The following is a 144,179-nucleotide window of genomic DNA, read 5'->3' as shown; positions in this document are numbered from 1 at the left end:
CAATGCAGCTTCAAACACATATGACAAGATGTGTGGATTCGGTGCTAGAGTGTGATTGTGTGTAGTACAGTAAAGCTAGACTCAATGTTTTGCTTTGGTCCTTTCGGGAGTCTTTAAGTAGAATTTCTCATTAAAGGAGAGTCTCGACCTATTTTCCTTGAAATGCATCACTGTTCATTAATAAGCAAAGATGGACCTTGGCACTGCCACAGAAGAGAAAATGAACTAAAGATAGCTTTCTTGTGTATTGAAATTTCCACACCAAACATAGCATAAAAAGAGTATTCTTTGGCTATGATGATTCATAACTGAATGCTAGGTGTGCTCAAACAAGTTTAACACTCACACGTTCTGCCATCTTGTTGACGTCACCCGTCAAACCAGATTTTTCTGTTCCCCCCAAGGCTGCACCGCCACATTCATAGTAGTGTTATCCACGATGACCAAGACATGGAAACCACCTAAGGGTCCATCAATAGGTGAATGGATAAAGTTGTGGCATATATGGGCCATGGAATATTCTTCCACCATAAAAGAGGAGGAGATCCTGCCAAACGCAACAATGTGGATGAACCTAGAGGGCGGGATGCCAAGTGAAATTAGCCAGACCAGGGAAGACAGATACTCGGACCTCACTTGTACGTGGAATCGAAAAAAGATTAAAAATCGAACTCCTAGACACAATGGTGGTTACTAGGGAGCTATTAGTCAAAGTGAACAAACTTCCAGTTATAAGGACGTTCTGGGGATCGAAGGTACAGCATGGTGATGAGAGCAAATGTCAAGTATACGGCACAGAATTAGCTAATGTGAGGTGTAATCAGCAGAGTAGCTGTCGGCCAAGTCACCCTATATGCTAAGCCTATACAACTCGTCAGCTAGACTTCAGTAAAGCGGACAAAAAGTAAGATGTTTAACAAGGCCCTGAGTTGGGAGGACTCCGGACCCCCTGAGACGCATCAGTGAGCCAGGAAGCGGACTCTGCCCTGCCCCACAGGCCTCAGCAACTGAATTCTGGATACATGGACAGACACACAGGGGATGCGGGTAAGGTCTTTTCTCTTGGGGGAAAAAAGGACTTGGTGTTATGGGGGTTGTGCCACACCTTTGTCGTCCCTGAGTCGTGCCCCAGAACGAGAAAAGGGGGTTTGGTAGAAGGCAGGCAAGAAACATGTGTTTCAGCATATGGGGATCGTCCACCAGGCCAGGCATCCCCCTGCTCAGCACACACACTGGGACGGGGGTGGGGGGGGTGTTCCAGCAAACCCTGAAATGAAGGACCCTCCGAGTTCTCTACCTTTAAAAAAAAAAAAAAAAAAAAGCAAATCATAGATGTTAGAAATACATATCCGCTGTGTCTGGGACTGGCATCCTGAGCTCTTACCTTCTGAGACAGCCACACTTTCAAGTCTTGGCCCACTTCCCGCTGGTTCACTTACATAAAGGGCACTATGAATAGAATCTGGTCTTCTCCTTTCCCACTGAAATTGCATCATAAGCATTCTGTAGGCCATGAAAATCTTGAAATTGAGGATTTTTAGTTTTCAAAGTAAATATTATAAAAATTTTGGATAAAGGCTGCCAAGCAATGAATGAGCAACAATATCCATGATTTCATTACCCATATCCAGCATCTTCCATCCATTCGAGGGTCTTCCTAGACATCCATTCCGCAAGGTAATGTTTCTGGAATAAGTTATGGGACACAGGCATAGAGCAGAGCTCTACCCTGATGCAGAGCTTGATCCAGGCAGCCTCTGGTGAAGATCCATCATTTGTGACCCAAAAATATTCCCAGACTTTGAACGAACCCTACCACCTTGTTGAATGGCCAGATTCCAATCTCCCCCACCCTGTGCAAATCCAGAACCCTGGCTCAACCCGAGGATGTGGGCTAGAGTTTCACTCTCAAAACAAAGATAGGTTTTTGTAGGTTTCAGTAACAGAGCTGATTTTGAGAACCGGGAAGTTCTTTACTATTAAACAAGACCAGTCTTTTGTAACTGTATCAAATCTAGTTTTAAAGAAACAGTTCCTGCTCTGCAAGCATTGCTCTAAGTCTCTCCCCAAGGTCAAGGGTCTTGCTGTTTACACCAATAAAAACATGATTGTCAAACCCGTTTTTACAAATGGAGAAACGGTGGCTCAAAAGTCACGTGACCTCACACAGTTTGAGTGCAGGAGCCAGGGTGGAGGCCAAGGCACATGCTCTGGGGGTTCTTGATCTCCTCTGGTTTGGAGCACCAGCCTCCTGGGAGCAGGGGGGGCTCCCTCACCCCATTAGTACTGGGACCCGTAAGAGCAAAGCACTGCTCACATATTCCCATATGGTTTGTTAGGAGCGTAAAACTGTTTTGTGCAAACCACCACTAGCGATGTTACCTTGTATATTGGGCTGTTTCCCTAAGTATTTCCAGGTCCCAGCCCATGATCTGGTTGGGACCCAGCCCCAGATGCCAGACAACATGCTGCAAAACCACCTGTAAGACGCCCACCTTGTGTAGCAAACGCACCTGCTGTTGGACAGTGGTCCTCAGCCCTGAGAGTCTCCAGGCAAAGCTTGAAATTCTTTGGAAGCCCCAGGTTCCACCTGCGGAGAGTCTCAACCAGCTCTCAGTGGAGGTAGACAAGGGGAGCTTGTATAAGCTCCCCTTTGCTTGTAACGGCCCCCGGGATTGAGAACCATGTTGAAAAGAGCCATCAGTGCTGAGCTGACCGACCTGAGAAAACCACCACTGTATTTACTGAGAACAATCCATGAGAGATTGGAATTTTTACATCACTCTCTCAAGAAAGCTGCCCAGAAGGTCACTGTCAACTCCCCTCCCTGCAGGAAATAGATAAGGAGCCTATAGACTTTCCCAGAGAGGAAGGGCCCTGGCGTCCATGTGGAGAGGAGCACAACATGGAGGAGGGTGGGCAGCATGGCTTCTCCCAACTTCTCCCTGGCACCTGAGGAGAGGACACGGGTACAGCTGGCTGCCTGCCCAGGCAGCGGGGCACTGGGCTTGTCCACATGGTAGGAAAGGATAGGCTAGGCGGGCTGGGCGGCCCCCACGGCCCAGGGATGGGGCCCAGGGGTCACCTCGCCTGCGGTTCATACGCAATGCTGTGTGTGTCCAAGAGCCCCACAAGAGGAAGAACACCCTCCCAACTGCCCAGGATGTCCTGCCAACCACTATGGCGGAAACAGGAAGATGAATATGTTTAGAAAGAGGTGAGGCGTGCTGCCCTTGGGTGCAGATCAGAACTGGTTTTGACATAATATTGGACTATTTGGGGAGTGTGACAAGCAGAATACCCTCACCCCCCCCCCAAAAAAAAAGTGTCTAGTCTCTAATCCCCAGAATTTATGAAGACCTATCTTACGTTGGGGGGGGGGTCCTTTACAGATAGGATTAGTGGTCCAGACCTTAAGATGGGGAGAGTATCTGATTATCCGCATGGGATCAGTCTAATCCCGTGAGCCCTTAAAAGCAGAGAACCTTCTCCAGCTGAAGCAGGAGAGAGGCAGAAGTCAGATTCAAAGCATGAGAGCAAATGCAAGTCCTCGTGCTGGATTTGAACATAAACGGACAAGAAACGTACCTGGCAGGCAGCCAACAGGGAAAGGGGGACCCCAGCCCCAGGAACTGAAGTCTGCCCCTGACCTGAACTAGAGCCAGGAAGGAGATTCCCTCCCAGAGCCTCCAGGTAAGAGCTCAGGCCGGCAACAGAGCAGGCAAGAGTCCCCCACTGGACTTGGGGTCCACAGAACTGACAGCATAAATCCAAATGCAGTTGTTGTCACTGCATTTATGGCCAAAACCAGAAACTGGAATAGGGCAGCGAAGATGACCAAGCTTTACCAGGACCACCCATGAGGAGAGGGAACAGGCTGAACCCTCCTACCAAAGCATGTGATAAGCCAGGAAGCAGTCTTCGGAAGACGTTGTTCCAGCCCTAACAGATGCAGATGCTGGAACCACAGAGCTTTCCAGAAAGTATTGAGTTATCTGGAAGAAGCAGAGGGGCAAAGGCGCAGTGGGTCCCCCCCACCCTGATGCTCCTGTTAGCTGATGAGATGCTCAGGCAGAGAGGTGATCCATGAGTAATGCAGGAAAAATCATTGCATGGGGTTCTCTAGAATTTAGAATTGCCTAGAATTTAGTAATGGAGGTTCTCGTGAGTTCAACTGCCTCGTGCAGCTATTTCTTTGAGCAAAAAGTTTCATTTTCATTGTTTAAATAGGAAGTAAAAAAAATCGATCTACATGACAAGGACATTTTTAAAGTCTAATTTAGCGAAAGTTATATGAAAAATGTAGAAAAATCACTTTTCCCTAGTAGTGTGGATCTGAATTCTTTTCTATTTATATGCAAATGTCAGATGCCTGAGCCTATTTTCTATTTTACAATTTTGAAATATTGCCTATTTCATAAACCTTACATTAATGAAGTCCTGATAAGATAGTGAGGTCTTTCTGAGGGCAGTTTCAGAAAATGCGGTCCTAAAAGTTTTCAGACATATTTCTTTGTTCTACATAAAACCACCATGAGCAATTCTTAGATGTAATCTTCCCCCCCCATTACATGGAACACGTGATCCTTTAATTAAGTGTTCAACTTAAAAATAAACCCCAGCCTCACAGAAGCAAACTGAACTGTATGGATCCTCCAACATCTCCTGGAATGACCTGCGAAATTCCACCTACGTAAAGAGCTTCTGTTCAGAAAGTCTTGTCTTCCTCTGCATCTCCCTGGGTATTACATGATTGCCTGAGTTTTAACTGTACCTAAGGTTCCCCCCGCCCCGGAAAACAAGCATGCAATACACATTAGCCAAATTCTTTAAGTCCACTGAGAAATTATAAAACTCTTCGGTCCATGCAGAAGGATGGTCTACCAAAGGGTGGCTATATGAAGAAAGTTGGCCTTATTTTTAACCACACTGCGGGGGGGGGGGGGGGGGTGGCGGGGAAGCGGCAACATTCAGTCGGGCTGATTTCTTTGGTTTAGGAATGTGGCTGGAATGTAAACAGAAAATAAGGCTCCAAACCTCCGCCTGGTGTTCCTCCTGGATTTCCGGATTCTGAAGGGGGAGGGTGGAGCAGGGAAGAGGGAGCACCTCACCGCAGATTAGCACAGTGGGAATCCAGCCTGGCCCCCGCCCCTCTCCAGCAGCTGTCCTGTAGGGGGTTATGGGCTTGTAGATTGCTTGTACAGTTGGTGGTTTTGTGGGTTTCCTCTTGGTTTCCTGCACCCAAATACCAACCCTTGCTAGCCTCCCTTTCAACAAGAGGATCGATCTTGACAGGGGACTCCTCCCGAGTGGGCAACTAGGCAGCTTACAGGGGCTTGGTGGCTCACTTGCACACAGTGGAGTGCAGGATGCCTTCATAGAGACGTGTTTCAATTTATTTTGACCAACACAAGAAAATCACCTCCCTTGTAAACACACTATGCATCGGTTTAACAGTTTTTGTTAACACACAGCATTGCATTCTGCTACTCAGTCCTTTGAGGTCTTGGCTTAAAAAGATAGTGTTGCTAAAAGGGTTTGGAGAGGCTGGGGGAGGGGGGCTCCTCCGGGCAACTATGGGCAGGACAGGTCCTTCTTCCGGCTCCACCTGTTCCTGCTGGGATTTCAACAGTCCATAAATAGAGCTGGGATAGAAGCAGGCATTTTGAGAATAAAATAGGGTGGGAGGGAGGAACTGGGAAAACACGAGGGTTAAAGCTCCACCTCAGGAGCTGTGTTACTCGAGGCGGGATCTGTGATCACCAGGACGGGGAGTGCAGTGGGGTCTCGGACGCCCCTGGCGCTAGATGCAAGGTGCAGGTGGTAGCTCACCGAGGAAGTGCTCCTTGGATCCCCAGCCCAGGTGTGAGGTCGGACCATCAAGTAGGGATTAGAGGTCACACTTTACTTCTGATGACTTCTTAGAACAGAGGCGTGTAGCCCTGGATTGCTAGCGCCAGTGTGTGTTGGTGAGTAATTCACCACCCGATCTCAAAAACACCACCACGGCTGTATAATACAGACCTGCAATCCTCCATCCGAAGCTTTTAGGTTGGACCTTTCGAAATCCAAGAATGTGTGGAATTTAGAAAGCGTGTATGCTCTATATTCACGTCTGCTGCAGGATCTGGGGCAGCACCCCCTAACTCAACCCGTGAACTTTTCTACAGGAAAACGTGGGCATACTCACTCCACGTAGAATAAAGCCCATCAGTACCTTCTATTAGTTCAGATCGGGGTCGGCTCTCAAGTTTTGACACCAAAGCATAAACATTCCCTCTGGTTTTTAAAAGACCTTGGGATTTTAAGGTACTGGGTGAGGCACTGCTGTTCTAATCAGGTGCACGTGCCGATTTTATGACTCACCCCCCACCGATGCGCGAGGAGGAGGGGGTTGCCATCTTCGCAGTCCTGGGGGGACCAGCCTAGGGAGGTCTTTGCTGGGTAAGAGCATCCTCTCCTCAACCTGGGCCATTGTGTGAGAAAGAATAATTGCAGAGTAAAGACCAACAGCAAAACCAATATCATCCTGAAAACAAGGTCACCTGTAAAATGTAAACCTTGACTCTCTAAGCATGAAGTTGCTGGAGCAGCCTCACCCCCTTTGTGCTCTATTTCAGGGAAATTCAGCACCCAGGCCTGGCTCCCTCCATCAACCCAGACAGGAAATAAGGATCACAGAGTGTCCGTTTGGGGAGTCCCTCACAGCTCTGTGGGAGCAAATCCACTGCTCCTGCCGGACAGGCTGTGCTTTGACCCTGAAACCCAGGGAGAAAAACCTTTAAGTGGTGGGGTTTCCTAGCCCGAGGGCCCTAGACTGTGTCCCCACTAAGTCGGTTTGAGCTTTAACCCCCACGGCTGAGGAAGCGGGAGGTGCGGCCTTGGGGAGAGAATTCGGTCCTGAGGGAGCAGTGCCCCCCCGCCCAGGGCGAGAGCCGCTCTCCCTGTAGACACACAGCGAGAAAGGGGCCGCCTGCCAACCAGTCAGAAGGCCCTCCCAGGAGCCAAGTTCTCAGATGCCTTGCTCTGGGCCCCCAGCCCCAGCACTGAGAGCCATGAAGGAGTGGAGGAGATTTTGGCACAGCCCCGGAGCAGACTAAGAGAAGGGGTGAGGGTTGCATTTATGAACTGAATCCCCTGGCAAATGGTAAGGTAGGATTTTCAGATGTGCTGGCTCGTAGAATATTACGTATTTGTAAATAACGTTCAAAAACTGTCCAGTCACACGGGGACTTCCCACAGCTTCCAGCCCCGGCATCTGTGACTCTCAGTACCCGGCAGGACGGCGGCCCCAGCTCCAGAGAATTCACTGTGACGTCAGCGTGTTCACGATGTTGTACAACCATCCTCCTGCCCATCCGGCTCCAGAATGTTCTCTTCCCTCTAAAAGGACACCTGTAGCCACCATCAAGCAGTGACTCTACCTGTCTGCTCCTCCCAGGCCCCGAAACCCATTGACCTTTCTACGGATTGGCCTCTTCTGTACATTTTGGGTAAACGATCCTACAATTTGTGCCCTGTTCTGATTTCCCTGACCACCGTGCACCAACACTTCGCTGTTTGCGGCTGAAGCTTCTTCCCCTGGATGGATGGCCCGGGTTTCGCTTATCCATTCCTCTCCTGATGGGCACTGCAGTTCTTTCTCCCCTGTGGCCCCTGTGAATAGTGCTGCTCTGGACGCTCATGTATAAGTCTGCACACTTGCCTTCAGTTCTTGGCAGCGTAGTCCCCCCAGCAGAATTGCTGCCATCTCATGTTTCCATTACTGAAGAACCCGCACAGGATTCTCTGGCTCCTATAAACTGATCTCTTTCCTAAGACCAGAGTCAGAAAATAATCGGATGGAGGACCAGCTGCGAGGTGCCCACCCAGTCTCCCGCTGCAGGGGGGAAGCCTCAAACCATGCATTTGAGTCGAGCTCATACTCCAATGGACGGTTAAAGGACTGATGACCCAGGACAGAGTAAGCTTCTGTCAGTCCATCACACTGCAGCTCAGAGAGAAGTTCAAGGGGGAAAGAGGCAAAGCCTAGAGACTGAGCTGGACAATAAGCCCCTAGGAGTAAGAATCCACGCCTGCCCTTTGAGCACTGTGTCCCCAGCACCCGGCATGGTCCTGGCACCCATGGCGTGCATGGTCTGTAATACCCACTAGGAGTTCGGGCACGATGCTGCAGAACTTAGGGAGGGTCATCAGCACCCAACAAGGAGCTTGGGAAATATTTCCTGACTGTTTATAAGCCCAGAAGGAATTGGCCAAGGAAAGGGACGGGGGCCTGATATTCCAGGCGGAAATGGCAGGGATATGCACCATTATCGAGGTGGGAAGGATGCCCCGCATTCAGGGGACAGTAGATAGTGGTGGTATATCCTAAAGAGCGCAGGGAACACAGTTTACAATTGGGGGACAAGAGGCAGATATGCTAAATAAAGCAGCAACCTGGAAAGCAGGTATGAACACCCGCCTTCCACAGATCTAGGAATTGGGGTTCAGAGAAGTTCTCTCCCCGTCCTGTGCAGAAGCTGAATTCAAGGCAGGAGATGGACTTTAGCCCCCTTGCTCCTGCCGCTTCCTCGAGCACTGTCCTCACACTGCATCTCCCTGGGACTGGGCAGAGCGTTGTGTCCAAGAGGACGTGCGATGCAAGCTAAACGGGGACTGTGCCCCGATGAGGATGAGGCCCTTGCATTTTTCACTCTGCATGTCTTCAGTGCGGCCTTTTCCCTGCCTAGGAGAGATCCAGAGCCCTGGTAGACGTCATGGGTACCAGTCAGGGTTCGGAGCTATAACTGCGCCTCAGCAGAGAGCTGACCTCCCTGAAGAACAGGAAATTCTGCCTGTGAACGGCAGCTGCACTTCAGGCCCTTCCTGGCGTCCTGCCCCTGGACGTCACATGGACCTGCCACCCCCCACCACCATCATGCTAGCTCATTCCTTGCCCAAAGTATCCTAACATTCTCATGTTTCTGTTTCTCCAATTGAACTCTAATCCACTGAGAACAAATTCATTAAAGTGTCACTGGGGGCCTCACGGAACATCCATTGTGGATGCATGGAATGCTAGAGGGTCCCTAGTGGCCCCGTGCCACCTCTGGTAGGCAGCCTCATTTGGCACCAGTGCCCTCTGCCCAGGGAGCCAGCCCCACACACTGAAGGACTTGCAACAGTCACAGCCGGACCTCCTACCCTGCTGCACTGGAGGCCTGCCCACCCACCAGCTTCCCTGCAGCTGTGGCAGCCAGGCCGAGGGCCAGACCCCCAGGCCCGTGCGTCTGCAGCAATCATGGCCCAACCACAACAGGAGGGTGCCTGAAGGCCATACAGGGGACACTCCTGGTGCCCCGGGCTTGGGAGACTGGAGGGGGCTGGTGTGTTGTACTCCTAGGGCCTCCCAGGAACCTTCTGCATAAACCCAGTTTTTCAAGACCTGGAGATGTAACTTATCTACTGAATACAGAGGCAAACTGAAGAGACAAGGAATATGTTCAAAAGTCAAAACCTGTGATAAAGACCTAATGAAATGGAGATCAATCTCCCAATAGAATTCAAACTAATGGCCACAAAGCTGCTCACTGAACTCAAAATAAACACAGTGAGAACTTCAACAAAATATAAAGAACCAACGGGAGCTGAATATCATAACTGAAAACTACACTAGAGGAAATCAACAGGTTAGATGCCACAGAAGAACAGATCAGTGATCTGGAAGACCAGCTCATGGAAATCACCCATGTAGAATGGCAAAGAAGTTTCAAACGTAATAGTTTAAGGGACCTGTGGGACAACATCAAGTATACTAACATTCACATTACAGGGGTCTCAGAAGGAGGAGAGAGAAAGGGAAAGAAAACCTATTTGAAGAAATATGGCCGAAGACCTCTTTTACCTGGTGAGGGAAAGTCATCCATGTGCCATGGCAAAGAGTTGCAATAAAATGAACCGAAAGACATCCACACTGAGACACAATAATCAATGTGTCAACAAAGAACATCTTAAAAGCAGCAAGAGACAAACTCTTTACATACAAGGGACCTCCCTTCAGACTATCAGCTGATTTTTTAGACAGAAAGTTTGCGGTCCGGAAAGAGAGGCAAGATATATTCAAAGTGCTGAAAGGAAAACTGCAATCAAGAATACCCAGCAAGGTTATCACTCAGAACTGGAGATAAGGAGACCAGCAAAAGCCAAAGGAGCTCACCACTGGGAAGTTGGGAAGCTGGTGGGGTAGGGCCTTAAGTTCACTCCTTCCCAGTGAGACGACTAAATAATATATCAGCTAAATAGCCCAGAAAATGATCTGAAGGCTGGCAGAACAAACTACATCCAAAGGTAGAGAAGAGGCCAAATCGAAGAAGGTAGGAAGGGCAAAGTGCACCACAGGCATCCGTGGTGGGGAGGGAGCTGGTGGCACAGAGAAGGGAGGAAAACAGACTTTCACACCGAGGAGCCCACAAATGGGGAGGATGAATCTCCCTAATATTTGCCTCTCAACATGAAAGAAACAATTCCATGAGTTCTTACAACCAGTTGGAATTAAAGCATGGAATTTAGAAAATTGATGGGCTTGGCTCTGAGAGCACCAGAGGGGGTTGGGAAGCAGAGTCCCTGCCCTTAAAGAGACAGAATGACAAACGGTCCATGGAGATGCAGCTGAGCCCCAGTTTGGAAAACACCAGGGGCAGACAAGAGGGAGCGTGATTTGTTCATCTTAGAGTGTGACCCAGAGAGGCAGAGATTGCAGGGAGACACCACCAGGAAAAAAGGAACTGGCAGGTGCCATTTCTCTGACCACCCTCCAGCATAACCAAAGGCCACCTGCAGGAACCAGTGAGGGCATCGACACTGGTTACCTAACTTGCCTACCCCAACTCCCACATCCCTATTTTTCAGCAGATCCATTCTTCCCAGTCACACTTGCCTTAGTCCCGGGTCTGTGGGACCCTCCCACAGAGCATGGGCACAAACCCTGCCAATACCCCCTCCCCCTGAACAGCACTGTCTTGTGCTACCTCAGTTCTGGTGACAGGGGCAGGTCTCATTTTGTAAGCAGACTACCCTTGCTGGGGACCAAATGCTGCCAACAAAAGGCAAAGAAAGCCTCTGCAGAAAACTGGGAAAAAAGGCCAAGACTCAACAGCAGAGCACAGGTGACACACGAGACCAGCCTGAAGTGCCAGGCCCTGGGGGGCAGGGGGCACTGCAGGGCAGCACGAGGCTTCTTCATAATGGCGTTACCTTCAAGGGCAGGAAATGTAGTGTACTCTAACACACAGAAACAGACAGACTTAAAACGAGGAGTCAGAGAAATAGGTTCCAAATGAAAGAGCAGGATAAAACCATAGCAAGAGACGTCAGTGACACAGAATTTATAGGCCAGATGGAGAATTTAAAGTAACGATCATAAAGATACTTACTGAACTTGAGAGAAGACTGGAGGACATCAGTGAGATCCTTAACGAAAAATAAAACACCCAGAGATGAAGAACATCATAAATGAACTTAAAAATACACTTGATGGGCACCTGGGTGGCTCAGTCAGTTAAGCGACTGCCTTCGGCTCAGGTCATGATCCTAGAGTCCAGAGATCGAGTCCCACATCGGGCTCCCTGCTCAGCGGGGAGTCTGCTTCTCCCTCTGACCCTCTTCCCTCTCGTGCTCTGTCTCTCATTCTCTCTTTCTCAAATAAAATCTTTATTAAAAAAATACACTTGATGGAATAAATAGTGGGCTAGAGCAAGCAGAAGAATGAATTAATGACCTGGAGGACAGAGTAATGGAAATTAATCAAGCTGAGCAAATGGGAGAAAAAAGAATTATGCAAAGTGAGAATAGATGTAGGGAACTCAGTGACTCCATCAACTGTAACAACATTTGCATTATAAGGATTCCACAAGGAGAGAAGGAGAAGGGAAAGGTCTCCCCCTTCAAATTTATTTGAAGAAATAATCGCTGAAGGTTTCCCTAATCTGGGGAAGGAAACAAGTATCTAGATCCAGGAAGCATGGAGATACCCCCAACAAATTCAACCCAAGGAGATACACACCAAGACACATAATTAAAATGGTAATAGTAGTGATAAAGATGAAAAAGAATAAAAGCAGCAAGAGAAAAGACGACGGTTACATACAAGGGAAACCCCATAAGGCCATCAGTTGATTTTTCAATGGAAACTTGGCAGGCCAGAAGGGAGTGGCATGATGTCTTCAAAGTGCTGAAAGGAAAAAAAAAAAAAAACCCTGCAGCCAAGAATACTCTATCCAGCAAGGCTGTCATTCAGAATAGAAGGAGAGTTAAAGAGTTTCTCAAACGCACACTAAAGGAATTCATGACCACTAAATGAGCCCAACAGAAAATATTAAAGGGGACTCTTTGGAAAGACAAATGACAGTATGAAGGTAGGAAACAAGAGGACTACAAATAAGGATTTCTGTAAAAAGTAGTCAAGGGAATCATAAAAGGATATGAAATATGACACCGGATACCTAAAATGTGTGGTGGGGGAGGAGTGAAGAATGGGTTTAAAATTAAGCAACCATCAACTTTATATAGACTGCTATGTGCAGATGTTCTATACAAATCTAATGGTAACCACAAGTCAAAAACCAGTAATTCATATGCAAAGATAAAGAGAAAGAAATCAAAGTTTATCACTAAAAGCCAGCAAACCATGGAAGAGAACAAGAGAGGGATCAGAGAAAAACTACAAAGCAACCAATGGAAAGTAACAAAATGGCAGTAAGTACATATTGATAATTACTTTGAATGTAAATGGACTAAATGCTCCAATCAAAAGACAGGGTGACAGAGTGGATTAAAAAAAAAAAAAAACAAGACCCATCTATATGTGGCATACACGAGACTTGTTTCACACATAAAGACACCTGCAGATTCAAAGTGAGGGGATGGAGAAATAATTATACAAACGGATATCAAAACAAAGTCAGGGTAGTAATACTTATACTGGACAAAATAGACTTTAAAACAAAGCCCGTAATGAGACAAATAAGGACACTATATAATAAGGTGAAATCTAACAAGAGAATATAAATGTTGTAAATATTTATGCACCCATTATGGGAACACCCAAATACATAAAACAGTTAATAGCAAACCAAGGGTATAATCAATAGTAATAAAATAATGGTAGGGGACTACAACATCTCACTTTATATCTGTGCTCACAACAAGGGCAGATATATAAATGTTGTAAATATTTATGCACCCACTATGGGAACACCCAAATACATAAAACAGTTAATAGCAAACAAAGGATATAATCAATAGTAGTAAAATAATGATAGGGGACTGTAAGAGCTCACTTATATCAATGGACAGATCATCCAAACAGAAAAATAAGGAAACAGTGGCTTTGAATGACACACTAAACTAGATGGATTTAATAGATATACTCAGAACATTCCATCCTAAAACAGCATTCTTTTCATGTGCATATGGAACATTCTCCAAAATAGATCACACGTGAGGCCACAAAACAAATCAACAAATTCAAAGATTGGAGTCATTCCATGCATCTTTTCTGACCCAAACACTATGAAACTAGAAATCAACTGCAAGGAAAAAATCTGGAAAGAGCACAAATACAGGGAAGTTAAATGACATGCCGCTAAATGAGGTCAACCAAGGAATCAAAGAAATAAATTACATGTGAACAAATGACACAATGGTCCAAAATCTTTGGGATGGAGCAAAAATAGCAATACAGACTTACCTCAAGACGACGACTCTCATACAATGTAAGCTTTCACCTAAATGAGCTAGAAAAAACAAAACCCCAAAACAGAAGGAAGGAATGAAGATTAGAGCAGAAATAAATGATATGGAAACAATAAAAAAAAAAAAAGAAAACAGATCAATAAAACCAGGAGCTCGTTCTTTGAAAACATCAACAAAATTGATAGAGGACCCAAAATCACCAATGAAAGAGGAGAAATAACATCAGAGAGATACAAAGGATTGTAAGAATAATATGAAAAACTATAGGCCAACAAATTGGACAACCTAGAAAAATGGATAAATTCCTAGAAATATATAAACTACCAAAACTGAAGCAGGAAGCAATAGAAAATTTGAACAGACCAATTAATAGCAATGAAACTGATTCAGTAATCAAAAACTTCCCAAACAGAAATCCAGGACCAGATGCCAGCACAGGTGAATTCTACTGAACATTTAAAGAAGAATTGATACCTGATTCTCAAGCTATTAAAAAAAAGGGGGGGGGGGAAGGAGAGCTTCCAATTTCATTCTAAGAAATATCATGATACCAAAACCAAATAAAGACACCACTAAGAATGAACTCCAGGCCAATATCTTGGATGATCACAGATGCAAAAATCCTCAACAAAATACTAGCAAACTGAATCTGACAATATATTAAAAAAAAAAAAATCACTCACTACAATCAAGTAGACTTATGCCCAGGATGCAAGTGTGGTTTAATGTTAATAAATGAAGGTGATACATTATGTCAATAAGTAAAAGGATGAAAACCATATGATAATTTTGATATACGCAGAAAAAGAATTTGACAAAGCACAATATCCATTCATGATTTAAAACACCCTGAATAAAGTGGGAGTAGAGGGAACATACCTCAACATAATAAAGGCCTTAAATGTAAACCCCACAGCTAACATCATCCTTAATGGGGAAAGCCTGAGAACTTTTCCTCTATGGTCAGGAACAAGACAGGGATGTGCACTTTCACTGCTGTTACTCAACATAGTACTAGAAGTCCTAGTCTCAGCAATCAGACAACAAAAAGAAAAGCCACCCAAATTGGTAAGGAAGAAGTTTCACTATTTGTAGATGACATGATACTATATATAGAAAACCCTAGGATTCCACACCAAAAAACTACTAGAACTGATAGATGAGTTATCAATGTACAAAAATCTGTTGCATTCCTATCCACTAATAATGAAGTGGCAGAAGTGAAATTAAGGAAACAATCCCATTTCCAATTGCACCAAGAACAATGAAATTATCTAGGCATAAACATAACCAAAGAGATCAAATCCCGCACTCTGAAAACTATACAACACTGATGAAAGAAATGGAAGATGACAAAGAAATGGAAAGACATTCCATGCTCACAGATTGCAAGATTGTTAAAATGCCCACACAACCCAAAGCAATCTGCAGATTTAATTCAATCCCTATCAAAATACCAACAGCATTCTTCATAGAAATAGGCTAATTCTAAAGTTTATATGGAACCACAAAAGACCCCAAATAGCCAAAACAATTTTGAGAGGGAACAAAACTGGAGGCATCACAATCCTGGACTTCAAATTATATTACAAAGCTGTAGTCATCAAAACAGTATGGTACTGGCACAAAAAGAGACAGATCAGTGGAACAGAAAACCCAGAAATAAACCCATAATTATATCATGAATTAATCTTCAGGAAAGGATAAGACTATCTGATGGATAAAAGACTGTCTCTTCAAGAAATGGTGCTGAGAAAACTGGACAGAAACATGCAAAAGAATGAAACTGGACCACTTTCTTACACCATACACAAAAAATAAACTCAAAATGGATTAAAGACCTAATGTGAGACTCGAACCATAAAACTCCTGAGGCGAGCACAGGTAGTCATTCCTTTGACTCAGCCATAGCAACTTCTTTCTAGATAGGTCTCCTGAGGCAAGGGAAATGAGAACAAAACTATTGGGACTACATCAAAATATAAACCTTCTGCATGTAAAGGAAAAAATCAAATCAACTAAAAGGCAACATACTGAACGGGAGAACATATTTGCAAATGACATACCCAATAAAGATTATCACAAAATATGTAAAGAACTTATAAAACCCAACACCCAAAAAAACAATCTTAAATGTGAGAAGACATGAACAGACATTTATCCAAAGACATCCAGATGGCCAACAGACACATGAAAAGATGCTCAACATCACTCACCACCAGGGAAATGCAAATCACAACTATAATGAGATATCACCTCACACCCATCAGAATGGTTAAAATTAACACAAGAAACAACACGTATCGATGAGGATGTGGAGAAAAAGGAACCCTCATGCACTGTTGGTGGGAATGCAAACTGGTGCAGCCACTGTGGAAAACAGTATGGAGGTTCCTCAAAAAGTTAAAAATAGATGTAATAGAAAAATCTCTATTCCATTATATATATACACACACACATCTACATACATATATAATGGAGTATTTTTCAGCTGTAAGAAAGGATGAAATCTTGTCATTTGCAACAACATGGGTAGATGTGGAAAGTATAATGCTAAAAAAAAAAAAAAAAAGACAACTGCAGAGAACAAACAGATGATTACCAGAAGGGAAAGGCGGGGGGGGGGGGGGGGGGGGGAGATGGGTGAAATAGGTGACGGGGAGTAAAGAGAACACTTTTTGTGATTAATAACAACAACAACAAAGTTTAGCACCACTAAACCAGCCTTGCAAGAAATGCTAAAGGGAGTATAGATGGAAAAATTAAAGTTTGTAACTAGATATCAAGAAAAAAGTAAACATAGTGAAGGTAGTGGATCAACCACCTGCACAGCTAGAATGAGGGTTGGAAGACCAATAAAGTCATCTAGATCTTCAATAATTAGTCAAGGGATACACAAGATGTAAAATATGTCAAAAACCAACAGGATGGGTGGGATCAAGATTTAGTGCTTTTACAACACACTTGAACTTAAGGATATCAACTTGAAGTAGACTGCTGTATACATAGACGTTATAAGTGGACTTCATGGTAACCACAAACCAAATCCCTACAATAGATACACACAAAATTAAGAAATCCAAAATAACACTATAGTCATTAAATCAGAAGAAAAAGAAGGGAACAGGGAATTACAAAACCCAGAAGGTTTGAAAAAGACAGGTAAGTTTGCATCAGTAGTTACTTTAAATATAAATGGGCTACATGCTCTAAAAGACACAGGGTGGCTAAGTGGATAAAAAGACTCATCGATCTGCTTCCTATTAGAGATTAACTTCATGTGAAAACAGACTGAAAGTGAAGGGATGGCAGAAGACAGTCCATACAAATGGAACCCTCAAAAAAGTTGAGGGAGCCATTCTTGTATCAGACAAATGGACCTTTAAAATAGACTCAAACAGAGCGGAGCAAGATAGCAGAGGAGTAGGAGACCTGGATTTCGTCTGGTCTCAGGAATTCAGCTGAATAGGGATCAAACCATTCTGAACACCTACGAACTCAACAGGAGATCGAAGAGGAGAGTAGCAGCAACTCTCTGAACAGAGAAGCGACCACTTTCTGGAAGGTAGGACGTGCGGAGAAGTGAATCCGAGGCGATATTCGGGAGGATCGACGGCGGGGGAGGGGGCCTCCGACGGCCGCTTCTGGCAAGTGCTAGAGCCGCGGAGCACAAAATCGGACATTTTAGAAGCCGGCTCCGCGGAGGGACGTCGCTGCAGTGGCTAAGCGGGGGGTGGAACCCTCGCGGGACAGTGTGGTCTCAGGACCCTCGGGGTCACAGAAAGACCGGGGGTGCCTGAGTGCGGCAGAGCTCCCAGGGATCGGAGCGGGGAAGCCGGCTGCAGAGACGGAGCCGAGGCGCAGGCTCTCAGCTCGGGGTTGCCATAAAATGTGATCCGCGGCCCAGTCGGGCCACTGCTCCTCCAGCAGGGACCCAACAAGCGGCAGAGCCGGGGAGACGCCCCTTCCTTCCCGGGGAGGAGCGGCGCGGGAGCGCACCGCACGGATCTGCTGGGTTTGGAGACTCCACACGGGGTCGGGTGCCAGAGACAGAAACGCTCGGTCACAGGCCGGGTGAGCGCGGAGTGCGGCCGGAGACCGGGGAGACGGGAGTGACTGCTTTTCTCTGGGGGCGCACTGAGAGCGGGACCCCGAGTTCTCGGCTCCTCCAGGTGGAGATTGGGAGGCCACCATTTTCACCCTGGTCCTCCAAAGCTGTACCGAGAGCTTGCAGGGAACAAAAGCTCCCGAGAGCAAACCCGAGCAGCTTGCTTAGCCCGGACCGACAAGGGCGGGGCAATTCCGCCTCCGGCAAAGACATTTGGGAACCACGGCAACAGGCCCCTCCCCCAGAAGATCAGCACGAACAGCCAGCAAGCCAAGACCAAGTTTACCGATCAAGGAGAACGGGAGAACTCCAGCGCTAGGGGAATACTGCACATAGAATTCATGGCTTTTTGTTTTTTTTTTTACCATGATTCATTAGTTCATCAAAGTTTTTTTTCTTTTCCCTTTTTCAACCAATATTTTATCAATCCCTTTTTAAAACAAAACATTTTTTTATTTTTCATTTTTAGAGTCATTTTATCCCTTCATAGTAGTTACCCTTATTTTTGGCATATATATATAAGTTGTTCTCTCTTTAAAATTTTGAGATAGTTTCTTCTAACAGATCAAAATATACCCTAAATCACTAGTGTATGGCTTTGTTCTAGTCTCCTGCCTGATCACATTCTCTCCCTTTTTTTTTAAATCTTTTTTCAAACTTATCTTATCAATTCCTTTTATAAAATCTTTTATAATTTTCATCTTTAGTGTCATCTTCCATCCCCTCATTGTATCGACCCTTATTTTGTACATATATGTCTTTCTTCCTTTAAAATTTTGGGAGGCACATTTTTCTAACAGGCCAAAATACACCCAAAATCCAGTGTGTGGCACTGATCTATGCACTAGCCTGATCATATTTGATCATATTCTGTTTTTGTATTGTTCTGTTTTTGTATTTTTATTTTTTCTTTTTCTCTTTTTTTTCCTTTCTTTCCCTTTCTTTTCCCCTGGTTTCAGGTCTTTTCTGATTTGTATACAGTATATTTGCTGGGGACGTTGTTAACCTGTTAGCATTTTGTTCCCTCATTCATATATTCTCCTCTGGACAAAATGACAAGATGAAAAAAATCACCTCAGCAAAAAGAACAAGAGGTAGTACCGTCAGCCAGGGACCTACTCAATACAGACATTAGTACGATGTCGGACCTAGAGTTCAGAATCATGACTTTAAAGATACAAGCTGGGTTTGAAAAAAGCGTGGAAGTTATTAGAGAAACCCTTTCTGGAGAAACAAAAGAACTAAAATCTAACCAAGTCGAGATCAAAAAGGCTATTGATGAGGTGCAATCAAAAATGGGGGCACTAACTGCTAGGATAAATGAGGCAGAAGAGAGAATCAGCGATATAGAAGACCAAATGATGGAAAATAAAGAGGCTGAGAAAGAGAGAGAAACAACTACAGGATCACGAGGGCAGAATTCAAGAGATAAGTGATACGATAAGACAAAACAACATTAGAATAATTGGGATCCCAGAAGGAGAGAGAGAGGGAGAGAGAGAGGGGCAGAGGTATATTGGAGCAAATAATAGCAGAGAACTTCCCTAATGTGAGGAAAGAAACAGGCATCAAAATCCAGGAGGCACAGAGAACCCCTCTCAAAATCAATAATAATAGGTCAACACCCCGACATCTAATAGTAAAACTTACGAGTCTCAGAGACAAACAGAAAATCCTGAAAGCAGCTCGGGAGAAGAGATATGTAACCTACAATAGTAGAAATATTAGATTGGCAACAGACCTATCCACAGAGACCTGGCAGGCCAGAAAGGACTGGCAAGATATCTTCAGAGCACTAAACAAGAAAACTATGCAGCCAAGAATTACTATATCCAGCTAGGCAGTCACTGAAAATAGGAGGGGAGATCAAAACCTTCCAGGACAAACAAAAACTAAAGGAATTTGCAAACATGAAACCAGCCCTCCAAGAAATATTGAAAGGAGTCCTCTAAGCAAAGAGAGAGCCTAAAAGCAGCATAGATCAGAAAGGAACAGAGACAATATACAGTAACAGTCACCTTATGGGCAATACAATGGCACTAAATTCCTACCTTTCAATAGTTACCCTGAATGTAAATGGGCTCAATGCCCCAATCAAAAGACACAGGCTATCAGATTGGATTAAAAAACAAGACCCATCAATATGCTGTCTGCAAGAGACTCATTTTAGACCCAAAGACACCCCCAGATTGAAAGTGAGGGGGTGGAAAACCATTTGCCATGCTAATGGACACCAAAAGAAAGCTGGGGTGGCAATCCTTATATCAGACAAAGTAGATTTTAAAAGAAAGACTGTAATAAGAGATGAGGAAGGACACTATATCCTAAAGGGTCTATCCAACAAGAAGATCTAACAATGTAAATATCTATGCCCTGAACATGGGAGCAGCAAATTACATAAGGCAATTAAAAACAAAAGTGAACACACACATTGACAATACTACAATAATAGTGGGGGACTTTAACACCCCCCGGACTGAAATGGACAGATCTAAGCAAGAGATCAACAAGGAAATAAAGACTTTAAATGACACACTGGACCAAATGGACTTCACAGATATATTCAGAACATTCCATCGCAAAGCAACGGAATGCACATTCTTCTCTAGTGCCCATGGAACATTCTCCAGAACTGATCACATCCTAGGTCACAAATCAGGTCTCAACCGGTACCAAAAGATTGGGATCATTCCCTGCATGTTTTCAGACCACAATGCTTTGAAACTAGAACTCAATCACAAGAGGAAAGTCAGAAAGAACTCAAATACATGGAGGCTAAAGAGCATCCTACTAAAGAATGAATGGGTCAACCAGAAATTAAAGAAGAATTAAAAAAAATTCATGGAAACCAATGAAAATGAAAACACAACTGTTCAAAATCTTTGGGATGCAGCAAAGGCAGTCCTGAGAGGAAAGTATATAGCAATACAAGCCTTTCTTAAGAAACAAGAAAGGTCTCGAATACACAACCTAACCCTACACCTAAAGGAGCTGAGGAAAGAACAGCAAATAAAGCCTAAACCCAGCAGGAGAAGAGAAATAATAAAGACCAGAGCAGAAATCAATGAACTAGAAACCAAAATAACAGTAGAACAGATCAACGAAACTAGGAGCTGGTTCTTTGAAAGAATTTACAAGATTGATAAACCCCTGGCCAGACTGATCAAAAAGAAAAATGACCCAAATCAACAAAATCATGAATGAAAGAGGAGAGGTCACAACCAACACCAAGGAAATACAAACAATTTAAGAACATATGATGAGCAACTCTGTGCCAGCAAATTAGATAACCTGGAAGAAATGGGTGCATTCCTAGAGATGTATCAACTACCAAAACTGAAGCAGGAAGAAATAGAAAACCTGAACAGACCTATAACCACTAAGGAAATTGAAACAGTCATCAAAAATCTCCCAACAAACAAAAGCCCGGGGCCAGATGGCTTCCCAGGGGAGTTCTATCAGACATTTAAAGAATTAATCCCTCTTCTCCTGAAACTGTTCCAAAAAATAGAAATGGAAGGAAAACTTCCAATCTCATTTTATGAGGCCACCATTACCTTGATCCCCAAACCAAAGACCCCATCAGAAAGGAGAATTACAGACCAATATCCTTGATAAACATGGATGCAAAAATTCTCACCAAAATACTAGCCAATAGGATCCAACAGTACATTAAAAGGATTATTCACCACGACCAAGTGGGATTGATCCCTGGCCTGCAAGGCTGGTTCAACATCCGCAAATCAATGTGATACAATACATTAACAAAAGAAAGAACAAGAATCATATGATCCTCTCAATAGATGCAGAAAAAGCATTTGACAAAGTACAGCATCCTTTCTTGATCAAAGCTCTTCAGAGTATAGGGATAGAGGGTACATACCTCAATATCATAAAAACCATCTACGAAAAACCTACAGCGAATATCATTCTCAATGGGGAAAAGCTGAGAGCTTTTCCCCTAAGGTCAGGAACGCGGCAGGGATGTCCACTCTCACCACTGCTATTCAACATAGTATTAGAAGTCCTAGCCACAGCAATCAGACAACAAAAAGAAATCCAAGGCATCCAAATCGGCAAAGAGGAAGTCAAACTCTCACTCTTTGCAGATGATATGATACTGTATGTGGAAAACCCAAAAGACTCCACCCCAAAACTGCTAGAACTCATACAGGAATTCAGTCAAGTAGCAGGCTATAAAATCAATGCACAGAAATCAGTGGCATTCCTATACACCAACACCAACAAGACAGAAGAGAGACAAATCAAGGAGTCGATCCCATTCACAATTGCACCCAAAACCATTAGATACCTAGGAATAAATTTAACCAAAGAGGCAAAGGATCTGTACTCAGAAAACTATAAAATACTCATGAAAGAAATTGAAGAAGACACAAAGAAGTGGAAAAATGTTCCATGCTCATGGATTGGGAGAACCAACATTGTGAAGATGTCAATGCTACCTAGAGCAGTCTACACATTCAATGCAATCCCCATCAAAATACCATCCACTTTTTTCAAAGAAATGGAACAAATAATCCTAAAATTTGTATGGAACCAGAAGAGACCCCGAATAGCCAGAGGCATATTGAAAAAGAAAAGCAAAGCTGGCGGCATCCCAATTCCGGACTTCCAGCTCTATTACAAAGCTGTCATCATCAAGACAGTATGGTACTGGCACAAAAACAGACACATCGATCAGTGGAACAGAATCGAGAGCCCAGAAATGGACCCTCAACTCTATGGTCAACTTAACTTTGACAAAGCAGGAAAGAATGTCCAATGGCAAAAAGACAGTCTCTTCAACAAATGGTTTTGGGAAAATTGGACAGCCACATGAAGAAGAATAAAGTGGACCATTTCCTTACACCACACACAAAAATAGACTCCAAATGGTTGAAAGACCTAAACGTGAGACAGGAATCCATTAAATCCTAAAGGAGAACACAGGCAGCAACCTCTTCGACCTCAGCCACAGCAACTTCTTCCTAGAAACATCGCCAAAGGCAAGGGAAGCCAGGGCAAAAATGAACTATTGGGATTTCCTCAAGATAAAAAGCTTTTGCACAGCAAAAGAAACAGTCCACAAAACCAAAAGACAACCGACAGAATGGGAGAAAATATTTGCAAATGACGTATCAGATAAAGGGCTAGTATCCAAAATCTATAAAGAACTTATGAAACTCCATACCCAAAGAACAAATAATCCCATCAAGAAATGGGCAGAAGACATGAACAGACATTTTTCCAAAGACGACATCCAAATGGCCAACAGACACATGAAGAAGTGCTCAACGTCACTCAGCATCAGGGAAATCCAAATCAAAACCTCCATGAGATACCACCTCACACCCGTCAGAATGGCTAAAATGAACAAGTCAGGAAACGACAGATGTTGGCGGGGATGCGGAGAAAGGGGAACCCTCCTACACTGTTGGTGGGAATGCAAGCTGGTGCAACCCCTCCGGAAAACAGTATGGAGGTTCCTCAAACAGTTGAAAATAGAGCTACCATCCGATCCAGCAATTGCACTACTGGGTATTTACCCCAAAGATACAAATGTAGGGATCCGAAGGGGCACGTGCACCCCAATGTTTATAACAGCAATGTCCACAATAGCCAAACTGTGGAAAGAGCCAAGATGTCCATCGACAGATGAGTGGATAAAGAAGATGTGGTGTATATACACAATGGAATATATGCAGCCATCAAAAGGAATGAGATCTTGCCATTTGCAATGACGTGGATGGAACCGGAGGGTGTTATGCTGAGTGAAATAAGTCAGAGAAAGACATGTATCATATGACCTCACTGATATGAGGAATTCTTAATCTCAGGAAACAAACTGAGGGTTGCTGTAGTGGTGGGGGGTGGGAGGGAGGGGGTGGCTGGGTGATAGACATTGGGGAGGGTATGTGCTATCTTGAGCACTGTGAATTGTGCAAGACTGTTGAGTCGCAGATCTGTACTTCTGCTACAAATAATGCAACATATGTTAAGAAAAAAGAAAATAGGAGGGGAAGAATGAGGGGCAGTAAGTCAGAGGGAGAGATGAACCATGAGAGACGATGGACTCTGAGAAACAAACTGAGGTTTCTAGAGGGGAGAAGGGTGGGGGGATGGGTTAGCCTGGTGATGGGTATTCAAGGGGGCACCTTCTGCATGGAGCACTGGGTGTTATGCACAAACAATGAATCATGGAACACTTCATCAAAAACTAATGATGTAATATATGGTGATTAACATAATAAAAAATAAAAATTAAAATAGACTCAACATACAGATGTAGTGAAAAGGGGCACCTGCACCCCAATGTTCATAGCAGCAATGTACACAATAGCCAATCTGTGGAAGGAGCCGAGATGCCCTTCAACAGATGAATGGATAAGGAAGATGTAGTACATATATACAATGAAAGATTACTCAGCCATCAGAAGGGATGAATACCTACTCTCTTCACAGATATAGATGGAACTGGAGGGTATTATGCTAAGTGAAATAAGTCAATCAGAAGAAGACAATTATCATATGGTTTCACGCATATGTGGAATATAAGAAAAAGCGCAGTGGATCTTAGGGGAAGGGAGGGAAAACTGGGAAGAAATCAGAGGGAGACAAACCATGAGACTCTTGACTCCGGGAAACAAACCGAGGGTTGTGGAAAGGGAGGTGGGTAGGGGGATGGGGGTGACTGGGTGATGGGCATGAAGGAGGGCACGTGATGTGATGAGCACTGGGTGTCATACCAACTAATGAATCACTGAACACTACATCAAAAAATGATGTACCATGTGTTGGCTGACTGAATTTAAATTTTAATTTAAAATAAACCGAACAAAAACACGAAGAAAGGCATTACATAATGATAAAGAGATCACTCCAAAAGGACATAAAAATTGTTAATATTTATGCACCCAACATAAGATCACCTAAGTACATATAAAGTAAATAGTAATTGAGAGAAATGGACAGTAATAGTAGGGAATTTAACATCCCATTTACATTAATGCCTAGATAATCCAGACAGCATCAAGATGACATTAGCCTTGAATGATACATTAGACCAGATGGACTTTATATACAGAACATTCTATCCCTAAACTGTATAATACCATTCTTCTCCAATGCCCTTGGAATAGTCTCCAGGAGAGATCACACGTTAGGCCACAAAACACGTCTCAAAGTTTAGAAGATTGAAATTAAACATCTTTTCCAACCACAATGGTATGAAGGTAGAAATCATTTATGAAACACTGGAAAACACACACAGGCTACACCAGTTACTGAACCACACCAATGGGTCAATGAAAAGAGGAAATCAAAAAATACCTTGAGACAAAAATAGAAACCCAACAGTCCAAAATCTATGGGATGGAACAAAAGCAGTTCTAAGATGGCAGTTTATAGCTACACAGACCTACCTCTGGACACAGAATCCCAAGTAACCTTATATTCTGTTTAAGGGAACTAGAGAAAGGACAAAAAGCCAAAGTTAGTTAGAAAAAGAAGGAAATAAAGATCAAAATTGGGAAGAAATATAAACTAAAGGGAATAGAAAAATCAATGAAATAGCTGGTTTTCTTGAAAAGAAAATGGATAAACCTTTAGCCACACTTATCAAGGAACAATATGGCCCAAATGAAATCAAACAAAAGAGGAATTACTACCCATACCACAAAAACAAAGGATAAGAGACTACTATGAACATTTAGGTGCCAACAAATGTGACAACTTAGAGGAAGTGGATACATTCCTAAAAATATACGATCTTCCAAGACTGAAAGAGAAACAAAATCTAAATAGACTGATTTCTAGCAATGCATCAGTAATCAAAAAACTCCCCCAAATCTAGGACCAGATGGATTCATAGGTGAATCCTACTGAACATTTAAAGAAGAATTAACACATTTTTCTCTAACTATTTAGGAAAAAAAAAAAGTGCAAAGAAATGAAGAGAAAGGAACTCATTGTACAGGGCATTACCTTGATACCAAAACCAGACACCACCACCACAAAAACTATAGTCCAATATCCCCGATGAAATAGATACAGTAATTCTCAGCAAAATATTAGCAAACTGAATTCAACAACATTAAAAAGACCATACACCATGATCAAGTGGGATTTATTCCAGGGATGCAAGGATGGTTCAGTATCTGTAAATCAACATGATACAACACATTAACAAAAGAATAAGAGCATGTAATAATGGCAGAGAAAGCATTTGACAAAATTCAACACCCATTCATAACAACTCTCAAAGTCAATATAGAGAAAACATAACTCAGAATAAAGGGCATATATGATAAACCCACAGCTAACATTGTACTCAATGGTGAAGAGCTGAGTTCTTCCTCTAAGATCAAGAGTGAGGATGCCCACTCTGCCACTTTTATTCCACATGGTGTTGGATGTCCTAGCCAATCAGACAAGAAATAAGAGGCATCCAAATTGGAAAGGTAGAGCCGTTACTATTCGCAGACATGTGACACTATATAGAAAACCCTAGGCCTCCACCAAATTGCTACTATAAGGAAGGAATTCAGTAAAGTTGCAGGAGAGAAAATATAGATGAGTCTGTTGCATTTCTATGCCCTAATAATGAACTATCAAAAAGAGAAATAAAGAAAACAGCCCCATTCACAATTGTATTAGAAATAGAATACATAGAAATAAGTTTAACTGAGGTGAAAGACCTATCCACTGAAAACCATAAGACATGGATGAAAAACTGAACATGACACAAATAAATGGAAAGATAACACATGCTTGTGGGTTGGAAGAATATTGTTAAAATACCCAAACTACTCAAAGCAATCTAGAGTCAATGCAATCCCCATCAAAATGTCAATGGCATTTTTTCAGAGGGAGAACAATGAATCCTAAAGGAATCCTAAAATTTTCAAACAAAAGACTCCAAACAGCCAAGGCAATTTTTTGATTTTATTATGTTAATCACCATACATTACATCATCAGTTTTTGATACAGTGTTCCATGATTCGCTGTTTGCTTATAACACCCAGTGCTCCATGCAGAACATGCCCTCTTTAATACCCATCACAAGGCAATTTTAAGAAGAACAAAGCTGAAGGTATCTTACTCCTGATGTTAAACTATGCTACAAAGCTATCAGAATCAGAACAGTGTGATATGGGCACAAAAATAGACGTAGATCAAAGGACCAAGAGAGTCTAGAAATAAACCATGATGGTATGGTTAATTAATCTTTCACAAAAGAGGCAAGAATATACAATGAGAGAAAATCTCTTCAACAACTGTTGGGAAAACTGAACCACCTTATGATGAAACGGGACCACTCTCCTACCAGACACAAAACTCAGAAGACAGGCAGTAAGCATGTGGACACTGGTCTTAGAAATATTTTTTTTTTTTTGAATCCGTCTCCTCAGACAAGAGTAACAGCAACAATGGGACTCCAAACAGAAAACCTTTTGTACATTGAATGAGACCATCACAAAACCAAAAGGCAATTTATAGAATGTTAGAAGATATTTTCAAAGGGTACATCCCACAAGGGATGTATATCCAAAATACATAAGAATTCCCACATTTTAAAGATTTTATTTATTAGAGAGCGAGCAAGCAACAGCATGAGAGGGGAGAGAGTCAGAGGGAGAAGCAGGCTCCCCACTGAGCTGGGAGCCTGATGTGGGACTTGATCCCAGGACCCTGGGATCATGACCTGAGCCGAAGGCAGTCGCTTGACCAACTGAGCAACCCAGGCGCCCTCCCACTATTAAACAACCGATTAAAAATAGCAAAGAAAACTAAATGAGCAGAACACCTGAACATTTCTCCAAAGATTACATACAGATGGCTGACCCACGAAAAGAAGCTCAATATCCCCACTCATGAGGAAAACGTAAATCAAGACCACAATGAGATTACCTCACACCTGCCAACTGTTATTAAAAACACAGATGGTCATTAATGATGTGGAATAAAGGAAATCATTGTGCAATATTGGTGGGAGTGCAAAATAGTGCAGCTACTGTGGAATATAGGACAGATTCCTGAGAAATTTGAAAGGAGAACTACCATATGATCCAGAAATGTCATCTGGGTATCTAAAAAAAAAAAAAAAAAAAAAAAACAAACAAAACACTAACTCAAAAAGATACGTGCATCCCTATATTACAGCATTACCTACAGCAGCCAAGACATGGAGCAGCCCAAGCGTCCTTCAGTAGATGAATGGGTAGAGATGTGTGTACAAACACACGTACGCATTACTACTCAGCCATGGGATACGATGAAATCTTGCCATTTGTGACAACATGGATAGATCTAAAGGTGTTATTCAGTGGAAGAATCAGAGAAAGATCAACTGTATGCTTTCATTTATGGCTGGAATCTAAAAAAAAAAAACAATCCAAACAGGGACAGATACATAGAACAATTCTTTACCAGACGGGAGGCATAGGTGAAGGTGATCAAGAGACACTGGGGTGCAGTGTTCAGCACAAGGAATGTAATTAATATTGTAACTTTGTACGGTGACAGATGGTAGCTAGCTTTATTCTGATCACTTCTGAACGTATACAAACTAAGTCACGACGTTGTACACTTGAAACTAATATTGAACAACTATACCTCAATTTTTAAAGCAACTGGAGGAAGAGAAAGGAAGAAATGAAACCCCAGCCTTGCCGAAGAACTGGCCCCGCAAAGACTCCAGTAGACTCCCATCCTGGCCAGCCTCCGTCTTGAGCCACAGAAGCCGCGGAGACCGGACACAGGACTCTGCTCCCCGAGTTGTCCCTCCACCACCCTGGGAAATGGATGGACCCAGTGCCCTTGCCCCGACCTGTGGCAGATCTACGGCCTCACAGAGCTGCTTTGCATGAGGATCCCCACCAGCAGGGGTGTCCTTGAAGGAAAGAGCGGAGGTCACGGGCTCATATGTCAGCTGCAAGGGAGTCAGAGAAAGCAGCTGGCCTTCTCAACTTCTGTGGTGAAGGACAGGGACTCACAACAAGGTTCTGCATGTAAAGAGTTGTCCAAATAGAGGAAAGGGTCTCAAACCTCCCCCATGTTTGTGAAGGGTGGGGGAGTGGCGAGTCATACTCATCATGTCCTATGAGCTACGAATGCTAATCAGCCACAAACCCAGGGCAGGTCGCTCCTGCAGGTGCTCAACGCAGGACTCCTCTAAATCGGTCATGCTAACCCCTTCTCTCTGCCCCTACTCGGTCGTGGAGTGGGGGGAACGTGGCACTTGCTGGGGGTTTCTGAGGGATTGTGGGAAGCAGCTCTCTCTCCCACCCGACCCTTCCCCACCTGCTCGGGATGCTGCAGTGGAAGGACGGGAGGCTGGGGGCCCTGCAGACGTTCACGCCCAGAGACGAAGGCCAGGGGAGCCAGGAACACGGGGAAGCACGGTCAGGACGGCACAGAGCTTCTGACCCCTAGCTCTGCTCCCCTCCACACGTACGGACTGAAGCCGTTAGCTGGGTGTTCTGCCAGAGTGAATATGCCACCGTACGAACTATACGGTCTGACCATAGAGGACAATGGGACTAACCTATGCCTCTGCAGCAACCAGCCCGGAATGCCAGGACTCGCTCAGCAATGACCAGCTGCCCTTGCTACTGTCCTGCCTTTGGACTCGGGACCAGAGAAGCCCGTTATGAGCCCCACCGACATCAGCCAGGACGGCCCCTTCTTGTTAACCCGCCTCCAGCTTCCCCTCACCAACTACCCCCCACCCGAGCTGACCCGAGGCTTCCCGGTCTGCACTCTGAGCCCCCCACCCCTCTGCCCGTGTGTCTTTGCCAAATTCGAGGGAGGATGACAGACTCCCCGGGCGTAGCAAACTCTGAAACCCTAGTCTCACCTGGGTGAGCGTTAGACATCTGTGCTTTCCCAGGGGGATACACCTTCCCTCCACTACTCTAAAGACACACGCGCGCTGTAGATCACGCTCCCTGCTTTATTTATGTTCTCCATCACCCGGTCCTTCTGTCGGGAGACACTCGCAAGGGCACTAACGATGGTGACCCGAGTGATGTACCGCCCACCCTTCTCCCTTGCTTCCAGGAGGCCCACCAGGCACTGCGCCGACCCTGTTCAGCCCCGTGGGACAGGCCCCCGACGCGGCCTCGGACACAGACAACAGTCCAAAGGTATTAGCCCCATGTGAGATGAACAAGGGAGCTACGGTTTCACTTTCTACTACAAACGGAGCATGGTCCCTGAACTCCACCGTGGGCCACACTGAAACACAACCCCATAAACACCTTCTCAGGGAACAAACCAGGCAGGTTACTTCCGAGAACTGAACCTGCAAGACAGCAGAAGTCTCTGCCCAGATTTCTCCAAACCTCTGACGCTTAAGCAACAAACGGCCAGTGCAGGCCACAGAGTCGCGCATACGTGATGGATCGTGTGGGTTTGGGGGCGAACAGGTGACAAATGCTGGGGCAGAAACAGGCTGCAGGGTGGGCAGTGGTGTCCACTGGCCGACCAGCCACAGGGTCTGCACCCACGGTCCCAGCCAGTCCTGGGCTGGGCTGGGCACCTGGGCCTTCTCCTAAGCTCAGGATCGACACCGTCAGCTCCTCGGAGCTGGACCCGGGGCGTTGCCTAAGCGGGGTGTGCTGGCCGAGGTGGAACCGCACCAGCTCCTAACTCCTGGGCTGATGACGTAGGTGAGCCCGGGCCGGCCGGGCCCTCATCAGGTGGGTGTAGAAGGTGGAGCCTCCAGGGAGCAGGAACCCAATCCCACAGGGATCCTGGTCCACACTGCCCACCAGGCTCTTGTGCCGACTTCGTGCCGAACTGGCCTGCGGTGCCCTGATCCTGACCCTTTGACTGTAGCTCCACAGGCGCAACTGTGGTTGCTTGTCCGAGGCGGGAATGGGAAGCAGGGATCGGTTTGCTGGGACAAGCTGAAGCTCTCAGGTTGGAGTGGAAAGACAGCATCATCTGGTCGGGAAGAGTCGCCAAAGAGCCGGACCCCCAGGGCCCCACCCTCAGTGTGGACGAGACAGCCTGTGGGAAGGAGAGAGGAAAACTCACAGATGGAGCACCTTCTACTTCCATGTGCTTAACTGTGTGACATTTCAGAGTAAGTTGTACATTTCCCATTGCCTGTCTGAGGAAGCGGAGGCTCGTAGGTGTCACACGCCGAGACTCTGCATGTACAAACGGAAACGTGACTTGGTCCCACCACGTCCACAGAATGGCCCGGGAGCTCCAACCACAGCCTCTCCTGGATTCAGCCCCAAACGCTCAGAACTTGGTCAACGACTACCATCTTCCGAATGAGGCGCGCACAACTCCGACTCAGAACCAAAGTATCCTCCCCCAACTGGTCACACAGGATGCCCCACCTCCAGAGCCCACCTCGAGCTTCCCTTTGCCGACAGCCTCCAGTCAAAGTACATCCAAGTCCTTCCCTCCTTCCACTGGGTGGTCTTCTGGCTACACCTGAGTCTGTGCCCAACACAACGGTAGCTCACAGCCTTGCTGTAGCGAATTCTGTACACAGAGCCTCCGTGGGTTCCCATCTGAATGCTCTGCATTTCCACAGCTGCAGGTCTAGAAGTGCTGGTCAAGGAAGGGCAACCAGCCCATCCCCGTTTGCACAGGACTCTCCAGGTTTGGGCACGAGTGTCCTGCACCCCTGGTACTGGATTCCCACCAAATCAGAGTGCCTGGTCAGCCTAGGGGGAGCGGACCTTGAACTCAGGATGGTGTGTCTGCAAAGTCTGTGCCTTTCCTACAGGGACAGCAAGATGATTTCATCCCTTGTGCCCAAACAGCAGACTGGCCAGAGTCCTGCAACTGGATAGAAAGAGAATCACACCCAACCAGCCAAGTCAGCATCCTCCAGGAGGAAGGAGCAAAGGCACTGACAGCATAGGGACCTGAGCTGCTGGATCATCCTCAAGACAGACCCCGCCCTTGTCAGGATGGGCTTTGCAGAGTGTTGCCCTCCCCGCCCCCCGGCATGTAGGCTGGACTGGTGACCCACTACGATTTAGTGCAATGCTCCCAGAATACCAGCTTCAGGGGCCCCCTCCTCGAAGCCACCTGCTCTGCATGAGGACACACAGGCTACATGGGAGCCCCGTGAGGGAGACCCTGGAGGACAGTCCATTCGGTTGGCCAGACCCAGACAAGCTCTTGCTGAACGCAGCAGAGTGGCATGGAGCAGAGCTGCCCCCTAAGACTCAACCTACAGAATCCCGAGGAAGAGGAAACCATTGAGGATTTTTGACGTGCATCTTTTCTAATTCAGGGGAAATTCACATAAGTCAGCTATCTTAGGTGAACATTTCGATGACCTTCAGTACATTCATGACAGTATGCAACCACCCTCTCTAGTTTCAAAACGTGGTCGTTGCTCCAAAAGCCGACTCTTCCCTATTGAAAAGTTGTTATGACACCTGTTAACAATGGAAGACATTTTTCAGTAATAAAGGGGTTTGCAACAGGGGGGAGAGATTGGGCTCAGCTGAGAACAAGCCCAAGTGGGGGTCACAGCCAAGGAGCAGGGGACCAGTGGATGCAAAATCAGAGAGGGCACATCTGGGCTAAGGGGGTGGGGTTGGGCCAAACGGACTTCACAGGATTCTTACGGAAGGCAGGCCAGAGGGAGAAGATACCGAGAGTGAGCAGATACCAAGGGTGAAGGATTTCTGCTAAACTGACCCAGTGGGAATCCTGCTAAAACTGGACTTAGTGGGCCAAGCACAATGCCCAAGGTCATGGCCTAGACCGTGGTCTGGTCAAGGTCTTTGTCATACTTAAGGAGTCTGCTCCTCTCTCCCCACCTCCAACCCCTGGAAACCACCAGTCTGCTTTCCATCTCTGATAAGTGAGTGGGTTTTACGTTTTAGGGTCTTGTGCTAGAACAATCAATGCCGCAAGAGCTAGGTGTTTGTTCTCCCTAAACCAAACCACGATGTAGCTCATGTAGAACCAAACTAATATGGAGTCACTTCTGTCAAGGACACATGCAGAGGGACAAAGCAGGTGCATAAAGGAAACAGCCTTACCTTACAGGAATTTACAGCTCTTCTCACAGGTCAGAGGACACCAGCCAATCCCCAAACACCACGTCTACCTATGCCATAGGTGGACTTGTCATTTTCCTGATTCCCTACCCTGATCCAGGTAAGAAAGACGACCACTAGGCAAACAGCTGAAAAACCTAAATAACCGCAATGTTTTTCCCATAAAAATCCCAGTCTGTGAGGAATGCAGAACTCATCGTTTCTATAACCTTGAGTTTCAGGACTTGCAAGATCAAAGCCTGCGATGAACTCTTATTTCTGCTTCATCTTATCGAGTTTGGTTTTGACAGACCCAAGGAGCCAAGCCCCTCCTAGGGATGTCTCAGCGTAGACCCTGGAAATGTGGTCCCTGCACCAACAGCACCAGCATCCCTTAGGAACTTGTTAGAAACACAAAATCCTTGGTCCCAACCCTAGACTGAGTCAGAAACAGGAGGGCTGGTCTGCAAAAAGGCCCAGGTGATTCTGAAACAAGCTGTAATTCAGAACTGCTTTAGAATTATGTAAGCATTATGAGAATTATGCACGTTTTCTTACTGTAGTGAATGTCGGTCCACGTGTAGATGCCCCCCCTACCCTCACACCCCCCAGAGGTTCACATGTCCCCTCTCCCCACCACCCCTTCACCTTTCCCTGGAACAAGGTCACATTCCGGCCAGAAGTAGACCCCAACCATGGTGGGCCCATCAAGCACGTGACAACTTCTGCAGGGACGACCCAGGACCTCACTGTATCCACAGAGGCCCGCTCCCCTCGCTTGTTGCTGCTCACGGGGACCAGATTCTCTTTTCACTGCACGTGGTCCTGACAAGTCTCTTGCCATGCTGCGCAGCCCACGTGAACCTACCGTGCGGCGGACGAACCGGGAAAGACCTGAGGACTCAGCTTCCTCCCCAGGTGTGCCTGCAGCCAGCGGGCACCATCGACGGCCCCCCACCAGTGGCCCCAGGGGCAGCTAGCCCCACCTGGCTCAGCCACGGACTGTTACCGATGGGGAGTCTAGCGATCACCCTGAACCCACGCGGCCTCACACGCCCTCCACTTGGACTCGGATGCGGACCACAGAGGAGGATTTTGCCGGTGCAGGAAGCATCCACTGAGGGGGATCCATGCTCATCTGCACACACACGTGGAGAGCAGCGCAGACCCCTTCCTGCACACCCCCGAGGTCAGGGGCCACCGCGAGCTCAGGCTTCCCGGGAGCCCCCGGCTCAGCATCCCTGCCTGAGCCGCCGCTGTGGGGTGGGCAGGTCCACGCAGCAACAGGAATCAGGCCGAGGGCAGCGCGGAGGTGGAGGGCGCGACCCCCAGGAGCGGCTCCACCAGCCACGGACCGGAGCCTCCGACTAAGGCCTGGCCTCCATCCTTCTGATGGGCCTCGCAGGGGCCTCCGTGGTCCCAGAGTCCTGCACCCCGCCCCCCCACTGCACAGAGCAGCTCTGCTCAACAGGTACCCTTCCACAGGCTTTCCCTGCTGGCCTCCGCCGACCTGCTCCCTCCCTCCTGCCTCTGGGAACCCCTCCTCCGATCCCTGACCCCACCTGATCATTCACCAGCACAACCCCCAGGGTCAGACTGCGGAGCACTGAGCCCGGCTTCCTGTGCGGTCCGCTCCAGGGGGAAGGCCAGCCTCTGAGCTCCACAGAGGGATGGAGGTGAAGGCAGGGGAGAGGGCAGGTGGGGACAAACCGTCCATACACGAGGAACACCACGGTGATGGGGAAACAGACTGACAAGGAGCCAGCGTCCAGACTTCCTGGGGCCCCCGTTTGAACCACAGGCCAGGGGCAACACCCATCAGGCTAAACCGAATTCTTGAAAGCTGGTGGGGAGACTTGATTTCTATTTTGACGGTGGGGAGCATAGAGCGTCTGAACAAGAATTTGAATAGAAGCATTTGAAGATGAATTGGGTCTTATCTTGAAAGGAGCCTGAGCCAGAAGCACACGGCGGGGGGGGGGGGGGGGGGGGGTAGAAAGCAAATGGAGGGAAGGAAGGGGGAGAGGACCAGTGGAGAGCAGGAAACGACATACCAAGGAGAAGGCAGAAGGCAAGGGTCTCCACTGAATCTTGGTTCAATTAAACAGCTATAAAAGTAATTTGACAGGCCTCCCCGAAGTGCCAGCTCGTTCTTCGGCCGCTGTCCCCGGACTCCAGCCACCGCTTCTTCTCGCTATGGATCCCAACTGCTCCTGCGCGGCCGGTGGCTCCTGACGTGCGCCGGCTCCTGCAAATGCAAAGAGTGCAGATGCACCTCCTGCAAGAAGAGCTGCTGCTCCCGCTGTCCTGCGGGCTGTGCCAAGTGTGCCCAGGGCTGCATCTGCAAAGGCGCATCGGAGAAGTGCAGTTGCTGTGCCTGATGTGGCGGAGCCTGCGCCCGATGTAAATACAGCCACGTGTACACACCTGCAGTGGGTTTTTTTTGGTGCTTTTTGTTTTGGGTACAACCCTGACCCATCGCTACATTCCTTTTTTCTTTTTCCTATAAAATATGTGAATTATAAAAAAAAAGTAATTTGACAGTATAAGATGAAGATTTTGTTAGGTGAAACCAATGTGTTATGTTTATCAGTTGAATGGCCTCAGGTTTTCAGACGCTCGCTACGTATTTAGTGAGGTCAGAGGTCCAGTGACTGGGGACACACACAGATCAAGAAGACATAAAATATTAACTATGGAATCTAGTTTACGGGGGTGTGCTTGCTCACGGCACTTTGTCCAGCACACCTGAGTATTTTACAAAGTACTTAACAATGGAAGGGAAAGGCTTATGATCACATCCAGAATCTTTCCCTTGGCTTCATTTCTTTCCCAGAATATTTGCTGTAGCAGAAAGTATTACCTTCCACAGCCATCCTCCCTCTGACGGGATCTGGTTTTGATCCAGGGCCTCAGGGGTTGGATCCCAGTTGCCCTAACACCCACAGCAATACCATTCCCCTTCCCAGATCATTTCTCCACCCTCCCCAGCTGCGAGGGGACCGTGTGACTCAATCCACACCAGGGACATAGAAGGAAAAGTTTGCTGACAGTTTGTTGTTGCTCATAGTTTACTCCCCTCAAAAACGCAGCAAGGGTAAAAGATAACTGTCTTCTCTTTGGACACTGTCATGTGAGAACGTGATTCATGGAGCAATCGCAGCTATCTTGTGACCATGAGGAAAGTCCTAGAGAATTTGGAAATGCTCACCCAGGGTCCTGTCCTTGAGTGGCCAAAACAACCCCACCTCGGTTTCCAAAGTTTGTCACGTAAGAATCGTCTCTCCTATGAAACACCTTAGTCAACATGTCACTTGCAGCTAAAAACCCCCTAAATCATAATCTGCTCATCTCCCTAAGGCTGCAGGAAAATAAATTAGGTTTGGGATTTTAACGTGGTGCCTACAAAATGCAACTGAAAACCCAAATCAGAATCACCACAGCTCACTCACCTTAATTATCTACAGCAAAAGACAAACCAGGAACCCAGGGGATTCTTTTGTAACTCGTATGGTCGGTCAACAAGTTTATCTGAAGCTTCCATTCCCAGAGTGTCAAAGGTGTGGTGGGAACCCTGCGTCTGTCCTTTTGATGGTGGTAGCTAGGGTCCGTCTTTGCTAGGCTGCACGTCACCTTGAGTTTTGAGAAGCCTTGACCAAATGTTAGTTGTGAGGTAGTTAGGGTCTCAGTCCAGCCCCGTTCTGAGGCATCCCCAGCACTCACGTGTTCATAGCTCATGTGGGTCATGGGAGGAGAGGGGGATCCAGGTCTCAGGTCCCTGGAAGTCAGGTACTTATTCCCAGCAAGAGCCCAGTGAATGCGCTGGGTTCTGAGGACGGCGCATGTCCTCAGTTCCACTGCAAACACTGCACCCTGAATCCACAGTGCAGGGTCTCGGGTCTGCCCACAGCGGTCACCTGCGTGCTGGCCGGTTATGGACAAGGTAGGTTCTCCGAGTCCTCTCTGGCCCTCCCAGCACCTGCTCATACCCAGGGCTGGCTTCAGAACAGAAGATAACGTGGGGAAAGTGCATCTCAGGATTGCCTAGATTCTCAAATACAGAGTATGATCAGAATGATGCTAAGAGTGATAGAAACTTATAAGAACTGATGGTATAAGTTTTTACAGCTACTCAAAGTGGTGTTAAAACTGTGTCCCCACAACCCACTAGGAGTGGCTTAGAGTGTTTGTGGCAATAGGCAGCAGGTGCCTGTGCCCCAGAGAAGGGTCAGCATTGTGTCCCCAACCTGTGCTCACTGGGTGCCAAGATTGATTTTACGTAGCATTTGCTGTCAGTCTTCACTTTCTCAATTTTCTCCATATTTAAAAAATCTACACGTGGGGGAGGCTGGCTGGCTCAGTGGGTTAAGCATCAGCTCTTGATTTCAGCTCAGGCCATGATCTCAGGGTTGAGATGGAGCCCTCAGTCGGGCGCCCCACTCAGCACAGTCTGCTTGAGATTCTCCCTCCCCCTTCTCCTGCTTGTACCACTTACTCTAAAATAAGTCTTTTAAAAAAATCTACACATGAATGAATCTACAAAGAAATTTTAAGTGTTTGGGGAGCAGAATCTGTAGGTATGTCTTAGAGCGCAAAAGCAATCAAATCCAGACACGCATGTACGATAACAGGACCTGCAAAAGCCTCGTGAGATGCACATTGGATCAACTTGCCCCTCTTGCAGAAGGTGCAAGATAGGTCTTTAGCATGAAGGGACCTCAGCATGAATCCCTGTACATCACACGTTACTAAGGGTCCCCCACCCCCTTCCTGCTCCGGACACATGGCTCCTCTGAATCAATATTTCCTCCAGCCCCCTTTGCAGCTAGACGTGCAGGCAAGATAACCAGCTCCTTCTGATTTTGTCCTTGGGCAGCAAACTTATAGGTCTCGTCCTGACAACTGTGTCACTTCCATCTGGAGTGAGGACAATCTACTCAGGACATGAAGCCACCAGATACAAGTCTGGGGACACTTATCCACACAAGACCACACACCTGCCCCTGAACCGTAAGATAGAAATGGTTACTGTCATACTGACCTTATGTCACTGTGTGTGGTTCTCGTTCACGTGGCAGTGGAGCCTGTCCCCTGAGCAACAGACTCAGCCACTGGACTAAAGCCTTGTGTGGATGCGGTCCTTCAGCCCTGAATCAAGCTCTCTAGTTTTACATTTCTCCTACTTTGCTGATGAGAATAGAGCAGAGTGTATGTAAAGTGTGCAGGATCGCACAGCTAGAAAGCTTTTAACTGGTCATGAACCCACTTCTTCCAAACACAAATATCATGGTCTTTTCTGATCTCGATGAAACCATTCTTCTGGTGCCAAGAGAAATGTTTACAGCACGTGAGAGGTGACTGGTGTGCTAGAGAAGTAGTAGAACCTGCTTGGACTATTTTGACTAGACAGACTCCACGGAGGAGCACAGGGATGTACCCAGGAGCTTCACCCAGGACTTACTGGGATAACACCCAACAGACAAGAGATACAGGGTGTGTGGACATGACTTTCAAGACTCAAGTGGCTTACTATCCACTTAGAGCACCTGGCTTGTGAGATGAAGCATTGAGCAATCATGTCCATAGAAGATAGAAACCCATATCTGTCTACACTGCTGTCCGCACCTAGAGAGGGGAAGCCCGCAGTCATTCAGAGCAAATGCAAACCTGTTGCACGTGATTCCGAGGCTGGATTTTTTTCTATCATGCTTGACTGACACCAAGCCTCAGCCACTTCTAAAATTTTAAGTAAAATATTTCTCATCTTGACTTTTTTGCAAGAATTTCTCAGTCTCTTGATTAGAAACTCCACGGAATGTTTCAAGATTGGACTCGGGCATCTCTTTTCTACAATCCTCCTTGAAACACAGACATCCTGATTCCTGGGAGGGGTTCTAAGCTTAGCCTCTGTGGTTAAAATCAGCCAATACTGCACTTGAAAAACCTGGATTTTAACATCCAGTAAACTCATTTTGTGTACACAAAGTTGTATGTAGTGTGTACCTAATGAACGGTACAGAACACATGTGCAAAGACTATCCTGCAACACTTCATGTATTTACTAGCCTAACCCATGACATTGAGTCGAGTTAGTAAAAAGGATGCAAGTCCTTATTTGAATTAAGTCCTCAGTCGCAGGGCAGCATTCATAATTCAACCACAAAAAAGGGAAAATCAGTATTCTCATTGCTTTCCCTTCAACTAGAAGTAGAGACGTGTAAGATCTTGCAGACGGAGAAGCCGGTGATCAGACGTCTTCCAATCACACTGTTTAGCTGAAAGGCATCCTTGCTGTGGAAAGACACCGCATTCATAGCAAAGTCAGACCTAGAGCAACCAGTGGATTCACCCTCATCCCACCTTCAGAATCAGGACTGCTCAGAGGTACCCCCCACCTTGAAAAGGAATGGATCCACCCTTATGACTCATTCAATGTGCCAGAGTGGTACCAGAAACTCTATCTGGCTGAGAGACCATTATGCGGGAGCCTCCAGAGACTCCTGCAATGGGCCTTTCGCCCTAGCACCACCTCACAGTGACTGTCACACTTCAGGAAAGCAAGGATCAGAGAGGACATCTCGGCACATAGACCAGTTCCATCAAGATGCCCCAGGCTTTCCAGCAAAGGGGGAGAGAAGAGGCTCAAGCCTGGAGAGCGGATCCTCTTTGCGTCTCCTCCTCCCTGCTAGCTTTGGTATTTATGTCCATGCACACAGATGAGGCAGCGATTCATCCCTCTGGGACCCCAAACAAGTCAGATTGCGTCGTGAATCCACAATCTGTTTCAGGGAAAGTGGAAACAGAAAGGTCACAACAACCCCTCCCTCTGCTGCAAGGTCATCTACTAGTTCCTGTAGGATTCAACCCCCAGTGCCTGAGGATGCAGGTGCACAGGGACCCAAGTGGACGACTGGAGCCCAGATCCAAACCCGGGACATCTGGATCCCAAAGCTCAGGTAGGGGCCATAGTGTTGATCTACCTCCTGCCCCCCAGGGTCACAGAAACTAAGAGGGAGGACATGACCACATGAGGATCAAAGAACAGTGTTGGGAACATAGCCATGACATTGGGCTGAAACCAGTTTCGACATCTGACGCTCCAGAGAAGGTACACTGCCTCGTTTCCTTAACTACTACCTATGAAATGTTCCCCCAAAAGCACTGTCAGCCTCATGATAGTCCTGAGAAGACCTGCTAGTCCCCCACTCAAGGGGTAAACAGAGGCTCGGAGATGCTCATGCATCCAAGTTACAGTGTGCTGGGGCCAGGACCCTAATTTAGGGTGTACAGATTTCTACTCCCTTAGAAACCTCCCCCAAAGGCTGGAGGAAGGGCCAGCATTTCTTCTACACACCACCAGGGAAACCAGCATGCTGGGGCAGCCACCAGCATCTCAGTTCTCAACCTGATGTCCCTTGTCTCTCAGAGGGATCCCACTTTGCTTCAGGCCTAAGGCCACCTCAAGGGGGGCCCATCTGTCACACCAGCAAGACTGACGGCCACCCAAAAGAGGATACTAAACCCCATGGTACCTTTGGTGCCTGAGCATTCCTACAGGAAAGGCAGAAGTAGAGAAACCATGGTCCTACTGCGGACAGAACCACAGGCACCCGCTCACGCGGTCACAGTATAAAACTGCTCTTAGAGAATTCCAGTTTCTGTTCTAAGCCTCCATTCTTTCTCAGTAAGCTTAGGGGAAGTAACTTGTCCAAGGCCCCCCAAGACTGTTTCCTCAGCTTTGATTTAGGGATAACAGCACCCACATCGGGGGTTAACTGGATTATAGAAACCCATATGGGCAAGTATCTGCAAAACTGTACAACGTGTTTGCTGTTGGGTCATTGTTACTTTGGGGTCTGTTCCTCTCTGCTCTTAGATGTGTCAGAGTTTGAGGCAGTAGGTATAGAATCCTGGCCACGTGGTTGTCACCTGGCCAAGCATGCTCTGAGATATGCTTGTGCTGTTGCCTCCAGGTAAGTCAGGGCACACAGGTTGCTCTAAGTCTGTGTGAATACAACCACCAGCCACCTGTGGCTCCTAAAATACATTTAAAGCTCAAGTCCTCATTTCCAGAACCACATGTGGCAAGTGGCTGCCGTATTGGATGGCGTGGACAGAGACCATCTCCTCTGTCCCAGAAGGTTCTCTTTACAGCCCTGGTCTCTGTTGCTCTTGTTCTTTTCTGAAAGGCCCTACCTGCCCAGTACTGGTCCCGTCTGTTCTTGAGAACACAGGAATTCATGCCAGTACCCACATACCACTGTGGGCTGTGGGAAGCTCTACTGTGAGTACTCTAAGATCAAAGAGAAAGTGGGATGAATTGGCTACAGTAAAATTTAAACTATTTTGAGAAAAACAATCCAGGGTCTTTTACGTGAAAAATGTACTATTTAGTGTTTAAAGGATTTATCATGTACCCTGTCCACTGATAGAGTTGCTATATTCTAGACCTATAAGATGTATAACTTAAAATGAAGAAATATTTTACTATGCCAAGAAAAAAACACCTATTAATCTGTATAAATATTTTTCTTAGAAATTTTTCTGGGCATAGCACATTACTATCATTACCATTATTTTAAAAGACTGTTAAATGCTTACTTATGTGGATTGAATAGAGGGAGAGGGAAAGAGGTGGGAAGAATAACTGGTACAATATTCTTAAAGTTTGCAGAAACATTTTGAATTATATATTTTCTATTAAAACTTCACCCCTCCAGAAAACATTTCTCTACCTGCCAGAAGGCCGATTAATAGGATTTCATGAACAGACTTCAAGACTTTGTTGGGTTTGGTCAATGTGAATCCTTGGCGGGAGGGAGGGAAGTCTGGATAGTTCTTCGTCCGGCTTTCTGGCTACAAGTATCCCTTGGGTTGACCATGTCCCCCAGCTCTTGATGCTCCTCTCAAGGAGGCCTCTCCCCGCTCAGGTTCTGATGGCCTGCCCTTGGCCCTCTGGCCTGTGGGAGTGACCACAGTGACCTGCCTGGATTCCTGCTCTATCCCCGATTCTATCTCACTCCACACCAGGCTGTAGACTTGGCTCCCTGCTAAATATGCCCTCCTCAAATATCACCCTGAATACACTCCTATTTGTACCCTGCCATGAGGCTAACGGTTCCACTGCACGCAGCCATGCTGGGGTTTGGAGAACTGCCTGACCACCCTGCCTAATACCACACAGCCATTTCTTCCCTCAGGTCCTATACCTACAATGGTTTATACCCAGGAAAAGACACACAGTCTTCTTTCTCAGATTCACAAACTCCTGAGACCTGGATTTCTGTCCTTAGTGTGGGAACAATGAAGTGTCCTTTCTCAGGGATCCAGCAGCACCAAAGGTTCTGGTTCTCTTTCCCCTCATCTAGGAAATGTTCTACTTTATTTTCTGTGCAAGAGTCCTTTCCATTGTACTAAGACCTAAACTTTTGAAATCCACAAGTTAGGCAGACTATTCTTTTCCAGTGTCATGCTCTGATTTGAGCATTTCCTCATTTCACGGTATAAATACTCCCTAAATGGCAGATTTCAAGCTACCAAAAGCCTCACTGAATTCCCTGATTCCCTGAAAACATAAACCTATGTTCAGGAAGACCATGTAAGCCAGCACCGGCACACCATTTCTGATTTCTCCGGACTCTTCACCCCTGAGGGACAATGTGATAAAACAAAAGGACCATGAGCAGAAAGATGATGATGGTAGAGTAGGCAGACCCTAGGCTCTCCCACTAGAACACAACTAGGTAGTTATTAAATCAACATAAATACCCCAGAAATCGACCTGAAGATTGACAGAACAGACTCCACAACGAGGGGGAGAGAAGAGGCCACACTGGAGGAGGTAGAAAGTGTGCAGACATCGTTTGGGGGAGTAAAGGATTGCAGGCTGCCATGGATGGGAAGGAGCTGTGGTCACAGATAAAGGAGGAGGTGCAAGGAAGAGAGAATGCACACAGGGAAATGCACAAGGAGAGCATTTCCCCAAACGGTTTGGAAAATTAGAGAGGCTGAATTTCATGTGTTCTTGCAACCAGCAGGGCTTAAAGCCTGGCATTTTAAAGGTCAGAATTGACTGGGATAGAGCCTAGAGGGCATTGCCCTGCTCCTGGAGAGAAGGCAGGCAAACAATATGCGGGCAGATAGCAGTGATCTGAAGAGTGCCTGGGACACACAGGGGGAGATTATTTGTCCTTGGAGTGCATCTCTGAGAGTCAGCATTCACAGAGACGGCTCTCTGGCAACAAAAGTTGCATAATTATTCTCTTTTGATCAGTTTTATTTCTTTCCAATATTTTAATGCCAGGCTTTAAGCCCTGCTGGTTGCAAGACAAGAGCAGACTTAGGGAACCCAATGACTCCATCAAATATAATAATCATATTAGGAGTCCCACATGGAGAGGAAAGGGGACAGGAAAATTTCTTTGAGGAAATAATGGCTGAAAATTTCCTTAATCTGGGGAAGGAAATAGACATCCAGATCCAGGAGGCCAGAGAACTCCCATCAATAAAAGCAGGCCAGCACCAAGACGTGTTTTAATGAAATTTGCAAAGTATAAGAGAAAAAAAGTAAAAGCAAGACAGAAGAACTCCTTAACTTACAAGGGAAACCCCATAAAGCTAGCTACAGATTTTTCAGCAGAAACTTGGTAGGCCAGAAGGGAGCAGTAAGATATATTCAAAATGCTGTAATAGAATAATCTGCAGCCACAAATACTCTATCCAGCAAAGCTGTCAGAGTAGCAGAGATAAAGAGTTTCCCAAACAAAGGAGTTCATGACCAGTAAACCAGCCCTGCAGGAAATATTAAAGGGGTCTCTTTGAGAAAAATGGAGACACCAAAAGCGACAGTATAAAGGCAGGAAATACAAAAGCAGTAAAAAATGAGTATTTCTGTAAAAGTCAAGGAACTCACACACAAAAAGGATATAAAACATAGCATATATCTAAAACAGGGAGGAGAAAAGAATGGGTTCAAACCTGAATGACCATCAAATTAATATAGACAGATATTTGCAGAAAAGGTTATAATACAAACCTAGTGTCATAGATCAAAAACCACTAATAAACATGCAAAGAGAAGAAATCCAAATATATCACTAAAAAATATCAGCAAAACATGAAAGATAAAGATCAGAGAAAATCTCCAGAAACAACCAGAAAACAAAATCGCTAAAGATACATGTGTATCAGTAATTATAAATAGACTAAACACTCCAATTAAAAGTGTTAGGAAAAAAAAAAGACCTATCTACATGCTGCCTACAAGAGATTCATTGTAGACCAAACACACCTACACAGTAATACTGAGAGGATGGAGATTTATCATGCAAATAGAGGTCAAAAGAAAGCCAGAGTAGCAATACTTATATTGGAAAAATGACTTTAAAACAAAGCCTGTAGGGGCTCCTGGGTGGCTCAGTCGGTTAAGCATCTGCCTTTGGCTCAGACCATGATCTCAGGGTCCTGGGATTGAGCCCGGCATTGGACTCCCTGCTCAGCGGGGAGTCTGCTTCTCCCTCTCCCTCTGCCACTCTCCCCTGCTCATTCTCTCACTCTCTTAAATAAATCTTTAAAAAATAAACAAAACCTGTACCAAGAGATAAGGACACTATATAATAAAGGGGACAATCCAGCAAGATAGAACAATGGTAAATATTTGTGCACCCAACATGGAAGCACCCAATATATAAAACAGTTGATAACCTAAAGGAACTGATATTAGGGGACTTTAACACCCCGCTTATATCAATGGACAGATCAAAATCAACAAGGAAACAATGGCTTTAAATGACACCCTGGACCAGATGGACTTAACACACATATTCAGAACATTGCATCCTAAGATAGAATACACATTTTCAAGTGCACACAGAAAATTCTCCAGAATAGATCACATATTACATCACAAACAGGCCTCAATAAATGCAAAAGACTGAAGTCCTACCATGTATCTTTTCTGACAAGGCTATGAAACTAGAAGTCAACCACAAGAAAAAACTGGAAAGATCACAAATACATGAAGGTTTAACAACCTGCTACCAAACAATGAATGGGTCAACCTAGAGAAATCAAAATAGAAATAAAAAAATACATGGAAAAAATGAAAATGAAAGCACAGTAGTCCAAAACCTCTGGGATGCAGCAGAAGTGGTCGCAAGAGAGAGGTATATATAGCAATACAGGTCTACTTCAAGGAGAAAAATCCCAAACAACTTTGCCTTACAACTAAAGGAGCCAGAAAAAGGGGATAATAAAGATTAGAGCAGAAATAAATGATATATTAACTAAAAAATAGAACAGATCCATGAAACCAGGAGCTGGTTCTTTGAAAATATCAAAATTGATAACTATCTAGCCAGACTGAAAAAAAAAAAAAAAACAGGACTAAAACAAAATCAGAAATGATATAGGGCCATGAGAGACCATGGACTCTGAGAAACAAACTGAGGGTTCTAGAGGGAAGGGGGTGGGGGGATGGGTTAGCCTGGTGATGGGTATTGAGGAGGGCACGTTCTGCACGGAGCACTGGGTGTTATGAACAAACAATGAATCATGGAACACTGCACCAAAAACTAATGATGTAATGTATGGGGATTAACATAATAAAGAAATGATACAGGGGAAATAACTAATACCACAGAAATCCAAAGTTTCATAATACTGTGGTAAATTATATGCCAACAAATTGGGTAACCTAGAAGAAATGGATAAATTCCTAAAAATATATAATCTCCCAAAACTGATTTAGGAAGAAATAGAAAATTTGAACAGATTACCAGCAATTAAATGAACCAGTAAAAAAAAAAACTCCCAACAAAAGTCCAGGACCAGATGCCCTCACAAGTGAATTCTACCAAACATTTAAAGATTTAATACCTATTCATCTCCAACTATTCCAAAAAACAAAAGGAAAACTTTCAAATTCCTTCTATGTGGCCAGCATTACCCTGATACCAAAACCAAATAAAGACACCACTAAGAGAAAGAACTACAAGCTGATATCCCAGAACATGCAAAAATTCCCGATAAAATACCAGCAACCCAAATTCAATACATTAAAAAATCATTTACCATGATCAAGTGGGATTTATTCCTGGGATACAAAGGTGGTAGGATTTTACCAAGTCAACCAACATGATACCTCAATGAGAGAAAGGAAAAAACTCCACATGATCATTTCAATAGATGCAGAAAAAGCACTGGACAAAGTACAACCACCATTCATGATAAAAAACCTCAACAAAGTAGGTTTAGAGGGAACATACCTCAACATAATAAAGGCCATATATGAAAACATCACTGCTAATATCATCCAAAATGGGGAAAAAATGAGAGCTATTCCTCTACAGTTAGGAACACAAGCAGGATATCCACTGTCACCACTTTTATTCAACCTAGTACTGAAAGTTCTAGCCACAGCAATCAGACAACAAAAAGAAATAAAAGGCATCCAAACCAGCGAGGAAGAAGTAAAACTGTCACTATCTGCAGATGACATGATACCCTATGTAGAAAACCCCAGAGACTGGGGCAACTGATAAATGAACTCAGTGAAGTTGGGGATACAAAATTAACGTACAGAAATCTGTTGCATTTATATACACCAAAAATAACAGAAGGAGAAACTAAGGAATCAATCCCATTCGCAATTGCACCAAAAATATCTAGAAATAAACCTAACAGGTGAAAGACATGCTCTCTGAAAACGACCAAACACTGATGAACGAAACTGAAGACACAAAGAAATGGAAAGACATTCCATGCTCATGGATTGGAAAATTGTTGTTAAAATGCCTAACACCCAAAGCAATCTACAGATTTAATGCAATCCCTATCAAAATACCACCGGCATTTTTCCATAGAGCTGGAACAATCAAACCTAAAATTTGTATGGAACCACAAAAGACCCTGAATAACCAAAACAATCATGAAAAAGAGAAAGCTGGAGGCATCACAGTTCTGGACTTCAAGTTTGATTACAAAGCTATAGTCATCACAACAGTACGGAACCAGCAGAGAGAGACACAGATCGACAGAGTAGAAAACCTGGAAATGAACTCACAACTATATGGTCAATTTTTGACAATGGATGAAAGAATGGCCCTTCCCATGGGCTTGGGAAAACCAGACAGCAACATACACAGGAACGAAACTGGACCACTTTCTCACGCCATATACAAAGATAATCTCAAAACGGATGAAAGACCTAAATGTGAGACCTGAAACCATACAAATTCCAGAAGAGCGCACAGGCGGTAATCTGACATCGGCCATAGCAACATTTTTCTAGACACGTCTGAGTCAAGGGAAGCAAAAAAATAAACTATCGAGATTAAAATAAAAAGCTTCTGCACAGTGAAGGAAACACTCAATAAAACTAAAACACAACCTATGAAATGTGAGAAGATATTTGCAAACGACATATCTGATACAGGGTTTATATCCGAACTACATGAAGAACTTAGAAAACATAAAAAAATGAGTAATTCTATTAGAAAATTCGAAGACATGAATATACACTTTTCTAAAGATGACTTACAGATGGCCAGCAGACACAGGAAAAGATCAACATCACTCAAGTGGGAAACAAATCAAAACCACAATGAGATATCACTTCACACCTGTCAGGAAGGCTAAACCAATACAAGAAACAACAGGTGTTGGCGGGGATGCAGAGAAGGGGAACCCTCTTGCACTGTTGGTGGGAACGCAAACGGGGACACTCTAGCAAACAGTATGGAGTTTCCTCAGAAAGTTAAAAATAGAACTACCCCATGATCCAATAATCTATTTACATAAAAAATACAAAAATACTAATCCAAAGACATACATGCACCCTGATGTTTATAGCAACATTATATGCAGGAGCCAAATTATGAAAACAGCCCAAGTGTCCATTGATTGATGAAGACGTGTATATCTTCTTCACATCTCAGAACACTGCTGAGGATATTCTTCACATCTTAGGATATTACATACAATAGGATATTACTCAACCATAAAAAGGAATGGAATCCTGCCATTTGCAACATGGGTGGATGTAGAGAATATAATGCTAAGTAAAAAAAAAAAAAAAAAAAAAAAAAAGAATGGCGGCAAATACCTTATGATTTCACTCATGTGGAATTTAACAAAATAAATGAGCAAAGCGGTGGTGGGGGGGGGATGCTAAGCAAGAAACAGACTCTTGATACAGAACTGAGGGTCACCGGAGCAGAAGGGGTGGGGGGTGGATGAAATAGGTGACAGGGACTAAGGAGTACACCTGTCATGGGGAACACCGGGTGCCGTACAGAAGTGTCCCATCACTACATAATACACCTGAAACCAATCTAACCCCATTAAATAGAACTTAAAAACTTCAAAAGTGATCTAAAAAATTCCCTAAAAATGTAAGAACTATGAGGAGGGTTGGGGGTGTGGGGAGTAATAGAGAAAACTGTCAATATATCAAAATACCATTTCACCACAACTACATGTTCATTACACATCACCTTCTGGTGGCTTTTGAGGCTGGGGGTTCCTACATTTGGGATGCCAACCCTACAAATTTAGGGAGAAACACATAGGTCACCTCCCTCCCAAATAGGAACGCTATCCCTACAGGAGAGTCTCCACTTGGAGGAGAAAGGGGCAGAGGTGAGATTAAGCAGACATGGAACATGCTGGAATTCACAATGTACAGATCATACGGAACATGACACCATTTTCAGATGTCCCCTCCCAGAGGCAAGAAGTCCTCTGCACTTCTTACAGCCCACCCAGAATCAGAGTGCTTCTTGTTCCTGCCCAGAGTTTCAGACTCATTCTCTGACCCCCCACCCAGCCTACTCCACGACCACAGAGCTCCCCCCACGTATTTTGACACACATAGCTTTCTATCCTGTTGTGTTTAGAGAGCTACAGGACCCCTTGTGCCCCCTTCTTCCTGTTTTCTCACTTTATATCTCATTAAGGGGTTTTTTAAAGTAAAATAAGATCAGTCTTACTATGTGGACTAAAATTACACAAACTTTAAAAATCAGAAGAAGCGACTATATCTACTGAAAGTGATCACGTGTTCAATGTAGATTTAAGCCCTGGACAATCATGTACCTATTTTTCAGGTTATCAGAAATTTATTGTTCAAACTTTGTATTAGACCACGACACAGTTAACCTTACATACAACTTTCACCGAGTAAAGAAACAGTGCTTTCTTCAGGAAACGTTCCCTTGATGTCAGGTACCCTCCAAATATCAATCTCACTGTAATGTGCAAACTTTAGCTCAGAGCCCCAGGACTCGCCTCCAGTATCTTTCAACTGGGAAAGCTAGAAAGGCAGGAAGGAACACGCTCGTGGAGTTTTAAACCACAGGAACTCCGAGCAGACCAGCTAGCGCTCATACAGTCCAATACACAATGCAAAAGCCAGTAGTCATAAAGGATGGAGAACAATTACCTGAGACGAAGCAGAGACTGCGGCTGATCACAAGTATGGTCAGTGCGGCTCTATGGACGTGGCTTCTCTGGAGGTCAGTGGGCAGTTCTAAGTGAGAGGGTGCTGTCAGCTAAGAGCCAGGTGCGGGACACAACTCCCTGAACAGGTGTGACCCAAGGCGAGACCAAGAGACCCCGCCGCTCTGGGTAACATGAAGCATCCCCACGTTCGAGTCTTAGAAGTCCGGTTTCAGCTTCAGCATCAGGAGTGTGGTCCATTCTCTGGGCCAGGTTCATTCCTCTGAGACCTAGGGCACTTGGCTGGGTTCCCAGCACATTCCCATGAACGCCTCCCTCCGTTTCTATGGTCAGTGCTGTTCAGGCTTTTAGCAACAGCTAAGTTACACACCCCCTGAAAATGGCCAGGAAAGTTCATCAGGTTTGCCCGTTCCTGTGCCCCGCTCAAAAGGTTCCCATTCAGAAGGTTCAGAGTAGAGTGCCAAAGAGTGCACGCAGCAAGATCCTGATGCAGGTCATTTGAGAGTCAACCCACCCCAAGATGGGAGTGCAAACTGCTCATCTGGTATTCCAGAACTGTGTTTTCCATGCACTGTCTGGTTCTAACCCCTCCCTTTCCCTCCCCCCAGAACAGAGGTCTTCCTCCCAGCTCACAAAGTCAATGTCTGTTGAGTACTTTGTTTGCCAAGCACAACATTGAACACTTAGCTCATTAGGCACAACTATCCTCTGAAGCAGGCACCGTTTTCCTTTTCCCTGAAGAATAAAGTGAAGCTTGGAGGTCAAGTCACTTGCCCAGTGTCCCAGAAAAAAGCAGTGGGTTTTTGCAGATGTAAACCCAGGCCTGTCTGAAATCAGGGTCCCAATTTCAATGCCTCCAACTTATCCGTGATGCTAAAGTGCCCGTCTCCATCACCACGCATCTTTGGGACTTGGAGAAAATCAGTGTATTTATCTAAAAAGTCAGAATCTGATCAAACTTCTGCCCATCTCTGGAGTTCCAAGATACTGATATTTCCACACCCCAAAACCCTTCAGTCACTAGATTCAACACAACCCACCTCTGGTCAAAGCCATCACTTGTTAGTGTTTACAACCGGCAGGTCCTTCCGCCCGCACTAAGGGACATGAAAGGAAAGTGACAGAACGCCCGCCTTTATAAAACCAGCAGATATCAACCAGAAGGGACAGACCCGATACCAGCGTCCACCAGGGACCCGTTGTGGCAGCTTCAGTGGTGGGACACGAGACAGGAGCACTGTGGCAGTGGACAGGACTCGGGCATCGGGAAGGGTTTGTAGAGAAACCAACATCAAGGGCGCTTCTAAGCATGCAGACGCGATGCCTATTCAAGTAACTACAACGTACTGAGTGCTTCCAGTGTGCCCTCCCCACGTGTCATTAAGCTGCATGGCAGCCCTATGGCAAGGTGCCCCATCACCCCCCCCAGATGAATGTGTAAGCCCAGGAAGGGTTCAGTAACACCACTCATCCAGCCAGCATGAGGGACAGCTCGGATTCCACCCTGGGCAGTGGCTTCCAGAGCACTGGCGTTGAACTATCAGCAGAAAAACAAGCCTGTGAGACTCCAGAGCATTTAGGAAGTCAGCAGGTTGGGGAGGCTCTGAACCCCAGGGGAAGAGGGCAGATTTCGGGAGAGGGGGCATGGGGCGCATGCTGGACATTAGGGCTTGTCTATGTGGGTAAAACAGGGAGCCTGCCCTAATGCTTGACCAGAAAGAAGCCACGTGAGCAGATCTCACTATGGAGACCTCACTCTGGTTGTCCCCCTAATGACCCAACAACGGGACAGGGCGCAGAGGCAAAAAGGTCTTTTAGGAAGCCTCCCATCATTGAGGAACTAAGGGCGAAGAACAAGATGTTAGAAGCTGAAGAACAGTGTTCTATGGCCAGTTGGGTGAGGGACCCACCAGGAGATGCCGGCTTGTTTTCAGTTTGCGAGCCTAGAACGTCGGTGACCACACATCCTGGAAGCGCTGCGAAGGTGGTTAAGCTCCATCTCCATCAGAAGACCTGAGAGGACCAGGAATGCTTGGTAGGAGGTCTGAAAGGAAGACGTGGGTCCCAGGAGAGCGGCTTCTTCCCACGCAGGTTTCTCACCCAGCTCCAACTCCACCTCCTGCCTGCAGGGGCTCGCCCTTCCCTGGGCTCTGGACTGGGACATACACAGCGGCTCTTCGATGTTCCCGTGCAGCTCCGTACTTCAGGCACTGGCTCGTGCTACGGTCTCATCAAGACTAGGGACACTGTTCTGTGCCCCAAGTGGCTACATTCATCACACAGTCTCCCCCGGCCTCCCAGTTAGTGGCTCTGAGAATCTCTGATCTCAGCAGGGGCAGAGCAGAGGAATAGTAGAGCTCCCCCAGTATTTATTCACCACTCCTGTCTCAGAGGCCATACTCCGGCACGCCCTGTGGGTCTCCAGACAAGACTCGCTGCCAGGCTGCCCTTCCCACACCTGTGCACCCCCCCCCCCGGGCACTGGGGTCCACCTGCTCCCCCACTGGCCTCTTCCCGCCTAGGAGAGGGAAGGACTGCCCACACAGCAAGCCCGGGGTGCTTCGTGTTCTCACCGATCACCTCGATCCTTCCCCCACCCCTGTAACAGTTTAAGGACCGCTTGCTGTCTACACGGGTCATCTATTTCCTTCTGACAGCCTAATGGTACAGGTTGGTTCTGTTTGCGTCAGTCTTTTCCAGCCCCATTCGATATTCTTTATGCCATGTATCTCTCACCTGAGCCTGGAGGCCAGCCTCTAATGAATGGCCTTTTCTCAAATAGCATTTCCCTTTAGCGTCTCAGGAGGGAATCACACAATGGGGTAAGCAGCACCATTCCCTGCTAGCGAGAGGACAGCCTTCTCTGGTGGGGACAAGGCATCGTCACCAGCACACGGGTCCCTGAGCCGAAACACGCACCTCTCCCCACTCTTTCTGACATCTTTAAAAATCAGCACAGGTGTCTTTCAAGGGGTGAGAACTGACCACAGATGGAAGGGAATAACTGGATGGAGACAAAGTCCATAAGCCTTGCAGTTAGACCCTTCTGTACAGCTGCAGGGGCCCCCGTGGAGGAAGCCCCTCCAGAAGAATCTGTGGAAGGAGGCCCCTGCTGGGTTGGTTTGGGGAGCCTGTGGGGTCTGCTCTGGGCTGCTCAGGAAGCTGCAGGAGCAGACGGTTGGGAGGAAGCAGAGACTCACTGCCCCCACCCCCAGCTCCCAGGAACAGGTCTCCACGTGTGCATCAGAAGCGGGTCTGAGAGCACAAAGGCATCTTCAAGGAAGCAGCTGGAGAGCCCAAGGCGTCAGCAGGCTCCGCGTCCATGTGGGCTGCCAGTGCTGGGATCACATCATTCAGGATGCCAAATTCAGCCTCCTTGCTGGTTTCCATGAGAAAATTAGTCTGACATCATGCTATGTCTTTTTTGGTAGACTTCACTGCAAATTTGGATTGTGGAGCCAGCTCCCATCACTGTGTACAAATGCCTTACCACCCCTTTGCTTCTTCCTCACCCGCCACCCTCTCTCTGATCCCAAGTCTCCTGTTCAGATCAGACCGAGACACAGCACAGTGGCCCCTGGAGCTGGTCACCAGCTATTTCCAGCTCTCCGCTTCCAAGACCTCTCCCCTGCCCTCTGCGTTTGGGTAGGTAGGGCCATGTGACTTCTGGCCTGTGCAGGGGGGCGGGGAGAGACTGGGAGATATGCTGCATCTGTGGGGTGAGGCCCATCCATTTAAGGCCCCCCCGGAGCAGGCTTTCCCTCCTCTGCAGGGACTGGTCAGCTGGGTACAAGGATGGACATACACTCTATCCTGTAACTGAGATACAAGCTGACATAAGGAAAACATAGGGAAGTCCTAAGTTCACTACAACTTTCCTGCCAATTTGGACAATAGCAGCTTAAAATCAACAGGGAGTTATTTTAAGATAAAGGTTCTATTTTCTCCCACAGTTGACTGGATATGCTGTTTCATTCCCACTACAGAGGAATTCTAGGGCCAGCTGTGAAGATACCGTTTTCCCCATCTTATTACACGTATTCCAACTAATGCCTGGCTCAGGGCAGCCGAGAGGGTACAGCAAAGTCAAATCTACCAGTAACAATCACTGCTTCCTTCTAGTGACAGATTAAGACCGTTTCCATTGTATGTTTGCTCCAGCACCAACTTAGTCAGGAATAGGCTGTAGCTAGACAACGTTCGCTGAACCCCGCTCCTGATGGGTGTGCAGAACGTATGGGGAGAACGTGGTCTCGGCACCCTGTACCCATCGTCTCCCCTCATCCTTGTGAACCTGCAAGGCAGACACCACAGCTACTCCAGTGAACGCTGCAATGTTTTCCTGCTCCAAGAGTCCGTCTGTGGAGAAAGTGCTGAGGCTGTGATTTATAGAATGGGATTGAAGTGTTAGTAATCTTGAAAGTAAAAATGTGGCAGGTAGAAGGCGGGAGGTAGTCCAGGTGTGGGTAGAAAGGAAGCAGCTGTGATACCTGAACTTTCTGGAACTCAAGTCACTGACTGGAGTTAATTAAAATTACAGAGTGCAGAAGGAACAGCTAGGAGACCATCTTACTGTCGATCTTTTGGAGCTGGAAGCAGTAGGTAAATGGGGGAAAATTCTCTTTCACAGATGAGTAAGTGTCGTCCTAAGCTGACAAGTACAGAAATATGTTGTTCTAACATCCTGGAGGAAAGTGCCAGCAGAATCAAAGTCTTCAAAGCTTGAGAGAGGACACTTCAGAAGTGTGGGTGAAGGGGGCGGGTGCAACAGGGACTTCAATTTCATCACAGGCTTTTCTGAGCGACGTAATCAGCACCATATGCAAGTATTACAACAGGACAAAAATGGTTTTGTTCAGGCCCACACAATTAAAAGTGTTTTTGGAAGCTGAAAGCATTTTCACATCCCTGAAACATGAAATATGAGATACTGGTATGTAACCTGAAGTTCAATATCCTACGGGAAAACTCACCACCACTGTGTTTTCACTCGGATACCACAAAATTTATCATCCTTGTAACAGTTCTAAGTATGCACCCAGCATAGAGCACCTCAAAACAAAGCAAATATTGAGACATAAAGGGAGAAATTGATCGTAATACTAGGGGAGTTTAACACCTCACAAACATCGATAGTTCATTTATGCAAAAGATCAATAAGGAAACAGTCAAACAGTCCCTTTGAATAACACATTAGACCAAATGGACTTAACAGATATATACAGAACATTCCATCCAAAACAAGAAACCTTAGCAAGTGCATATGGAACATTTTCCAGGATAGATCACACTAGGCCACAATTTGAGTCTCAATAAATTGAAGACAGAAACCATATCAAGCACTTTTCTGACCACAATGGTATTAAACTAGAAATTACAATTATAAAAACACACATGGAGGCTAAGCATGCTATTAAAACCAGTGGGCTGGAGAAATCAAGAAGGAAATACACGGAAATGAAACGTGAAAGATACAAAGGAAAATGAAAACAATGGTCCAAAATCTGACACGCTGAAAGCTGTTCTAAGAGGGGCATCAACAGCAAAGCAGGCCTATCTCAAGAAACAAAAATCTCAAAGAATCTAATGTTACACCTAAAGGAATTAGAAAAAGCACAAAGCTAGAAGGAAAGATCAGAGCAGAAATGAAAGACTAAAAATAGATCAATGAAACCAAGAGCTGGTTCTTTGGAAAGATACAATTGATAAACTTTGAACCAGTCATTAAGGTGAACTCCAAAAAAAAAAAATCAGGACCACAGAAATAAAAATATGAATTGTCATGTCTTGTAAAACAAATTGGACAATCTAGGAGAAATGAATCAACTCCCAGCAATTTATCTTCCAAAACTGAATCAGGAAGAAATAGAAAATCTGAACAGGCCAATTATATACAAATAAATGTTTTAGTATTTAAACAACTCTCCAACAGAAGTCCAGGACCAGATGGATTTACAAAGGAATTATACCAAAAATTTAAGGAAAGGTTTTACCTATTCCAAGTAATTGAAGAGGAAAGAATGGTTTCAAATGCATTCTAAGAGGCCAGCATTACCCTGGTTCCAAGACCAGACACTACAAAAGAAACAAACCGACAATAAAATACACATCAATATCCTTGTTGAACACAGATGCCTCAAAAAATGCTAGGAAACTGCATTTAGCAACATATTAAAAGGATCATTCATGACCAAGTGGGATTTATTCCAGGGATATGAGGATGGTTCAGTATTTGTAAATCAACATATACCCATTAAAATGAAGGATAAAATTTATCAATATATGCAGAAAAAGCATCTAAGTTTAACATCCATTCATAAAAACTCTCAAAATGAATTTAGAGGGGATGTACCTCAACATAATAAAGGCCATGTGTGACAAACCCACAGCTAATATTATACTCAATGGACACACCCACCCACAGACCCAAACACCAGGCTTTTTCCCCAGATCAGGAATAAGACAATGAGGTCCACTCTCACCAGTTTTATTCAACGTAATGAAGTCCTAGCCACAGCAATCAGACAGGAAATAAAGCATCCAGATTGGTAACTTTCTCTTTTCAGGTGACATGATTCTATGTGTAGAAAACCCTAAGAACTCTACCAACTATTGGAAATAGATGAATTCGGTACAGTTAAAGGCTACAAAATACAGAAATTGGTTTCTATAATGAAATAAGAAATTAAGTCCATTTACAGTTGAAAAGAATACCTAGGAACAAACATAACCAACACGAAGGTAAAAGACCTGTACATTGAAAACTACAAAACATTGAAGAAATTGAAAATGACAAATGGAAAGGTGTTCCATGTACATGGGCTGGAAGAATAGTGCTTAAAAATCGATACCCAGGAGTAAGATGGTGGAGGAGTAGGAGACCTGGATTTCGTCTGGTCTCAGGAATTCAGCTGAATACGGATCAAACCATTCTGAACACCTACGAACTCAACAGGAGATCGAAGAAGAGAGTAGCAACAACTCTGGAGAGAGAAGCGACCACTTATTGGAAGGTAGAACGTGCTGAGAAGTGAATCCGAGGCGATATTCGGGAGGATAGACGGCGGGGGAGGGGGCCTCCATCGGCTTCTTCTGGCAAGTGCTAGAGCCGTGGAGCACAAAATCGGAACTTTTAGAAGTCGGCTCCACGGAGGGACGTCGCTGCAGTGGCTAAGCGGGGGGTGGAACCCTCACGGGACAGTGTGGTCTCAGGACCCTCGGGGTCACAAAGACCAGGGGAGCCTGAGTGCGGCAGAGCTCCTGGGGATCGGAGCGGGGAAGCCGGCTGCAGAGACGGAGCCGAGGCGCGGGCTCTCAGCTTGGGGTGGCCATAAACTGTGATCCGCAGCCCAGTCAGGCCACTGCTCCTCCAGCAGGGACCCAGCAAGTGGCAGATCTGGGGAGACTCCCCTTCCTCCCCTGGGAGGAGCGGTGCGGGAGCGCCCTGCAGGAATCTGCTGGGTTTGGAGACTCCACACGGGGTCGGGTGCCAGAGATAGAAACACTCGGTCACAGGCCAGGTGAGCATGGAGTGTGGCCGAAGACCGGGGAGACAGGAGTGACTGCTTTTCTCTGGGGGCGCACTGAGGAGCGGAGCCCCGAGTATTTTATGTTAATCACCACATATTACATCATTAGCTTTTGATGTAGTGTTCCATGATTCACTGTTTGTGAATAACACCCAGTGCTCCATGCAGAATGTGCCCTCTTGAATACCCATCACCAGGCTAACCCATCCCCCTCCCCTCCTCCCCTCTAGAGCCCTGTTTTTCAGAGTCCATCATCTCTCATGGTCCGTCTCCCCTTCTGACTTACTCCCCTTCATTAAATTAAAAAAAAAATCAATACCCAAAGCATCCCTATCAAAATAAGTTTTTACAATCTAAAATACTAAAATTCATACGGAACCACAAAAGACCCGAATAGGCAAAGTAATCTTGAGAACAAAGCTGGAGTTATCACAACCCCAGATTAAGATACACTACATAAAGGTTGAATCAAAACATTATGGTTGTGCTACAGAAACACTTAGACAAATGGTACAGAAAGTCCAGAAAAGAACCCACAGAGGAGGAAAGAATATACAATGGGGAATAAGATGGCCTCTTCAACAAATGGTGCTGGGCAAACTGGACAGCTACATGCAGAAGAATGAAACTGGATGACTTTCTTACACCATACACAAAATTAAACTCAGAATAGATTGAATACCTAAGTCCATAAACCTCCTGGGAAATAGGCAGTAAGCTCTGACATGAGCATTACCATTTTTCTAGATGTGTCTCCTCAGACAAGAGAAACAAAAGAATGATCTGTTGAGACTACATCAAAATTAAAAGCTTTTGCACAAAGGAAACCATCAACAAAAGAACCTACTGAATGGGAGGAGATATTTGCAGATGACATATCTGATAAGGGGTTATTAAAAAATATATAGAAAAGAACTTCAACACCAAAAAAAAATCTGATTAGAAGATAGGCAGAGAACATGAATACGTTTTTCCAAGGATGACACTGATGGACACGTGAAAAGGTGCTCAACCTCACTGATCAGGGAAATGCAAATTAAAACCATAATGATCACTTTACACCAGTGAGAATGGCTAACATCACAAAGACAAGCCTTACGGAGCATGTGGAGAAAAAGGAATCCTTGTGCACTGTTGGTGGGAATATAAACTGGTGCAGCCACTGTGGAAAACAGTATGGAGATTCTTTAAAGAAAAAAAATACAAATACTGTATGATCCAGTAATTTCACTATTGGGTATCTGCACTCAGAAAAACAAACACCAATTCAAAGACATATATGCACCTGTGTGTTTACTGCAGCATTTATGATAGCCAAGATATGGAAGCAACTCACGTGTCCAAGGGTAGATGAATAAAGATATGGTATATACACAATGGAATCTTTCAGCCATAAGATTTTGTCATCTGGAACAACATGAATGGACCTAGAGGGTAAATATGCTGAGTGAAAAAGTCAGAATGACATGATTTCATTTACGTGGGATCTAAAGAATTAAAAACCAGGGTCATGTCCCTGTTTGGGCGCCAAAAAAAAAAAAAAAAAAAACCACACACACAAAACAGGGAAGATGGTGGAGGAGGAACTCTAGGCTCACCTCATTCCCAGGCATAGGACTAGATAACACCCACATCAGTGTAACTACCCCAGAAAATGACCTGGGGAGTGGTAGAATAAACTCCACAGCTAAACAAAGAGGTCACATGGAAGAGGGCAGGAAGGGTGGAGACATGGTTGGGAACTAAAAGGACTTGTGGCACTGTCTTTGGGAGGAATATCTATAGGAGGGATGTGTCCCTGTGGGCACAGGGAGGGGAAAGAAACTCCTACACACTGGGGAGCCTGGACGGGAAAGACAAATCCTCTAACATGTGGCTTTGATAGCCAGAGTCAGAATTTCAAGTTCTTATTACCAGCAGTACTTAAAACTTGGAATTAAAAAAAATCTGGTGGTTCAGCTCTGGAAGGGCAGGTGGGCAAGGAAACTGGGTCCCTGCCCTTGAAGAGACACAACAGTCCCTGAAGATAGAGTGTAGAAGCAGCAGTTTGGAAGGTGCCTGAGGCACATGGGAAGGAGGGTTCTTGATTAATCTCAGAGCATGTCCTAGAGGGACAAATTACTGGAGAACTCCAGGATCAAAGGAACTGACAGGAGCCATCTCCTTCCCTTGCCCCCAGCATAAACAGGGCCACCTGCAGGACTAGCTACCTAACTTGCTAGCATTCCTGCCCCACCCCCCATTCTGTCCTTCCATAAATCCACCCTCCAGATAGCCCACCTCCATTGAGGCACTGCAGAGCCCCTGGGGGTACAAAAGCTTGCTAGAGCCTACGTTCCACCACTACACACCTCACACACTGTGCTTTGATGGATCTGCCCCCTCCAATAAGCTCTTGGCCAGAGCCTTCCTAGGGCAGTGCCTCAGACCTGGCAATATGCAAGCAGTCCCTACAGTGGCCAGCACCACCCCCAAGTGACTCCTGCTCTGGAGAGGGAACAGTAACCATACACACCCTCAGGTGGCGGCCCTAGCAGTGGGTTGGGGGCAGAAAACTGGTTCTGACTGCAGCCTCCATGCACCAATCAAAGCTTCTCAGGAGACAACACAGCAGAGTGCCCTGCAGTTTGGTGCTATTGCATCTGTCAAATGCCTGGTCTGACTCAACTGAGGCCCAAAGTGGCCTATGAACACCACGGACACTAACCATTGCCCCAAACTGGCCAAGAGCCATCATAGACAACTGGATTGAAGAAAAAAAGTGGCCAGGGCATATACAACACACATAGGAGATAGCCCTGAAGCACCAGGTTCTGGTGAACAGGGGACACGGCATTGGACCTTTTCTTCCGAAGGCCACCACTTTTAAGAGCAGGAGCTAGTTCCTAACACACATAGGGAGACAAAAGTGAGACAGTAATGTGTTTCAAATTAAAAAAGACAGGACAAAAATCACAGATCTAAGTGAAAGGGATATAATATGCCTGATAATTTAAAATAGTGATCATAAAGATGCTCACTGGACTTCATAAAATGTTGGACATCAGTGAGACCCTTAAGAGCTAAAAATATCAGATGAACATAAATTAAAGATACACTAGATGGAATAGACTAGATGAAGCAGAAGAACCAATCAGATCTGGAGAAGAGAATAAAGTAATCAAGCTGAGGTGAGCGATTATGCAAAAAGACTAGACTTAGGGAACTCAGCAACACCAAGTCTAATAATATTCACATTTTGGGAACCCCAGAAGGAGAAAAGGAGGCAGAAAATTTGAATAGCTGAACATTTCCCAAATCTGGGGAAGGAAACTGATCAGAGCCAGGAGGCACAAAGATCCCCCAAAAAAATCAACTCAAGGAGGTCCATACCAAGACACACAGTAATTAAGATGGCAAAAAGTAGTGATAAATTTAAAAGCTGCAAGAGAAAAGCAGTTATATACAAGGAAAACCCCATAAACTGACTTCAGCAGAAACTTGGCAGGCCAGAATGCAGTGGCATGGTTTATTCAAAGTGCTGAAAGGGAAAAACCTGCAGCTAAGAATACGCTATATCCAGCAATACTAGCATTCAGAATAGAAGGAAAGAAGTTTCCCAAACAGAAGTTAAAGGAATTCATGGCTGCTAATCCAGCTCTACAAGAAATGTTAAAGGGGACTCCGGAAATCATAGGAGTAAAGAAAGTAGGAAGCACAAAAACAGTAAAATTAAGTATTTCTGTAAGAAGTCAAGGGACTCACAGAATAAAAGACTGTCAAGTAGGTACACCTTGTACCTAAAACATGGGGAGAGGAGAGGAGTAAAGGGCTCAAACTTAAGCAGCCATCAACTTCATACAGACTGCAATGTGCAGATGTTACACACAAACCTAATGGTAATGACCAATCAAAACCCACAGATATGCAAAGAATCCAAGTAGATCAATAAAGCCAGTAAGAAAAAAAAAGGACAAAAACCATGAAAACCATAAGACAAAATGGTAATACATACCTATCGATAATTACTTTGAACGTAAGTGGACTAAATTCTCGAACTGAAGGACATGGGGGACAGAAGAATCGAGACCCATCTGTATGCTGCCTACAAGGGACTCATTTTAGACCCAAAGACACCTGCAGATTGAAAGTGAGGAGGTGGAGAATTATGCAAATAGAGGTCAAAAGCAAGCCAGGGTAGCAATACTTATATTGGACAAAGTAGACTTTAAAACAGACTATAACGAGACAAAGGATACAGCATAATCATTAAGATGACAATCAACAAGATATAATATTTATGCACCCAACTACTCAAAGCCGTTAACATAAAGGAATTAGTCAGTGGTAATAGTAGGGGCCTTTAACAGCCACTTACAGCAATGGACAGATCACCTAAACAGAAAAACAAGCCAACAGTGACTATGAATGATACATTGGACCAGATGGATTTAACATATTCAGAACCCTCCATCCTAAAACACATTAAGTGAATGCAGAACATTCTCCAGAATAGATCACATATTAGGCCCCAAAACAAGCCTCGACAAGTTCAAAAGACTTAAGTCATACCATGAATCTTTTCTGAAAACACAGTGAAGCTAGAAGTCACAAGAAAAAATCTGAAAAAACCCACAAATACATGGAGGTTAAGTAACATGCTACTAAGCAATGAATGGGTCAATGGAGAAATCAAAGAGGAAATAAAGATACATGGAGTCAAATGAAAATGAAAACACAATGGTCCAAAACCTTTGGGTTGCTGCCAAAAACTATTCTAAGAAGGTTTATAATACCCAGCCAACCTCAAGAAAAATCTCAAATGAACTTAACTTTACACCTAAAGGAGCTGGAAAAAGAACCCCGAAAACCCAAAACCAGTAGAAGGAAATAAAGATTAGAGCAGAAATAAATGAAACTAAATAGGTCAATGAAACCAGAAACTAGTTCTCCAAAAAGAACCGAATTGATAAACCTCTAGCCAGACTCGAGAGGTTGCAAAATCAGAAAAGAAACACCACAGAAACACAAAGGATTGTAAGATTATGAAACATGACATATCAATGAATTGAGCAACCTAGAAGAAATGGATAAATTCCTAGAAACCTCTAACTTCCCAAAGTGGAATCAGGAAGAAAGAGAATTTGAACAGACCGATTACCAGCAATGGAATTGAATCAGTAATTGAAAAACTCCCAAAAAAACAGAAGTCCAGGACCAGATGTCTGGTAGAATTCATATGTGAAGTCATTTGAAGAGTGAATGTTTATTCTCAAACTATTAAAAAAGCACAGCAAATTTCTGAACTTATTCTATGAACTTATTCTTCCCTCAACATAGTAGGGAAGAGGGAACATACTAAAGGCCATATACGAAAAACCCACAGCTTATATCCTACTCAATGGTGAAAACCAGAGCTTTGCCCCTTAAGGTCAGAAACAAGACAAGGATGTCTGTTCCAACCACCATTATTCAACATAGTCCTGGAAGTTCCAACCGCAGCAATCAGACACGAAATAAAAGACATCCAAATTGGTAAGTCAAATGTTATTTGCAGATGACAGGATACTATAGAAAACCCTAGAGACTCCACCTAAAAACTATTAGAACTGACAAATGAATTCAGTAAACATAGGATACAAAATCAATATACAGAAATCCATTGCACATCTATACACTAATAATGCAGCAGAAAGAAATGAAGTCAATTGCATTTACAAGTGCACCAAAACCAAAAACATACCTAAGAATAAGTTAACCGCAGAGGTTAAAGACCTGTACTCTGAAAACTATAAAACACTGATGAAAGAAATTGAATATAATTGGAAATACAGTCCATGTTCAGGGATTGGAAGAATATTGATAAAATACCTGTATCAATAAAACACCTATATTACTCAAAGCCATGTACAGACTTAATGCAATCCCTATCCTAATAGCATTTTTCACAGAACTAGAACCATCCTAAAATCTGTATGGAAAGACAAAAGACCCCATATATCTAAGTAATCCTGAAAAAAAGGAAAGCTGGAGGTGTCACTTTCCAGACTTCAAATTATACTACAAAGCCATACTAATCAGGACAGTATGGTACTGGCACAAAAATAGACAACATAGATCAATGGAACAGAATAGAAATCCCACAGAACAGAAATAAACCCACCCACCAACTGTATGGCCAATTTCAAAGGAGGAAAGAATATCCAACGGGAAGGTCTCAACATATGGTGTTGGGAAAACCGGACAGCAACAAGCAAGGGAATGAAACTGGACCATGTTCTTAACACCACACACAAAAATAATTTCAAAATGGATGAAAGACCTAAATGTGAAACTTGGGGGAAAAAAAAAATCCTACAAGACTGCACAAGCAGCAATTTCTCTGACATTGGCCATAGCAATATTTTTCCAGGTATATCTTCTGAAGCCAGGGAAATAAAAGAATACATACTTGGGGACTACATCAAAATAAAAAGCTTCTGCACAGTGAAGGAACCAACCAACAAGCAATGGGAGAAGATACTCGCAAACGACACAGGGTCAGGATCCAAAATACATGACGATCTTCTACAACACCATAAAATAGTCCAATTAAAAATGGGCAGAAGTGAACAGATTTCTCCAAAGGCATCCAAATGGCCAACAGACACAAGATGCTCAACATCAATCATCAGGGAAATGCAAATCAAAACTAATGAAATGTCACCTCGCACCTGTCAGAATGGCTAAAGTCAACACAAGTAGTGGCAAAAACGTGGGGAAAATGAGCACTTGTGACCTGTTGGTGGGAATGCAAACCGGTGCAGCCACCATGGAAAACGGTATGGAGGTTTTTCAGAAAGTTAACAGAACTGCTCCATGATCCAGCACAGGCACTATTAGTTATTTCCCCAGAAAATACAAAAACACTAATTCAAATGAATACATGCACCCCGATGTTTATTGCAGTATTTACAAAAGCCAATTACAACGGATGGAACCAGAGACTACAATGCTAAGTGAAATAAGTCACAGAAATACTTATGACCTCATCATATGTGGAACCTAACAAATGAGCGAAAAAAGAGACAAACCATGACCCAGGCTCTTACCTGTAAGGAACGAACCTGTGGTTACCAGAGGGGAGGTGGGGGGATGGTGAACTAGTTGAGGGCGAGTAAGTGTACGCCTACAAGGACGAGCACTGAGCAAAACAGAATTGTTGAACCCCTATACTGCACACCTGAAACACTAAACTGTACTGGAATGAGAGAACATAAGAATAGAAAACAGACTCACCACAGCTACTTCCAAACTCCATTCAGAGCCAGGGGAGAGTAAAAAGGGTCTTTTTCATGCTTATTCCCAACCTGGCAGGGTTGTCCGTGGTCCCCGGGCCGGGGGAAATATTAACCAGGCTGATTGGAGCGTTGAAGTCTGCAGAACGCTTTAGTCGTGCAAGGTCACGGTTTCCACTCCCCATCCCCATGAAGTGCAGGGAGAGAGACGTGGCTGCCATGCTGTTGAACCTGAAGTCATTTCAGATACAGGGCACAGGGGATTCAGGAACCTGCAGGATTCCCCTAAGACGCTAGTCTACATGGTCTCCCAAGACCCCAACGCTAGATCCCGGGGTGGGTCCGAGGGAGAGAATGTGCGTCTTCTGATTTTACGCTGAGTACCTCCAACCCAGGAGAGGGCGGACACCAGAGCTGAGTAGTGTTCATGTTCTCTAAGTTCCTGCAAAGTGAGGGACCGTCTGCCCTTTCCCGTTCTGAGAGAGACCAAGTAACCCCTACATTCAGACCCTTCTGCTTCCCTGGTCTCCCTGAATCTCTTGCTGTAGCCCCACGTGGGGACAGGTGAGGAGCAGCCTGAGGGGTCTAGTCTCTGCAATGGGTCAAGTGAGAGGAAAGCCAATCTTCCAGAAGGTTAATACTGAGGAGAGGGCTCATTAGTTTATACCTTCAACAAAACCCAGGGAAGTGAGCTTGATAAGCAGCTCACCTCTGCAGACTCAGAACTGGGTACAACTGCGCCATCATCCCAGGGAGAGGAACTGCTGAGGGACATTGTTAAGTCAACAAATGTCAGGCTGTACCCAGAGGACAGGTGCATTAAGGGGTGGGGTGGGGTGGGGTGGGGTGGGGTGGGGCGGGGCCCAGCAACCAGTGTAATTGTGAAGGTCAGGCCAAGGCTGGAGGTCCTCCCTGGGAACCTGAGGGGCCAAGCCAGCAGCAGCCCATCTTCCTCCTCTGCCCCGAGATCACTAGCCCCTCCCAAATCAAGTCCCTCAACGGCCATCTGCCAGGCATTACGCTGAGAATCAGCACGGCCCTGACACCTGGGAGCCCAGTGTGGACGGACCCTGCGCATCGTTCATACAGAGGGGAGGCGTCCAGGGGAGGGAACAGCCTGCTCAGAAGAGCTCATGGGGGATCAGAGACGAAGGCCTAGCAGGGGTCCTGAGAGAGCGCTCGGGATGCCTAGTGTTCTGCGCCAATGTGGCTGGACCACTGGACAGCCAAGAAACTAGTCAGGCTGTATTCCTGGGTGTGTCTGCAGAAGAAATTCACATTCGCATTGGTAAACTGAGGAAAGCAGATGGCCCTCCCCAGGGGGTGAGCATCCTGCCACAAGGGGGCCCTGGACCGCGCAGCCTCCACGATCACGTAAGCCAGTGCCTGGTGAGCCTCCGGACGCACCCGCACACACATATACCCTTGGTTCTGTTGCCGTGGAGCACCCAGAGAGCCACAGGCCCGTGCTGCACAAGACACGGGGACCCTCTTCGCACATGCTACTGGTCCCCAGAAACTGAGGCTGGATACCAGAAACCCCATCCTCCCAACAAACGCCCATGACCCAGTTTTCGACCCGTTTGATTCTGTGCAGATGCTGGACTAACCCCCAGCTGACCCCAGGGTCATTACCATCTAATCATGGTGTGACTCCCCACCAGCACCCTGCTGTACCCGACTGCGCCCATTTAAGAGGTGGCGCTCTGATTTAGAGATCTTCTCCTGAAAAACCCCCAGCTGAGCTTACTTACCGCCCCTTCCTCACCCCAGAACCCCTGACCTTGAGACCTGGGACAAGGTGCTCTCAGAGCATGAGCGCACCTGCTCTGTTCCCCGGCCACGGAATGAGCTCTCCGCCTGCCGGGTCTGTTCGCTTACCCCGCCCACGGTACTAAGCAGGAAAGAGCCCCCGGCGGCAGGACTCACAGTCGGGTGGGGAAGGGGCTAAAGTCAGGAGACAGGTACCCACGAGGCTGAGAGCAGGGCCACCGGGCACCTGAGGGATGCAGTCTCCCTCGAGGGGCACAGGAAGACCTCTGGAGCCGCCTCAGGCAGCCGAGTCCTCGCTGCAGGTAGGAAGAGGGCCCGAGGGGCCCCAAGTCTCTGGCACCAGCCCAGCACTGCGCCCCCAAAGAGGAGCAGAGTCTCTCCCAGGCTGCCTGGGAACCCCGGCACTCCCCTCCAAGGGGAGCCCACACGTCCGGCTTCTCCAAGGGGACGACACATGGCTGTCCTAGAGCCTCAACTCACAGGCCAACTCTCTGGCTTTCACATCAACATGACCCTCGTCCACACACAGGTGTGAGGGGCCGCAAGCCAAGCCCCCCCGCAGGCCTGAGCCGGGGCTCCACTCCTACTCTGCACCCTGGTGCTGGGGGAGCCCCGCTCGTGAGCACCACGAAATCAGGTGGAGCTTCGGTATATAGGCACCCCCTCGGGGTCTGGCACCCCGTTTGCTCAGAGACCTTCCCCAGCAGCACCCGACAGCCCCTGGACCCTCCTTCGCTCTCCACCTTCGCTAACTGGGCGGGTGGCCTTCCGCCAGGGGGGGAGAGGACTCCGCGGGTAGGGGCTCCAGCCCAGGGGGAGCGGAGGGGTGGGGGCTCCAGCCCAGGGGGAGCGGAGGGGTGGGGGCTCCAGCCCAGGGGGAGCGGAGGGGTGGGGGCTCCAGCCCAGGGGGAGCGGAGGGGTGGGGGCTCCAGCCCAGGGGGAGCGGAGGGGTGGGGGCTCCAGCCCAGGGGGAGCGGAGGGGTGGGGGCTCCAGCCCAGGGGGAGCGGAGGGGTGGGGGCTCAGCCGCTGGGGGCTCCAGCCCAGAGCAGGTGCCAGGTCACAGCCCCGCCAGGGACGCCCTAGGCTGACTTCCTCCCACCCCTCCGGTGGCAGGCTTTCCGCAGAGCCAGGCACAGAGGGGAGGGCCAGCCGGCTTGTATGCCCCGGGCTGAGGGGAAGGGGGGGGGCTGCTGCCTGGGGCTTGAGGTCACCTGGACATACGACCAAGCAGCAGAACCAAGGCCTGAAAAACCAAGGTTTCCTTACAGCCACCGGAGTTGGGACAGTGTGTGGTTCCTGCCCTTGGCGCCCCTGATTCTGCGCAAGGACGGTTTCCCCGAATTCACAGGAGCCCGCTCCATAGAGAAACCGCATTCTACCCCACCCTGCAGAGCCGCCGCTGCCAGCTCCGCAAACACGCCCCGCAACCAAGTACAGAACGTGTCTGACCCCCCACGCCTCCCCCCCGTCACACCAGCCCCCCAGCACGGCCCCCCGACAGCCCCAGCCCCTGGTCACGCTCCACGGTGACCGCTATGCCCAGCGTGCCCTCCCCCGGGCCCGTCTCTTCCAGCAGAAGCTGCACCGCAGCAGCAGGCGGTCCCCTTATTCCTGAGGGGTTCTCCACGGTGTAGGTTTTCTACCAGCCCTACAACCCACCCCGCGCTTCCCGGCCTCAGTCACCACCACGTGTTACCTGCTCCTTAGCCAGAAGTCTGGGGTCCCCAGGGGTGCCCGGTCTCAGGAAGGCCACCTTCGCCGGGCTGTGCTCCTTCCTGCAGGCTCTGGGGGGTCGGTTTCCACGCTGGCGGATGGTGTTGGCCAAGTCCAGCTCTTTAGAGTCACGGGCATGAGAGCCTGCTCCTGGTTAGGGAGCCCCTTTGCTCCCAGAACCGCCCTCGTTCCAGGGGGACCTAGTCCCCCTCCTGCTTCAGGTTCTCAAGTTCCCCTCCTCCCGGGTCTTTCCAGCATCCACCTGCAGCTCCTGCAACGAGTGTGCGCTGCTTTCAAGGGCTCACCTGACAACCCAGGATCATCGCCCTGTTGGAAGGGCCACCTTCATTACCTTAACCTTGACCACCAAGGTCCCAGGTTCAAGGGATTAGGGCGTGGCCATCCTATTCTGCCAATCACAGGGACCGCCCTGGCCTGCGGAGCCCATGTGCTCAGCATGAAGCAGGCGCACCTTGTCATGGGTACCGAGATCCGGGGCCAGGACCTGGCTCCCCGGAGCAGGAGGGGCTCTGGGCCCGTGCACCGCAGCCCCCAGCTGTTCCACCACGCACCCCGCTTGAGGACCACGGGTGCAGGGAGAGGCTCCTTGTTTACCCAGGTGCTTTCCAAGCCCAAGCCCCAGGCCTGCCCCTCCCCAGTCACTCCACACTCAGGGACCTTTTATTCAAAGTCTGGGAATAGAGCAGACCACACCTGCCTGCTCTCAAGCTTATGTTCTGCAACAGCAAGTTCTACCTCACTCTTTCAGGGGCCACACTAAGTATTTTAGGCTTCGAGCACATCACCTCTGTAGCTTGTTTTAATCATCTTTAAAAGCAGACATTCTTTCCTTACGAAGCTTGCCAAACGAAGGTCTGTGAAGTGTGGTCCACCCATTTGTGAACCCCCGGTCTAAAGGGAGAGCTACAGCCACGCGTGACCTAAATCCCCCTGAGTGTGACCTGACAAGGGCTGTAGGAAAGTGAAACAGCAGGTAGGAGCCCCTGAGGACAGGGAAGGGGCTCATCGCTTTGCCAACAGTATAGTGTGATGTGTCCTAACTAAAGGGCATCAGGCCAAAGCCGAAGCAGGTGAAGTTAGCCACGTGGACACGCGCACCTCGGGGCGCCTCCATCCCCTCCACTGTTAGATGGTGGCTAGTCATCCCACCTGGGTGGGTTCTTAGTGTTGAGTATCAGCTGCCCGGCACCCTGTAGGGCTCCGGGGCTGTGCTCACCAGCACGTTCTCTGCCAACACTGGAGGGGTCTACACGGCACGGTTCTGCGTGTCCTCCATGAACTAGCACGCTTAGGGGTCCCAGCCGCCTACGGGGAGGGTAAGCCCAATACCGATCCCCCCCATCACCTAATTATTCAAATACTTCCGTACCACTGTGAAGGGACCTTGCAGATGAAGTCGTTACTCCTTAATGAACTACGACATGGAGAGGACACAGGTGAGTGCTGTGGAGTCCTATCCATGAGTTTTGGGTTTCTTTGAAGACTAGTCCAGCACTAAGCTGGTGATGGTTGCCCAGCTCTGTATCCTACAAGACCCTGAGCTTTGAGTTCTATCAATAACTTCTAGAGAATTCATCTATTTACTAAATAGGAGGCAGAAGGCAAAGTCAGATTTGAAGTCAGCGGGACCATACCTCCCAGTGCCCACTTCAAAGGCAGCCCCCGGCCAGGGAATTCCAGGGGCCTCTGGAAGCTGAGGGGGACCCCAAGCTGACAGCTAGTAAGGGGGCAGGGCTGAGGCCTGCATGTGCAGGACGTGAGCTCGGCCAACCCCGTGTACACCAAAGTCAGTTCATCCTCAGGCCCCAGTGGGGAGACAGCCAGCAGCTGACCCCTTGATCTCTGCCCCCACCCCTCCACCACGAACCTGCTATGCAGAACTGCAATGACATGCTCACCAAGCTTCCCACCCCCAGAATAGGGTTGCTTGAGCCACCCAGCTTGGGGTAGGTCATGAGGGCAGGAATGGAGAACGTAGGGAGGTAAGACCACTGTCCCTTTTCCAGATGGAGCAACAAGTCACTTGCCTGGGTCTACACAACAAACGTGGTTCACAGCAAGGATTTGAACCCAGACCCTCTGGCTTTGGGGCCCACACTCAGTCTCTGTGCTGCACCCACAGCAAGGAACACAATATTCCCTCCCTATGTGGGCGCTTTCGGGGAGCCCCCTAGGGTCCTCTTCCCAGCAGCCAGCTGCAGTGAAACCTATTATGCCCATTTCCCAGAACATGGAGGCAGAGAGAATTCAAGTAACTTACCCCGAGTTACACAGGCGGAGACAAGGAGCACCGCAGTGTCACCTGTGACGAAGCCTTCACCCACTACCCAGTTCGCGTCTGCTTCTCGCTCAGGAGTGTCCCTGGGATACGTAAGAGCCATCAGGCATCAGGCAGCCCGACGGCAGCCCCCACCCCCGACCTTGCAGACAGTGGTGCTAACCCGACAGGAAACACCCGAGCATCCCCCAGCACCTGCCCAGGGCCTTCCGACTGCTCCGCACGCATTCAACACCCACACCCCCTCTCAGCTGCACACGGTTGTCGGCCCAACCTCACAGGTGGGAACACCTCAGAACTCTTGGGACCCGAGCCGCAGCTCCTGGCAGGTACCCCAGGCAGGTACCCCAGGCAGGCGAGAGCCCACCTGCTCAGCGCACCCCCCCAACCCCACACCCGCCCAACACTTTCTCTACCAGGGGAGGCCCAGGGGAGGCCAGAAGCACCGAGAGGCAGGACCAGACCACTCCCAGCTGGAGAGCAGGCTCTGTGGCACAGTTTAGGGGACTCACCCAAGTCACCCTCTCAGCTGAGAGGACTTCCACCCCCAGAAGCCCGTTCGGGACCCACCCAACACTGCCTCTCCCCACCAGCTGGAAGGCGAGTCAAAGCTCACGATCCTTTACAAAGAGTACAGGGGCTTCTCCAAGAACGCGGAGCTCCCTGGACATTTGGGAACTCCAGCCCACACGGGAGAGAAGTGGAGAGATAGCAGCAGAAAAACCGTGACCTTTCACGTGTCCCTTCGGGCAGGGACCGCCCCTCCCGCAAGCCCCCTCCCTCTCCCCGCCTCTGGGCCCGAGACACAGGTCACCTCCTCACGGCCGAGCAGAAGTCCTCCCAGGCCGTGTCCGTCCCCTGCAGCCACCAGCCAGGACAGCGGTGGGGGCACCATCTAGGGTCTGGGTCAGCGTCAGGCTCCCCTCAAAAGTCAGCAGGATCCTAAAGCTTCCCAACACCGGGGCAAGCAGCGGCCTGACATGGGGCCAACAGCTCCCCTCCTAGAGGACGGGCCCTGCGGTGCCCCGGGGGCTAACACTGACCCCACAGGCTCCCCCCCCGCCCCGGGCGAAGGGCGCCACGTGTGCACCTCCTCGGGCTGCCAGGACTGCCACAAACTTCAAGGCTTAAAACGACACAAGTGTGTTACCTTAAGGCTGAAATATCAGAAAGTTGTAAAGTCTCGGAAGTCAAAGTCAAGGCCTGGGTTCCTCCCCCGGCTTCACGGGGGAGGCTGTTTCCCTTCTTTCTCCGCTGCTCGAGGCGCCCGGGCCCTCAGCCTCTAGGGTCTCAGAGCTTCCTCCGAGTCCGAGCTGCCTGCCTCCTTCTTAAAGGACGCTAGTGATTACAGTGGATTCACCTGTTTAATCCAGAACTCTCCACCGCGCGATGCTCAGATTAAGCACACCTGCAAATCCCCTGGGCCCACATAAAAGCACATTCGCAGCTTCTGGGGTTAGGACGGAGGCATCTTGGGCATCGGGCATTTTATTCTGACGACCACAGGCGTGAAACTGGAGGAAGGCTGGGGAATTTGCCTTTTCCAACAATGGAGACACAATGTCCCGGGACGAGAGGGTGCGTGCTGGGAGCCCTGGGAATTTTGCTCTGCCCTGACGCCGGAAGAGATCAGGCCTCATGGAGATGCCCACTGATGGTTTTGTAGGACTTCAGGCTCAGACATGCATTTTAGGGCCAAAGTGTTGGTCCCAGACTAAAATGGGCACCACGGCATGAATGCGTGATGCCCTGTTTCTTGTCTTCCTCTGGCTCCGTTGGGGCTACAGGAGAGCGTGCAAACAGCCGCACGCTTGTGGCCGGTTGGACGTGTGCCGCTTTGCCAGCCCGGTGTCCCCCTTCACATGGGATGGACAGGCCGCCGAGTGCCTCGATCCCAGCACACTCCGCAGGGTCGCCCCGCACAGACCTACCCGTGCTGCCAGTGAGGCTCTGAGCTGCTCCCCGGGCCGCCTGTCGCTGGGACCCGCCTGTCCAGCAGCGCATTCCTCCATCCCTGCACCCCTCAGCCCGGGCTCAGCCGAGGGCCGTGTTTCCCTGTCACCTCGCCGAGTTCCCTGCCCCTCGTGTTCGGACCCCCCTGTCTCCTCCTGCCTCCCCCCACAGAGCGGCGTCCCTGACTCTCCTGAACACACGTCCTGACTTCTCCTTGGGGTTTCCACCTCCAGCTGCCGGTTTGCACACCTGTCACAGCCATCTCCACCCGGCTGTGCCGCAGGAGGGCCGTCAGTGTGCTCCCAGCCGGGGAGGCACCGAGCTCCTGCAGACCGGCACCCGTGTCTCGTTCCGGGCAGCCGCTGCAGCTCAACACACACTCAGAGAGTGGGTCCCGGAAACCGGAGGCGACCATGTGGCCTCAGGGGAACCGGGCCACGAGTGATGGAGGGAAGCGCGAAGGACTCGGGGAGGGAGGGTGGACGGAGGGCATGTGAGAGAGTCATACTAAGTCATTAGAACACGTTCTTGAACTTCATTGAATCAGATGGATTGAATTTCAGCAAACACCTGAGCTTCCAACCCCAGGTCCCAGCCAGGCTCGTTGCAGGGAGAATCCAAGAGCCTCACAAACATCCCTGGAAAGTTTCATCCTTGGAGCCACGGAGGCCCGCTCCATGGTCACTTACTGGTGCGTTTCAGACAAGCCAGCAGGACAGGAAATGAAGTCACACCGGAAACGCCCAGCATGGGGAACAAAGCAGCTGAAATATGTCTAAAAGAAAGGAGATGCTAATGGCCTTTTTGAGTGATGTCAGTGGGCCCCTGTCCTTTACCTCCTGAGCTGCTGGAAAGGGGCATCTCACCTGGTCCCATCTCCTTGTCTGTTCCCACCCCCTCCACCCGCAGGGGTGTTGAAGGTCCAGGCAGCCTGGAATTCCCAAGGCCAGAATGTGCATTGGATGTCACAGCGTGACCCACCCGCGGGAAACAAGCCCATAAACATGAAATTGCTGCTACCCTAACTCATGCTGCTGAGGGCAGGGGTGAGTGGCTGAGAAAAGAAGGGAAAAGGAAGAAAGTAGAAAGCCAGCTGGGACTTCCGAGGTGCCTGCCCCGTTTGCAGGCGGTGAGGGACAAGTGAGCCGCACCTTCAGAACTCCGGGCGAGGACACTTCCTCTCACCTGGAGGCAGAGGAGAATAATGAGGCTCGTGTATCAGTGTCCCGCCTTCAGACTTTAATTCTCAGAGAAATCTGTGAGTAGGAGATTCAGTCGTTGTGCCTCTTTTATAGATGAGAAACGTAGGCCCAGAGAGGGTCAGACATGCCTCCGAAGTCACACAGCCAGGAAAGGCTGGAGAGAGGATTTGACCTAGAGGTCCTGTTTCTGAAGTTGACGCCCCAACCACTGCACAGTGCTGCCCTTTGAGCGGCTGCTGAGCACAGATTTGGGGAGAGGGTGGACGGATGATCAGGAAAAGCACCTGTCACCATGAGCTCCTTCAACATAACCCACAACTGAGGTTAAGCCAGTTATGTACACATGACTACCTTACTCCTTCCTGCTGTCCCCCAAAAGGAGGACCCTACAGGGCTGTCAAAAGGGGCGGATGGGGCACCAACTCACAAGGACAGAGCAAACAGGGAGGGAGATGTGAGCATCTTTATGGGGAATTGGAAAGTGGACGAACAGTAACGGCCTACCCAGGGAAGCTAGGCCAGCCTGGCCCCAGGGATCCTAAAACACGGAGCATAATGCCGTGAAACAGGGGCGCTCCCTGAGGACTTGGACCCAGAACCCCTTGTTCTTGCTGCACACGAGGCCGGGCAGGGTCCCTGCTGGCTCCCCGGGGCAGGACTAGAGCTGACTCCTTGGGCAGCAAGAACCAGGGGGCTCTGGGCTCCGTGTCCAGGCCCAGCTGAGGCTGAGGGCGCCACCCTGGAAAGGGTTTGCATGGAAGCCTCCTGGCCGAAGAGTGAGTGTCCCCAGCCCCCTGCTGCAGGCAGCCCCCCTACACTCCATCTGCTGAGCAGTCTGGGGACTCCGGGGTGTGTCTCTGAGAGCCCGTGGGGCCCAGAAGAAGGAGCAGACTAGACGCTGAACAGGAGGCATCCTGCAGGGAACAGCGTGGGCAGATCCCACTCAGTGAAGCCTCCAGACATCCACCCCATCCATGCCTGCAGGGGCGCCAGCCGTCTTCTCGGCACATCAACCCTAAATGTGAGTGGACAGCAAGGATGCAAGAGGAAAGACAGAGATTATGAAAAAAGCCAAGGAATAAATCTGGAAGAAGAGAAACCACGCAGGCACTTGAAATCTCTAAATACTCATTAATATTTTCCTTTGAGTCCACGACAATGGAAGCTGTGCTTTTAATGAAGATGAGCATTCAGAAAACAAGAGAGGATTTGGGAAGGTCAAGTAGCATGGCAGAAATAGACGATATGGGAAGCATTAGACGTTTACGTTCATGGAATCTCCATGATGGTAGAGCTGAAGGCAAACCAATAGAACAACAACCAAGACGCGGATAGAACAAGAGATCAGAGGAGATTGTGGTTTAGAGCACGTGGTCCGGAAGCTTACTATTTCAGGAAGGGTCCCCGACAAGAGGACAGAGTGTCAGGAAAGGGCTAAAGCAGATGATGGGAGATGAGAGACAATCCGTTCCAGGGTAAAAGTGTTCACCAAGGACTTCCAACCATGAATTTCTACACAAGAGAAAAAGACTCACTCAGGCACGCGGTAGTGACATTTCAGAACAACGGAGCTGAAGATAATGTTCTAGACGCTTCCAGAAAGAGAACACACGTTGCACACCATGGATGAGACCTCTGACTTCCTGGCAGGAACCCTGGAGGCTAGAGGACTGCATGACCACAATGCTCTGGATAAAAAATGTGGACACCGAGATGATGATGAATCTCACACGTACTTGGAGACATCCTCGTGCAAAGTGCTGGGGAGCCGGGGCGACACTTCCCCGCGAGCCCAGTACCGACGGGTGAGGCCCCGCATCCATCACTTGTGCTAAGAGTTGATACCCCAGGCTGGGGAGGGCCACCCCCTTGAGCTCCGTGAGCCACTCCCCTTCTCTGCCTGGCTCTTCGTCACCAGGAGGCACATCTCGCAGGCTCCCCTGACAGGTGGCTCCTGGCGGGACTCGGCCCCGGGGAGGTCCCGGTGGGAGGCTTAGAGCGGCTGGGAGGGAGAAGGCAGGGCGTCTGTGCTCGCTCTGCCTCAGGCGGCATCTCCAGCCAGGGTTCCAGCCCTGCCAGGGTTCCCTCTGGGGAGCCGCTGCGGGGCTGGCTCCCGACGGTGGCCTGGCCCCCGGGTGCTGGTGACAGCCCCTCATCCCTGTGTGCCCCGGCCCTACGTCTGTCCTGCTCGCTACATAATAGGTGGGCTTTTCACCCCCACGTCACCTGCATCAGCGACTCCCTGCATTGAGTAGAACAGTGTCCATGATCGTGGCTGGTCTGACTGACAAAAGCTCCCACGAGGCTGAACTCCAGCCTGTGTTCCCCAGTTCGAGCCCTACAGTCACCCCATGGAGCAACGTCTATGCTTTATCAAGGTCCCTATTTTGTAGGAGGGGACCGAGCCTGAGAGGCGATCTGTTGCCCAAAGTCCTACAGGCTCCCGGGGGCTGGGGCAATTTTCTAGCCATCCGACTCCGGCGCCCGTGCTTGGGGTCCCGAAGCCCCACTACCAGCCCGGTCAGCTGGGCAGCTGCACCAAACTCTCACAGCCTCACCCACACTAGGAGCGCCCAGACCCGTCACTCAGCTCCCGGGGTGGGCGAGCAGGTACAGACTCAGGTCGCACATGTCTGAACGCCACCCTGAGTCTGAACCACACGCTGCTGATGCTGCCCCATGGCCACACCGACCCAGGGAGCAGAGATCTGAGGTCCTGCACCAGTGATATGTGTGAACCCCTGCATGTTGCCCACATTCCCAGGCTGCGTCTTAGAGTCTCAGTCATGACCTAGAGGGGAAAGACACTCCACACCATTAGCCATTAAGGACATGCACATTAACACCATGACGAGACGCTACACACCTAGTCCCGTAGTGAAAACGAAAACACACAATGAAAACTAGCAAAATCAAGTGCTAGACGAAGGACACTCTACAAAAAGTAAGTCTATTTCTACATACCGGCCATAAACACTGGAGAGAATATTCTTTAAAATACAACTTGCAATAGAATGTAAAAGTTACAATACTTAGGGATAAATTGCATGAAAGTTCTCCGCAGTGGAACCAGCAAACATTGCCGGAAAGACCTGAATCGCGGGAGAGTCAACGGCCTTCAGGCACTGAGAACTCAGGAGTGTTAAGTGGTCACTTTCCTCCAGAGCGATCCACAGATGGCTCACACTCCCATGTCACAGAAATGCTCCACTGCGTGGACGGACCACGTGTGGTTTATCCGTTTATCTGGTCGTGGACATGTATGCTGTGTGCAACATGGGCCCACGCTTCATTTCAGCTCTGCCCCATTCTTTAACACTCCCCTGTTTTCCGTAGCAGGATTGGATTGTCTTGTGATTAATACTCCTATGAACGTCTGTTTGCAGGCTGTGCATTCCCCTCGAGTCTGGCTCTGTTTTGCATGAACTATGTAATCGGATCCCGGCAATCTGGTCCGAGAGCCCTCATGACTCCCACCCCCAGGATCTCCTGCACGGCTGTGAAACAGGAGACCCTCCCCACCACCCAAGCAGATCCAGAGAAATGATGCACGCACAACCACACGCGTGCACACACACGGAGTTGGAATGAAGAGCTGTTGGAGCATGCCGGGTGCCCTGAGATGTTTGATTCAGGGGGTCATCGCTCTCAGATGCCTCCCTGTGCATCAGCTGAGGCCTGCATCCTGCCGTCCCTCGTCTTCACTTCTGCAGTGCCGACCCTGATTAAGAATCTCCAAGAGATGTTCCCACAGCCTCCTGCGTGGACGAGAATGTTCAGCATGTTAAGTAATCCGTCTTTGACGTATGTCCTTGGACTGAGTTTTTCAAGAGCCCTGGCATTTATTGACAGACAGTAATTAGTCTGAGAAGCTGACTTCTGCCAAGTGCATGCCTTCCTGAGTCCTCCTGTGCATCCTCTCTCCCCGCGCATCACCATAGACAGGAAGGCGAACCCTCCACCCTGTGCTCACCCGGGCCCCTCCGAGGATGGCTCTCTGCACACTGGCTTCTGGAAGGATCTTGAGGATATCAACACTGGAGAAGGAGGCCCAGGCCGTGGCATGAAGGATGATGTTGTCAGAAATTCCAAGCCGTGCATTCAGAACTCCAGAGAATTTGGGTCTTTCGGAGACGCTGAGCAAAGGGCAATTGCTTCATGTGGCGTCCAAGCCAGAGTAGACGTGAGAGGGACAGGGGTCAGGCTTCACCGGCTGTGAGGGTGGACGTAAACCGCACCACCCCAGCTGAAGCAGGTGGTGTAGACCCCCAGCTACGGGCAGACCCCCAGCTCCACAGTTTAGCTCCTTTATCTGCTCTCCCTGGACGTCCCTCTCCTTGTTAGCACACGGTAGTCTGTCCAAATGCCACCTCTCCAACTAAATGACCTAGTCTCAGTCCACTGCCACCACTTTCTTCCCCTTCATGGCTCCAAAACATTTTCCTGTGCGTTAGTGAAGCCCCTTCGGTTGCCTGTAAGAGGCACCCACTCAGCCTCATGGCCCCATATCGTGCTTGCATTTCTGGGGCTTGGGGCCGGCAGCACCGGAGTGGGTGACCCCTGTGGGGGTCATGCAAGGCCTCATGACAGTCATCTCTCCTGCATCTCACATTTACTTTTCCTGTGTTTTCCCCTGAAAGTGTTATGGTTTTATGTGTTTTGTCTCACTTATATTTATTGCCGTTTGGTGCCTCTGCATGTTCCCTGCTCCCCAGGCCTCGGGGGTAGTCACCCACCCGTGTCCCTCCTACCCCTGCCATCCGCGCTCTGCACGCAATGCTCTGCCCGCTTCCTCTCTGTGCAACACGGGCCCACGCTTCATTTCAGCTCTGCCCTATTCTTTAACACTCCCCTGTTTTCCGTAGCAGGATTGGATGTTCTCGACTAATAGAGCAAGCGCACTGTGCCAGAAATCCAGCTGTCACCCCAACTTCTTCCCAATTGGGGTGGCATCTCAGGGTCTTCGATGTGGATGAATGTTCCCTGCATCAGGCAGAGACAGAAGTTCCATCCCTTGTGTTGAGGAAGCCCCGACTGCCCTTCTCCCTCTGGGCTGTTCTCTCTGAACTTGGAGTCTGACCAGCGGCCGGAGGGAGTGAATGTCCTTCAAAATGACTCCTGCCCAATGTGAGCTCTTTATGCAGGGAGAAGCCGGCACCTGTTCCCCCAGCAGCCAAGGGAGAGGACTGCTCTCAGCTGGTATCAGCCGGGTAGGAGCTGTCTGATATGCCCTGGCCACCCTGGAGGAGGTATGGCTTCGACCCTGAGGAAGTGGAAGCTCAGAGGGGTTTCCCAAACTGATTAGAAGATCAGACAGCAATACAACGGAAAAGTCTCTAGAAGGCATTTGATTTCAGACCCCAGAATGACTGGCTAAAGGAGGCAACTGTTTTTCTTGCCCAACAGGAAACACTTGGTTCCAGGGTTGGTTTGATGCCTCGGTGATCTCAGGGCTCTGGATGGGCCTCTCTGGGGTGGTCGACGTCTTTCCTCATGGTCCCAATAGGGCTGCCGCAGCTCTAGCCATCTAGCCCTCATGCAGCATCACGCAGAGCAGAACTAAGGGAGAGGACCTCTGTCATACATTTCTCTCTCTCTCTCTCTCTCTACTGGGGATGACACTAACTCCCGGCAGCTCCCAGGGGCTTGTTTCCCTCCCACCGGCCAGAAGTGGAGGCACTTCTGAGTCCCAGCTCTAAGAGAGGCTGTAGTGTGTGCATCTGGCATTTTCAGCCTTCTTACAAGGAGGGAGAAGGACTTGGAAGTGAGGAGAAGGGGCTGGGAATAGCTCTGGATAGGCCACCACGACTCTGCACCCTGGTGAGCCCCGATATCAGTGCAGGCAGGCCTTGGTGATGGTCCCCCACAGCCCAGCACCTTGCCAGGCAGACAGGTGAGGTGCAGGGAGGGCACCCCAATAGTACAGACCTGCCCCTCCAGACAGGAGACCAGACCCCTTGGGCCACTTTCCTGCAAGGCCTGAGATGTCCCCGTGGGACAGTTTGGCCCCCAGTGAGCTCCAGGCCTTGCTTCTTCTCCTTCACATGTAGCATCACCCCCTCACACCTGGGGGTACCGGTGCTCATAACCTCTGATAAATTATAAGGTGTGGACATATCTATATAAGTTCCATTTGGAGTTTCTAAGTAGATTACAATTTCTCAGTTCAAAAGTAAAGAATCTCATTAATAAGAGAATAATTGTGGACTCAAGTTTGGGGAAAGAAAGCTCCAATTGGGGAAATGCATCCCTAGATCGTGTCACTGGCTGCGTCCAGGTGGACCAGACTAGACGGAGCCCCAGCACCTGTCGCCACATCTCTGCCGGGTGAATCAGTCGGATGAATGGGTTCCTTTAATTCAGGAAGAAACGGTGGAAGTGACATTTGTCACCAGCCAAGCCTGGTGCCTCAGTCAATCTGTGTCCTTGTGGCAACATGCTCTGTGTCCTCCTGTTTGTCTGGCGGCTGTCGGATCACACCTGTCTCCTGATGGGCTGCTGGTCCCTCTTTGCAGGTGCCCATCCTTCCCCCTCAGGTTGAGCGTGGAAACAAGCCTGTGGCTGGCAGGAAGCTCCTGACCCAGAGAGAAGGGTGGAGCCGGGCCCCCGTTGAGCCCAGCAGGGTGACCCCCTGATGGCCATCCTCGGCCCTCGCTCTGGGGAACCAACGTCAAGAACAGGACAGAAGCTGATGGGCCGTTTCCCCCAGAAAAGCAAGAGGCACCTGCTTTCTGGCTGGAAAAGCTGCTCGCAGCCCGAGTGATGTGGACCGGGTGCCCTGGGGTCTGGGGGTTGACAAGGCTCACATTTCTCAAGAGAAAGCAGGGCCCCTGCCAGGTGTCCATTCAATTTCCATCCCCCCCCTTAGCTGTTGGCACTGCGTATTGTATATTGTATACATACGTACAGTTGCGTACCCGTTGTGTATACAAGTCGGGTTTGTTGCCTGCAGCATCGAATTTTGCCTTAGATTTTAGAAAGACCCGAAGCTCAGACAATGGCAACCAAGCTTTGTTCTCAGCGTTGAAGGGTCGTTGAGTACAGGTGCTGACTTGATTTCTTTTACGCAGCACATCCATTGCTTTTTCCCACTTTCTACCAGTTCTGAGAAACAAGTAACCAGAGCAAGAGGAAACTGCATACCTTTAAGGGACGCCATGACCACTGGAGACAGCTCAGTACGCATCAGCTACTGACCCGTGGGTCCTGGCACTTCGGCAGTATGCACATCAAAAAGTGATCGGGCACCTCCATTGTCCAGGAACATCTCATAAACCCTTTGAAAATAATTTCTGATTTGATCCCTAAGGAAGAGGTCTTCCATCTCTTGACTGTTCAGGGCATCCCTGGAATGAGCCTGATTGATCACTTTTCACCTAAATTGCAAGATAAGACTATAATCGAAGGGCATGCAGATCAGTAAAAAAAATGCAGGATTGGGTGATCAGGATGTTATTAGGAGAATTGCCCTGCATCTGCTCCATCCCCGCAGACATACAAACCCCAGCCTCTGTTTCTGTTTTAAGAAACAAGGACACGTCTCCCCTCCCCCTCCTCACAAGCGCCCACAGACACACCTCAAGACATCTGGACTCATTTGCCGGGACTTTTCTAAAGACTTGCTTCATCTGTTTCAGTCTCTGATTTTGCACAGAGGGGAGCAATACAAGGGATCAGGTCTTGAGCCAAAAAATCCACTTGGGGAAACTCCTTTTTGATCATGCAGACCAGCATCGTGAGCCTGGTTGATTGCAGAGGAAGGTCGCTGGACCACAGGGAAAGAACCGCCCACAGGCTGCTCACTTCCTCCACACACACGCACAAGGAATGTGTTCCCCTGTTTTCATGACTAAAAGAGCAGGCCACATGAGTAACCTCCCCATTAGGGCAGGTTCTGAGGCTGATGATGTGCAGAGGGTGGACGCATCCTCAGGCTACTTTCCCGGGAGTGATGGAAATAATACTCTGAGGTATCAACTTTCTCTTGTTTAGTTTCCTGTTTACCTTTTCCCGTTTCAAGCAGAAACAGTCCTCAGTTCATTGCCTCAGGAGAGTGTGGGGCAGAGCGGAACACAGGGGTGACTAAATCTCGTCGGCTATTGTTAAAGGATCTGACCCTGACCACGGAGCTTGTGGACACAGCTCTCCAGCCTTAATGAACTTTCCAAATCCTCACAACCACCTGATAATTAAGTACTATTATTACATGGGGGTAAACCAAGTCCCTTCAGGTGGGACAGACACAGCCTCTAAACCAGGAGCTTTCTCTACCAAGGGAGTTGGTGGCTGTCATTCATATTTGCTAGAGACTCAAAGGCAGGCTGGTGAGTTGGATGCTTTGTTGTGGAAAAAAGAGAGTCTCAAGGGTGCCCTCATAATGTAATTGGGACGTCTCGTTTGCCACTTAATAAGTGTGTGCACAAATCACAGGGCTGACGCAGGTGCCATTGCTCATAATAAATGAGATCATTGCAGACTTCCCAAGGGCCACTTCGTGGGCGAGGGCAACGTGTTGGCACCAACTGTGCCTGTCAGTGACCAGCCTACTCCCGGCAGAGAGCTTTGGCTAGGGACCTGGAAGCATCCTGCCCAGGCCTGGAAGCATCCTGCCCAGGCCTGGATCTCTCCACTCTGTCTGTGCATTTGCTAAATAAGCAGCTTGCATCCTTGCTAAGCCCGGATTTACATACCTAAAAATTCAACAATGCACATGCATAAGCATTGGGAAGCTCACAAAAGTAGCCTTCAGGCTTTTGTCAAGCTCGGCCACATTTTTATAATGGTGCCTTCAACCGAGGAGCGGGGGCCTTATTTTGGTGGTACGTTTTTAAGTTTGTTGACATCAAAGAAGTTTTAAAGGCAATTCTTCATATTCTCTTGCTCTCCTTATTTATTTGCTTCAGTCAAATCTTCCCACTGCATCAGTAAACATGGAAACCTTCCGACAAGGCCACTTAATTACCAGCTGCATGGCCTGGAAAATCTCCCTTATCAGCACAGAGGCTGCTTTCTTTGTGCGGCGGGGAGGGTCCCTGAAAAGGCTCCTGCCCGGGGAATTACCATTCAGAACCCATGCTCGGTGTGCACAGTGATTTCCGTCCTGCCAAAGGTTTGCTTGTCATTGTGGTTGGATTATCTTGGCATTAAACTGCTGTCCCCACAGCCTGCCCATCCTCCAAAGAGACTGTGCTGGAAACTCAGGCGATAAGCAATCGAGTGACTGGGTGAGTGTAGGGAAGCGGGCACGCGGGGCTTCCGGCCACAGCTCCAGCCCCGGCACCTGCTGGTTCATCGAGCCCGCAGTGACTGGAGCCCACCGCCCAGGGCCCCCCGGGGAAAACGGCATCACGCGAAGGGCACTTGGGAGGTTAAGCATTTGTGGTTACTTGGAGTGTTTGATTCCTCTAATTTGGGGATTGGAGGGCTGGAGGGGCTGGGTGGGGGGAGACCGCAAAAGCTCAGCGTGCTCTGGGGTTCTGCCCTAGGAAAGGAAATTAGAAACGAGGTCTGAATGTTCAAGAGCAGAACAAAGAAAACATCCACGTCCCCAGGTTGCGAGTGATGAATTGTTTTATTCTCCCTTTCTTTTTGTATTTTTCAGTGGTTTGGCAATAAGCATGAATTATTCAGTTGAAAGAAAGGAGGAAATTCCACTGGTATCATCCCTTCCAATTCTTCTCCCTTTTGGCCACTCTCTTGTGTTTTGCGTGTTGGTGTCTCATCCTCAGGGCTGGTGCGTGTGGTCACCTGTGCACCAGGTCCCCACAAGTGTGTCACAAACAAGATGGAGCAGTGAGAAGAAAAACACAGGCTTTCTTGTTATCGGGTTTTCCCCCAAAGCCTCCTGGCAGAACTTTCGGTCCGTCGCCTTAGGTCCCGTGGCCACCCTAGCTGGAACCCTAGAAGGAACCCTTGGTTGGCCAGGGGAGGGAGTCTGAGCACCGTGATGCGATGTGCCCTGCCACTATGCACGGATCAGGAAGGAAGGAGGGTGGCTCCCGCTGAGACAGCTAGAGTATGTTGGCCATCGTCTTCACCCTCCCAGGTCCAGGTTCCCCTGCTCTGGTGTGGACCCTGTCCTCCGTCCCATGTGCATATCCACAGGCAGAAAGCCTTCTGCTTCTGATCACATTCCCTCCAGCCCTGGACACCCCCCTCAAATGCTGCAGAGATGACTCGGGAGGCACTCCCAAGTTTACTCTCTCCTGAATTATTATTATTTTTTATGAGCCAGGAAAAGACCCTTTGGTAGATCCATGGGTGTTAGACAGATGCCCCCTCTCTCCTTGCCTGATTCCTTGGTCAGGGAGGGCTGTTCCGGGGTGTGGAGGGACCCTGAGTCCCCACAGGCTGGGAGAGCACAGAGCTTGCCCAGCATGGGAGCCCGGGGGCGGGGGTGATGATTGCTGATGCATCCTTGCTAAGTGCTTGCACAGTGCCTGCATCTTCCCTGAATCCCTTTCCACCAGCAACTCCTGGCATGACGTAGCTGCCGGCCGGGTAAAGACCAACAGAATAGTGAACTTTCCCCTGGGGCCAGAAGGGAAAGGGGACGTCCCCTTCCTCTAAGTATTTCCTTTAGAAAGCTTGGATTTGTAAACCCTTTCCTTGTGTTTTGGAGACTTGCTTAAATCCTTTAAAAAGATTTAGAAGCGGATCTTTTTTTTTTTTTTTTTTATTATATCTTAAGAAGCAGATCTTCTAAACAAGTCTCTTGCTTCGTTTTCCTCCCAGAAATGCCTTTCTAGGAGTCATCCCTTTGAAATGTGAAAGCTCTTCCTGCAAAGATATTGGTGGTTTTACATTTCCTTTGGATAAAGACAGTTACCACATACGTAATGGCTCATATCTGCCCGACTCCCTAAAAGTGAGAGATTTTCTGTCTTTATGTCTCTTTAGTGGATCGTCAGTGGTGCGCATCCCAGTTGGGCTTATTCAGTAATTAAACCATTTCGATCTTATCTACATTTTTGTGGGGAGATTGTTTTCCCCAGATTGGCAGGAAATGTTTAATTTCCCCAACAATGCACAGGAAGGATCGAGCAAGGCTGACTCCTTAACTAGCAGAATCTCAGAGTGTGGGTCTCCTAGTGTATCCGAGGGCTCGCAGAAAGCTCCGCAATCAAACTGAGCTCACTGACTCACTGAAGTACCACCGATCAGTTTTCTTCACGACCAGACCGCTGCATTTGCCTGTGCCTTCCACCTTCTCATCTCAGCCAGGCATTTGAAGGACTGTTGCATTTGGTTCTGTCCTCCTTTGCTGCAGGCCAGGTGTGCTCCCGAATAGGAATCCGTCAGGACGGATATATCATGAACCTGCTTCCTTAGCGTTCAGCCGTATCATCGAGGAGCTTTGAGCAGAGCTGAACTGAAATTTTGTTCTTTTGGGAAAAACAGAATTTAAAAAACATCAGCTGCATCTAAATGACTAAAAGAGGCATGAAAACTCGCAACTAGCTGTCCGCAGAGCGGCCTCTTCTCTTCCCCTGGGTGGTGATTATGGCAGAAAGTATTGACAGGAGGTCCTGGGACAGCCCGGGTGACACCGCGCAGGGCCCCTACCCTGGGGGCACCGTCTACAAGCCCCCAGAACTCGGGCGGGTTTGTTAACACTCCTGATGAATCTCACGCATGCACACTTTCCCAAAAGTTGGGTCATGGACACTCAACCCTTTTAACCTGCTTCGTTTCTGTAGGAAATATCCCATAGACCGATTTTCATGTATTTATTGATCCATTGGCTGTTTATAAGATACTATGAAACAAGACCACTACAGGGGCGCCTGGGTGGCTCAGTCATTGAGCGTCTGCCTTCGGCTCAGGTCATGGCCTCAGGGTCCTGGGATCGAGCCCCGCATCGGGCTCCCTGCTCGGCAGGAGGCCTGCTTCTCCCTCTCCCACTCCCCCTGCTTGTGTTCCCGCTCTCGCTGTGTCTGTCTGTGTCAAATAAATAAATAAAATCTTTAAACAAGACCATTACATAACAGTAGACAACCTGACAACAATTTCAGTTGATCTGCAGAGTCATTTAAAAACGAATTAGCCCAGATTCTCATTCCCTTGTTTGCACATTCCCACGAGAAACGTCTTTCATCTGAGTGTTCTCTCCCACTCTTTTTTTTTTTAAAGACTTTATTTACTCATTCGTTAGAGAGAGAGAGAGCATAAGTGGGTGCGGGGGGCAGGCAGAGGGAGAGAGAGAAGCAGACTCCCCGCTGAGCCGGGAGCCTGACTTGGGGCTCGATCCCTGGACCCCGAGATCCTGACCCAAGCCAAAGGCAGACGCCTAACTGACTGAGCCACCCAGGCACCCCTCTATCACTCTTAAATAAGGGTGAAAGTAATGCTGCCTAGAACTAGGATTCTTTCAAGTGTGAGCTTTCCATGGAGCAGGTGCTAAGGTTCATGTTCAGCTAAACCGGGAACTACATTCATAAATGAAACACGGCTTCGTCATGAGGCTTCCTGGCCATGCTTGGTAGGAAATGTCTCCAATAAACACACACACTTCAGCTGTGATTCAAGAAATTGTATTGCAGATAAATCAGCAGTTATTTTTTTTTAAACAGTACTCCCTTTGTGATTGATACAGAATGTTAAAAATATATATATAATTTTATCGGCACCGTAAGTTTTTTTTTGGATGCTCACATAAAACGGGCGTGAAGCCTCTAATTTTAGCATTGCCAGCCACCAGTTTGGGAACAGAAGTCTAGGGGCTGATGGCTTCAAGGAAATGATGAATTCGAAGCAAAGCTTCGCTGCCCCACCTTAGAGGAGGAGAGTTTTGGGTCTGGGTGCTTTGTTTCGTTTTGTTTTGTTTTCTTCAGAATTGTTGATTTTGCTTTTGAATTTTTTTTAGCCTCAGAAACCCCACTCAGATAAAAACAGACCCTAAGAAATTGAGCCACAGAACGTGAACACACGGAGTGTTCCGTGGCTCAATGACGCAGGGGTTGGGTGGGGACACGTGTCCTGCTTGTCACGTGCTGTTCTCCCTTCATAACAAGAGGTAGGATTGCCTGACAAGGATGGTGTGGCTTTGGCGCTTTTCATATTCTTTTTTGGGCTTGGTCTATGCAAGGATCTGTGCATACTGGTGAGCTGGGACTTCATCACACACAAGGCCATTTACAAAGGGCCTCCAGCATACACTCTTGATACCGTCTCCAAAAGGTCCCTGTACACAGTAGGGAGGCACACTCAACATGGAGAGAAGTTCACCAAGAAACATTAAGCTATTATAGATGTGAAATGCTGGGGTTCAGAGCAAATGGTCAAGAAAGAAATCTTGAGACGTCGTCGGTGCAAAAAGGTGGTTTTATTCAAGCACAGAGACAGGACCCGTGGGCAGAAGGGTCATGAGGAGTGGTCCATTATATACTTTCACGTTGGGAGGGGGTTAGGGAGAGTGTAAGTCTCTAAGGAATTTTGGAAGCAAGGTTTCCAGGACCTTGAGTGGGCTAGCTGTTGTTGTTAAAAGGTCGTTTATTACCGTCTAATAAAACCTGAGTCGTGAGACCCTTCAGATGTGTATCGGTGGGCCATATGCTTGGGGGGGTAATTGCCAACACATATCTTGGGGGTTTAGAGATAAAGGAAGTTTCCAAAGGAATTTTTATATCTTAAAGTAGACTTACAGGATCCTGGGAGTCGGGCTAAGATTGCCTTTTGCCCTTAGCAAAGTATCAACATCGAGGCAGCTGAGTCCCTAGAGGAAGGTCACTCTGCCTGTTTCAAGGACTCATCAGTGGGCTGTAAATTGTAAGGAGACTGTTTTTTCTTTTGCCTTTGTTTCCCACATCATCATGACTAGATCTTAGCTACATAAATATTTTAGATAATCTATAGTCCTGTAGCTAGAACAGCAATCTTTTGTTGTGTGTGTGTGTTAAAAAATTTAGTCGAATTATTACCTCTAGAGGCCATGGGATACTTGAAAACATGTAAAATGGAACAGTAACCAAATGAGCAACATCCAGTCAGCAAATCGCTATAGAGTATCAGTGTCTCGGAACATCCCAGAAGGCATCCCCAGATCTTGCTCTGCTTACATGTCTGCCTCTTTGAAGAACTGAGTGCTCTCTTATGTTCTCAGGGGTTGGGGCTTGCCATGGTCCAGGGGGGACAATCCTTCCTTGGCCCTGCCTTGACTCTGTTTACCCAGTGCCTCCTACCTCTTGCAGGAAACAGGCTGTGTCTCTGTTACACGGGGACCCATAACCCGTAAACTCATCTTTGTTCTTCCTTGCAGATGTGGCTGGTCAGAGTAGGTCACCGATGGCGGTCTTGACAAGATACAACCAATATCCACGTGTTGTGGGATGCACTCACAATCGTTGTTTTTAATGCAGGAGTTAACATTCAATATGGATTTTTGTGTCAACTTGAAAAAGCCAACTATTTGGTGATCAGGACTGTGCCACAGGCTGGCAAACTGGCTAAAGCCGTTTCATAAACAGGCCACCTCATGCATGCATGTTACCCGAGTGGCCATGGGACATTCAGATTTGTTACCCTCGCTAGCAGCCTGCTAAGGGGCAGCAAAAATTAACACAACAAGCAATGTTAGGGGCATGCTCTCTAGGAGTCCGTGGTCTGTGGCCATGCCAAAGAAGTAGAGTTGAATTGATTTAGTGCCGTTAATTTTTTTTTTTTTTTACTTTTAAAAATAACTGGGGTCACAGGAAGTTGCAGATAAGGTAGAGAGAGGTCCCACGTATGTTTTGCTCCGTTTCCCCAGTGGTTACAGCTTTAACAACAGCACTAAAGCTGGGAAACTGGCATTGATCCCGTGCGTGCCGAGGCGTGTCACTTTACCCTGTGTGTGGATTCCCGTGGCGTGGGGATCAGAACACAGGACCATGCCATCAGCACAAAGGGGCCCCTCACCTCACCCCTTCATTGTCACACCCACCCTCCATCCCCCACCCCGGGCTCAGCAGCTACTAATCTGTCCCTATCCCTGGCCCTTCGTCATTTCAAGACTGCCATCTAAATGAGCCCTTCAGACCGTGACCGTTTGCCACGGCTGTTTTCACTGCACATAAAGCCTCTAAGGTCCGTCCAAGCCATATGGATGACCCATCCCATTTATGGCTGACTAGTCTTCTGTGGAGACCTCAAGATGCTTTCACCACTCACCTGATGAAGGACATCTGGGCTGCTTCCAGCTTGGGATTTTACCAATAACCTGCCATGCACAGTTGTGTAGAGGCTTACAGAGGGACCACTCTGGTTTTAATCAAAAGTCTTCTCTAGTTTGATGCTACGCGTGGGCTGTGATCTTGGTTCTGACGATGGCAGTGTACGTGTACTGATGGGTGGAAGCTGCAGGCGATGTTGACCGCTGATCATTGTCTTCATTGTTCCCAGCCACTGCGTGCCCCTTGGGTCGTGTGGGAGGCTGGACAGTGTCCCCCCCAAAGATGCCTACATCCTGATCCCGGGAACCTGCATAAATGCTAATTAACATGGAAAAAAGGACTTTGCAGACGTGATGAAGAGGCTTGAGGAGAGTCTTCTGGATTAGCTGCATGAGCCTGATGGAATCAGTGTGCTCGGAGGTGGGGGGCAAGGGGGTCAGAGATCAGAGTCAGAGGAGGAGTTGGGCGATGGAAGTAGAGAGGGTCCAGAGAGAGACAACATTGCAGGCTTTAAAAGTGATGGGGCCATGAGCCAAGGACATCAGGCAGCCTCTGGAAGCCTCTGGAAGCTGGAAAAGGCAAGAAAACAGATTCTCCCTGGAGTCTCCGGAAGGAACACAGCCCTGCAGATACTCTGATTTTTAGGACTTTATTTTAGGATCCCCAACTGTAAGATAATAAACCTTCATAGTTTTAAGCCAATGAGTTTGTGATAATGTATTACAGCAGCAAGAAGAAATTAAGGCACCCATCAAGAAGAATGATCATTTATCAAGTATTGACAGGTGTTACAAGGCACTATTCTGTTTGCTTGATATGAATCAATTCATGCTAATTCAGAATCGCCCTACAGCACTGGGACTTTTATTGACCCCACTTTCGCCTTGAGGAAACTGACCCCTAGAGGGGTGGACCACAGCACCCTGGCTGGTGAGTGATGCCTGCGGGTGCTAATCCCTGAGTGAGAGCCATACACTGGGGACCGTCACAGCACCGGCACCTGCTTACGCACGGCTGGGGGGACCGCACCGTGCCTTCAGGGACCAGGCAGCCACGGCTTTTCGGCTGCTGACCCCCCACCCGGACTCCCTCCCGGCGCTGCTCACTGTGAGCAGGTCGGCAACTTTCCCCCTGGTTCTGGGCTTTCTCCCCGGGTCTGGGCTTTCTCCCCAGGACCCTCCTCTTGGGAACCAGGGGGCGGGAGGGGGGCATGAGGAAAGAACCAGTCTGCAAAGGAGGAGACTGTTATTTCAGCTGGTGTTTTAAAGAGGACCCATTGTTTCCTGGTTGTCATTGTCCCCCTGACCCACACAGAACCAGGGTGTTAGCTGCAGCCGTTCCTTTTTTTTTTTAGATTTAGATTTTTTTCTAAAATTTTATTTATTTACATGAGACGGGTGGGGGAGCAGAGGGAGAAGGAGAAGCAGAGTCCCCACTGAGCAGAGAACGCGATGGGATTCGATCCCAGGACCCCGAGATCATGACCTGAGCTGACTAAGCCACCTCACCCACTAAGCCACCCAGGCGCCCCTGCATCAGCTCCTTGAAGGGCTCTGTCTTTTGGCCAACCACAGAATGGCAAATGGCCCCCATTTAGAAGGGTGTCAGTCCCCTTAGAAAAAACGAGGGGGCAGAAGATTTGAGTAGATAAAAAAAAGCAACCCCTGGTAATGCTGCTCTCTGTTTTCTGGGATGATGCCCTATAGCCAAGGACATTTCTCGGTCCTGGGAGGCATGAGTGGCTGCATTTGGCACAGAGCTATGACTCTGTACGTAAAGGTCCTTCTCCTGTAATGACCCCATTTTTATCCAGTTGCAGTTCCCAGAGGGCGGGCGAGAAGACCCGCTGTCAGCTTCCTAGCTCCCACTGACCCCCAGCGCCCAGCAGCCTGGCTCCAGATCACGAGGGTCACTGATCCTTCCCGCTGATGTGAGGGCGCAGGTTCGTGCTGGAGACGTTACCCGTGGGGGAGGCTCAGCGCTGCACACACTAGCAGCAGTAAAATCTCCTGAGGATTGCAATAAGCACAGTTTGGTGTAACTGAAGAATAACCGTGCGTCCCCTTTGGCTTGCTGCTCAGGGTGAGCAAGACCTCAGAAGGGTCACTAGGTGAGATTAGGTGGGGTCTGGAGTGTATACAGTTATTCTCTCAACCTGGTTCCAAGTAGGCACAGAAGTTTTGCTCATACAGTTGTGCAGGTTGTTCACTGCACAAGGGGGCTCAGCTCAAGGGATGAGTGGAATCTAAATCCAGCTTGTGCTCTGGTTGCCAAACCATGGACCTGAATGACTGTGTTGCTGAGACCACAGATATCTCCAGGGGGAGGAGTGCCCTGTGGGTTCACCAGCAGTCAAGTTTGGTGTCGACCAAGGGACCTTTGCATAACTCGGGGTAAGGGAGCTCTGGTAATGCTGACTGTAAATATTCTGACAATCTGGCATCGTGGGGCCTCAGAGTCAGATTTAAGTCAATATAAAGAAAAATTAAGAGATATGATGCTTCTTCACGCCCTTATGGATCCAAGTTCATACTCATTACTCTGAGAAGATGAGGTCCGTGTCCTGTGCAGGGGGACAAGTCAAGCATGTGAACCGCACATCAGCAGATCCACTTTCACAAGACGCAGGCCATGCTTGCAATGCAGAAGCCATGAGTCACATGTGGTTACTTGAATTGTGTCTGGTCGGAACTGAGGTCTGCTGGCGAGAAGTATAAAGAGCCTCGGATTTCCAAAACTTAGTGTAAAAAAAAAAAAGTAAAATATCTCATCAGTATTGAAATATCTCATTTTGCATTGAGTATATGTTGAAATTTTGGATATCTTGGGTGAAATACTATATATTATTAAAATGACTTCCACCTGTTTTTGGTTTTTTACTCAGTTGACATGTAGTTGTTAGGACATTTACCATTCCATCATGGCTGGCATTATCTCTCGTTTGGACAGTGCTGATCAGAGAATTAAAGGGAACCAGTGTTAGGTGTGGGAGAGCAGGGGGATAGCAGATCTTGCAGGAGCTCTTCTAGAAGGTTCATCCACTTTGGAAAAATCTAGGACAGATCTGGCCAGATTGAGGGCTGGTGTCCGTCCTTTGATCCTGCACCTGCTGTGGCTAACCCTTGTGCTCCAGACCCATTCCATGCGCCCCCAGGGGACACACACCTGCACCTGCCCCAGGGAAGGTGGAGCTGGGGATGTGGGACAGGGAAGCGAGCTCCCGATTTGGGGTGCCTGCTCCAGCTGCTAAGCGTAGCTCACATTCCTCGTGGCCCCTTCCTCCATCTCAAAGCCAGAAGTTGCTCACCTCTGTGCCTTTCTCCCACAGGTACGCTTCCCTGGTAGCCCACCCTCTGGCTCTCTGTTCCACTTGAGGACACTGGTGGACCCAGCTGGGGTAACCCAGGATAATGCCCCTACAGTAAAGTCAGCTCCCCAGCAGCTTTAATCACTCTTGGGGAACCCTAAATCCCACCTGCCACGGAACCAAACCGATTCACAGGTTTCAGGTTGAGGATGTGGGCATGTTTGGGCAGCGGGGAGGGCATTGCATTATTCCACCTGTCAGTAGTTAAGGCAATATTATTTCTCCTGTCTTTAATCTTTTGTCTCAACTTGTAGAGAATACAGATAAAAAAGGAAAGTCCCACTTAGCAGGGGAACATCCTCGGGGCCCCAACAAAGGTGAACGGTTCTATGGCAGCCAGACTCCAGTGGACCTGGAGCTCTGGGCTAAGGATCTGAGCTTTGCCCCCCTCTGGACCGTCCCACCGTGTCCCGTGTGGGACAAGAGCTTAACCAGTATTCGTAATAGTTAACAGTGATCTTCCAGGCACAGTCCGGAAAGGTGGACCTGCTGGATGAACCCAGGACAGAGCTCGGAGAGCTGGGACTGCGCCTCATTTCTGTCATTGTTCAGAGGATGCTGCCAAAGTTTGAATCTGGAATCTTGCAAGAGGAAGGAGCGAGAGAATTTCCTGATTAAATAAATAAAACCAACATGCTTCTTGTTCTGCCGGAGACAATGGTGTGCAGGAGATAAACAAAGCACGATGTCAATCATGGCTTATTTCCCCAGAGCAGGACTTTGTTTTTAGCTCTAGTCAAAAATAGATTCCCATTTATAAGTACTTTTCTGTCAATAAAATCCATTTTCAGCATGCATTTGCCTCTGTCCCAATTCAACACGTGGTTTCTAAGGAGAAAAGAATGTTCTACTTAAAAATAGCAGCCCCTTTCGTCTGTTTTTCTCTTTTCTTCTCTCTGCCCTGCCTCATTTTCTGTTCACAGACATGCTCCCTCCTTGTGCCTTCTCTTTGAGCAAACCTCACTTGCAGGGGTGAGGAGGGGGCTTTGTCCGTGGTACCGACAAGCACTCGGGCTCCGCAGAAACCACTCTACATGCCAAATGTTCTGGATGCTTTGGATGCTGAACGAAGCAAGGAAGCCCAACGGGACATTGATGTATGGGGTACACTCGGGGTGTCCAAGCAGGACAAACCCACCAGAACCTTCCAGTGCCAAGAACAGAAGCAAGGAAGCTGGGCTGAGAGGCAAAGTAGGGAACACACACATACTTTTATTCTGCACAAGGACAGAAGTGACGCCACGTTCTGAAAGTCTCACACATTCCCAGATCGGTCCAAAGGCAAGGTTGGAGCCTGATCTGCCTCACTGGGGATGGGAAACAGGTTCAGCACTCTTCTCCCTCCAGGACTTGGGAGGCTTTCTTGAAGTCCTGCCCAGGATATTTTCCCACTTGTCTTCAGTAACGGGTTTTAGAACGAGTCTATATTATCTCCAAACTTAAAGGGGTATATGAGCAAGACAAGATTTATTTCTGCAAACAGAATTGCAAGAAACAATATCACGTCTTTCGGGGAGGGGGGCATGCAAAGGAAATAGGTATTAGCTGGGACGCTTGGTTTCAGGAGATGGGAGAGAACAACTCCAGATAAGGGGGAGTATCCTAGAAGTGGGTTGGGAACCCTCAATATTGGAGAATCCTTGGGGTATTCATGAAGGCTGTAGCAGGGAGGGAGAGTCAAACTGCAGGAAAGAGACCGGTGGTAAGTGTCCCTAAGGGAAGCTCAACGTTTGGAAGAAGTTTCTGTCCATCAACACCAGAAAGTCGGAACATCGGGAGAGAAGAGTGAAGAAGGCAATTGGAGCAAGATCGTGGTCAGCTTAAAGAAGTAGAATCTGGGATTTCCTTTTTCAGGCCACAGGTTCCAGAGCGTGGCTCCATACGGAAACAGCCCCTGGACGTGTCTTACTCGTCCTGGGGCGGGGGTGAGGAGGGGAATACACCATCGTGAAATGGAAAGATTGAAAGCCAGATTTGGGGGTTCTTCTGGGAAACTAGAGGGTTGGTCAACATGGGGCTCATGCCCTTCCTTGGCAGCTGGGGTCAGAGACCTGCCTGTTTCCAGGGTGTAAGTGGGACAGAGTGTTACCTTGTATCTCTGATTCACCCGAGGATGTAAATGTCCTACACGCTTGACAAGCTTTGCTCCTGAATTGTGTTTAGAAATTGTTTGCCATTCTCACCAGCCGGCCCTGTTTAAGGGGAATCCCCTTCTCGACGTGGTAATTAGGCATCTGAAGAAGTCGGCGTGCCCATGCCAACCCCGTTTGTGACTCATTCTTCAGTCCTGATTCTTTGCTCCTATGCTCTCACAAATATTCTGAGCAGGCACCCTTCCTCGTTACATGGCACAGTACCTGTGACAAGTGAGCGAATCCACAGATACGGACAACCCACTTAGAACGGATCTGGGACACGCTGAGTGCTCAATAAATATAAGGCAGGCATTAATATTATTAATAGTAAAACCTTTATTATTTTGCTCAACAAATATTTGTTAAACATTCACCCTATTTCCAAGCCCTATAAGTAAGAAGCGGTAGAAAAGGCAATTTATTCAGACTGAGGCTTATTCCAGGTTTTACCTCCCACAGGCATCTGGAGCGACGGTTTAGGGAAGAAAAAGAAATTCTCTTCTTGAGGTCTTCTGAGCTGAGGCACTTAGCCTGAGCACCCAGACGTTCCCTCCATGAAATAAATACTTTCATTGTGGAGTGCTAGGATGATTAATTGACTCTCATTTTTTGTTTTTCAGTTTATAATTGGAGATGAAGCAATGGTGAGGCTGGTTTACCTTGGAGAGAACACGCATCCGTGGTATAGTATGCTGCCACCAGGTGGCGATCAATGCCTTCATCACAGAGCTTGAAGGACCAGCCTTTCTCAATATTATTCTCAATATTATTAATAGTTCCATTATTAGTAGGAATATCAAAAATCTTAGGAATATCTATCTACCTATCTATTTATTTATATTTATTAATATTTTATTAATATATTGCACCCCATAAGGGGTGCCTTATGGAGGTTTTCCATGTCACAGATGTCTTAAACATATTATTCCTTTTAATCTTCCCAGCAACTGCATGAAACAGTCCCCTTATCTCCATTTTGCAAGCGAGGGAAGGGAGGTTGAGGTTGATTGCGTTGCCTGAGGCCACATGAATCTTAAGTGGTGGAGCCAAGGTTTGAAACAACTCAATCCAATCAGATCCCCTTATTCCGTATATTTAGATTTTTCAGAGTGTTCCTAAATTCCAAAATTTTAATTAGCATAATCCTTTATTTAAGTAACTGATATTAATGCCCTGAAGCTGTGTGTTCAAGATTACATAGAGAAAAATCTTTGCAAAGAAATACGTGCCTGGTAGAGTTTAGTGCCTGTTACGGGTCGAATGGCACCCCCCCCCCACCCCAGAGAAAGGTGTTGAAGTCCTAATCCCATTGCCTCTGAAAGTGACCTGATTTGGGAAGAGGGTGACTGTAGATGATCAAGTTAAGATGAAGTCATTAGGGTGGGCCGTGCCCGGGAGGACTGGTGTCCTTGTGCGAAGGGAACACGGGATGCAGAGACAGGTGCGCACCCAGGAGTGCCGCGGGAAGTAGGACTCAGCGGTCACGGGCGGGTGAATTCCTAGGCGCTAGCGGAGCAGTCTGGGACTCTTCCTTCCCTGGCCCCGGGGAAGCCTTGATGCTGTACTTCCAGCTTTTCCACACGGGAGACAGAACAGGTGTCTGCTGTCCTGTGCCATCTTTGTCCCTGCAGCTCTAGGAAGCTCATCGAGCGTCTTCTCCCTCCTTTGCTCTTCCGTCTTCTGTTACGGCTTCAGTGAGAGACTCGCTCATGTCTGGGCTTCAGCGCTCCTCCCACCTGTGTCTACCTGGTCCATGCACACCTTGAGCTGTCCTGTGGATGTGTGCCCACAAACCCGGGAGGAGCGAGCTGCCGTGGCTTCGGTCCCACCAGGCTCCTGGCTGGCCGAGGAGGAACCGCTCCTCCCGGGGGCTCGGGATCTCCAGGCTCTGGGCTTTCGTGGCTGGAAGGGTGGTTGGGGGCCTGGAGAAGGGAAGCCTGGCGGATGCAGGCAGAGCCAGAGTAAGGGGCTTGAAGATGCTGAGAACACAGGCGCCCCTCTGGGGATCGATGCTCTTCCAGGCAGAAAGAGGGCAACTCACTCTGTGTTCTTGGAGAAGAAAGAGATTTTCTCCTTCCAGTCAGTGTCCAATGGCATGACCGTTGGATATTAATTGATATTTAAATATCAAATGTTCTGGCAATGCCTTTAGTTCTCCAGAAACTTCTCGACCTGACCGTATTAGCTTCTTGGGGCCGCCACAAACTGGGAGCGTGAAAGTGACAGAAACGAGCTCTCTCCTGGTTCTGGAGGCCAGAAGTCCAGAATCAAGACGCTGGTGGGCCACACTCCCTCTGACAGATCTAAAGAGGAATCCTCTTCCAGCCTCTGGTGGCCCTGCTGTTCCCTGGCTGGGGGCCACATCCCTCCAGCCTCTGCCTCCATCATCACATGGCCAGCCTCCTCTGGGTCTGTACCTGTGCATTCTCTCCTTTTCTCACAGGGACCCCGGTCACTGGATCTTAACCCCCCCAACCCAGTATGACCTCAGGTTTACTAATTGCACCTACAAAGACCCTGTTTCCCAACAAGATCCCATTCTGACACCCCCAGAGGCATGAATCTGGGGGGAACCCCTGCTCAGCTCAGCACACTGATGATGTAAGGCAGAGTCACAGGTGTGGGCCCAGCAAGAGGCTGCTATATAGAGTCTCTGGCACAACATCCTTGAACTAGAAATTATTAAAGAAGTTCTCATGAAATAGCTTTGGTTTAATTTAAAGCAATTTAATTTTTTTTTTTTTTTTTTTGGCTATTATCCACATATTTATCTAAACCCCTCCTGGTCTATTTCTAATTTTAGTGGCGTCAATTAAAGACAATGAGTTCCATATAATTGCTATACCCAAGAGAAAGTAGTTTGTCGCTTTTATCTTTACTCTCTGCTAAAGGCACTAAAATATTCCCTTAATAGATCATCCAAAGAATTTTTCTTCCTTAGCTTCCGCCTCCCTCCCTCCCTTCCTTCCTTCTTTCTTTCCAACCTGCTTTCCTTCTTTCTTCTTTGCTTTGTTGAAGCCACTAAGAGACAGGTAACTTTTCAGAGCCAGGTGGAATTTCTGTCTTCACAGCCTTCTCATTCCTGTTCTCTGCTCCCCTTAGGTCATATAAACAAATAATTTCTTTGAAGTTGATATTTTGCCTACTTGGAAGGAAAGCATGGAACATATTTTTCTACTTGTCAAAAATATCATTCTAAATGTCTAGGCAGCTAGAGAATAAATATCACTTGGTATGAATAACTAATCACATCTGAAAAGAGAGCCTGGTGTAGTCTGCTGAATCAGTTCTGAATCCTAAATGCTTATTGCCATGATATGTGAAACACACACACACCCCCTTTGGTTTTTGGTAAATATAAAATCACGTATTCTTTCTCTTGGTCTCTCTGACCTAAACACACTGGTTGCTGAAAGGCTAGCTATTTGTGGGAGATTTTATTCAAGAACACAGCTTTTTCTCGCAAGCCGTATATCTAGTTTAAGGATGCTGTTCTTCTGAAGCCTAGTAAGGGGGATATTTTGATTTGAATGATTTCATTTAAGACCCCGGTTGTCTCTCTTCAAAATAGGTACAGATCTGTCAGATGCTTCTTCTATGCCACATAGTATGTCAGGTAGGAGATAGGGGCTCGGAGGTGAACAGGACCCAGCTCCTTTCTTGCCCTATATCGTCCTACATGACAGTAACACCGCAGTACGGCACACTACATTACAGGGACACAGTGATCACACGGTGTGTGAGAACGGGATAAAATATGCTCAGGGTACCATGGAAATGTGAAGGAGGGGCCCTCCTTCAGCTGGGCACAGCTGTCCTCAGATGCAGATTCAGGTGAAGGGAGAGTGATAGGCCTGGGGTGGGTAGGAATTCCAGGGAGCAGGGGATAGAATGAGCAACAGAGAGCATCCTTTGTAGTGAGAACTACAGACTGTTTCTAGGACATAAAATTTAACACAGAAATGGACTGTAATGAGGTACACATGCTGTACCTGTGTCAGTCAATTCCTGGTTTGAGACGGTACTAGAGTTACGGCAAGATGAAACCATTGGGAGTGTTGGGGAAGAAAAATTTTCCTCTATCCTTCAGATTTCATATGTCTAGTCTAAGGATTAAATTGACATGAGACAGATTAACAGGAAAAAATCAGATTTAATTAGATACCTACAGGAATCCCACATACATGAGAGGTTCCAAAAACAGTCAGGCAAAATGGGATATAAGTATCATCCTGAACTAAGGAGAAGACAGTAGGGGTCTGGGTCTTCAAAGGACAGGAAAAGAAAGCAATTTACAGGAAGATGAGAAAGATCACATGCTTGGTAAATAAATGTTTTGGGGCCATTCAGAGACAATGAGACAGAGAGGAATTTTAACAGACTTTGCTAAGTTCCTCCCTAGTTCATATTATACACCAGATATATTGGTGATAGCTCTCTTTCTGGAGCAGGCTCTCTGTCTAAATTCTTTTAGGCAGTGAGGGGGAAAGGTCAACATTTCTTCCTAGGTCTTTGGGGCCTTGATTGTTTTCAACTCCAAATAATCTACATGCCAAAGTGGCCCAACTTGGGCCCACTCATTCTGAACCCGTACAGTGCTCACAACTAGGCCAGTGCAAGCTGTGTCCACAAATCTTTGAACACCCTTCCCATCAAGAGGTGGTACCTACATTAAAGAATAACAAATACAATTTAAAAAGGAGGACATTGCATAAGAGCATCTTGGTCCCTGGGGAGGTAGAGGTGGGTGGAAGAAGCTTCAAGCCCACGTGTCTTTGGGATTGCCACTGACATTTAAGGAGAGAGGAAGCATAGAGGAATGTGAGAAGCAGCAGAATCCATGTGGAAGGCAACGCAACACTGAAGAGTATTGGCCCTGCCAGGAAGGAAGAATAGGGAAGAATAATGCAGAACAGGTTGGAGGAATACTTAAATACATGAGCTGAATTCAGTCAGCATCATGAGTCAACATGGAGGGAGTGTTCAGACTCACACGGAATAACCGAAGACCCCTGTTTGGATGGTGGACAGACTTGGAGACCCTCACTCTCGTGGATATTCTAGGAAAAGTCCTGAATGAGGCTATCTGGGTGGTAAGAGCAATCAGCCAGGTGTTCGGGGCTCCAGATCTACTGTTCCAGCCAAAAAACTTTGTCAACAAGCAATCTCTGCCCACTGGGGAGAAAGTCCTAATTATTATGAGATGATAAAACTCAATTTGTTTGGGACTGTAACCTCAATTTGCTGGAGAGGGTAAAATCCAGAGAGGTTAATAATTAAAAATAGTGATGATAAAGGAAATCGGAACTGTTTGCTAATACTTTTGTGTTGAGTGTAAATATTAATAGGAATTATTTTGTATGCAAAGCCCTTTGAGATTTAAGGTAATTTGTCACATTACGTAAGAGATCAGCCTCGTGATTCCAACTAAAACAGGGAATTTGGAAATTAATTTTAGAATCCCAGTTATAAGTTGAAAAGTGTAAGATAATTTACCTAAGTATAAACAAGATTGGACTATTTAGGAGAACTTGAGTGTTCTCTGTAAGTTTATTTATTAGATTTACTAGGGCTGTTTAAGTATTTAAGAGAGCTTTCCATATTAATAAGGCATATACATTGCTTAAAAAGAAGCCAAATACCTTAAATTTATGAACATATTTTGAAATATTTAAAGGCATTTAATTGACTAACTTATTAAAACTACCTCTTAAAATGCTATAAAATACTCAAGATTTATAAATAGGATATTAAAAATTTCCAGTTGAACTTCAAGGCTTTAGGAAAAATGTGGTTTTTGCAGTGTTTACTTTAGTAAGTAGAATATTAAAAAGAACAAAAACGAAACAAGTAGCTATGCATAGTCTTCCCTCTGCACGGAAAACACCTTAATAGCGTCAAAAACTCAGCGTCCTCAGCCATTAACAGGAGACCAGACATGCAGGTCTCTCTGTGCCGTTTGGGTGGGGACAGGTTTGATGGGCCAGGACTCATCAGCTGAAACTGGCCAAAGAAATGAATGCAAAGAGCTGATAGGAGTCTGGGGAGCTCTTCAGAACAGAGTCCTGAGTATAAAGACGGAATCACAACATGACGTGGGGTGCATAATACCCGAACATCATCACTGCATTCTGTCAAAGTGGACAGTGGAAGGTATTCCTGAAAAATCCATCAGAAAGGGGCCTTAGGTGGGGAAAGGGTGATGAGGTGATGAGGCTGGGGATTATGATAAGGGAAAGCATTGCAAGGCAGAGGGCTGGGGTCATCCCCCCAGTCAATGAGGATGTAAAGTAAGGTGTGCCGTGACCTAAACCCCTCAATACCTGGCTTAAAAAACAAAACAAGAAGGATAAACAAATGAACAAACACTTGCGGGGATGTAGGATTCTAATCTGACTCGATCCATCAGGGACCTCAGATGCAGCTCTCCTGTTGAAAATGGCAAAACAGTTGGTGCGAAAACCCCCAGGATCATCCAGTTCAAAAGGAGGTTGGTGAAGTTTCTGGGTGGTTGTGATTGTAAATGGAACTACTTTCCTGCGCCCGAGCTTTTTTATCAGCATCTGACAAACACAGAGCTGTGGTGATAATTACTAGAAGAGACATGGGGTTTCTTCCTTTTCTGATCTGTCTATAGATCAGATTTAATTTTCTGTTTTAAAAATGTCATTGCCTTTTCCCCCCGAATAGAAGTCTGAAGTTGAATGAAAGACAGTGGCTATCCCCTCGTTAACTTAAGCAATTAATTCTTTGATCCTCGGTTCGCCTGTTTGTTCAAACCACTAAGGAATGTGAGTGTTGGATAAGACCGAGGTCCTACAGGAACGCCTTTCATTTTGAGATGCTGACAGTTCAGCTTTTCTCCAGGGTGAGCCTCCACGCGGCAGATCTTGCCTCCAAAGTGAGAGAGGGCCATACTTGTCTAAGGAGACAACTCTGTCTGTGAAATGGTCCAGCCTTCATGGAAGATACTTAGTTGGGGGTCCATGGATTCACCAAACCCCCGCACACTCCCCTAGTCCAGCAGCAAGACAGTATCTGCAGCTTCCTGTGCCCTTAGCCCCTATTTCAGTGTTACAGGAACTCTTGATCTTATTCACCAAATCATAGGACCCACACGCACAGCGGCCCAGGGTCCCTCCCCCACCCGTGGGTACCAGAGTCGCAGGCTTGTGAATTGCTTTGGGAGCCACTTTCCGCCATTCCTGACACCAGTCGAAACCTGAGCCATCAATAATGACAGTTGTTTGACACTGAGCCTTTGGGGAGCATGGATTTGCTGCTGCTTTTCCAATCACAATGAAGTCCCTCCTGCTAGGAAGGAAGGGCAGGGTGGGAGTTGCTAACACGGGGAGTGAGGGGTGGAGGGAGAGGCCCCTGCCGCTTCCTTCTTATACCTGGCTGGGGACAGAGTCGCAGGAGGCTGGGGCTCCCGAGCACAGCAGGGTGCACATCCCAGGGCCCTCTGTCCTGGGTCCCTCCTGTGCCGGCTGGCCCCCCACTCCTCTGCTATCATCTGGAGGACACGTCTACAGACAGCAAGGACCCAGGGGGCTGTGCGGCGGTGGGGGCGGCGGGGGCACCTGGAGAACTAGAACTGCACCCAAGTCATCTGGCTAGAAGTCATGCCCCCAAATGGGCAAATTCCCAGCCCTTAGACCCCTCTTTCCCAGGGAGCAAACCATTTCTGATTCAGATCTTTCAACCTCCATTTCTGTAATTCAGATGTTGAAGTCAGTGTTTTATCAAAAGAACGTCTTCATGAAATCACTCAATTTTGAGTGGATTTTTCGTTATGTGTATGCATACATATGCATACATGTGTTTGCTTTTTTACTCTGATTGTTGAAAGAGTCACTTTTGTGGCAAATACAGGTTTAGACCCAAACCCCAAATTAATTCTTTCTCTGGTCTGGTTTCTGTGGTTTTGTCATGAAGAGCTCAGAATGGGGGGCGGGGGGAGGGATCTCTAAACAGATCATGATCTTCTGCATCCACTTCTTCACGTGATACATCTGTGTGCTGAAGCCGTATTTCCCATCCACGTCACGCCCTCCCGCCAAGAGACCTGGTCCTTTGATACCACTGGTGCTTAAAGGGGCTCTTCATGGCAAAAGTCCCCCCTCCCCACTACCTTCACAAGCATTCCCTCAGCCCTTCATGGGACTTTGAACCAGCACAGATCATGTCTGTGATGGAGAAGCAGGGGGAGGCCAGGCAGAACAGCGATACGGGTACGTGGTGACAGACTCCCCACCTGCAGGACGCAGGCTGCCACCGGCCGAGTTTCCTCCAGGCTGCCCCGTGCATCACCCGCCTTCCAAATGAAGCCTGGGACACTTGGCAGCCAATGGATCCTTGTGGGATAGGCACGCGGGGTGGATGTAATCAGTGACGTTGAGCTTCTGAGCCTCAGGACAGTGATGCCCTGGGCAGGTTCTCCCTCCTCTGTACCTGGGGCGGATGTGGGTTTCTCTAGCATGGAGAGTCGATGCTAGGGCAGTACCTGGTATGGAGGGCTTGCTAATGCATATGTGCCTGTGTGAATATTATATATATATACACTAGCACCCTTTATATCAGTATGAAATATAAATATTATATTAGTATTAAATATACATCACTATACACTATACGTTGCTACTAATATACAGAGAGTATTCTAATTCCTATAATGATATATAAATCATTCTTTTCCTGTAATTATATATTATAGAATTGTATAATAATCCTGCTTCACCGCATCATTTGGTGGATGAAATGACAATTACAAGGTAAATGGAATATAACTCCTTAAGAGCGTAAGCTGTGAGCAGTTCTAGAATTAAGTTTTCAGAGCAGAAGTTACTGCAATGAGTCGACTAAATATTTCTCTTTGAAATAAGAAAAGTCTCCTCCAATAACTTTTGGGAACAAATACCAGATTTGTTATCAAGGTCAAAGTAAGTGGAAACCAGACATAAAGTGACATAAATGGCAAGTGCGGTAGCTTGGGTCTCCACCAGAATCCTCAGATGAGGGGGATCAGAGGGAAGCACGTTTCCAGACGGACTGATGCTAGCACCATGGGGGCGGCTGAGACCTAGGAACAGCTCAGGGATTGGGAGGTAACAACAACATTGCTGAGGCTGGTTGTGGGCTCCCAGGGTCAAGGGCAGGGGAGTCCCCATGCTTTGAAGAAGAGGGTGGTCTGGGCCACGTGGAGGGCAGCCCTCACCTCTGCCACAAGACGCGGCCAGGTGAGGGGGCCTCCCCGGTCACACCCCAGCCCCTCTCCTGGGGAAAGGCTCGAAGCTTGAAGCTGCTGTCCGTGAGCAAGGAGGTTCATGGGGGACAGAGAGAGGTGCTCAGGACACATCCGTTCCAGGCTGAGAGCCTCCCAGAGTGTGGTATAACTGGGAAGGCAACAGCATCCACCACGGGGTTCCCATCACATCCGAGTGTGACCCGCATCTCCCTCCGTCCCCTGGGTTGGGCCGGACTCAGGGATGCTGAGTCCCTTTCGGGTGCTGGCCGCCCTGGGCTATGACGGACCGCGGCTCCGCAGGGTTGGAGCAGCACCCTCCTGTGTGCGGTCTCTTCTTACTTCACAGGGTGGAATGTTTCATTTCAGAAGAACGGGATAGTTTACATAAAAGCCATCTGGGCTTGAGTCATGAAAGGACGAGATATGTGTTAATGCATTCCAGAGAATTCTATTTCAGAAAAATTGGCTTTAGTCTACAAATAGTTATTGATTTCTTTGTCTGCCTAGCTCCTCAGACTAAAACTACGACTTTGCATCGCCTTACAGACAGCAAGGGTGAGTACCTGGGAGCTGTGTGGCTGAGTGGCTGAGGGTACCTAAACTGATCAAATGCATGATGAATTGGCTTTTCATTTACTTACAAAATCATTCCACAAATATTCATTGGGCGCACATATACACTGCACTGAATGTTAGTGCTATTGTTCTACGAAGATATTTTAAAAACAAACCAGGCATGCAGGTATTAAGATTAATTAAATGCCCCAAATAATACCTTCGCTGGTTGTGTATTGATAAACATTTAACAACAGACTCTCCAGAGTTTATTATAAATTATACTGATATAAGGGCCATATAGCACATAATTTGTTAATAACTGTAGAATGTATAATATCCTTTATTAACAACTCTCTGTCGCCAACTGATTGTTTATTAAGACTGTTTCTTCAGAGCGTTTTCAGGTTCGCAGCAACGCTGGGGGGAAGGTACAGAGATTTCCTGTGTTCTCCTGATCCCCACATGTGCACAGCCTCCCTACCGTCAATATCCCCACCAGGGGGACATTTGTTACCACGGTGACCCCACTCTGATGTGTCCTCAGCAGCCGGAGTCCGTATTTACGTTCAGGGTGGACATTCTTGGTGTTGGGCCTTCTATGGGTTTGCACAAATATATAATGACATGTGTCCCCCATTATGGTCATTATGGTGTCATAGGGTAGTTTCACTGCCCTAAAAATCCTGGTTTCCATCTGCTAATCCCTCCCCACCCCAGCCCCTGGCAACCACTGACCTTTTTAGAGTCTCCTTAGTTGTGCCTTTTCCAGAGCGTCCCAGAGTCCGAATCATACAGTGGGTAGCCTGTTCGGATTGGCTTCATTCACTTGGTGATGTGCACTTAGGGTTAAGGTAGTTAAGGTAGGTCTGGAATGTACAAGAATACCAACGGCCCTCCTCCTATCATGCCCGGCAGGCCTGCGAGTTCCAATATTCTAACTTTACACACAGTCATGCCCATGAACGTACCTGACATTGCATGTCAGCAAGCACAATGGCGTATTGTTTCCAGAGGGTGCGGGTTTTCTCTCATCAGAGCTGGGTTCGGAGTCCCAGCTCAACCACATACAGGCAGCCAAGAATCCACTTGGATTCTGCGAAGCTCCGCGTTCTCGTGTCTCAAATGCCCTCAAGAGCACACGCACGCACATGTGATGCTGGTCTCAGGCTTAGCACCACGCCTGGCCACAGCCGAAGCTTGATGTGGGGTCCTGTCAGCCGTGATGACTGCTGCAGGTCAGCTCCCTGGAAAAAGCCTCTCGAGTGCCCTTTAGCACGGAGGATGTTTGTTAAGCATGCCCTTGGGACTCTCCCCTGTGGAAGGGCGGGAAAGGAGATGGGCTCGGACAGGGGGAGATGCTGGTCATTGGGCAGACCCACTGGCCAAGTCAGCCTTGACTGACCCATTGGCGAGGCATGGAATGGAATGACCCAGAAGAGCATCTCCAAGGAGGCAGAGACGGCCAGGCATTTGCACCGGGCAGGGCACGACCGTGGGAAAGGCAGCTCTCTGCATCAGCGGCCGCCTTGGAGGGGTTGGCAGCCAAGACACTTAGCGGACCCCACTTCCAGCAAAAACACCTCCCAGAAGGGGCCCAGGGCTGTGCAGGGAAGTTCCAGGCCCACGGAGGAGGATGGTGAGGATGGTGGTGAGTGGGCTGAAATAGACCCAGCACGGCCCTTTGCAAGCATGGTGGGTCAGACAGGCTCCCGGCTCCGGAGCCGCTCTGCCTGTCACTTGCAAGCTCTGCGCACCTCCCCTCCTGTCTGCTGCAGGGACTTAGCTCGGATCTATTTTTAGGTCTGTGCTCGATTGCCAGATGGAGACCCTGGTGCCCTACCGGCTTGAGAGGTTCCCTCCCCCCAAATCCGTGTCTCCCTGGAAGCTCCGAATGTGACCTCATTTGGAAACGGGGTCTTTGCTGCTGTGCTTACTTGAGGTGAGATACTGGGGTCCCTAGAAGGCGAGAGGACACACAGGGAGAAGGCCAGGTGGAAACAGGCAGACGGAATGGCGAGGACCCGAGCCATGGAGCGCCAGGGATCGTTGGCAACGCCTGAGCGGGAAGAGAAACAGGGAGCAGATTCCCCCAGTGCTCCCTGGAGGAACCCCCTGCTCCCCTTGGAGTTACGACCTCCAGGACTGGGAGAAGACAGATGTTTCAAGCCCCCCATGTTGTGGTACCGGGTTACCACAGCCCCAGGGAAGGAAGACAGTGCCCAGAGAAATCACACACCCTCCCGAGGTCCCCAGGCTACAAACATCATTAGAAAAGTGCCATTGCGAGGGGCCGCCCATGGTGAATGGTGGTGAATGGTGGTGAATGGTGTCGCCGATGGCAAGGATCTGCTTGCATGTGGATAAAAATGGGTCAGTCGCAGAAGGAAAAAGTGACTTTGGGCAAAGAATCTCCTTAACGCTGCAAGTCTATATCCATGTGATGAAGGCCACAATGGTTTTAAAGCTTTAGAAAATTTGATTACAATATGAGAAGAGTAACATTATTGGGACCAGAATTTCCTGAGTGCTATAGTCTCTAATCGTTGAAGTGGACTCGCTCAGGTCTTCCCTTAACTCTGTGAGGTAGGTACGATCATCATCTGTATTTTACCAGGGAGGATGTCGAAGTGCAGAACTTAAGATTCAACTTAAGATCTTCCAGCTGGTAAGAGCCAAAGGCTGCATTTGAGCTGGGAGCTCTGACCCCAGCACTACCACAACACACAATTCCACACAAGAAGACCTCCCCGAGCTTCTGGAAATCCACACCAGCTTGTCTCCCGTTGTCCGCAGGTGGGATCTGCTCAGGGCAGTTGGGTGAGGCAGGTGCATGATGCTCAGACCCTCGCCCACCCCACCGGGGTGTGGTCTGGTGTGGTCCCAACACTGCCCACGTCAAGGGTCACTTACCTTCTCAAACTGATGGGGACATCGGTTCACTGTCAGCGTGATATTTCCCTCTCTAGGTGACTCACGTTCAGTCAAATGACATTGCAGTTTGACCACAAAGAGAAGAAATGTTTCTCCATTTTCCATGAACACTTTTCAATTCAAACTTGAAAAAAATGCTTAGCCTCTTGATGAAGTCAACTCAACATTGTCTTCCATGAATCCCTCATCACGATGACCAGGGTCCAGTGACAAGTACAATCAGTGCTAACAATTTAGCGAAGACTAAACCCACAGGTAAGCAAGAAAGCCCTGGGCTCTGGGCTGTGCTCAAAGTAATTGAGAAAATGCATAATGCTCACTTTGCAAAAATTAAAGCTAAAACGTAGTAACTGACTTGTGCATTGTGCGTTTTATGCCCTTGAGTTTCCGCGTAACTCCAAGCACATTTTTCACTGCACCTGCACCAATTTCCTGGGACGCTTCCAGGAAATCAGCCAGAACTGACTAATATGGAATAATAAGTCTTCTCAAGCATGTTCTTGACAAATGCTCTCCCACAACAACACAGGAGCATCCAGAAATACAAACGATTTCCCAGGAATGGCTCCGGGCAACGGGAGAGGTGGGTGTTTGCCAGGAGTGGAAGGCACACCCACAAGGGTGACACTGTGAGGTGACAACGACAGTGGAGGACAGGGATGAGGGTCCAAGGACCTGGATCCAGACAGGGAGGGAGGAGAAGGCTGGTCTAAAGACTCGAGGCCTCACCTGAGGTCTGACAGGGGAGGGGTATGCAGCAAGGCTGAGAGGAACAGCATGTTCTTGATGAAGGGAACAGCAGGTTGAGGCCCCAGGGAAGGGAGGAGCCGCGTTTCCCCGGGGTCGGGAAGGGGGTTTCTGGGATGGGACACAAAGCACGAAGGCCCCCTCCAAGTTCCTGTACCGGCTCCGTGTCCACAATCTCATATTCTTCTTTTCGACAGAAGCACTGCTATTCTATGAGCCGCAGGCCCCCCAGAGTCTGGATCCATCTGTCAGAAGAGCAAAGTGGAGAAGAGCATTCATTCCCTGCTGCTGCATCACAGACTAGCCCAGTGAACACCACCCATCGCACAGTCCTGCAGGCCAGGAGTCCAGGGGGCTCCATCGGGTCCCACGCTGGGGTTCTCCCGGGGACCTCCCCAGGTGTCGCTGGGCCCACCTCTTCTCTGCAGCTCTGGGGAAGAACGTACTTCCAGGCCCATTCAGTTTATTGGCAGCATCCAGTTTCTTGCAACTATGGGATTTTCCTCGCCAGGTGTCAGCCAGGGGCCAGTCTCAGCCCCTAAAGGCCACCCGCATCCCTTGATGGAGGGGTCCCCGCCATCGTCGAGGCCAGTAACAGCACACTAAATCCTCCTTCTGCTTAGATCCGCTCTGACTTCCTCTTACGGCAGCTGGAGGGCGTGCTCTGCCTTTGCAGGGTTTCTGTGGTTTGATTAGGCCCACCTGATAATCCCCCTATTAAGGTCAACTGGTTAGGATGCTCAGCTACACCTGCAGAATCCCCTTTGCCACGGAAGGCAGCAGAATCGTGAGAATGACACTCGGGTGGGAGTCCAGGGGGTCATCTTAGAGCTCTACCTCCCCTAGGACGTATGAAATGAAGGTCCAGGACCACGCAGGGCCACGGAGCAGACATAGTGACCGGTACGCTCGTGGAGGACACTTCCTGGACAGGAGTTTGTACAACTCACCAAGTGCTGACTTCAGCATCTTTCTACCTCACACAGCCCGTGGCAGTTTGGTTGCTCAAGGTTTGCTGACCTACTACGTGATGGTATTTTATATCATCGTTTATAGTTCGCAAGCTCCCTTAGGAATGGGGTGCGTCTATCCCGATCATCACGTAATTCCTAGTGCCTGACCCCGGGCCAGGCACATGCTCGCTCTGAGTCATTCATGTATTCGTGCTGGCAAGAAGCCCTTTTTGTGGTCCTGCTACGTGGCCGATGAGGGAGGTGTGTGTGTGTGCGCGCCCGTCATGCCCAGCCCCTGCTCCCGGGGACTCAGAGTCTGGTGTAGTGACTCCCAAACTGGGAGGCCATCCGTGACATGTCACGACATCAAAGTAGAACAGAAGAGACAGTACCAGCACGTATTATGTACAGTCTATGTGTCTATTATGCACAGTACATTATATCGTTTCCATGTTTTGTACAAGGTGTGCTTTAGGTATATGTGGTTCTTCCTCGGGGTCTTGGGGGGAAAAGTTGAAGAAACAACTGGATCGCAGAATAGAACCGGCCATACGTGGATGGATGAATGAATGAACGGGGTGAATGGCCGCGGATGCCCCTCGGAATCACGGAAAACCTACCTCCATGAAGGAAATTTCACCATGCACATGCTTTTCGTCTGCTTGGCCGCGTACTGATTTCCTCCAATTATAAAAATATTATTTAGCCCCCTGCTCTTTGCCCCACAGACCCTTTTGCTGAGGTCACGCGGATCCCGATGCTCGTGTTTGCGCGAGACAGGACACAGAAGGAACGACGGACCGTGAGGAGCAGCCGACGGTGTAGACGTCCACGGCTGCCCTGTGATGGGGTCATCACCCTGCACGGCTTCCAATCCTCCAGAACCCAGCACAGCCCACGGAGAGCTGCCTCTGCCACATCAGAGACAGCCCCCCATGCTCGGGAAGCCCCCGCGCATGCTGGATCAGTGCCAGTCCCTGCCCCCCAGAGGACACACCTGGTCCCCTCGGTGACAGGGACCACCCGGGCAGGTGTGCGGATCGGCCGGCTTCCCATCAGGCCCCCGCGTCAGCAGATTCCAGGTCCTGCTGGAATCCACCTGCTCAAGCCAAGACCCTGGGAAAAGAACAGGATCCTGAGCCTAAAGATAAATCATGTTAACATTTTCTGAAATACACCATAGGGGACACGCACCATCGATTTCAGTTTTATACAGACTTCTGATAGGGGGAAAAAAAGGCAAAAGCTAAAACTTTTAACCAACACTCTCTGAGTCAGGTGGCATCTCCTTTGTCTGGGAGTCTTCCCCACCCCAGGTGGTTCATGTCCTAACCTCACAGCCTTGCTCCATACAGATCCTGCCTGTTCTACCATTTCCTGTTTTATTATTCCTCTCCTGTTTTATTATTTTTATTTTATATGCATTTTATTTAATGCATTAGCTTTCTCTACTTAAATAGTTACTCTTGGTTTGTCCGAAGCCAAAGGATCCATGAAATGATACACTTGATGTGCGAATTCTCTTCTTTCCCCCTCACCTAGGATTAGAAAAAAAGCCAACAATTAAAATAAAAACAACACTTAAAAAAGCAAACACAGGATACTAACAGTCGTAGAATCCCGGTGGTGGATTTATGGATGTTCACTCAACAATGATTTCAATTCTTCCGGGCATTTTTTTTTTTTTTAATGTTCACACAGTAAACGGATGCAAAGCAAACACCAAGTATTTATGCACGTTCTGTAAAGTGGTCTCCCTCGCTCTGCGTGGTAGGCAGGGCTCAATTTATTCCTTCCTCTTTGTCTTCATGATTTTTTTGCCATGCTGGAGACTATTTGTGCTGTTATCGATGTGTTAACTTAATGCCCATCTTCAAACTTGAATCAATGTTCTGGGTCTGAATTTCCAGGCCTCTCTGGCCTCAGGATTTCCATCGGTCTGGTGCAAACAGGGGGCTCCCTGGTCTCCATCTCAGAAGGGATGTGGGTGTCCTGCAGGAACGGGCGGAGGTGGGGCAGAGCTGAACCCAGCCTGAGTTCTGAAGGTGGTCGGCCCGAAAGCCTGGCCGCAGAAGAGGGTGGGGTATTTGTTTGCTGTCTTGTCCGAGGCTCGTTCCAGCCCATTTCTCAGGGCGCTTGGGCCCCTCACACCTTCACCACTGATGTAAACATTTAAAACAGATTCCTCCACGTGTGTTTGGGCATTTGGGGAGCTGTGACAGGGTGTTTCAGGCACTGGCTCCTGGTGGTGGTGGGTGGAGTTTGGGGGGTCCTCACTAATGCAGAAAATGGACAAGTACGTGCCTGGTTCTGCCGTCTAGGATTTATTCTTGTTCCTGTCTCCTGTATCTTTTTCTGTCCCTCATTTCGCTCAGGGCAGCTTTCTCTTCCACACCAGTGAGACTGGCTGGTCAACAGAAGCCACCCTATCCAGACCTATGGGTTAGAAATGTGCAAATGTTTGTAGCGTGCTTAGAACAGGATCTGGCACAAGGGTGCAAATAGGTGTTACCTAGTCCTGTTACCCAACTCCCCACGTCTTATAATTTCCTGGCAAATAAGCTGGAAGCAATAAGCACGGCAAGAGGCAAGAACGTCAGCCCCCAGCACTTACCCCTCTCTCCCAGGGCACATTCCTTACTCCTCCTATCATGCTCACAGCATCCTGCAAGGAGGCCACCGGCATCCCCATTTTTCAGACGATAAAAGTAAAAAAGTCATGTACTTATGTGGCTTCTAAGGGCTGCATTTCAGGTGGGAGGCAGGGTCACCTGTGCACACGCCCGGTATCTAGTTCTGACCCTGCTTTTTTTTTTCTTAGCATTTTCTGATTCACGTTTTATTAAAGTTGCACCTTATCTTTGAAATCAAGAGAATTGTAATAAATACACTTTGGTCTCAAGAACTGCGAAAACTGCCTCCCAATACCAAACATCTGAGGCTTCTTTCTTTTTTATTTTGGCAAAATCTAAATGTTAATTTCTCTGCAAACGTGACATGATTTACAAACAAGTCCTCAGCTTTTCACATTTTGGTGATTCTGAATTGTTCTTTTGGGGGGTTGAAAACTGTAATTAAAAACATAGTAACAACTGCATTTCACTTCACCTCTCAAATTTCTGATGAAAAAGACCCACCACGGAAGACAATAACAATTTTCCCTCCTGCTAACCAGATGGAGGTAAAATTTTATGACCACATACTGCTCCTTTCAGAATCTTTGTAACAGAGTGGTTGACCAGCATGACCTCTCCAGATCCTCTTCTCTGTAATGTAAGTGGAAACATCAGCATCTTAAACTGGAACTTTCTGGAAGGACTCTATTAGATATAGCTAATTGAGGAAAAGGAAGATTTACTGGTGAAATATTGGGGTGTGGATCACTCACACCCCACATGCTTCTTGGTTTTGTTTTTCCAGCAGTGATTGTTGTAAGGGAAACGATGCGTCTGCTGGGGAAAAGTCTGCACCACCTTCTTCCCCCAAGTGAAGATGCTCTGATAAACCAGGGGCCACTCTACAGTAGACTAAAAAAGGAAGGGTTTCAGCGAGGGCTGAGCCGCAGTAACATGACCTAGTAACATGCCTCCTATCTTTTATTTCCAGCCCTGTGACCTTGTGCATGGTGCCTGCAACTTGCAGCCTCGGTTTCCCTGTCTGCCAATGGGAGGTGTCACCAGCACAGATCAGTCGGCTCCCTTTGGAAGAGCACGTAATGTAACGGAAGGAGGCTTGTCAGATCTCCCGTGCTGGAGGACTTCTTTTCCCTGCAGCCTAGCAGCAGGATGGGGGAAGACCGGTTGCCATGGCAGCCACCACATGTGGAGCAGAACTCTCTGTCTTGTGGCAATGGCTGCCGTGGAAGCTGACAGGCTTCACGCCATCTCTAGGAATTTATAATGTAAGTATGAAATCACTAGGTTGTGCACTGTAATTAAAAATGTTCAAATTTATGCACTGTACGTTCAAAGCCTAGAATAGCCACAAAACGATGAGTAATACATTCATTTTCTCTGCATCACACAGGCTGTTCTTAAGAGTATGTTTTGGGGTGTGGCTATCCAGGTGGTGCGGTCCCATCACCCAGCCAAAGCATGAAGGCTTGGAAGAGAAAAATCAACTGACTGAAACCAAACTCCGAGGTCTGCGTCCGACGCGTGCCTGGTTTCTCCGGGGATTCTGGGCTGCGTGCCATGGTGGACATTGACCAGTGATCAACCATCATCTGTTTAAGACAAATGTGTGGGGTCAGTTCACTTGTCATTTCTTGATTGCCGGAGGGGGTGCAGACCCCAAGTGGAGGATCCCAAATATTTTCCTGTGACTGAGATTCCTTCCCCGCCCCCATGCGGGGAATGGGATTTAGGTCCGAGAGGAATAGGGCTGCCATCCCTGCTCTCCAAGAGGCTTGTCCCAAAGAGCCTAGTTTGGACTTCGAGGTTAGTCCACTTAAATTCACAGTAGGGCAGTCAGACAGGTCCACGGATGAACCATCAGACATGGAAAAGGAGATTGGCTGATTCATATTATTGGGAACTCCCAGGGCTTAAGAAACTGGCTCAAATGCTATCATCAGGCTGTGACCTCCTTGCTCACTACTTACCTTTGCTTCCATCTGAATTGGCCTTGCTTCCAGGCAAACGGTCTCCACTGAGGACCCCAGGGGCCCCCAACTGCCAGGGTTGTACACATAGCCTCACTAGGATGGAGACAGCTCCTTGTTCCAATGATTCTAACACCGAAGGTCACAAAGCCCAGCTTGGCTCCGTCTGTGCCCCTGGCCTGAGCCAAGCACAATGGCCAGAGAGATGAGATGTTTTGATCGATAGATCCCGAGTCAGGTGCCAGCCCTGGGTCTATGGTGGGGGCAGCTGTAGCCAGACCGCCTAAACCGAGAGCTAGGATGAGGTGCCTCCTTGAAGGTGAATTATGAGGATGTCCCAGGAGGGGACTGGGTGCTGCATGGGAGGGCCGTCCCCGCTCCCGGCACACACTGTTGTGATGACAACGTCTCAAACAGTGCAGACATGGTGGCAGGCCCTTAGCCCAGCCACGGGCAATTAGTTAGGACTGGAGGCTGTGAGAGCCGGGAGAGGTGAGCCAGGCTGGGGGGAAGGAGCAGGTGGAGTGTAAAGGGTGTTCCAGGCCCAGAGGCAGGATTCAGAGCAACAGGTCCGATGATCGGGGGGCTGGAGGATGGGAGCTGTGGCGGAACCCCAACCACGAGGGCCTTTGGGAGCTGTTACAGGACGAGCTTTAACCCGAGGCTACCATGTGGATGGGTTTTTATAATGTCTTCCCCGGGGAGCATATTTATATTTTAGGAATCTCCCTTCAGCGGTTAGAAAGGGTGGCAGTAATTGAGGTGAAAAATGAGCAGAGAGATAACTGCAGCCGTGGCGTTAGAAAGGCATGTGATAGGACTGTTCTAGTGTTGTCCGCTTGATAAGGCCATGGTGACCCGTGGAAACTCACAGTCCTGCCCCGAAGCAGCAACAGGGTGACGCCCCACAAGCCTGTGCAGAACGAGGGTGACCAAACCACCCCCATCCCTCCTGGGAAAGCTTTGGCCCCCAGCAAATAAGGTGGTGGGCTGCAGCTTCAACACGACACACAGCCCGTGGACCTGGTTCTAGTCCCCGCTCTGCCGCTAAATCACAGTGTGACTGAGGCCGCTCACAGAGCATCTCTGTGCCTCCCAGTTTCCAGCTCAGGAAACAAGGAAGAGCTGACGAGGGGCTTTTTGTCCAAGTCAGTGAGTCTCTTAATCCCTGTTTGGTCCCGATGCAGATTCAGAAAAGGGGCAAAACAGGAAAATTAATGTTAAGTGGAATATCTTAGCATAGAAAAGGGTAAAGCACAGGGTCACCTGGTGAGAATTTTTGGTGGGGGGGGCATAATTTTGCTAGACGTGAAGATCTAAGTGTGAGAGGAAGGAGTCTCCCCCAGAGCTCATCTTCGAGATCCAGGACGGAGGATGTGGTGGAGGAACGGGGGGCGAGGAGAAAGCAGGAGGTGCTGCGTGGGTGTTGTTTTTCTCAAAGGAGAAGAAGCACAGGGGAGGACGTGGCCGTGGGCAGGGAGCCCCGATTAGCAGGCAGTCGGCATCCTCAGAGGACCAGCACCCACGAGGCATCGCGGACAGATGCAGAACGTGCTAGGTCAGGGATTTCCCCTGAGACCTTGAGAAAAGTGACAAATGACAGAGAAAGAGGCCACGCCGTGCTTCTCTGGGGGTAGCCCGGAGTGAGGTGAGCAAACCACATGGCGGGGATTCTGCTAACCCAGCGAAGCATCGGGTGGACACGGAGCAGCCAGTTCCGGCTGCTTGGAGGGGATGGCCGCTGTCGGGGGGTGATTTCTTACCCGAAGGGGCACCTGGACATGAAGTGGCTGCTAATCAGGGAAGGAACGACAGGATGGGCAGAAGTTTGTGCTGTGATCATCGCTGATTCCATGGGGATGGACCAGATGATCGGTAAAAAGTTTTTCCTGGAACTTGAGTGGAAAGGAATTGGTTTCAGATGCAGACACGTCTCATGCCGATGCGTTCCCAGTCAGGGCAAAGTAACCAAAAAATGTCCACCAGACGCCTCCACGTGCAGGACAGTTGGGAGCAGGGCGGCGTGTGTACACAATTGCGCTTATTTCTGAGCGTGCGGAGACACTCGCACATATTACATCTCTGAAGTCTTCTTTTATTCTGTTCTGGAAGCTGAAATGAAGGCATTGGGGTCCTCAGTGTTACTGCAAAGAGGCTGGCTTCTCTCCACCACCAGCCTCCGCTCCAGACCCCCGTCCCTCGCCCAGACCCCAGGTAGGTCCTGACGGGCTTTGCACTGCCCAGAGCTCAAGGGTAAACCGACCACACTACAATGAGGATGTCCCTGAAGGTCTACACGGCATGCTCCCTTGAGCTCCCACAGCACCAGCTAAATCATAGCAGAGCACATCGTGTATTGTATTATAAACATCTCTAGCGCTGTCTTTATTCTCTAGTAGTTGATGAACCAGAAAATTCATCCTTAGTCCTGGCTTTCCATAAATGCCCATTGAATGAATGAGCTTGCTTTGTTTTATTTGCGGAACTAAAGCAGTGGGGGTCTTCTCACTCCATATGCCCAGAGGCCACCATCGGGCAACCCTCAGACGTACTTTTTTTCCCAAGGGACACTCAAACATTCTGTATTTCCAAGGCCCGAGGTTCAGTGCCGCCTCCCCGTGTCCTTCACCCAGAGCTGCCTTCGAGTCCAGTGGAAAGCCAATAACGCGGTAATTAATTTGTTCTGTGTTTATTGCCCGAATAATAGATTCAGTGCCCATCAGTCTGCTGGAAGGCAATTAATCATAAACTCAGCAGTGTGGCACAGGTTTGATAAGGTGGCCTCACAGCCACACCTCGCTGGATTGACATCGTGCAAGACATTCAATAGCTACCTTCAAGAACTAGTCAAGATATTTAATGAAGACATTTTTTTCTCTGCATTTCTCTTGTGGGAAAAAAAAAATGTAGCCAATAACTTTTTCTTCCCAATTTCAGGTAGTTTTTTTTTAAAAAATCCTCCATCTCCTTAATGGAAGAAAGATTTGTATCTCGGGTCCTGTTTATTTGCGAGAGGTAAGGAGCAGGTGCGCATGATATATGTACCAAACGGAACAAAACTATTTTTTGAAAGTACAAAAAGTCCCACATATAACAAAAGCTAAATCCATCCTTCCTTCCTCCCTAGTTAACTTTGGAACCTTTTTGAAAAGGCAAAGACTTTGAATAAACAGCTCTTTAGGAGGAAAAAAAAAAAGTTTCACAGATTTGGCAAGCAACTCCAAACCCTGTTTGAATGTGCCTTAGAGCCACTCACAGAAAGCCACAGCTGCCCAAGGCTGTCCTTAATTACATTTCTGAAGTTGGACTCAAAACAATTTGTTTCCATTATCCTGCTTTTAAGGTGGGTTCTGGAAGGGTCTGGAGAATCAATTTCAAAATGCAGCATAAACTTTTCCTTGCAGGAACCCTGGTGACATATCATTTAACTGAATTTCACTTGTTAGATGGTAATGGGAAATCTGAGCACGGGTTTGATTGACGACGGGCTTCCTTTTTTTGCAGCTAATAAAAGCCAGTTCTTGAGAGGAGTTGGATGTGAGAACCATGCGGTATTCATCATCAGACACCCTTCCACCTAATTTGCTGCATATCCTTATATAAAATGGCCAATGAACAGGATTCATCCTAGCAACAGTCATCACCTGAAAATGAGAAGAGGAATAAAAGGTAGCATCATTCCCTTGGTGCACGTGGACAAGGAGAAGCTTCTAAGCATCAAAGAGAGAACACATAGCTTGGCTTTGCAGAGGCAAGCCACATAAATCTGCTCCAGATTTGGAGATTCTCAAAAGGTACACAGCAGAAGCACCCCAAAACATCACTTGATTTTATGAGCTCACTTACACAACGTCTATGTCTTCCTACCTTTGAAACGCTCTAGCCTAGAGTGTGCATTTCAAATACAAAACCCAGTTAAGTAAGTACTTATAAAGTGTATAGGTATTTTAACTTTTTCATTATAAAGGTAATATATACCTTATGCATAAATATATAAAATGAAAATTGCCAATGGTCAGCCCTTCCAAAATCCACTCTCTGGGGGTGGGGGGGACACCATTAGTCTTTTCCAAGATATTTTTCCAGATATCGTCACTCTGTACAACAAAGCTTCCTGTCCTTAAAGCATTTATTTTAAAATATATAGAATTTTTGATAATATTTATTATCAAATCTATATCTCACTTGATTTCCAATTTCCAGCATGGCGCATTTAAGTATGAATCAGACAAAGCCACCGCTTCCTTAAGGCACTTTGCTGCAATCTGCTGGAAAGTTGCCATGACAAGCGGAGAATTCTGTGATGACCATGAACATGAATGACAGCCCCTGGAGTTCTGGAGTACACAACCTGCCCAACTGTAATGGGCAGTCTTAGGGCCTGTGCCTGTCCACAGCCCCTGGCATAGTGCATCCAAATTCTTGAGATCTCACTTCCTCGTGGTCATTTTGGCATGGTTCTTAGGTTCCAGCTGCCCCGGTGTCAACACTGAAGCCAAACTGAACCTCTTCTTTCACTAAAAATTAGCTTTCCTTCTCTGATACTTCCTGCAGACAGAATCCCATAGTGCATGTTTAGGGCAGACATTGAAATGCACTGCTTAGTTCTCCTCCCCAGAAGCTGGCCCACCTGATTCCCCATTGCACTGAGGCCACGTTTCCCCCAGCCTACCCCCCAGCCAGAAATGAGCACGGTGAGGATTCTAGTGCTGTACCACATCACCCCCCACCCCTTGGGACTCTAATCCCAGGGCATTTTATCTTGAGACCCACCACCGACCTGGAAGAACATTTCTTAGAATTGGATTACAGTTGGAGTCACTTCCTACAAGATACTCCTTCCTTCCTCACGCCTGTCCTAGGATTCGAACTGTATCAAGGTAGGAAGGAGCTTTCTGTCTAGGCCTGCTTATACTGCTCTGTTCTTCATAGGGATTTTTCCCGAGTTCCCCTCTCGCACTGCCTACCGCCATCTTCACGTCTGCTTCCTGGGAGACTCAATTAACGCAGTAACGTGTTAGCCTGACCACTTGGCTCAGCAGCACGTTTCTGAAATTGACCCATGATGCTGTTTGTCTGCCAGAAGATAAAAAGCACAAAAACAATTTTGAAAAAAGAAGAAAGTGTTGCAAGATTTATAACGATCATTGTAACTTGTCTCCACCTACCTTCAAATCCTATTAGATCATGTCACCTATGTCTGAACAAGAGAATATTTCTGCTTCTCTGTCTCATCCTTTGTGGTATTTTTATCAGACATTGTATTTCTACCCAGATTTGAAACCTTACAATACATGAATCTTATTTACACTTTAACTTAAGAAAGAGAAAAAATATTTCTTTTATATTTACTCACATAATTGCTCTTTCTAGGACATTTAATTCTTTTATGTACATCTTCCTGCCTAAAGAATCAGCCTTGAGAATAGTTCCCATCTGCTGCTCGTGGATGATCTCAGTCTTTGCTTGTCTGAAAAGTCACAGTTTTGCCTTTAGTTTTTGAAAAACATTTTCACTGTACATACAATTCTAGGTTAATAGTTGTTTTTTTCTTAAAAAATTGTTCAGCACTTTAAAGGCATTATTCTATGGTCTTCTGGGCTGTGTGATTTCAGATGAAAAATGTTTCTTAAATTTATTCCACCCTATACAATGTGTTGTGGGTTTTTTTGTTGTTGTTACTTTTAAGATTCATTCTTTGTCAGTTGTTTTCGGAACTTTATTATAACAGGTGCCAATGTAAGTTTTCTTCTTGTTTCTTCTGCTTTGGATTTATTTGTCATTTGGGATCTGTGCTTTGTAGTTTTCATAACGTTTGGAAAATTTTTGGCCTTTACGTCTCCGATGATTTTTGGATTTTCATCTCTGTACGCTTCTTTTTGGACTCCAGTCACATTTAGAAATTAAATATATAATATCCAACCAAATATTTCAATGGAGGAGATTAGTTGCTGTCTATACACTGAAGAAGAGGGTTAGTTTTCATTAGTAATCAAAAATGACACCCATGACCCAAAGAGAAAGATTTTAAAAAATGGAGCGCAGAGAGAAAATGTCTGAATATCTTTAACTGACAAACAAGCAAACAACAGCAAAAACAGAGCTGCCATGACCTTTGGGGCAATATAAAGCAGTTTAGTGTATATCTTTCATGTTTTTCTTCTCACTCCGTTCATATCTTCCTTTAAGTCTTTGAATATGTTAAACATACTTATAGCTGTTTTAATGTTCTTAATGGAAATGCCATCATTTTTATCATTTATAGGTCTCTTTGTACTGGTAGTTTTCCTTCAAACTCATTTTATGATTTCATCAGCCTAAACCTGGCTCAGGGCTCACTTCGGTCCTCAGGACCTGAGAAATCTTTTGTGATGTTCCTCATGCTCCCCACCCCACCTTGCCAAGGTGAGTTAGGCACCTGCTGCGCTCATATTCCTGTCTCCGTCCCTGCTCCCCTCTCTTGCTATCGGCACCAGAAACTATTCTCTACTTTCTTTTCCATTAGAACCATCCTTCCTTCCTTCTTCCTCCCTCCCTTCCTCCCTCCCTCCCTTCCTTCCTTCTCTCCAGTGCCCAGCACAATGCCAGGCAGAGTGGGAATTAACTCTTGTATAAACTGATAGGTGAATGAAGGAAAGGATGTGTCTTTATCACTACTAGTCTTATCTCTGTGAAACCAGGGTCATTCATACTCATTAATGTAGCCTGACCAATGAGCATCAGCTACCATATTGCCCTTGAACCCTGGGGCTGTATCCATTGTCTACTGTATACAAATGGTACCCCATCGATGCTTCCTTAATCCATCCAATGAGCAGGGGGAATCTCAAAATCTAGTTGAGCAGCCTACTCCCTCTTTGTTCTAACTTTTGGTAAAAACAAAAGGAATTGAGCTAAAAAGGGGCTCCTGACTCACAGCGTCAACTCAGACTCTTCCGTGTGTATTTACGCATCCAACACCACCCTGGAGCATCACAACACGAATGATAACCCAGGGCCTCACAGGGCTCGCAGACTGCTCCCCCGTTTTATAGAGGGTTTAACTGACACCCAGACTGTGACATTTCCCAACATCATGTGATCAGTTAATTGCAGAACCAGGGATAGAGCCTGTGTCCTATTTACCCACCGCGGGCTGTCTTCTCATTTGTGTCCAAATTTTGTTCTCATTTCATCTGTTTTTACCCATACAATTTGGTATCTGTCTATCATTCATCCATTCAATCAACGATAAGCATGACACCTGTGCTTTGTGCTAGAAATAGACCCAGGTAATTAAAATACAGATTCTACTGTCTTCTTTTACTGCTAAGCTTCCATTTAACATTGTTTCTATCATGTATTTATTTCAACTTTGCCACTTACAAAGTTGATATACACCACTTAGAACATATCAGAACCTCTATGAAAGCTAGATCAAAATCAGTCTGAATTATATCTATACTTCTTGGCTTCTGATTCTTTTTCTTAGGATTGAATGACTGACATACACTCCAAAACTTATTTTATTTAAATGAATGCTTGAATTCTAGCATTTAGAAAAATACAAAATATATAAAATACTTCCTTGAATACCTGACTTGAGTTTTCTTCAAATAACAAAGGTTGAATTCTTTTTAAACATAGTTTGAACGTGTGGATACAACAGCATGCAATGATATATACTAGGTTGGTCTCAGGAATGAGTTATGAGAAAATTTCCTACTCCCAGAATTTTTACATGCATAGGGAAGTAATATTTTAACTTTGTATTTGATTGAGTGACCTCTGTGTTTTGAAAATGAATTAAGTATTACATATGGCCATACATGAATGGAAATTTATTCGACTGTTCTCCCCAAAGTGGACAGTGAAAATAAAGTTGTTTTATACTGCAGGACCTGTTCGTATGACATCTCCAAGATCAATGCCAAGGAAGCACCTGCCAACCAACTATCCTGAGTTTAAATCAATAAGCACCTGAACATCATTTCAGATTTCACATTCCTGCTTCGCTCCTGCTTCCAAGTAAGAATCTGCTTGTATCCACAAGAAAATAAGACTTAAAAACAAAAAAACAAACAAACAAAAAAAAAACAGAACATCTGATTCTGAGTACAATTATCCACCAAAATTCAAATTGTATTTTCTTGAGCTCACACTTGAATCTGAGGGCAGCTACACCCTACAAAAAATTACCTTTGTGATAATGCAGCTATTGGCTTTGACCCATGGAGTTAATGCAGGTGAAGCTCTATTTTTAACCTCTAAAGACACTTCAACTTGATGACAGAGCGGGTTTTCGGTTCCCCCTTCATTAATTAATAATAATATGATGTCACTTTTATTTGAGCACAAGGGAAGTCTCCCTCATTATCCTTGGTCCCTGGGACCATTTCCTCTGGTGTCTGAGTTGGATTTCTCTCTGTAAAACCCTTTGTGGAATTAATGCTGAAGACTTATCTGGTTGGTTAGGATTTGAGTAGGGCTTGGTGGTGGGGACAGGAGTTAACAGCTTCGTAAAATGGAGAAATGTACCTAGAAGCTGTGGGTATCTGGCAGCTGGGGAATTCCCTTTAAGGTGGCAGATGCTTTGGGGCTGCACAGAGGGGAGAATGAATGCATAGTGGCCTCTGCCTCATTTCACCCACCACTCTTAGGCACAAACCCTTTGAAGCACAAAGCACAAAAGTCAGCATTCACTGAACCTATCTTTCCATCTCCTGCCTCGGCATGATTAGCCAGCTAAGTAAATATCATCAACACCACAGGTGAGTCTGTGCACTGGCCATGGGAGGGAGCTTGGATGGGGCAGGAAGGCCGGACTGGGTGGGCATCAGGAAGTGCAGAGGAGTAGAAAGACATTAATAGGCAGTGTCAAAATGGAGCACTTCTTCCCGTTTGTGCAAAGCAAGAGTTAGACGCGTCCTAAGGGGCTCGAGGCTTGCGGTGGGCATCTTAGCCTATGGGGAAGAGAGAAAATGAGCGTAAGTTCCAGAAGTCCCCAGGGCTCTCGGGTTCTGCCCCCGTTGGCTTTTGCACCTGGAGGTAACCCTGATAACACAGCAGATTTGCCACAGCAAGTCTGTCTGTGCTCATGGAAATAGAAACGCCTTCCCATGGGGACTCACAGTGCCTGCAAGTGTGCAGCCTTTATGGAAACTGGAAGAGAGCATCCTGATCATAGAGACGTTCCGTGAGTAAACTTCCCATGTCCAGACCTTGGTTGCGGGATATCTGAGGTGAACGAACATCGGAAATGAAATTGGCTTACTTGGATCCGAGACTCTCAGTCGCCATCTGGGAACATGCTCGTGTGTCAGTATCTGTTGTGAGGTGATGGTACTGGGACCATCTTATATGAACAAACGTAAGGTCAGGTTCTCCCAAGGTGCCCCTGAGAATGCATTTCTTATGGTGGTTGAGGAGATGCATAAATCCAAAATGACCTCACTCAGGGGTGTTTTTAGAAGCTTATGTGGGTCCGCTGACCCTATCAGTGAAAAAAAAGAAAAAGAAAAACAAAGGCAGAGTCTTTCAATATGGCTTTTGTGATTATTCCTGGGAGTTTGACCTCATAAGTACAACCATTCAAGGTGAGATAAAATGTAATGTAATGAAGATGGGTATCTGTGGCTGTGAACGATCTTTCCGGAATAGATTTACACAGAGGGCTGTTTCCACAAATTACCAAAGAGTAAGAGTAATATATTCTGAACTCCCAATCTAGATGAGTCCAAAAGTGATGTAAAAGATACTGACTTCAAAGACACTTGGAGAGAATGTGGGTTAAATTGATTCATGAAACGTGAGTGAAAATACACAAGTATGGGTAGATATGAGGTTCTTAAAATACACATGATACTGGGACACCTGTGGGGCTCAGTCAGTGAAGTGTCTGACTTTGGCTCAGGTCATGATCTTGGGGTCCGGGGATCGAGCCTGGAGTCAGGCTCCCCACTCAGCCTGCATTCTGCTTCTCTCCCTCCCTCTGCTGCTCCCCCTGCTCATGCTTGCGTGCTCTGTCTCTCTGTCTCTATCTCTCTCTCAAATAAATACATAAAGTCTTTTAAAAAATCTATTAAAAAATACACATGATAGTAAATCAATTACATGCATACATTAATTCTTTTATTTCTATCTCTAAAATTGTACATATTTAAGTTGGCAAAAAAAAAAAAACTTTTTTAAAACCATTCGTATAACCGTTTGAAAGGGGGTTGACCACCTGTGTGGCTGTGACCGAGGCAGTGGATCCCGTAATGCCCCACCCGGGTCCCCTCATCACGAGCTGTCAGCTGTATTCACTGCTCAGAGCTCTTAAATATTTGGGTTTTTTGGTTTTGTGAGTGTACTTGAACCTAAGTAAAAGTTCTAAATTTCTCAAAGTCCATCATCCTAAGATACTCCTGGAACCCTTGGCAAGAGGAGGGGGGGGTGCTCAGGATGAACCACGGGCAGTAACCTCTGGTCAGAAGGCGGGCCTGGGCCCTTCCTTTTCCGCCATCCACTTTGCAGGCTGCTCTGGCCACCTAGTCGGCCCAGAAGAACCCTCCTACTTCCCGCTGGGGAAGGATGCTTCTGTGTCGAGCATCGGATTGGAGGAGGATTTCCTCCCTGTTTCCCATCAACCAAAAATGAACTTCATTGCCTTCTTGACAAGAACATCCTTCAAGACCCAGCTCAAATCCACCCGTTCCAAATTTCCAGGCACGTTTTCCACTGGAGAGCTGGGACTCCCCCTCCCCAGGGGCGAGCGCCTGCCCACTCTTCCCTCCCACATTCCCACGCCCCATGTCTGCCTCGGACAATGCTTATTCCTTCCCACGCATTTCCCTCACAGATGGCGAGCACCAGGAGGGCAGGGCTGTGGTCGAGCTATCTTCTGATTTCCACGCTGTACTCTAGCACAGGGATCGACAGCAGGTGCTCAGACAGAACGTCCTGGGCAAGCAGATGCACTTTCCTCTGATGGATGCCGTGATTCCAGGGCCCCCCTCCCCAGATGGGCTTGGTCTCCCTCACGACTGTGAGTTCCTTTCTATGGTGCAGTTAACTCCAGGTAGGCACACACGAGTGTGCACCATGGCAAACGCACCTGCTTAGGATACAGGTTTGATCACTGGGAAAATCAAGGCTTCCAGCACATAAATGAATCTGAAATAAATGTTGTATTGTCTTTTATCCGCTCTAGAGTAGGATTACCAGAGAAAGATAAAATAAACCCATGAGTACACTCTGAAAATAGCACATAACTCAACCCCGTGTCCTCAAAACAGTTTGACTTAAAATTGAAAGGAACTATTTTGTCTGCTGTTAAGATTATAAAAGTAGGCCAAGCTACAGGAGATCAATTTTAAATCATCTGAGGCTACAGGAGAGAATTTTCCTGAGGCTTCTTTTGAAATGGGATAATGTGTGTTCTACCGTGGCCTTTTAATAAAGAAATCATGCATTATGCAAACATTAACATTTAAACCAATTATGAGCAATTGAAGTTAATTCTTTTAAGAATATAGGATTGAATTATGACTTTCTTTTTATGGATATGATGCCTCCACTAGAATAAAACAATGAGAGTTATGTCTTCTGCATTAGCCCACACTGTGGGAGAAAAAACAATTTTCTGTTTTTCTTTTTTTGGATGAGAGCACATTATCAATTTTTTTATGTGTGAGATACAAATTCTCTCTTGGTGAATGTGGCGGGTTTGACAGTAACACACCATGCGTTCACTTCTCACTGCTACACTGGGGGGGATTACACCGTCCCCATTTTACAGATGAAAAAAACGTAAGCATCAAAGGTGTGTTCTTTGCCCCTAGATCAAGAGAGACCCACAACACATCCATGGTCAAGGGTTCTTTTTTAAAATGGATACATCCTCAAATAGAATGGCAACAAATTATAATACACTGTAAATGCCTATGTGAGAAAAATAATGTTTTAGCCCATTAAATACATTGTAATGTTATTGTTCTATTAACAAAATGAATCCAAGGGTGTGTGTGCGTGTGTGTGTGTGTGTGCGTGTGTGTGTGTGTGTGTGTGTGTGTGTTTAACTTCCAAAGTGTACCCACAAGGCATTTTGTCAGTCTGAGGGCAGAGTCTGCACACCATGCAGAATAAGCCCGTGGGTGTACCTGGACCTCTTCTTCGTCTTTGGGCAAGTGCTGGATTGAAGCTACGAGATCATGCATAAGCTTATTTTGAGCTGCCTCTGGGTAAGCCTTTCCCATCTCCGGACTTCAGGTCCAATGTGAACGACAGGGATGGTGCATAGATGATTTCTTGTCCATGCCTCTAAGGAAGAGGGTACATCTCTTCATGCCACGTGGGGCCTGCTTTGTTTGAGTCACAAAGTGTTTTAGACAGGTTCGAGCCAGCATTTTCATATTTGAAGCTTTCACATAAAATACCCAGAATTCTTTGGTCTCTCGGAGGCAGTGAACACTGGCACACAGCCCCCCTTCCTCTCTGGGCTCCGCTGCCTGGAGCTCGGGGGCATCTACCCCTTCCCAGCCGGCTGGCGCGGGCCGCTCTGTCTCCAGAGCCTCTCCCCTGCCCCATCTCTCGGCCTCGGGGAGACGTCGCTGTAATGTATCCCTGTTTGCCTGCTTCTTGGCTTATGGTAGAGAGGAAAGAGGACTTTTGGCATCTGACTGCTCCAGGGACCTCATTGGAGCAGCATCCTAGAGTAGCTGTCCTTGTGGGGTTGCTGATTTCTGAGGCACAGGGTCCTCGAGCCCATTCATCGTGTTGTCTCATTTAATTCGTAAAACAATCCTGAGGGCTGGGGCTTATTTACAGATGAGCAAACTGAGGCTCAGACACACAGCCAAGATCTCCTAACAATATACGACGGATTAGGATTCAAAGCCCATTTTAAATTATTCCCTGGCTCTTACCTGTCAGGCTGGAGCTTATAAAACCAGGTTCTGCTGGGAGGCCCACGGCATTTTCCAGAGGCTCTGCGTTTTCTACAAAGGTGACTAAATTTTAATTCTATTGCAGTGACAATCTTCTGTCTTTCTTTGACGTGGGGGAGAGGGGAGGGGTCAGGTGCCTGATCCTGCTCCCCGTCTGAGGGTGCAGTCCGTTCACTGGTCTACAAGAGCTCCTGCCAGGGATTTCCTTCCTTTCCTGCCCACACGAGCCGACTGTGTAAGCGTGGGCTTCTTTCTGGGCTCTCGGTTCTGTTTGATCGGTCTATATTTTGATGCGTTGCCCTATTATTTCCCAATTTACAATGTGTTATTGAGAAAATGAAAGCCACTCAGATTCCAAGTTCCTTTTAACACGGGAGGAATAAAGACCCCAGCGTCGAGGTGCTCAGAGAAGTCTCGGTTGCTGCTGGAAGGCAAGAGGCAGAGAGGGAGGGGGAAACAGCCCTGGTCTTCACCTACTTCAAAGCTGACCTACGAGTTCCCCATAGTTTATATTTAAATGTCTACACGTTGGTAAGCGTGTTTGTGACTTGTAACCCACACCAGCATCCTCAGCTGTTTCTACAGCCATGCCCTCTTCATGGAAGATTAAGTTGCTTTACTTAATTTACCTTTACTGAGGTCCTCGTGCTAACGTGACCTCCCTGAGACAGGTTTCTTATTCGCATTTTGCTCTAGACAAGGGAACAGTGACTCTGGGTGCAAAGCACGGACAGGACTGTGGCTGAAGAGTGCAGACCTCCGCAATCTCACTAATTAACCTGATTCCACTAATCCGCTCCCCAGAAGAGCCAAACCTGATTGAGTGCCCCCAGCCAGGCAGGAACCCCCAAGTGTGTGTCCCCAGGAGCTCCGAGTATGATCCTTTACTTCCTTGCTGATGCTTGGTATTAATGCACCTCGCTCATGTCTGTCCACCGATCGGTGTACAGCTGCGTCCCATCGTTCTGCTCTTCGACCTTCTCGGGGTAGCGGCCAGCTTGGGCACTTGGCTCACTGTAGGCTTTTCCTTCAGTAAGCATATCTGGGATGCCCTAGATGACTACTAATATCTTATACCATTTCAGCATCTTCACTAGTGTGGAAGAACTTCAACACCAGTGTGGACGCATTGGGAAGGAGACTGTGCCTTCTCCATCTGGGGAATCTGCCCTCCTCCACGCCACACGGATAAAGCCCACTGGGACGGCCTGGGGACCACGGTCACAAGGATGTTCTCCGTGGGGATGGCAGCATGAGGAGGAGTTTTCTGGGGGAGGTAGGGCTTTTGGTGGACGCTGAAGGATGCAGAGGAATTCTTGCTGTTTCCGACTGAGGCTCCATCAGGGTAAGCACATTTGGTGAACGAAACCAAGAAGAAAGAAACTCGGTTAGACATTATTAAGCAGTTTAGCACAGAAATAGCTTGCAGACTAGAGAAATAAATCAGAATATGAAATCACGTATGCAAAGTCACTTAAACAACAAATAAGCATAAATGCCTTCCCTCTGCTTCTCAAATGCTGTTGTTTTCAACCACAGTTTGACATTTTTATGATTTTTCGCAGTTTGTAAAAATAACCATCTAGATTTATAGTCTGTGATTATTTGCATATTCCATGTTTACTATTCTCTATACTGTTCAGCCTTAGTAGAAATTAATCCTTAACAGCCCAACTGAGCGTGAAGTTTTTCAACATCTCTGATACTGTGCCCTTCTGATGGCTAATGAAAAAAAGTCTCTTGTACTAGAAGAAACGGAAGACTCTTAGAACATTTCATTTTTATGCTGAGCAGTCTTTTCTATAAATGTCATCTTTCTTTTTCTTTTTTCCAATAACCAAAGTAACTTTTATAATGGAAAAGAATGGCGAGGGCCTGCCTACTTTTGCTCTGGGGTAATGGAAAATTTATATCCATGCAGGAGAAATGACCCGAGTCACGCTCAGTGGGGGAGGCTGCCATCACTCTCGCCGCCCGCGTCTCACTGTTTCGGTCTTGGAGGTGAGGAAGGCCCAGTGTCCGAAGGAGACACATTTGGTCCTTCCCAGGACAGTCCACACCTCAGAGTAATGGAAGCATGCCTGCCTTTGGCAGGGTCAATAACAAGGTGTGGTCTCCACTGATCTAATTGTCCTTTAGCAGACTCGTCCTCGGGAATTGGATTTTTTTTAGGGGGAAACATGCCAGAAAACTAATGCATGTTAAATAATCATAATTGGAGGTACTTTCTGCTTGCACTAAAATATATAAGATATTCCAAAATATTCACTCTCACTAAAATGTAGGTCAGGGAAGGAGGTGACGCATATTTCACAGAGGAGATGGCTGTCACGAGTCCTTCTGATGAATGTGGTTCGTGAGTTATGCTATTTTATTTGAATCTCCCTTTCCCCCACATTTATTCTAGAAAAAGCTACATTCAATAATTCATAGTAGATAATACAGGACCTTTGGTGTTTATGGACTAGTTCCAAGATACAGAGAACTGAGTTGGGAGCATTGTTTCTCTGCAATATATTTTCTACATCTTTTTACCACTATGGGGTGGATAATGTGCATGTAAAATTTACATTTTTGTTTTAGTAAAGGATAATCACCAATTATCTCTGTGCATATACAAAAATGTAAAAATTAAACACACAGACATGCTCCTCACTCACACACACACACACACACACACAGAGTCAATTCATGCATTGTGCCTTGATTTATCACAGAGTGAACCACATACGCACACCCGTGTAACCAGCACCATGGTCAAGAAATAGGCATTAAGGAGCATCCAGAAGCTTCTATAGTGCTTCTTCCCAATCACTGGGGTTCATCTTCTCTTTGAGATAACCATTATACTGGGGCGTCTGGGTGGCTCAGTCTGTTGGGCATCCGACTCTTGATCTCAGGGTCATGAGTTGGGGCCCACTTAAAAAAAAAAAAAGATAGCCATACTCCAACACATAAGTAAGTTTTGCCTGTTACACATTATATAAATGTAGACTCTTTATGAATACATTATTTTGCCTGTGGTTTCCTACATTCATGATTTTATTAGAGAGCACCATCTGTGGGTCCCATTACATGAAGACATCAACACGAATTCATCCATTTTACTGTTGATAGACAATCAAGTGGTTTTCCAGTTTGGGATCTCTTGAATAACACTGCTATAAATATTTTTGTCCATGTCTTTTGGTGGTTGTGCATGGGCAGTTTTGGGGGGTATATAACTAAGGGTGAAACTGCTTGGCCGTAGGGTGTAGAAAAGTTCCGTTTGAGTAGATAATGCAAAAATAGTTCTCCAAAGTGGTTAAAATATTCCTCCCCGTCCACTCACGGGTGTTCAGTTGTCAACATCTTTACTAATACACAGGTAATCTTCACTAACACATTGCCCAGCTTTAAACTTTCAGCCATTGAGGCCATTGTGTGTAAGAACTCATTGTAGTTTTCATTTTTCCTGTCCAGGTAACAAAAGAGGATGAGCACATTTTGACATATTTATAGGACATTTGGATATATCGCCTTTTTTTTCCTATTGAGTCTTATATAATTTTCTTATTGATTTTAGAGTCCCTAACGAATTTTGGATGTGAGCCATCTGATGAATATATGTATTGAAAATAACTTCTCCTAGTCTGTGGCTTCCTCCTAGACTCTACGTTTAACACGGTTTGATTTATAAATTTTACCTTCGTAGTTTCTACTTTTGTTTCCTGTTGAAGATCTCTCTGCTTATTCAAGGTCGTGCAGATATTCTCCTATATTTTCTTCTGGCCACTTTGTGGGCTTAATATTCCCTTTGGATCCACGATCCAGCTATAATTAATTATTGTGTATGGAATTAATTGTCCTCATATTAGATCTAATGGACCCTGTTCTATTTATTGAAAAGATAATCTGTCTCCACTTCTCTGCGTTGATGGACACGCCATGAATGGCGTGAACACGTCTGTGTGGGTGGCCTCCTGGGTTCCCCGCTTGGTTTCATTGGTCGTCTGCCCCTTCTTGCACCGTACCATCCTGTCCTGACTCTACCATAACAACTCAGCCTCGGTATTTAAGAAAGGATTTCTTCCGACTTTGTACTACTTCTTCAAGGTATTTTTTTTTCTTTTTCTTAGCCTTTTAAATTTTCATTTATACTTTTGAATCAACATGTAAATGTTTTACCAAAAATATCCATTGAGGGATGCCTGGGTGGCTCAGTCGTTAAGCGTCTGCCTTCGGCTCAGGTCACGGTCCCAGGGTCCTGGGATCGAGTCCCGCATCGGGCTCCCTGCTCTGCAGGGAACCTGCTTCTCCCTCTGCCTCTGCCTGCAGCTCCCCTTGCTTGTGCGTACGCTCTCTCACTCTCTCTCTGTCTCTCTGGCAAATAAATAAAATCTTAAAAAAATATATCCATTGAGATTTTGGTTAGAGGTGGATCGACTCTATAAAGATCATCTCAGGGGAAAATCTGCGTCTTTGCAATATCTGTTATTTTGGTCCAGGAGCATCGTATATCCATTTGTGTATTTGTAAAATTTATCACGATCATGTTTGATCATTTTCATTGTGAAGGTCTAGCATATCTTTCCTTGCATTGATTCCTGGGTCTTTCTTTTTTATGCTGTTGTAAAAAGCATTTAAAAACCATTTCGTAACACTTTGTTGCTGTGGCAAATTTCCAGTGTATAGAAATACAATTGATTTTTATGTATTGATTTGGTAACCAGCAACCTTGCCAAATTTACTCCTTAATTCTAATAAATTCCTGTAAATTATATATGTGTGTGTGTATGTGTACACATTCTAATAGATTTTTTACAGATTCTTGTAAATTATATGTGTGTGCACATATATATTCATGTGATATAAAAATGATGAGTTTTATTTCTTCTTTACATTCCTTCTATAATTTTTTAATTACAAAAATATTGCTTGCCTTAGGGACTGGCCAGATCCTCAGTTTAAATTTGAATAGAGATGCTGGTCGTTTCTAGGTTCAGGATCGATTTCAGCATGTGACTGGTGGGTGTGACATTCTGGTAGGGCTTGTTTATTGCAGAAATAAGCAATTTTTCCTTAAAGGGCCAGAGAGTAAATATCCTAGACTTTATGGGCCAGATACAGTTCCTTTCACACCTCTTCCTTCTCTTCCTACAAACTATTCAGGCATTTATGAACCGTTCTTGGTTTGCTGGGCATACAGAAACAGACCATGGGAACTTGGATCAGTGGAGGAGTACAAAGTCCTGTGCCTTCACACTAAGAAAGTTCTGTAATATCCCCACTGTCCAGACCTTTTTACAAATGATCAATAATGCAGGATTCTAGTATCCTAGGAGCCTAACAAAAATGAAGAATTTTATATTTTCTCCCCTAAATCTGTTGAGATGAATATAAGATCTTATTTTGTTATGCACCTAAAAGTCTGCGTCCTTTTGTTTGCACATAATATTACTTTTTAAGAGCTTTTTCTTTTTGGTGAAATTCTGAGCTAGCCATGACACTTCCACTTAAGGTTTCTGCATATTGAAATAAAATTTTAAAAAGAAGTGAAATTACCCTGCTTGTACAATTCACCCCCAGGAGCATGGACTATTCACAGTTTATTGTTTTGTCTCCCTGATTTTTTTAAGAATACACTTAAGAGGAAAATAATTTAATCATAGGACTCACCTTCTCCCTGATATTTTTTGCTTAAAAGTACGATTGATTGCCTGAAAAGGAAACCATTTTCTGAGAGTATGAATATCTATGTTGAAAGAAGAAATAATGATACATAATCATCTGGCAAAAATCAACCGGGTTCTTGAATGTATTCTTCAAATCCATTAGTCACCGTGTAGCTGAACCTAGAAAATGCAATGATACCTCTATTTTAGGGGCACAATCGGAGATGATAATAATACGAATGTAAAACCCAGAAACAGTCATTCAGTTGACCGCAGGGGAGACGCAGTGTAGAGGGACTGATTTGGGATCCTGTATTGACCCGGTCGCTGAATGGTGCCCTGGGGGCATGAGCTGTGTGGCAGGCATTGACCAGCGTGTGTCTCCGCCCTCACAGAGCCCCTTCTGCAGGGAGACGTGCCACGAGACCGATCACAGAACAAGACATAAGGAGAGCTGGAGGCACCCAGCAAACCCGGCGAAGGAAGCTCAGTATCCCAGTGCTAGGTCGGGGACCCAGCGGGGGTGACTTTGCAGCAGAGACAGGATGAGTGGGTGGACAGAAGAGCCGTGCGTGCAGTGGAAGGGGACACCCTGTGCGGAGGCTCAGCACCGAGATAACGGCAGGAAACTCAAAGCGTGGCGTGGAGACAGACGATGACCCCTCCAAGGAAGCTGCTGAGTTAATGGGCACTTTTAGCCATACTGATGCTAGGGTGGTGGAAGCTATCGAAGGAGGTCTATCGCAGATTATCTACCCATCCATCCATATCTATTTGCCTGTCTATGTTTGTCTGTCTGTCTGTTGATCTAACTCTGTCATCTACCCATATCTATTGATCTATCATCTATCTGATAGAAATTTATTTAAAAAAAAAGGAAATCTTGCCATTTGTGACCACATGGATGGACCTGGAGGGCGTCGTACTCACTGAAATTGGCCAGGCGCAGAAAGACAAACACGGAAGGATCTCACTTACGTGTGGAATCTAAAGTCAAACTCATGGAAGCAGAGAGTAGACGGGCGGTTGTCAGGGATTGGGGTGCATAAATGGGGAAATGTTTGTTGGAGCACATGAACTTTCAGTTATAAGAGGAGTTAAGTCCTGGGGCTCTAATGTACAGTGTGGTGACAATCGTTCATACTCCCGTGTCGTATGCTTGAAATTTGCCGAGAGAGGAGATATTTTAAGTGGTGACTACGTGAGATCCTGGATGTGCTCATTAACTTGATTGTGATAGGACTGTGGAAATCTTATCACAATGTGTGCATATGTTAAATCATCACATTACACACCTTAAATGTATGCAATTTTTGTCAATCATGCCTCGGTAAAGCTGGAAGAAATGAAGGGGTGGGGTGTTTTAAAGGACGTGAGAATAAAGGGTATAACACAGAGAGAAGCGTATCATACCCCGTGCATGGAGGAAAGATTGCAATGTTCCAGAGTAGAGGCGGGCAGCCGGCCAGGGGAGGGGGAGAGCGGGGGCTGGGGCCACAGTTGTGGAAGAGATGGCTGTGTTTTGAAGGAGAAGCAGGGGCTCTGGGGGGGAAGGCTGTGCTTAGCAGACAGAGCACAGGTGACTGGAAACTCACATTGGCCCCCTGGCCTCACACACGTCCTGTTCCAACACAGCCAGTCTCCGGTAAGGGGTCACTTGCCAAAGGCACAGGATCGCTAAGGCGGGGGACCACCCAGAGCCCTTGAATGCAGCCCTCCACGCTGTGTCTACAAGTGCAGCCCCCGGGTCTCACTCATGCCACCTGCCCAGCCACCGCTGGGGGCCTCTGCCCCCAACCTTCTCCCCTAGCCGTGTTGGCTGAATGCAGTGCTGGGGGGCCCTGCAAACAGCACCCACAAAACACACAGGGACAAAGTCTATGAGTCGGACTGGACCTTTCAGACTTAACATTCTGCCTGAATTCAACTTTACTGTATCAGCTCCTGATATTCCCACAAGCAGTTTTATAGGCTCTCCATTTGTATACCTGTGCCCTGGGTTTTCCCATACATGCAAAAATCACTCGATCTGATCACAAAGTCTAATGGGCCCAAAGAGGTTGACTTATGGAGATTTGGAAAGAAACAAGGGATGTCTAATATGGTTTCTGTGCATTCCCATAGCACGTGTCTGAAAACATGCCATTCAGATACACTACTTACTAAAAGAAAGACTTCATGTTCCTTTGAACTAAAATACCTTTTATCCCTGGAGTTTAGTTGAAAGAATAAACAGACCAAAAGGAGCCAAACGTGGAGCTGGTAGAACAGGAAATGAATGGAGATGAACGCACAGGATGTCGCCGACGTCAAATTATCTTCCTCAAGAGCAGAGACAAAAGAATTAGAGAAGGGTTTTGCACCATTTCGTATTTGAGATCCACACACTTAGCTTTATTTTTCAGATAGTTATTCATATTTATGCACTTCTCCCTCTTTCTTTTCTGAATGGCTTCCGAGGAGCTCTGATTCCCGATAAGTGGTTCTTGGGTGAGCTGCTGGCCCAAAGTAGAGGAGGCACCACCATGCCGGTCCTCCTTGTCGAGGACACTGGTCTTCTTGCCTGATGCCTGAGTTTCTCCTTCTCAGGGGTGGAATCTAGATTTCCAGCAGGGTGGACCCGGGTGGAGGCTGCAGGCCAGGGACCAGAAAAGCCGGTTCCAGGAGCTGGGGATGCTTCTAGCTGGTGTCAGGAGCACCACCTTCTGTAACAATGATGTTCAAAGGTGCCCCAGGATGCAGCACTATTCACTGTTCTAGCACAAGCCCATAACCTCCAGCGCTGACATTCTGTGTTTCAAAGTGTGTGGTGCTAAAAATTGGGCAGAGAGACTGCTTTGGGCCATTGGCGTGGGACACACACGTGTTAGCTTCACTTGTTAAAATGAGTCCTTTCACTCTATGAGCATTACAGTATTTATAAAAATAGAAGAGCACAGAAGGTACAAAATAAATAGGAGGCGTGAGCTGTCAGGAGCGTCATCTTTGTGGAAAAAAATGTTTCAGAGATGTTTATGGTACGGTAATGCTCACGGTTCCAAGCCGAATGCTGCCAATAAATTCTGACCTTAGCCTCTGTCTTTCCAGGTTCATGGTGTTAACAATGGCATAGAGACATTCTGGGCATTCATGTAGGATACACAATTATTGTTTTCAAAAACTATTTTTCCCCCTTTGAATGAAGCAAGGAGTAAAGCTTTGTAAAAGAAAAGTATAGAAATCTATAAAGTAAATAAGAATTTGAAGTACTTTGTACCAGCCTATCTGTTGGGTTGCCCCCAAATTTCACTCTCCAGATGATTTCCTGGACTTGCCCAGAATGTTTTCTGTGTCTTGATAAAGACAGGGATGCCCACGCCAGAGAAGCAAGGAGCCAGGAGGAGGGGAGAGCCGTGCCCATGGAGGAATCAAGGTGTTTGCTACTTGGCAAATGGCTTCTTTCAAACCCTCCTTCCCTAAAGTCCTTCCAGCTTTGGAAACAAAGGGATGGGAAGTGATTTGTGAGTTCTGTTGTGGGAGGGATGGTGGAGAACAACACAATTGACCAGGAAATTGTCTCCTTCGTGACTGGAGCTTTGGAGATGGAGGGCGCAGGCTTTTCTGGGAATGAGGCAGGCTGGGTCTGCAGAGGGACAAGCATGACTGACTTCGAGAAGATTGCCTTTTATGGGGGAGCCTGTCTGGTGTGTTAAGGAGAAGCCCAAGTGAGGTTAGTGGAGGCAAAGAATAAAAATGCGCCTTCACATTTTATGACATTTTGGTGCTCAGGCTGAAATGGATCAGAAATGACACATTCTTTTTTTTGTGACATCTGAGTGTTTGGATCATTTCTTTCTAACCTACATCCTCTCTTCACTCGAGAGTCAGACCTGACCTTCTGCCCACAGCCCCGTGGGCTCCATAAACGTCCCTGCTGCTGCCGTGGCTACGCAATTGTCAAGCTCTGTCTTACAAGCACCGAGTACGTGGGTGCTGTTTAGGCTGTGTTAAGTGCTTCAGGTGACGGTTTTCTTTTTCTTTTTGGAAACCTGCCCCAACACCCGGAATCAGTAAGTTTAAATATTATTTTCATGTGACCCACGCATGAGCTGGCTCAGGGGGATGCACGATGGGCTCGAGGTCCCACGGCGTGAGAGCGATCAAACTATCCGAACTCCTATGAGCCCGTTACCCGTTGCGGACGCGCGCAGCCCGCGGAGTGAGGCGTGGCGCGCGAGGGGCGGGTCACGTTCGGCAGCCGGTCGGACGCGTGTTAGCCTCGAAAGCCCGCGGTTCTGTGGAACTTCTGGGTTCCTGGCCAGGGAACCCCGGGCGTTGCTCGCCCTCTTGGTCTGAGCCAGGATGCGGAGGGCACTAGGAGAGCCGGCTGATGGCAGGGCTCTGGTTTTAATCTTGCATCTGCTGTCCCCAACTCTGTGACCCTACACAAGTAATTTCACTTCTCCGAGTTTCGGCTTTGTTCTCTGTGATAAGAAGACAATGGCCTATCTCCCACTGGGCTGCCGTGGGGTTGCATACATAACACACATCTGCAAAGTACGCGGCCAAATGCCTCGCGCTAAAGGGCATCCTGCGTCTTCTCAGTGCTTCCACAAAGACCCCCGGTTGGGTGAGTTCATGCCACAGTGCTGTCAGCTAGCCTGGGACCCTAAGCGAACTGGCCCATCCCTTTGAAGACTACCAGGGCAAAAATCACGTATGGAGAACCAAAAGAGAAATGCAAATAGCCAATAAACGTACAAATGTGACTTTAAGAAATCGCCAAAATTCAACAAAAAGCAAATTAAACTCATGTGTATGAAGCAGCCTGATAACATCAATTTTTGGCCCGCTATGAGACGCCGGGCAGAATCATTGGTGAAGGCCGAGCCGCCATGGCGTGGGGAAGGCCTGTGTGACAGCATCTATACGTTTTAAAATGGGTGAGCCCTCCAGCCCTGCAATTCCCCTCGTTCTAATATCACAAGAAGCACTCACATACATAGATTTCCAAGCGTGCCCGCTGTGGCATATTGTATCAGAGAGAAAAGCTAAAAGCCTAAGTGTCCATCAAGGACAGGAGGGGGGGCCTGATAAACTCTTACATCTCCATGGAATACTTTGAGGAAATGAAAATGAGTGGAAAAGCTACAAACACTGATGTAAAAACAAACGAGCAAACCAACGAACCTCCTAAAACATATGCTGTAGCCCTAAAACACGTGATGGAGTAGCTCATGAAACATGGTGTGTTGCAGACAAACACTTAGTAGGGTGAATGTGTGTATTTACGGAGAGATTTGCCTCCTTGACAAGTTCTCAATGCCTGAGCCTCGGTTATCATGTCCATACAGTGGGAGTGTGGATGGGTGGATTTGGCCATGGTTCCACCCTTTGCTTGGTCATTCATCTCACGGAAGGGAGGCTGGTCCAGGAAGTATATGAAGGTTACCTCCCAGCACTGGTTGATTAAGCTTTCCGGTTCCTGGTCAAAAAAAAGAAGGAAAGGAAGGAAGGAAGGAAGGAAAGAAGGAAGGAAGGAAAAGGAAAAAGAAAAGGAGGGTGTGTTTTTAATACTTAAAGTTAACACTCATCGAAATATATATTTTATAAGCTTATTGTGCTTATGCACATAATTTAGGAAGATGTACTGTCTGGGAAATATGTGTTTTTAATCACAACTTTTAGGGACAAAAGAGCTCTTACACGAGTTTTCAATTAATTAAACTTTGGAGAATTTTAGACACAGCTAATTATTTCCATTGCCCTTCCTTTTATGGCATAAAAGAGCAAAGCTGTTTGATGATATTTAACACCAGTTATAGGGAATCCACAGATCATTTAAGTGTACCAGACCACTGGGCAGTTTTGTTATTCTGAAGTTGAGCTCAGACAGTGATCTGTTTTCTCAACCTTTTGGATGCTACTGCCTCTCCCAGGCATTGCTGGAGTCTGGAACCTTCCTCCCAGGCCCATTCTGAATCCGTTCTGTGATGAGGCTGGGCCAGCCAGAGAGGCACCCAGAGGCCACCGCGGAGGACCCACTTTGAACACAGCATCTGCCCGCACTTTTGGCGGGGCCTCTGATGAAATCATGGTTATTTACTCTGTTGCCACCTGACAGGTCCTAACAGCATTTAAAAAATTCCCTAGAGCCTCACCAGTCACTTCGGAAGGGGAAAAAGAAAGTCAGAAATAATGATGCCCATGCAGGAAACCCACCTGCTTTTCATTTAATTGGAAGAAATCGAGGTTTCTAACAGCAAACTGTTAATGCCAAATACAATTAATGAGGCCCTCTGTTTTCACATTTCACAACTAGACTCTCGGAAGTAGTCTCTGCTTGTTCTTCTCAATAATCGTTTCCACTTTGAAGAACTGAGGGATTTCGCAGCGAATCTGGAAAAAAAAAAGGATTTCTTTTTTTCCTGCAGAAAACATCTCAAAACCACGACTTGTAAACCTATTTGCAACCTCAGATATTATACAGCTATCCTAAAGTGTGTCTGGTTGTGAAAATGATGTTGAATCATACCCACTGGAAAAAAGAGGCCTAATTAGATTCATCGGATTCCAGCAAGGACATTCTAGGAGAAGAATGCTTATTTTTCCCCAATCTTCCTCTAGACGCGAGGGCTTAAATTCCGTCCGAACCTTACAATCACGTCAGGTCTTGTAATAATAGAAGAAAAGGGGCAATTATAAGTAGTTTTGTGGACAATTCTTTAGCCAAGTCCTTTTCGGTATACCTGAGCTGCATTGTGCAGCTGAATCTTTTGGAGGGAGAATTTTTTTTTTAATTTTAAAGATTTTATTTTTTAACAGAGAGAGAGAGAGAGAGAGAGAGAGAGACAGAGAGAGAGGGAACACAAGCCGGGAGAGTGGAAAGGGAGAAGCAAACTCCCCCGCAGAGCAGGGAGCCTGATGTGGGACTCGATCCCAGGACCCTGGGATCATGACCTGAGCTGAAGGCAGACGCTTAACGACTGAGCCACCCAGGCGCCCTGGAGGGAGAAATTCAAATGCACACATAACTCTTGCAATGAGTCTTGTTTTCACTCTGATTTCTCACACTGGAGGCTCTTAACTTTCTCAAGCCAGGTGATATTTCTAATGCAAAATTGGATTTTCCCCATGACTCTAAATCTAGCCTCTGAGAGCTGGAGACAACAACTTTGGAGCGGGGGCGGGGGGGGGGTTGTTCATTCTAATGACACAATAAAAGCTCACAAAGAGGAGGCAGCGACTCGGTTCTGTGTGACATGTAATGGTGGACATTAGTCCAAGCCTGTAGGTGGCACAGGGCCAAGAGGGAGCCCATCACGGGCTCTGAGCGGCGGTGATGTGTCAGTTTGGTCCACGGATCGCAGCAAACGTCCCACCTGGAGGCCAGAAGTCTGAGATCAGGTGCCAACCTGCTCTGGTTCCTGGTGGGCGGTTTTTTCTGGATTGCAAACTGCTGACTTGGTGCATCTTCACAGGGCAGAGAGCTCAGGGAGGAAGTCCGCTCTCTTGTGACTCTATAAGGGCACTGACCCCATGCATGGGGGCTCTGTCCTCACAACGTCGTGGGACCCTAATCGCCCCCAAAGGCCCCACCTCCTGATACCATCACACTGGGGGTGGGGGTATGGCATCAACATATGACTTTTGGGGGAAACATAGACATTCGGTCCATAACACGTGCAGGTCTAAGTGTTTATTTGAATACCTGTTTTCACCCCTTGTGTGTGTACCTAGAGGTGAATTCGCTGGGTCATATGGTAATGCAGTGTTACCAAAGGTAAGCATGCTGGACATTAAAGTCTAAGGACAGATTTTAACTGGTCATCTTTCTTGCAGTAGTGGGAAGAGTCCGGGCTGAACTGAGCTCACCTTGGATTCGTACGGAAGTGACTGAGCATTTCAAAGCAGAGAAGGACTGAAGGGCCAGGGAAGCGGGGACTGAGGAGGGAGGTTTGGTCCATGTGCAGCCCAGCTGGATTCGTTATGGCACTTATCAAAGTTAGGTGGCTACTGGCCCACATAAACCCTAAATTCTTCCAGAAGACTTGAGTTTTCTCAGGCAGGCACTTTAAAGGGTCAGCCTAGGGGTGTGGCCTTGAGCTGTTAGCAACTTCGTTAGTGTTTATTCGAGGCTTTCTAGGCCAACGGTTGAGGCCTTGGGGAGAAGAGGGTCAGAGGAGGCTGGCCAGTGTTTGGTCCAGGAGAGAGTCTGGGTCACACTAAACATCGTTTTAATGCACTTGTTAAGGGTGTGGACCTTCCTGCTTTCTGGGCACTTCTATTCTTCAAGAAAGAGGCCAGAAAAGGGACTCTGCCGAGTTCCCCCAGCAGTCCACCCATGCGGGCGCTACATAGGGAAGGGGCTGGTATGTTCGGAATCCATTCTGCAAGGTGTTCCAGAGACACCGTGCTGAATTTACGGTGGCGGTGAGGACTGTCCTGTCAGCGCCTGCCAGGGGCAGCAGGGGTGTCCCTGGTGAGACAGCTTGGGATGTATTTGGGGCTATTTTCCAGCTGTGCACTTGCATCCCTCACTCTAGCCTTCTACAGACTCTGTGAGTAAATTCATTTAGATGTTTCTGACACCTTTTTACTCAGGGCCAGTCACTCGCTGGACACTCTTCTGGATAAAATAATCAACAGCACCGGTACAAAAAAATCTAACCCCTGTAGGTCACATTCCAGCACAGAGGGGAAGATGATAAAGCCATGCACAACTGAAATACAGAGTATATCGTTTTTACTGCTGGGTAGTAGCCAAGCCCTATATACGCAACTGCTTGTTTGTCATTCACCAGTTGAAGAACATTTAGGTGATTTACAGTTTGGGGTAAAGATAAATAAATGCATGCAAACAATCCCATTCATAAGTATGAACATAGGTGAACGTACGTTTTCGTTTCATTTGAGTGAATGCTGAGAAGCAGGACTGATGGGTCAAAAGGTAAGTGTACGTTTCACGTGATCAGAGCCTTTTGGACTGTTTTCCTGCTGTGGGGTAGGTAGTGGTGTCTCCTTGTGGCCTTCGCTGGCATTACCATAATCGGTAATGGTGTTGAGCATGTTTTCAAGCGTTCATCTGCCATCCATCCCACATGCCAAGGGAATGAGTGACTGATACAAGCAAAAGCATGAATGAAATCAAATGCATTGCACTGAGTAAAAGAAGCCAGACTCAAAAGACTATGTGGCCTAGGATTTCACTGTTGTTCTTTCTGGAGGAGGTAAAAATACAGGATGGGGGAGAGCCGAGTGGTTTCCAAGGGCTGGACTGCAGGGAGCGAAGGACTCCCCACGGGCTGTGCACAGAGTCATGCGGTGATTTTTAAGGTATAGGATGCTTCTGCATTTTGAGTGGGGTGGTGATTACACAAATGTGTGCATTCTTCAAAATTCAGAAATACCACTAAAAAGGGTGAATTTTAGGGCGCCTGGGTGGCTCAGTCGTTAAGCGTCTGCCTTCAGCTCAGGTCATGATCCCAGGGTCCTGGGATCAAGTCCCGCATCGGGCTCCCTGCTCGTTGGAGAGCTTGCTTCTCCCTCTGCCTCTGCCTGCCTCTCTGCCTACTTGTGCTCTCTCTCTCTATCTCTGTCAAATAAATAAAATCTTTTTAAAAAAAGGGTGAATTTTACCACATGTAAACCATACCTTAACAAAAGAGAGACAATTTTTTTGAATGGCTAAGATATTAGTAGAGGAAGCATCACAAAAATATGATCTCTTGGATTACATATATATATATATACATAGGCACTACAGAGAAACATGGAGCAGGGCAGGGCCATACAGAGTGGTGCATCCATGGTGTGCATTAGGCAGGGTAGCTGAGGACATCCTCACTCAGAAAGTGGCTTTGAGTCAGGGTGAGGATGTTGTAGGGAGCTTTAGGCACAGTACCCAATTTTTAAATAAATGTCTTCTTTTTAAACGAGTGAGCGTAGAGCCTCAGCCAAGGACTTTTACCAGCAAATGTCTCATTGGAACAAGAGAAAGGCAAACAACTTCTGGCGTCCAAAGCATCAGGTGTAAAAGGGGGAAATGCTATGTGTGACGTTAGTTGGTTTAATCCTGAAACAGGCACGTTGTGGCAGACACACATCAGACAAGCTCTGTTACTAATTCCACTTTCCACGCATCTCACTAATACATTTCAAAAAACGTACATCTCTTCCTCGAAGTGCTTAATACGTTTGACACCATTTTACAGACCAGGAAGCTGAGGCACGGAGTTCAAAGAGCTCCCCGGGGGACACACAGCTACCCTTGGAGCTGGAATTTCAACCAGCTGTCTGCCAGCACAGTAGGTACTCTAGGACTTAACCGTGACCCCTCCACCACGTAGACTGAAACTCCATATTCAAATAGCAACTCTCCCTGGAGTCATAAATGAACGTGAATACGTATGAGTGGAATCATGGCAGCTCGATGCGTGAATGAAGTCCTCGCCAGCGTCGAGATCTCCTGCAGTTCCCATCATCTGTGCCCTTCGGAGAGGTGTCTGCGAGGACCAGCCCACCGGCTACCCCCTCAGCTGCCCAGCAAGCGAGCGAGTGAGCAAGCCCCTCAGGGACTCTCCCAACCCCAGTTACTCACTGGTGAATGTTCTCGTGAACGTGAAGATGGTCCCACCTAGGAGGCTGCTTACTGCACTATTTGAGACTGAAACATGGGACAAATTTTATAAATAAAAGCAGATTAAAAAAATAATAAAAGGCAGTTCATCCCAAAGGAGGCACTGAAAACCAAGATGACCGTGTATTTATCATTTGAAACAATGTAATTCCGCTCGACAGGAGTTGATTGGCTGTCTGCCAGGTTTCCCACTGCGACAGATAAAAATGAAATACGGTCACAGAGGGGTCGGTTGAGCTTCTTGGATTTGTGGGTTTATGGTTTTCATTAAGTTTGGACAGTATTTGGCCATTATTTCTTCAAAATCTTTTTTTTTTTTCTTTTTTCACCTCTCTCCCAAGCATTAAACTGCTTGATGCTGTCCCAGTGTTGAGGGATGCTCTCTCCACTTTGGGGGGTTGTTTCTCTCTGTGTTTTGGGTGGGGTATTGTCTCCTGTTATGCATGAATGCTCAATAATCGTTTCTCTCGTCTAATCACGTGAATCCCTTCCGGGGTAGTTTTCATCCCAAACACTGAAGTTGTCAACTTTCGAAATTCAATTTGGGTCATTTTAAAGATCTGCCAAGTCTACGCTAACTTTTGGGCCCTGGGGCTGGTGATAGTGCTCTCATGCTCTTGCACTAATTCTAACTTCGGTGTCCGTCCCACTCGGTTGTGTTTAAGGGCTGTGTTTTTCTGCCTCTTTCCCTGCCTGGGAATCCTGTTTGAGATGCCAGATATTGTCAGTCTTAGCATGTTGCGTGCCAGATACATTTGAATATTTTGAGATTTGTTCTGGGATGCAATTAAGTTACTTGGCGAGAGTTGGATCCTCTTGGGTCTTGCTTTTGCGCTCTGTTGGGTGGGACCGAGCACGCTGGGTCTGCAGCTAACTCTCCTTCACTGCCCAGGCAAAGCCCACCTGAGCACCACCTCACCCCCCCGCCCCCCGTGCCCGTGAATGATGGAGTCCTCCAGTCTGGAGGGCCGCAAGGGAGCCTGTTCTCTTCCAGACACTCTCACCAGGCAGCTTCTCTCTAAATCTTTTCGATAGTTGTGTCCTCAGCCTAGGACGTTTCCTTACACACTTGCGCTGATCAGCACCTGACTCCATAATTCCTGCCCCACCCCCACCCCCATGCAGGTCAGCAGGGTCCCTGTGTGCAGGCCTGGCTTCTCTTGGCTACTCTTCCCTATGGCTTCCAGCTTCCCTGGTCTCCCAGGGCTATCACCTCTGCCTCCTCTGCTCAGGGATTCTGCCAGGTTCTGCCTCCCTCAGTTTCCCCTTATATGCCACAGACCGAGAACACTCTCAAGGTGGCAAGCTAGAGCAGCTTGGTCGGTTGTTTCTCGTCTCTCAAGAATCAGTCTTTACTTCTGATTCTCAGTGTCTTTCAAATTATTGTTTCATGAATTTTCATGTTTTTGTTTTTGTTTTGGCTTACTGCAGGTGAGAGGTTAACTTGGCTCCTTTTACACCATCCTGCCCAGAAACAGAAGTCCTTCATTTATTTTTAAATGGAATGAAAGCCCAGGTCACCTGGGTGGCTCAGTCATTAAGCATCTGCCTTGGGCTCAGGTCATGATCTTAGGGTCCTGGGATCGAGCCCCGCATCGGGCTCCCTGCTCAGAGGGTAGTGTGTTTCTCCCCCTCCCTCTGCCCTGCTTGTACGCTCTTTCTCCCTGTCAAAAATAAATAAAATCTTTAAAAAAAGTAAAAATAAATAAATGGAATGAAAGGCCAAATACTCACTGATGCTGACAGTTCTTCTTTCTTATGCTTCTTCCTTGTCTTATCTCACTTTGTCATTTTTGGGTAGCAAACTGATATTTACCACCGTTTCTCCAACTTTGCCTTCTGACTATAACAAAGTCATTTTAGTAGATATATGTCTTCAAAAATAATTCCATATCCTTCTTTTATGACTGCTGATCGAAGCGGTAGAAAAATTCGTTTGTTAAAATCAATACTCAGGATAGGTTCTAAACTTAGTTAAAATCAAATTCAACCCAAATAAAACTTAGAAATTTGTGTTCACTCTCTTGAGGTGCTGGAAGCCTCCTTCATTTCATGGTAAAATTCAATACACAACCTAGATATCCGGGTTAGCTGCTCCAAAGTCATTCTCCACTATTTTCTCATTTGTCTTTTGAAAAGAAAAAAAACCATTTCCCAGGTTCCCTTGTAATGCTGAGTCACTATGGGGTCCCCTTTGAGCTGATAACCCTGATGAGAGGAAAGTGGAAGTCCTTAGAACAGATATTCTACCCTACTTAC

At 47.2% G+C, this 144,179-nt stretch overlaps 1 pseudogene; it reads left to right on the top strand.

Annotated features, from left to right (window-relative positions):
- Positions 1-35,062: 35,062 nt before the first annotated feature.
- LOC114203927 (metallothionein-2B pseudogene) lies at positions 35,063-35,247 on the top strand (annotated as a pseudogene).
- Positions 35,248-144,179: the final 108,932 nt, after the last annotated feature.

The sequence above is a fragment of the Eumetopias jubatus genome, unplaced genomic scaffold, assembly GCF_037043125.1.
Source record: "Eumetopias jubatus isolate StellerSeaLion01/CBP00866 unplaced genomic scaffold, mEumJub1_p1.0 scaffold_16, whole genome shotgun sequence".
Classification (NCBI taxonomy): domain Eukaryota; kingdom Metazoa; phylum Chordata; class Mammalia; order Carnivora; family Otariidae; genus Eumetopias; species Eumetopias jubatus.
This window is presented reverse-complemented; position numbering and strand designations above follow the sequence as displayed.